At 43.3% G+C, this 122,390-nt stretch overlaps 1 protein-coding gene across 2 annotated transcripts; it reads right to left on the bottom strand.

Annotated features, from left to right (window-relative positions):
- Positions 1 to 9,546: 9,546 nt before the first annotated feature.
- On the bottom strand, positions 9,547 to 110,059 carry LOC132882086 (F-actin-uncapping protein LRRC16A). Of its 2 annotated transcripts, none has more exons than XM_060915318.1 (38): positions 109,667 to 110,059; positions 97,422 to 97,519; positions 78,311 to 78,361; positions 68,481 to 68,540; positions 65,255 to 65,376; positions 64,950 to 65,047; positions 64,785 to 64,855; positions 64,642 to 64,715; positions 64,440 to 64,515; positions 63,895 to 63,983; positions 63,607 to 63,701; positions 62,069 to 62,155; positions 61,810 to 61,913; positions 61,626 to 61,703; positions 59,121 to 59,197; positions 58,908 to 59,012; positions 53,753 to 53,822; positions 50,293 to 50,374; positions 50,084 to 50,183; positions 48,743 to 48,797; positions 45,268 to 45,440; positions 45,117 to 45,185; positions 44,941 to 45,034; positions 44,426 to 44,524; positions 44,157 to 44,285; positions 40,096 to 40,266; positions 39,832 to 40,007; positions 39,643 to 39,730; positions 31,047 to 31,169; positions 28,868 to 28,934; positions 28,465 to 28,682; positions 28,255 to 28,355; positions 26,033 to 26,459; positions 25,854 to 25,896; positions 25,468 to 25,752; positions 22,071 to 22,202; positions 15,789 to 15,947; positions 9,547 to 14,053 (listed from the first exon to the last, which is right to left on the bottom strand). In XM_060915318.1, the coding sequence occupies exons 1-38, from the start codon at positions 109,701 to 109,703 to the stop codon at positions 13,902 to 13,904; spliced, it is 4,335 nt and encodes a 1,444-aa protein (XP_060771301.1). In that variant the 5' UTR covers positions 109,704 to 110,059; the 3' UTR covers positions 9,547 to 13,901. The 2 variants fall into 2 exon arrangements, with proteins under 2 accessions (XP_060771301.1, XP_060771302.1); XM_060915319.1 differs by having other exon boundaries at positions 15,789 to 15,944.
- Between the last annotated feature and the right edge of the window lie 12,331 nt (positions 110,060 to 122,390).

Genomic DNA, 122,390 nt, shown 5'->3' with positions numbered 1-122,390 from the left:
AAAACGGAATGCAATGATGTGGAAGTTTCAAAATTCCATATTTTATTCAGAATAGAACATAGATGACATATCAAATGTTTAAACTGAGAAAATGTATCATTTAAAGAGAAAAATTAGGTGATTTTAAATTTCATGACAACAACACATCTCAAAAAAGTTGGGACAAGGCCATGTTTACCACTGTGAGACATCCCCTTTTCTCTTTACAACAGTCTGTAAACGTCTGGGGACTGAGGAGACAAGTTGCTCAAGTTTAGGGATAGGAATGTTAACCCATTCTTGTCTAATGTAGGATTCTAGTTGCTCAACTGTCTTACGTCTTTTTTGTCGTATCTTCCGTTTTATGATGCGCCAAATGTTTTCTATGGGTGAAAGATCTGGACTGCAGGCTGGCCAGTTCAGTACCCGGACCCTTCTTCTACGCAGCCATGATGCTGTAATTGATGCATTATGTGGTTTGGCATTGTCATGTTGGAAAATGCAAGGTCTTCCCTGAAAGAGACGTCGTCTGGATGGGAGCATATGTTGCTCTAGAACCTGGATATACCTTTCAGCATTGATGGTGTCTTTCCAGATGTGTAAGCTGCCCATGCCACACGCACTAATGCAACCCCATACCATCAGAGGTGCAGGCTTCTGAACTGAGTGCTGATAACAACTTGGGTCGTCCTTCTCCTCTTTAGTCCGAATGACACGGCGTCCCTGATTTCCATAAAGAACTTCAAATTTTGATTCATCTGTCCACAGAACATGTATAGTGAAAATTCATTATGTCTGATAATTATAACTATTCTTTTAAGTTCGTTTCTTAAGACACGTATTTTTAAGTATGTTACCTCGCTTGTTGACAGTTTTGGCGAACACTTCCGCCTTCTTCAAAACAGTCACCAGATGTCCATCTGGTGACTGTTTTGAAGAAGGCGGAAGTGTTCGCCGAAACTGTCAACAAGCGAGGTAACATACTTAAAAATACGTGTCTTAAGAAACGAACTTAAAAGAATTGTCCACAGAACAGTTTTCCATTTTGCCACAGTCCATTTTAAATGAGCCTTGGCCCAGAGAAGACGTCTGTGCTTCTGGATCATGTTTAGATACGGCTTCTTCTTTGAACTATAGAGTTTTAGCTGGCAATGGCGGACGGCACGGTGAATTGTGTTCACAGATAATGTTCTCTGGAAATATTCCTGAGCCCATTTTGTGATTTCCAATACAGAAGCATGCCTGTATGTGATGCAGTGCCGTCTAAGGGCCCGAAGATCACGGGCACCCAGTATGGTTTTCCAGCCTTGACCCTTACGCACAGAGATTCTTCCAGATTCTCTGAATCTTTTGATGATATTATGCACTGTAGATGATGATGTGTTCAAACTCTTTGTAATTTTACACTGTCGAACTCCTTTCTGATATTGTGCCACTATTTGTCGGCGCAGAATTAGGGGGATTGGTGATCCTCTTCCCATCTTTACTTCTGAGAGCCGCTGCCACTCCAAGATGCTCTTTTTATACCCAGTCATGTTAATGACCTATTGCCAATTGACCTAATGAGTTGCAATTTGGTCCTCCAGCTGTTCCTTTTTTGTACCTTTAACTTTTCCAGCCTCTTATTGCCCCTGTCCCAACTTTTTTGAGATGTGTTGCTGTCATGAAAATTCAAATAAGCCAATATTTGGCATGAAATTTCAAAATGTCTCACTTTCGACATTTGATATGTTGTCTACGTTCTATTGTGAATACAATATCAGTTTTTGAGATTTGTAAATTATTGCATTCCGTTTTTATTTACAATTTGTACTTTGTCCCAACTTTTTTGGAATCGGGGTTGTATATTGGTTATTTTATCCAGTTACAATGGTTGCTTTTATTTAAATGAGCTCTGCTGAAGTAGAGTAGTGAATGATGCTATACTCTATCTATCTTTCAATGATTGCAAAAATGATAGCTGATCATGGACATATGTGAGCTCAGCTATGAGGAAGAGGGCAGATAGCACACTCCTCTGAAAGTCATGCAGCTTAAGCAAACATACAGTTGGCTGGATTCATGTGTCTTGAAGGAAGCATGGATTAAACTTCATCCACCCTGGAAGAAAAGCGAGAACTGGCAGTTGGGTGAGAATTGATGAGAAAGCTCTGCTGGACAAAATAAACTCTATCCATTCATTATCCATAACCACTTATTCTGCGCAGGGTCGTAGGCAAGCTGGAGCCTATCCCAGCTGACTACGGGCGAGAGGCAGGGTACACCCTGGACAAGTCGCCAGGTCATCACAGGGCCGACACATAGACACAGACAACCATTCACACTCACATTCACACCTACAGTCAATTTAGAGTCACCAGTTAACCTAACCTGCATGTCTTTGGACTGTGAGAGAAACCGGAGGAAACCCATGCAGACACGGGGAGAATATGCAAACTCCACATAGAAAGGTCACTGTTGGTCTCTGGGCTCGAACCCAGAACCTTCTTGCTGTGAGGTGACAGTGCTAACCACTACACGACCGTGCCACCCAAAATAAACTCTAGTCATATGAAAAAAAAACCAAGTACATCCCATGCAAATTGTAGACTTTGCTCAACATATTTAAACAAGAAAACATTTCACTCTCTTTGATACAATGCCTATGAATAAAGGTGATATACTCCAACAAATGACACATAAAAATGACATCTTGTCATTTTCTTCATTTAAATTCAGACAAATCAGTCAAAAAAAAAAGCAAGGACACCCTGGAAAAAAGTAAGTACACCCTTACATTTGTCATACTTTCAAGTCCATAACATTAGACTCAGGTGTTCCAGATTTGGTGCCATTGATTAGAACCTCCTGCAGGTGGAACCTTATTTAAGCCTGACATCTATGGTCTGGTGTTCTCTTTGCTAGTGACATATGTGGTGTCATCATGCCAAGATCTAAAGAGCTCTCACAGGACCTCAGGCAAAAAGGTTGTGGATGCCTATGAATCTGGCAAGGGATTTAAAAATATCTCCAAATTATGAGAAATAAATCATTCCACTGTAAGGAAAATCATCTACAAGTGGTGTAGATTGCAAACAACTGCCAGTTTGTCGAGGACTAGCCGCCCCAGCAAATTCAGCCCAAGAGCAGGATGTTTGATGCTAAAAGAAGCCTCCAAGAACCCAAAATTTCACCACTGGATCTGCAGGTAACTCTTGTAACTGTTAGTGTGAAAGTGCAAACATCTAGAATCAGAAAGAGATTGGATAAATTTGACCTGCATGTGAGACATGCCAGGGAAAAGCTTTTGCTCTCCAAAAGGAACATTAAAGCAAGACTATAGTGTGCCAATAAACATATAGGCAAAGACCAGGCCTTTTGGAATAACATGCTCTGGAGAGATGAATCAAGGTTGGAATTGTTTGGCCACAGTGAGTACACATGTGGTGCAGACCAAAGACAACTTTTCAGCAGAAGGGCCTCATACCAGCTGTGAAGCATGGTGGTGGAAATTTTATGGTTTGGGGTTGCTCTGCTGCCTCAAGGACTGGGAAGCTTGCATTCATTGAATCAACTATGAATTCTGAATTATATCAAAGAGTGCTTAAGTGCTGGACAAACTGATCAGGCGGGCCGGCTCTGTGGTCAGTATGAAGCTGGACTCTCTGGTGACGGTGGCAGAGAAGAGGACCATGGACAAAATACTGAACATCATGGACGATGCCAATCACCCTCTGCACACCATCATCAGCAACCAGAGGAGCCTGTTCAGTGACAGAATGCTCCTTCCCAAGTGCAGGACTAACAGACTTAAAAACTCCTTTGTCCTTCACGTCATCAGACTGTACAACTCCTCTCTGGGGGGGAGGAGGGGTAACAGGAGGACAGAGGACAGGAAGGAGCAGTAGCCTAGCCTGACAATAAACAATACTGGACAATGTGCAATACCTCTTCCGTTGGCCCTTTTTTCCCCTCTTCCCCATATCATATTCTTATAATTTTTTATATTTGTATATGCAAATACCTAATTTATCTAGAAGTTTTTCTCTATTTCTATTCTCTGTTTATCTTGTAATGATGCGACTGGAATTTTAATTTCCCTGAGGGAACCCGCCCAAAGGGATCAATAAAGTTCTATCTAATCTAATCTAATCTGAAGATAACGTGAGACCATGTGTTCAAAAGATGAAGTTGAACCAGAGATGGACCTTTCAACAAGCTAACGATCCTAAGCACATGAGAAAATCCACCAAGGCCTGGCTCAAAAAAAGAAGAAATGGAGGGTGATGGAACGGCTGAGTCAAAGCCAAGATTTGAACCCCACTAAAATGTTGTAGGGAGATTTGAAAAAGGCAGTACATGCAAAAAAAAAAAATCCTCAAACATCTTGCAACTGGGGTGTACTTATTTTTTTCACATGATTGTATATGCTGGTATTTATTGTTAATCTCATCTCATTATCTCTAGCCGCTTTATCCTTCTACAGGGTCGCAGGCAAGCTGGAGCCTATCCCAGCTGACTACGGGCGAAAGGCGGGGTACACCCTGGACAAGTCGCCAGGTCATCACAGGGCTGACACATAGACACAGACAACCATTCACACTCACATTCACACCTACGGTCAATTTAGAGTCACCAGTTAACCTAACCTGCATGTCTTTGGACTGTGGGGGAAACCGGAGCACCCAGAGGAAACCCACGCGGACACGGGGAGAACATGCAAACTCCACACAGAAAGGCCCTCGCCGGCCATGGGGCTCGAACCCAGGACCTTCTTGCTGTGAGGCGACAGCGCTAACCACTACACCACCGTGCCGCCCATTTATTGTTAATTTCAAACTAAATTAAATTACCTACTGTACATCATTCACCCGCAGTAATTGGTTTCATCCTAGTCATGGTGGATCCAGAGCCTATCCTGGGAATACTGTTGGGAATATAAATTGGGAATATGCCCTGAATATGCCAATCACTAATCCACTGAACACTAGAAGTGCTTCTGTAGAAATACTTGGCTGTATCCACACCAAGACTGCATCTAAATCCCTGGTCGAGGCTGAATACATGCGATGTCTCGCACTACATACACTACATGTACAGGTGCATCTCAAACAATTAGAATATTGTGAAAAAGTTCATTTTTTCATAATTTAATTCAAAAAGCTATACTTTCATGTATTTGATATTCATTACACATAAAGTGAAATATTTCAAGCTTTTTTTTGTTTTCATTTTAATGATTATGGCTCAGAGCTCATGAAAATCAGAAATCCAGTTTCTCAAATTATTAGAATATTTCCTAAGATCAATCAAAACAGGATGTACAATACAGAAATGTTCAACTTCTGAAAAGTATGTTCATTTATACACTCAATACTTGACTGGGGCTCCTTTACCATGAATTACTGCATCAATGTGGTGTGGCATGGAGGAAATCAGCTTGTGGCACTGCTGAGGTGTTACTGAAGCCCAGGTTGCTTTGATAGTGGCTTTCAGCTCATCTGTATTTTTGGGTTGGGTGTTTCTCATCTTCCTCTTGACAATAACCCATAGATTCTCTCTGGAGTTCAGGTCAGGTGAGTTGGCTGGCCAATCAAGCACAGTCATATCATGGCCAGCAAACCATTTCATAGTTGTCTTGGCATTGTGAGCAGGTGGTAAGTCCTGCTGGAAAAGAAAATCGGCATCTCCATAAAGCTTGTCAGCAGATGGAAGCATGAAGTGCTCTAAAATCTCCTGGTAGATGCTGTGTTGACTTTGGACTTGATAAAATACAGTGGACCAACACCAGCAGATGACATGGCACCCCAAATCATCACAAACTGTGGAAACCTCACACTGGACTTCAAACACCTTGGATTCTGTACCTCTCCACTCTTCCTCCAGACTCTAGGACCTTGATTTCCAAATGAATTGCAAAATTTTATTTACTTTCATCTGAAAACAGGACTTTGAACTACTGAGCAACATTCCAGTTCTTTCTCTCCTTAGCCCAGGTAAGATGCTTCTGACATTGTCTCTGGTTCAGGAGTGGATTGATATTAGGAATGTGACAGTTGTAGCCCCTTTCCTGAAGACGTCTGTGCATGGAGGCTCTTGATGCACTGACACCAGCCTCAATCCACTCCTTGTGAAGCTCTCCCAAGTTCTTGAATTGACTTTTCTTGACAATCCTCTCAAGGCTGCAGTCATCCCTGTTGCCTGTGCACCTTTTCCACCCAGCCTTTTCAGCAATGACCTTCTGTGGCTTACACTCCTTGTGGAGGATGTCGATGATCGTCTTCTGGACAACTGTCAAGTCAGCAGTCTTCCCCATGATTGAAGTTTTTCCATGATATTCTAATTTTTGGTGCACCTGTATGTAATAAATACTGCAAAAAACAAAACATATCCACAAAGCGGCTTCAAGATATACAAAATGTATCATGATGCATAATTTTGCTGAAGTTTTGCTAACAAGCAAAAACATTTTTTAATGTTCATTCAGCCAGATTTTTGACAGTGCGTCAGAAAGGATGGATAAATCTCTGATGCCTTATAAGGACGATGTTTAGAAAAGTGTCGCGATATTATATAAAGGATATTGAGAGCACATCATACCACTCATGATGTCTAACATCTGTTAAAGGACAGTTCAGAATTTCACAGAGAAAAAAAAAAACATTTTCAATTGGTACAAATATACAAATGGTCATATTTATAGACAATTTTTAAAAAATGATGTCTAAAAACAATATATCAAAATATATATTTCTATATACCCTTTTTAAAGAACATGTACGTATTACATATAATCCATCACCATAGAGAATGAATAAAATATATACCATTAGACAAGGTAAAGAATGAAATCAACGAAACAAGTGAAAGAATAGAAAAGATCTTTAAATTTATGTATATCTCACCCTGAATGTGTTTGAGTTTGTGAGAAAAATACACATTTAAGCCGAGTCTCACTGCATAGTCCTGTTCACGTTGTTCAGTCTTCACTATAAGTTGTGCTTCAAATCGCTCTTCTCTTTGTGAAAGTCATTCAGTGTGAAAATTATGGTAACCCATAATATACAGGAACAGGACACCTTTTTCTGATTCAGAATGTGATATCTTTTGCGTGTTTAAAGTGCTTGTACGAGCTCAAACCTGGAATCTCTTCATGATACACCATGCAGAGGTTTCATAAAGTGGACTAGAAACTGAGATTTCATTAGATTTAAGTTTTTGTTATTAATTTACATTTATGCATAACTTTTTTTTTTCCTTTTTATTTATTTCGGGCTATCTGCCCTCTTCTGCATACATGAGCTCATGGACACTTGATTGAGAAAGTATGTCCCTTCTACTCAAAGACCAAGCTCAATTTTGCCCTCTTGGCTCCTGGGATTCAAATCTGCGATCTCTGTGACGATACGGCGAACAATTTTCTATCTCGCTACTCTGCTCTCGCTGTTTATTTGATTTTGGAGAAATCATTAAAGCCTTGTTTACTAAAACTATTGTTTAACACTTGACTATACACTCACCAACCACTTTAATAGGAACTTGTTGTTGATTCTAAGATTCCTGTTCTTGGCTGCAGGAGTGGAACCCAATGTGTTCTTCTGCTGTTGCATGCTGAGATGCTTTTCTGCTCACCACGGTTGTAAAGAGTGATTATATGAGTTACTATACCCTTCCTGGCAGCTCGAACCAATCTGGCCATTTTCCTCTGACGTCTCTTATCAACAAGGTGTTTATTTCCACCCACAGAACTGTCGCTTACTTAATGTTTTTTGTTTTTTGTACCATTCTGTGTAAACTCTAGAGACTGTTGTGTGTGAAAACACCAGGAGATAAGCAGTTTCTGAAATACTCAAACCAGTCCATCTGGCACCAACTGAAACTTTCACACTTTGAGATCACAGTTGGGCGGCACGGTGGTGTAGTGGTTAGCGCTATCGCCTCACAGCAAGAAGGTCCGGGTTCGAGCCCCGTAGCTGGCGAGAGCCTTTCTGTGTGGAGTTTGCATGTTCTCCCCGTGTCCACATGGGTTTCCTCCGGGTGCTCCGGTTTCCCCCACAGTCCAAAGACATGCAGGTTAGGTTAACTGGTGACTCTAAGGCCAAGTTTACATTAGACCATATCTGTCTTGTTTTCTTCACGGATGCACTGTCCGTTTACATTAAACCGCCTGGAAACGCCGGGAAACGGGAATCCGCCAGGGTCCACGTATTCAATCCAGATCGTGTCAGCTCCGGTGCTGTGTAAACATTGAGATACGCGGATACGCTGTGCTGAGCTCTAGCTGGCGTCGTCATTGGACAACGTCACTGTGACATCCACCTTCCTGATTCGCTGGCGTTGGTCATGTGACGCGACTGCTGAAAAACGGCGCGGACTTCCGCCTTGTATCACCTTTCATTAAAGAGTATAAAAGTATGAAAATACTGCAAATACTGATGCAAATACTGCCCATTGTGTAGTTATGATTGTCTTTAGGCTTGCCATCCTTCCACTTGCAAGTGGTAAGTGATATGCGCTGGGATCACACACACAGCGGCTCAGTCCCGAATCATGGCTCATAGCACTTCACTCGCGCGCTCTGTGAGCTGCGCAAGGCCGGAGTGCGCACCCTCCAGAGGGCACTCGCTGTTCAGGGCGGAGTGATTTGGAGCGCAGGATGCCTGCGGAGCCGAGCGTATCCGTGTATTGGTGTTGCTGTGTGCACGCAAATCGTGTATTGGTGTTGCTGTGTGCACACTAATCGTTTTAAAAACGTTAATCTGATGATCCGCTGATACGGTCTAATGTAAACATGGGCTAAATTGGCCGTAGGTGTGAATGTGAGTGTGAATGGTTGTCTGTGTCTATGTGTCAGCCCTGTGATGACAGCAACAGGAAATCTTTTGGTGGAGAGGGTGGAGACCTCGACTGGCTATCGTAGCCTGCAGGGAATCGGCCGTCAGACATTCTGTCGCATGTCCCAGACCCGGTGAAATGTAACTGAATTGTCTTGGCCATCCCTAAGGGTCCCATCTGCATCTCATCATTGCTGAGGAGTGTGCTCCCATCACCCAATCAAGCATCCAGCCAGAGCAGGTCATGATATATTTTAGCATATTAACATGCCATTGTTGTGTGTTATGCCTGATGTAAAGACTCTCATCTCTGCGAGCCTACCACACAGATTTAATACTTGTCATTTTTAGGGCATACCTAACAACGTGTTTTCTTTCCCCCCCCCCAATCTGTCCCTCTGAGTTACATGTTGATCCTGGGATTGAGATGCTGGCCTCTTCTGCCCCTCGGACCTGCTTGATCCATCCTGGTGCCCTGTGTCTGGTCGGAGTTTTATTGCACCGCTCCTGTGAAGGACGGCCCCATGAGGACAGTTGAGGGTTATACCTGTTAAAAGTGTTAATATTATAGTCAGGCTGTCTGTTGTTGCCCAAATGAGGATGGGTTCCCTTTTGAGTCTGGTTCCTCTCGAGGTTTCTTCCTCATGTCGTCTGAGGGAGTTTTTCCTTGCCACCGTCGCCACAGGCTTGCTCATTGGGGATAGATTAGGGATAAAATTAGCTCATGTTTTAAGTCGTTCAAATTCTGTAAAGCTGCTTTGCGACAATGTTTATTGTTAAAAGCGCTATACAAATAAACTTGATTTGATTTGATGACCTAGCGACTTGTCCAGGGTGTACCCCGCCTTTCGCCCGTAGTCAGCTGGGATAGGCTCCAGCTTGTAAAACAGGATAAAGCGGCTAGAGATAATGAGATGAATGAGATCACAGTTTTTCCCCATTCTGTTGTTTGAAGTGAACATTAACTGAAACTCTTGATTTGTATCTGCATCATTGTGCTGCTGTCAAGGGATTGGCTGATTAGAGAACTGCATAAAACAGCAGGTGGACGGGGGTTCCTAATAAAGTGTCCGGTGAATGTATATTATCATATTAGATAATATATATTAAACGTATAATCGCTATCAGTGACAAGCTATTCTATAAATTGGGCTCTAATTTGGACGTCTACATGACCAGCCATGTGACAAGCAGCAAGCTGTTGATGTAGGGTCTAAATGAAATGCTAATGTTCCTGAATAAATCACTCCATCTCTTTCAGAACAGATTGTGTGAGGAAGACAACGACAATGAAAAAAAGTGAAAGAAAAATAAACAATGACTATAATAATGTCTGTTGCAGTCACTCATGTGACAGTTATAAAAAGCTCTGGTCGTTCCGCATAAGGAGATTTCAGCTTATCCGAAAAGTTTGCACATCTGTGTTGTTGCTGGAGGACGACTCATAATTACAGCAGGCTGCGGAGCTCGTCTAATCCTGATTATTAGCAGATCAGTGACAGCGAGCCTGCAACCACGGCTTTCTATCTTTAGTCACTTTGAAATAATGGTCAAGGTTTGTTTTTGTTTTTTCATTTGAGGAAAGGTCTGGATAGCTTGGTGTTTATATCACATTGTAGTCCTGGTTAGTTTTGTGTTTTGTCTGCATTTCTCTTCTTTTGGGTTTGGTTTACATGATTGTCTTTCTTGCTTTGGTGTTTATTCTACATTTCTCTTCTTGTTGGCTTGGTGTAGACTACTGTCCTTTTTGTTTTGGTGTTTATTACCTCCGCCAAGGAGGTTATGTTTTCGGTAGCGTTGGTTTGTTTGTTGGTTTGTCTGTTAGCAACATTATGGAAAAAGTAATGAACAGATTGCTCTGAAATTTTTCCAGAGGTGTGACTGGGCACAAGTAACAATCCATTAAATTTTGGCGGTGATCCGGATCACCTTCTGGATCCAGGATTTTTTTAAAGGATTCTTGGCGGAGGTCTGCGCTCTCCGAGTGCTTTTCTACTGTAGTTCTACAGTTATGTTCTATGCGGTTTGATGTACACCAGGGCTTTTCAAAGTGTGGGGCGCGCCCCCCCTGGGGGGCGCCAGAGTTCTTCAGGGGGGGCGCAACATGAGGAGCCTTTACCAGAGACAAAATGGATCGATTTTTAGTACCTAAAGCTACAGTGAGTGAGGAGACAGAGTTTGGGACAAGCAAAAAAAAACAGCCTCCAGGATGTTGCGATTTGCAACTTCAGCGCAAATTCAACCAATCCCCGCGAATTCAGGGCGGTGTTGCAATTATATCCAATCACCGCAACTTTCCCGCAAATTTGACCAATCGTTGGCGTCGTCTTGAGGTGACGTCGACAAACTACCTTCCGCCTTACTTCCGTGTTTACGTTCAAGAGAAGCAGCATGCGCGCAGTGTTGCCAGATTGGTTTTAAGTGCATTTTGGCGGGTTTTGAACATATTTTGGACTGGAAAACGTCAGCAGTATCTGGCAACACTGCATGTGTGAGTCAGTGTTTATATAGGCTTAAATTCTTTTACTGAAAGTGTATGTTTACAGTGAAGCACTGTGTGCACTTTATTTTTTTTACTTAATACAAGAAAGTAATGGATGCCAACATTTTTGCCAAAATGGTATTTTATTTTCCATTGTTTAGGCAGCTTCAGCATCATACTGTGAGGTTCTGTTCAAATTGTTTTTTTTCTTCTATGAAGCCTGAGCCATTTATTTTATTAGTTTATAATTATTGTTTAATTTAGTCTTCAGGAGAGACTGCCTGCACACAGTACTAGTATTAATAGTTTTTTTCTTACATGAAAGCTGAGGCATTTATATTATATTTTAAGGTAACTTCATGTTGTGCTGTGAGGTTCTCTGCACTTTAACTTTTGAACCAACAGGTGCATTTGGATAAGTAAAGCCTATTTTTCTGCATTTTTGTAGTCCTGGTAATCTTTTATATTGGTAAAGTTGTTTATAGGACCATTTCTCAGTGTCTTTGTTTTTTAATCAATAGTTTTTCAGTAATAACTTAATATTTAACATATCACTCAATTTTAATCACAAAAAGAGAAAATCGCAACAATTTCTCACAACTTTCACTTCCTCCCGCAATGTAATCGCAACAAAAACCTAAAAAACACCGCAACTTTCATCGCAATTTTTTTGGAAAACCCCCCGCAACATCAGACATTTTAGCCCGCAACAATCACAAAAAAGGCCCGCGGAATCCTGGGGGACTGGAAAAAGAAGGAAGTATGACCACGATTATTTAAAGTTTGGATTTTCATGGACTGGATCTGAAGATGCTCCACTGCCACAGTGTGTTGTCTGCCAAGAGGTGCTAGCTAACGATGCTATGAGATGTTTAAAATGTGTAAAACAAGATGTTTTAAAAAGCACAGATGTTTAAAATGTGAAAAATAAAAAAATAAAAATGTGTACAACAACCATTTTTTAAAAATACGAATGGAACATTAAGTATAGCAACAACAAAAATTGTGGGGGGGGCGCGCTGTTGTTTATTTGCTCTCCGAGGGGGGGCTGACTCTCCCACACTTTGAAAACCCCTAGTGTACACTAATGTCCTTTTTGTTTTGGTGTTTATTCTACAGTTATGCTTTATTTGGTTTTGTGTATGCTATTGCCCTTTTTGTTTCGGTGTTTATTCTAGTTATATCCTGGTTGGGGCGGCACGGTGGTGTAGTGGTTAGCGCTGTCGCCTCACAGCAAGAAGGTCCGGGTTCGAGCCCCGTGGCCGGCGAGGGCCTTTCTGTGCGGAGTTTGCATGTTCTCCCCGTGTCCGCGTGGGTTTCCTCCGGGTGCTCCGGTTTCCCCCACAGTCCAAAGACATGCAGGTGAGGTTAACTGGTGGCTCTAAATTGACCGTAGGTGTGAATGTGAGTGTGAATGGTTGTCTGTGTCTATGTGTCAGCCCTGCGATGACCTGGCGACTTGTCCAGGGTGTACCCCGCCTTTCGCCCGTAGTCAGCTGGGATAGGCTCCAGCTTGCCTGTGACCCTGTAGAACAGGATAAAGCGGCTAGAGATAATGAGATGAGATGAGTCTTGATTGGTTTGGTGTTAATACTAAAGTGTAGTCTTAATTTCTTTGGTGTTTGTATGGTCCTAGTTTTTTGGTGTTTATTCTAAACTGTTGTCTTGGTTGCTTATTTTATTGTACACTGTGATCCTGTTGGTTTGGTGTTTATTCTACAGTTATTTCATGGGTGGTTTAGTGTACACTGATGCCTTTTTGGGTTTACTGTATTTTACACTTCATTCTGTTTGGTCTGGTGTAAAGGTTAAAGAGTAATGCTAATTTGTTTGATTTTTATTTGATATTGCTGTTGGTTGGACTGTTATTTAGTCAACGCTGTCATCCTAGTTACCTTGGTGTTTATTCTACTTTGTTGTCCTCTTTGGTTTGGTGTTAATTTTACATTTTTATCCTGGTTTGTTTGCTGTTTATTCTACACTGTCCTTATAGATACTTTGGTGTTTGTTATACACTGTATCTTTGGTTTGGTGTTTGTTCTATAATCCTGTCCTAGTTTGTTTGGTGCTCTTTCTTGTCCTGATTATACGGGTGTTTTATTCTACAGTTCTCTCCTGATTTGTTTTTGGTCTTTAATCTACATTGTTGTCCTTTTTTATTTGTTTTTTATTCTACACCGTCATTGGTATTCGGTCTAAACTATTCCCCTGTCAAGTTTTGTATTTAACGTAAGCTGTTACCCAGTTGTCCAGCATCACCTTGCTTGGTTTGGTGTTTAATCTCAACTGCTATCCTGGTTGGCTTAGCATTTATTTTTCTTTGCTGTCTTCTTCAGTATGGTGTTTATTTTACTCAGTCACCCTGTTTTGTTGTGATGTACTATCGTCCATTGTTGATTATGGTGCCACCAGTTTGACTGCATGATTGTATGGTGTTTATCCTAAACTGGGGAAATTTTATGTTTACTGTCCACAAATGTTCTGGGCTGAGTTTCCCAAAAGCATTGCAAAATTCAGATCATCATAACTGGGAGAGAAAGTACTCAATGTGATGCTTGCTCTACCATTAAATGGTGATCTTTGTGCTGTGGTGCTTTTGGGAAACTTGACCCTGTTTGGTTTAGCTTTTATTCGACACTCTCGTCCTCGCTGGTTGAGAGTTCCTCTTGTGTTGGGTCTTTGTGTTGAAATGTAATGGAAGACTGGAGCTGCATGTCAGTACTGCTGGAATCCAGAATTTCAAGGGAGGAAGTAGAGTCTGTAGGAGTCAGAAGGTCAACTACAAACAAAACACACACAAAGAAAATTAAGTACCAGTTCAGTGCCACAAATACCCCTTTTCAACCAACAGGGAACAGGTTCTTGAACCGGTTCCATTCAAGATTCCTTGAACCTTGGTGCCAGCTAGCGAACCAGCCCATGTTTTCACCAGTTTTGACCAAAACCGTTGTAATAAAGGATGTGTCATGAACGGAGAGTATTACACAATACACAACGGGAGTAAACAGTAGTAGCAAGATGGTGGAGTTAATTGATTACCTATGAGCTTTTGTTCTGTTATTGCAGATATTTGTTTTTGGTTAATTTTTATTAGCTCATCCAGCTGTAGGCCAGGCTGGATGAGCTTATATGATCACGTGTCATCCGTCCTTTGTCGTTGTCCATCCACAATTTACAAAAATCGCTACTCCTCCTACAGGATTGATAGGATTTCGATCAAACTCCCATACAATGTTTCCCAGGTGGGTGTGCATAAAAGTTGTCAAGACAGTGGTGCCACCTGTCATATTTATGATTTTATGGGCATCTGAAGTGTTTGGGTGACTCATCACATTAAACATGACTTCATAAACTGCTGGGATGCTTTCACTGAAACTCACCCAGAAGACTCTAAAGACATTCCAACAAGAATTGTTCATCAGGTGGCGGCACCTACCATGGATGAGGCTACAGAGGGGTCACGTTCAGTTTAATGAAAATCGTTACTCCTTCTACAGGAATGATCAGATTTTGATCAAACTCATATGGAATGCTCCACAGGCTGGTATGTATAAAAGTTGTCAAGACGGTGGCACCACCTGTCATATTTAACATTTTATGGGCGTCTGAAAATTTTGAGTGACTCATCACACCAAACACTACTGTTCGTAAACTGCTCACCCAGAAGACTCTAAAGACATATTCCAACAACAATTGTTCACCAGGTGGCGCCACCTGCCATGGATGAGGCAACAGATGGGTCATATGCAATTTCACAAAAATCGCTACTCCTACAGAATTGATCGGATTTCAAACTCTCACACAACAACAGTGGCCGTTATGAGCTACAGCCTCATTGAGGCTATTTTTTCTGAAGAGGTTTCCTTTTCCGTTGCATCCTCCATCGCTGCGCTCCACTTCCTCTCCAAGCTAATGATACGCCCACTGATGACATCACAGTTCATGCTGAAAAAAACCCCAGCTATATTTTGGTTCCAGCTGGGAACCAACTTTTCAGATGATGAACCAATCTATTTTTGGTTGAAATGCTCTAAATGGTTCAAAATGTGGTACGTGAACAAGAAAAGAACCTGTTCCCTGTTGATCAAAAAGGGGTTAAAAAGAGTCAACTTTATATATCAATCAGTAATAAGTCTAAACGTATTTATGATCATTGAATGAAATGGCATTTAAATGTTAATATTTGTTAATCTGTTATATTTGTTCTTTTACTTATATTATTGTTAATTTGTATACAGATGTAACTTTAATTTGAATGCATAAAAGACTGCATTATCTTCACTATGAAAATTTTATTTTTATTGATGTTAGTGTAGAACAAAAAATTACTTTCTGTATTGTAAGATTTTTAAAATATGATTTTTTTTTAAATAAAAAAACCCACTAATTTGTATCAGGGGGTCTGTGTCCAGCAACCGGCTTATAAAGATATAAAAACCATGATCCATGGCTAATAGAATGCACTGATAAGATAAATATCTTCTAAAGTTCATTTGGTGACTGATTGGTCAGACCTTGTGCAGGCAGGGACACGGTGTGCTGCTGATCATCTTTCTCTTCAGCAGCACTGGTGGAACTGGAGGAGTGAAGGGGGGTGCAGCGTTGTCCTGCTGCCGCAGTGTGTGATGGCTGTGTGGACGATTCTGGCTCAAACACACTGCCCTCTGCTGCTACTGAGAGACAAATACCACCATCATCATCATCATCACCAAGACATCTTGCAAAGAAAACAACATTCACACACAGGATTAAACCACTACCATCAGCTAGAATTTAAGCCAATTTGTGTAGGTTCTGTTAATTATTCAGGAACCCAAAATTAAAGATTGCTTGTCAGAGACCAGATAAGCAACTTCAGTCATTTTTAGTTCGTCTTGTGTTTGTTCTCGACTCAGAAGTACATATCTTCTACATCTCAAAAACAGCCATTTTCACCACCAGGAGTGTTAAGAACAATCTGAATGAAGTGATTTTCTGTGATAATATGTTCAGTAATTTCCCTTGAACAATGCAGTCATACTGAATTGCTAATTACCTAGCTAGCTACAAAACATGCTAACTATCTGCTGGGCCAGTTATCGACTGTAGCTTGCTAAGTAGACAGATATCATAGCCTGGCAAGCCAGACTAAATGTGAATATTTAGTCTGGCCTCGCTCGTAGACATTTCCGAAGCGGGTAGGAGGAACAACCCGCTGTCTTTCAAACTGTCTCTGTGCGTATAGGCCAACGCTCTGACCAATCAGCGCAACAGTGACTGTGACGTAGTCAGAGCGACAGAAAGCAGTGGGGGAGGCCTTGAAATAAATAATTTTTCAAAATGCGTATTAATTAATAAACAGGTTCTAGATACTAAGAAGTTTGGAGTCTGTACCACATACTTAACATACACTCATTTTTTTTTCAAGTGTTTTTCAAGGGTTTGCTTAAACTGTTTTTGAGAGTTTTTATTTAGTGGTGTTTGGTGAAATAATTTCCCTTAAATTTAAAATAACGGGAAAATAAGAAACAATCAAAAAGTAATGTTTCAAAGCTGTTTATTAATTCTTCGTACTGCACAAACTAACCCCATCCTTTTGGCTACGAGCGGAGCCAGCTGGTAGATCAGACTTTTGCCATAGCCGGTCGGCAAAACAGCGAAAACGTCCTTCTTGAAAAGGAATGAGCGGAGAGCCTCTTCCTGCTCATGTTTCAACGAAAACTCCAAGTCTAATTCTTCTAAAACTGATTCTAAAGAGGAGTCAAACGCGCGCTGTTCACTAGCGGTAGTCATCTTTCCTGTTGCGCTTTCTCCAGCGTCGCGCAGCCTTGTCGTCACTCCTGCAAAAGCCCGCCCAAAGAATCCAAACAAAAACCTTGCGTTGTGATTGGCGGGCACGATTTGATGCCCGGGGTGTTTTGTTGATATGGTGCGAGGCTAGACCCACTCGTAGGCAAAAATATTTTTGGTCGCTAGGCGGGTGGGTCTAGTTTACTAGGCTACAGATATCATGTATAAATACCAAAAACAAACACACGCCCAAAAAACTCAAACAATATGAGTGATATTTTAGAATAAGTATTTTATCATCTCTATTACATCAATGAATGTACTACTAAGCTTATTATCTATCTTGGTGCTAACTAGCTTTCAGAAACATTAAGTAAGTGAACATTTTTCCTGACTTGAAAAACAATAAGCTTCTGAATGCAATGCTTTCTGGTTATGTTTTCATTTTTAAAGTCGACGCTAATGTTTACTCTTTTTAACCTTTTAGCCAGCGTTAACTTTTTTAGTAGTTTGTGCTACAGTAGCTCTTTTGTAGGATTGGATCATATGGGCTAGCCTTTGTGCCCCATGACCCCGTCACCGGTTCACTGGTTGTCCTTCCTTGGACCACTTTTGGTAGGAACACCCCACATTTTGGGTGTCATTTTGGCAGGGACGGAATCAACCCAATAAACTGACAAATGCACATTTGCAGAAATATTTTTACTAATTTTACCAGATCGCTAAGGATTTTCACAGGGGCATAGAGCACGCCAAGCCCTTTCCGAAGAGGGCAGACACAGCCCGCTATGACCATGGCTCAGCCCGCTATTTGGCCACGAAGCCCCGCGTGAGCGCGGCTCACTGAAAACTCTAATATAAGCCCTGGCTCCATCCACACGTACACGCCAGGATTTAAAAATTCATAACTCGGCCACTGAAAGTCCTAGCCCTGGCAACCTTTACAGGCACCTCCCTCTCCCTGAGACCTCTCAAAACAGCCCTGGCACAGCCTGCTACGACCGCGGCTCGACCCATTATTTATGAAGAATTTTGACCTCTTTCTGGAGCATTTTATTGGCTTGACCTAGAGTCTTCGTCTCTGGTCATGCTATACAAAGCATCATGAAAAAAAAATTTTTAAAGAAAAAAAAGAAACCTTTATTCGTCACATACATACTTCAAGCACAGTGAAATTAATCCTCTGCATTTAACCCATCTGAAGCAGTGAACACATGCGTGCACACACTCAGAGCAGTGGGCAGCCACACCAAAGCACCCGGGGAGCAGTCAGAGGTCAGGTACCTTGCTCAAGGGCACCTCAGCCCAAGGCCCCCCACGTCAACCTAACTGCATGTCTTTGGACTGTGGGGGAAACTGGAGCACCCGGAGGAAACCCACGCAGACACGGGGAGAACATGCAAACTCCACACAGAAAGGCCCTCGCCAGCTGCTGGGTTCCAACCCGGAACCTTCTTTCTGTGAGGCGACCGTGCTAACCACTACACCACCATGCCGCCCGGTGGTGTAGTGGTAATACAGGTAATTAGGTCAGGTAAGCCTCAACACTTACCACAGGTGGTCAGATTTTGAACCATTGGTCTGTTGGTTGAGCGTGGCTATAACCTATGTAACCGGCTAGCTGTAAAGTAAACAAATGCCCTGTGACCGATGCCAAGTGGTGTACATACAGTATATTTCTGCAGAGGTGGAAAATAAAGTACATTTACTTGAGTACTGTACTTAAGTACACTTTTTGAGTATCTGTACTTTACTTGAGTAAAATTTTTTTTTGAAACTTATGACTTTAACTTGGCGGCACGGTGGTGTAGTGGTTAGCGCTGTCGCCTCACAGCAAGAAGGTCCGGGTTCGAGCCCCGTGGCCGGCGAGGGCCTTTCTGTGTGGAGTTTGCATGTTCTCCCCGTGTCCGCGTGGGTTTCCTCCGGGTGCTCCGGTTTCCCCCACAGTCCAAAGACATGCAGGTTAGGTTAACTGGTGACTCTAAATTGACCGTAGGTGTGAATGTGAGTGTGAATGGTTGTCTGTGTCTATGTGTCAGCCCTGTGATGACCTGGCGACTTGTCCAGGGTGTACCCTGCCTTTCGCCCGTAGTCAGCTGGGATAGGCTCCAGCTTGCCTGCGACCCTGTAGAAGGATAAAGCGGCTACAGATAATGAGATGAGATGAATGAGATGACTTTAACTTCACTACATTTGAAAGGCAAATATCGTACTTTTCACTCCACTACATTTCTATCAAGGTCCTCGTTACTCATTACTATGAAGCAGTTTTGAAAGTGGATGTGTTTTGTTTTCTTTTCTAAAATGTGATTGTTTTTTTCTCAGGTGACCCTGAGACAGCCTATCAGTAATCACTAGGATCACGTCACGTCCATAACTTGATGGCAGAACAGAAGGAGGCGGTTTTTCTGGAGTATGCACACATCCATGGCTTTACCTAGAACCCATGTTTCAGTTTTCTGAAAGGATTAAAGATTCGTTTCATTTTAAATGTTTGCTTTGTTTGCCGAAAACGAACCACATCACGGCCTACAAAAACTCGCCATCCGACCTGCGGAAACATACTGAGGTATGTAAACGTTTTATTCCAAGAAAAAGCTTGCAATGATGTTGTCTGTGCTTTTTAGAGCTAGCGATAACATTGCAAACATAGCTATGCAGTCTAGTGAGTCAAATGACTTTCTATGGATTTGCCCGCCAAGTTGCCATCACCTTGTCCACGGCTAACATTAACATATAGCTAGTTAACGTGGACACTGTTAGTTAACATGTAGAAACGGAGTTATGCTAACATGAATAATGTTAACTTATCTGAAGTCTTTTCAGAAATGTTTTAGCATAATCTTGCCAAATAAACAGAATGTAGAAATCTTTCTTTTCTAGTAAAGTTAGCTACCCAATATGATTTCGAGTTTGAAAAGAGTTTGCTAGCATGTCAGGTGGAGCTTCAGCGCTACAGGTTCTACAAGCTAGTCAGTAAATCCAGTCAGTCGCTTCAGAGGCATTAGGGTTTAGCGTTGTGGCAATAATACAACAATGTGTTGACAGAAAATGTACTTTTAATATTTAAGTATTTTTAAAAGCAAGTACTTCAGTACATTAACATAAGTAAAAATTTGACTGTATAACATTCACTTGTATCGGAGTAACATTTAACCAGTAGGATCTGTACTTTGACTTAAGTAATAAACTTGGGTACTTTGTCCACCTCTGCATTTCTGACTGATGCATGTGCATCAGTTGCATCGGTCCCTGGACCCAGTCATTTCGCCATCACAATTTGGCCCTTGTCAAAGTCACTCATACCCCTTTTCCACCAAATCAGTTCCAGGGCTGGTTCGGGGCCAGTGCTGGTGCTGGTTCACAACTTGTTCAACTTGCGAGCCAGCTGAGAATCAGTTTGCTTTTCCATAGCTCGCAGTGCTAAGGGGAGCCACGTCATTACGTCGCTGTATACATCAGTTACGTCGCTACGTTTGCATAAACCTTGGCACGAATATCGAAGCAAAAACAACACGGAAGAAGCAGCAACAACAACAATAATAATGGATGACTTCGCGTTTGTACAGCTGCTGCTTCTCGTCGCTTAAAAATGGAGATCTTTCGCGGTCTTTTTATTGTTGTTGGTCTTAACAACTCCGCCCCCCGCTGACATAAGCAGTTCTTTCCTCTGGCCCAGCAGAGAATTGGTGCTAGCCTGGAACCGTTTTTTCTGGCCCCAGAGCCAGTTCTTTGTCAGTGGAAACAGAAAACCCGGTTCCAAACTAAGCACTGGCCCCGAACCAGCCCTGGAACTGCTTTGGTGGAAAAGGGACATCAGATCCTTACGCTTGCCCATTTTTCCTGCTTCCAACACATCAGCTTCAAGAACTGACTGTTCTCCTGCTGCCTAATATATCCCACCTATCGACAGGTGCCACTGTAATGAGATGATCAATGTTATTCACTTCACCTGTCAGTGGTTTTAATGTCATGGCTGATCGGTGTATAAGCTCTAGGGTAAGACATGCCCCATTGAGTCAACCTTCAAGAGAACCACACTGAGCATGAAAAACAGAATAAAGGATACGGTCTGCACTATCACATGGCTGTAATAAATCCGTGTAAACTGATCGGGATTAAGGGCACCTAACTGCTGTGGAAAATAATCCCCTTTGTGATTTATTCCTGACTCATTACTGATAAGGGCAATTCCATGTAAATGTCAACCTCACCATGCAAAAATAAAGCAACATGTAATACATCAAAACCACTCCCAGAGATATCACCTAGGCCTGTATTTTACAGATGTGAATAAGTTGAACCAATTTGTCACAAGAATTGTTCCCTTCGCCTTCACTACTTTAGCTAATGACACGAATAACTTTGATCATGTACAATTCTATATTATTGCCACAAGCCACAGAAATGTATGAAAAAATCCACAAAACAGCAAAACAATAGCCATCCTAAATATTATTTAAGAACTTTGATAGTTTTAGCTGATATTTAGAGAGTTTTTCAAAGGGTTATGGTGGTTAAATTGCTGATTTTCTAAACATACGCCATGTCTATTTCAGACGCGTCACATCCATAACGGAATTTCGTCACATCCATAACGCTGACTTTTCCTTCCGAAACTCTGCATGAAATACAAAATATTTTAAACAAAGATTTTTTAATATTCACCTTGGACCCCTTTATCAAATGGATATCTCCATTTCGACATTAGGTTTACAATTTCACAGAGTTTGATAAAAATGTACAGTCACCCAAGAAAAGTGATACTTTTTCTGTCACATCCATAACGCATCTTTTATTGGCATTTTCTGGGATGCCCTAGATGTACTATGGGAATTGTTCTTGTTCTATCACTTCTCCAGTATGGTACAGCCTTAAAATATGCAACACCTGTTTAAATACTGGGAGACAATAAAACATGCACTGGGTCATTTGTTGCCATTTTGAGTTCAAGTGTCACGTCCATAACGCTGGAATTGCTCATAAACAGGAAGACAAATAAAGAGAAAAATTGTTTATTAAGTTACCTATATTAGGTGAGCCAGGAGAGACACATATATGCTCATCTTTCTCCATTTTAGAGGACTCTTCCGTCTGGTGTTGAGCCGTTGCAGATTGTTTGGTATCGCAGACAGCACCGAGGTGTCCAGAGACATCATCTAAGAAGCCAGAAAGCAGAATAATAAGTATCTAGTTGCAGGAAGGGTCTAGTCCAGGGGTGTTCAATCTTATCCACAAAGGGCCAGTGTGGCTACAGACTTTCATTCCAACCAAGTGGGAGCTACACCTGATTACACTTGTTTAATCAGTTCATCTTGGTCTTCAACCAACTATCAACCAACTATAAGGTCTAGTCTATCACAGTGGACTCTTGAAGATGCTTTCATCTGAGGAGCTTCATCAGGTCTACTGAATAGTGGGAGAGTGTGAAATTTATATCGTATAAAAAATGTAAACATTATTAGACAAGTCGAGCTCCTGAAATGTACTACCACGAAACATTTCAGAATGACCCGGATAACTGAAAATCTTCACAGACATTGTAAATAAGTAACTCAAGAAGTAATAGATGGTAATCACACAGCAATGGTCACCAAGTTCACAATGCACCTTTGTTTTAATAAGCAAAATCTATTGGATTTGTTGATGGGCTGACATAAAAATATGTGTACAATTTTCCTTTTATTGGAAATACTGTATGTTCAATCATCCAAGACGTGGTTTGTGTCTGATGTATGATTCTGAAGTTCTGAACTGGAGCTGCATTTACGGTATACAAAATGACTTTAGTTCTGCAGTTTGTACAATGCTAAATTGGTAGCTGCATACATATACACCAATCACCACTGACAGGTGAAGTGAACATTGATTATCTCATTACAGTGGCATCTGTCGAGGGGTGGGATATACAGTTGTGTTCAAAATAATAGCAGTGTGTTTAAAAACGTGAGTAAAGCTCAAAATCCTTATAATAGTTTTTATTTCCATGCATTGGGAACAATGCACATTATATTCTACATCAAAACATGAAGAAAAATGTATCAATATTTTAATTACTTTACAGAAAATGAAGAAAAATGAACATTGGGCTGTTCAAAAAATAGCAGTGTCTGCATTTTTCATTACAAACTCCAAATATTTACTGTATAAACTGAAAAAATCTTAAGGATTTAGTATTCCTGTGAATCACTAAACTAATATTTAGTTGTATAACCACGGTTTCTGAGAACTTCTGGCACCTGTGAGCAGGTATTCCAGCCCAGGATGATTTGACAACATTCCACAATTCCTCTGCATTTCTTGGTTTTGCCTCAGAAACAGCATTTTTGATGTCACCCCACAAGTTTTCTATCGGATTAAGGTCCGGGGATTGGGCTGGCCACTCCATAACTTTCATTTTGTTGGTCTTGAACCCTGATGCTGCTTGCTTACTGGTGTGTTTGGGGTCGTTGTCTTGTTGAAACACCCATTTCAAGGGCATTTCCTCTTCAGCATAAGGCAACATGACCTCCTCAAGTATTTTGATATATGTAAACGGATCCATGATCCCTGGTATGCGATAAATGGGCCCGACACCACAGTAAGAGAAACATTCCCATATCATGATGCTTGCACCACCATGCTTCACTGTCTTCAGAGTGTACTGTGGCTTGAATTCAGTGTTTGGGGGGTCGTATGAAAAACTGTCTGCGGCTCTTGGACCCAAAAAGAACAATTTTACTTTCATCAGTCCACAAAATGTTTTTCCATTTCTCTTTAGGCCAGTCGATGTGTTCTTTGGCAAATTGTATCCTCTTCAGCATGTCTTTTTTTTAACAGTGGAACTTTGCGGGAGCTTCTTGCCGATAGATTAGCTTCACACAGGCGTCTTCTAATTGTCACAGTACTCACAGGTAACTTCAGACCGTCTTTGATCACCCTGGAGCTGATCATTGGCTGAGTCTTTGCCATTCTGGCTATTCTTCGATCCATTCGAATGGTAGTCTGTTTTCTTCCACGTCTCTCTGGCTTTGCTGTCCATTTTAAAGCACTGGAGATCATTTTAGCTGAGCAGCCCATCATTTTCTGCACTTTACAGTATACGTTTTCCCCTCTCCAATCAACGTTTTAATCAAAGCACGCTGTTCTTCTGAACAATGTCTGGAACGACCCATGTTTCTCAGGTTTTCAGAGAGAAATGGATGTACAACATGTGCTGGCTTCATCCTTAAATTAGGGCCACCTGACTGACATCTGTTTTTTCACAGAATGAATGATCTCACTAATTAAACTCCACACTGCTATTATTTTGAACACGTCCCTTTCACTTAATTATTCGATTACACAGACTCAGGAGCATGCATATGAATGTTGAGTCTGTTGGTTTTCTATGACTCTACTACACCTACTGGTAAATTATTTGCCATGTAGTAATATAATTTCCACCAAAAACAGTGACTGATCTGGTTAGTCGTGTTGTACTGCTATTATTTTGAACACAAGTGTATTAGGCAGCAAGAGAACGGTCAGTTCTTGAAGTTGATGTGCTGGAAGCAGGAAAAATGGGCAAGTGTAAGGATCTGAGTGACTCTGACAAGGGCCAAATTTTACAAGAATACCACCTCTGGGCTGAATTACGTTGCTATAACTTATGTTGCTGATCTGGAATTTTTCCCCCCCATCACTTATAACTATCAATTTTCATGATTTTTTTTCCATCAGTTTTTTAACATTTTGTTCAGCAAAATGACCTTCAGGGCAGCACGGTGGTGTAGTGGTTAGCGCTGTCGCCTCACAGCAAGAAGGTCCGGGTTCGAGCCCTGTGGCCGGCGAGGGCCTTTCTGTGTGGAGTTTGCATGTTCTCCCCGTGTCCGCGTGGGTTTCCTCCGGGTGCTCCGGTTTTCCCCACAGTCCAAAGACATGCAGGTTAGGTTAACTGGTGACTCTAAATTGACCGTAGGTGTGAATGTGAGTGTGAATGGTTGTCTGTGTCTATGTGTCAGCCCTGTGATGACCTGGCGACTTGTCCAGGGTGTACCCCGCCTTTCACCCGTAGTCAGCTGGGATAGGCTCCAGCTTGCCTGCGACCCTGTAGAACAGGATAAAGCGGCTAGAGATGAGATGAGAAATGACCTTCACCTTGACCTTTAACTGACAAAGGTCAGCTAGCGCAAATTACTGTGACTTGAGTCACAGTCTCTATCTAGTTATGGTTTGCAAGCCACTGTATTTGTTTGTGCCAAAAAACGATGGATAATTTTCCAAAGGATTATTTTTTCAGTGAATATTAGTCTAATCACCAATAACTTTCTCTTCTAGTAGTTGAACTTGCGGATCTCTTCTAGTAGTTGAACTTTTTAAGATCAAAATCAAGCACTTTCACGTACCACTACTAAAATGATCTGGGAAACATAAAATCTGTCCATGTTAGTGTTTTGAACTCACTGTCCGATGTGCTGGAGCTGCTCAGGGGGCTGCGAGGAATGTGCTCCTGGCTCGGGTGGTGCTCTGGGGGGCTGCTCGGGGTGGATTCATGGTTGCTGGATGGTGAGCTGAGTGAGGCTTTGAGGCCGGTGTGTGTAGCTGAAAGGGTGTGTTTCGCTTCAGGTGGGTGCACTGAAGCAGGAGAAGTCGGTTTCAGGACACTGGGAGAAGAAGGAGATTTCGACACAACCTCTGGGTGGTGCTCTTTCTGTGCTGCCTTCTCTCCAGGTGCACTGTCGTCATCAGCTGGTGAGAAAAGGAAATGCAACCACATCCTGATCCACATCCTGGATGTAAAAGCATAATGTGTATAGCTGCTGTCCTGAATGTGCTACAAACCCACTAACCGTGTTTGGATTCGGCTTTGTTCGCAGATGACAATTCACTTGCCTGTGTGATTAAAATAAAGAGACAAAATAAACCTCAAAGAAATAAAATAAACCATGAGACCATAAGAAAGGGAGTGCAAAACTGAGTACACTCAAAACTAAATTTTCACGAAGGCTTAGTTGTTGGTTTAACTCACTTTCTCTTTCATCTTCTGTTTTGCCCGCAGCTGTGCCAGGAACTCGTTCCCCATCACCTGAACCCCTAGGATTCGCCCCCCGTGCGGCCCCTCCCGCTTCTTGCCCTCCTCTGTATTACTTCTACTCACAGAGGTCATGGATGCATCAACAGCTTCACATGATTCAACTTTCTCCAGTACCTGAGTCTTGATTGGTTCTTGAGTGTGTTCTGGGATGGGGATTTTCATCACAGGTTTTATGAATTCGACGTTATTAGATTCAGTGGTAGATGGCATGGTGGCATTTGTTGGTACAGGAGTTGGTGTGTGTGGGCTGGTGGGTGGAGATTTCAAGGAGGTGCGTGATTTAATGAGGTTGAAGAAGCCACTCATGCAAGATTCCCGCTTCTTCTCCCCTTCCGGACCACCGTCTTTTACAGAGGAACGCCTGAGAGAGAAAGGATCATATTACATTCAATATATTATATACCAAGACAGCTGCTACAGAAATAAAGATTCACTGCTATGCTAGCTAACGAGCCAGGTCACAAGCATGGAATAACTTGAAACAGAATTTTTTTTTTCTTCACTTCTTCAGAAGCAGATCTCTTACATGTTCATAATGTTCACTGCTAACTCTTGGTAGCTAGCTAAATGAAACTAACTTGAGAGGATTCTTAGAAATTCAAAGTAATATTCGTTAATAGCCAGAAACATCACTGCTAACTGTAGTTAGCCAAGAAGAGCTAACCTGATCAAATTTTTGTGCTAAATTTTAAGTCACATTCACATACGTTTATCATTTTTACTGGTAATGCTGGCGAGCTTTACAAAAACTTACTGGACAATAACTGAGGAAATGTCCAGTGTCCATAAGACTACTTTTGAGGCCAAGCTGGCTACTTATAGACATCTGACAGATGAGTCTTTGGGATAATATATAAAAGACACACCCATATGTCCTACTCCAAGACACGCCCATGTGTCCTACTGAAAGACACATTTATATATCCTACTTCAAGACACACAAATGTGTCCGACTCAAAGACTCACCCATATGTCCTACGCAGACGCACCTATATGTCATACTCAAAGACACACCCACATGTCCTAGGCAGACACACTTATATGTCCTCCTCAAAGACACACCCATATGTCCTCCTCAAAGAGACGCCCATGTGTCCTACTCAGACACATTTATATGTCCTATTCCAAGACACGCCCATGTGTCCGACTCAAAGATATGTCATACTCAGACACCCACGTGTCCTACTCAAATATACATTTATGTCTCCTAGTTCAAGACACAAATGTGTCCTACTCAAAGATATCTATATATCCCACTCAAAGGACACATTTATACTGTATGTCCTACTCCAAGACATGCTCATATGTACTATTCCAAGATTCACCCATACATCCCACTCAAAGACATGCCCATATGTCCTACTCAAAGACACACCCATGTGTCCTAATCAAAGACATTTATATATCCTCCTTCAAGACAGACAAATGTGTCAGACTCAAAGACATACCCACATGTCCTAGGCAGACACACTTGTATGTCCTCCTCAAAGACACACCCATAGTCGTACTCAGACACCCATATGTCCTCCTCAAAGAGATGTCCATGTGTCCTACTCAGACACATTTATATGCCCTATTCCAAGACACACCCATGTGTCCGACTCAAAGATATGTCATACTCAGACACCCACGTGTCCTACTCAAATATACATTTATATCTCCTAGTTCAAGACACAAATGTGTCCTACTCAAAGATATCTATATATCCCACTCAAAGGACACATTTATACTGTATGTCCTACTCCAAGACATGCTCATATGTACTATTCCAAGATTCACCCATACATCCCACTCAAAGACACACCCATGTGTCCTAATCAAAGACATTTATATATCCTCCTTCAAGACACACAAATGTCAGATTCAAAGACACACTCATATGTCCTACTCAAAGACACACCCATATGGTCTACTCGAAGACACATTTATATTTCCTACTTCAAGACATACAAATGTGTCAGACTCAAAGAGATGCCCGCATGACATACACAAAGACACACTTGCTGTATATGTCCTACACAAAGACACACCCTGCATCCTGCTCGAAGCCATGCTCACTGGTTTAACTTTCTTATATAGTGAGCACTAATATGGTTAATAAGTTATAAACATCTGAAAAACAGAAAAAGGACAAAAAGGTTTTTTTTTTGTCTTACTTGATGCCAATCTTTGTGATTTTTTTAGCAAAGAAATCGTCCAGGCCCTCATCCACTTTCCCAACAAACTCCATCTGCACCATGTCTGCTGCAAGAGTGCTCTAAAAAAAAGTAGAAACCAGGATAAGAACATGACACTAATTAAAAGACAAAGACGCAAACAGAATGTGTGCGTGCGCACGTGGTGTGTGTGTGTTCTGCAACTCTCACAGCTGCTTTTCTTGGTTTGGTGTTGCGCCTCATCTTGCGTGGGCGGAGTTTGGTCATGTGCTGCAGTTTGGGGCTATCGGTTTCTGGTAGATCAATGAAACACACACTCTCGGGACTCTCTATCTCTGCCTCCACAGGTTCAGGAGGTGGAAGAAGGGGCGGGTCTTCCATGTGAATGGGCACATGCTCCAGTGCTTTATCCAAATCAAACTCTAGCTCTGACGGACAAACCGAAAAAACAAATAACCAAAAAACAAACTAAACAGATTAATTAACATTATGTAAATGAATGATGGACTTGGTAGTTTAGTAAACTATGCATTTTCAGTAAAAACCCTGGAATGAATAACAGAAACAAGTGTGAATTAGTAGACACTTTATTGTGTACAGTTCCATACCCTACCAAAGGCCACGGAGATGGGACGCACCATCCGGAACAGGATGCTCTGCCTCTTGGAGGTTGGAGATACCTTCATTTATCACAAGAAACAAATTACATGCCGAATTAAAAACTGAGTCAAAGTTAGAAACTTGTATTTGTACAACCCCAATTCCAAAAAAGTTGGGACGCTGTGTAAACTGTAAATAAAAACAGAATGTGAAGATTCGCAAAACATGGAAATCCGATATTTCATTGAAAATAGGACAAAGACAGCATATTGAAACATTTGATGTCAGCAACACATTTTAGAAAAGTTGGTACAGGGGCATGTTTACCACTGTGTTGCATCACCTCTACTTTTAACAACACTCTGTAAACATTTGGGAACTGAGGAGACCAATTGCTGCAGTTTTGACAGTGAAATGTTGTCGCATTCTTGCCTGACATACAAATTCAGTTACTCAACAGTTCAGGGTCTCCTTTGTCATATTTTGTGCATCATAATGCAGCAAATGTTTTAAATGGGAGACAGGTCTGGACTACAGGCAGACCAGTTTAGCACCCAGACTCTTACTACAGAGCCATGCAGTTTTAATATGTGCAGAAAGCGGTTTTGTCTTGCTGAAAGAAGGAAGGCCTTGCCTGAGAAAGATTTTGTCTGGATAACAGCATATTGCTCTGAAACGTGTATATATCATTCAGCATTGACGCCTTCCCAGATGTACAAGCTACCCATCTCATGTGCACTAATGCCCCCTCATACCATCAAAGATGCTGGCTTTTGAACTGTGCACTGATAACAAACCAGATGGTATCTCTCCTCTTTAGCCTGGAGGACATTTTGTCCATGATTTCTAAAAATAATTTCTACTTTTGATTTGTCAGACCTCGGGACAATTTTCCACTTCGGCTCAGTCCATCGTAAAAGAACTCGGGCCCAGAGAAGGTGGCGGTGTTTCTGGATATTGTTTATATCTGGTTTTAACTTACATTTGTGGATGCAGTAATGAACTGTTTTCACAGACGATGGTTTTCTGAAGTGTTCCTGAGCCCATACAGTGATATCCACTACAGACACGTGTCTGCTTTTAATGCAGTGTCTCCTGAGGGCCTGAAGATCACAGGCATCCGATGTCAGTTTTTACCCTTGTGTCTTGCATACAGAGATTCCTCCAGATTCTCTGAGTCTTTTAATGATATTATGGACCATAGATGATGTGATCGGCGGCACGGTGGTGTAGTGGTTAGCGCTGTCGCCTCACAGCAAGAAGGTCCGGGTTCGAGCCCCGTGGCCGGCAAGGGCCTTTCTGTGTGGAGTTTGCATGTTCTCCCTGTGTCCGTGTGGGTTTCCTCCGGGTGCTCCGGTTTCCCCCACAGTCCAAAGACATGCAGGTTAGGTTAACTGGTGACTCTAAATTGACCGTAGGTGTGAATGTGAGTGTGAATGGTTGTCTGTGTCTATGTGTCAGCCCTGTGATGACCTGGCGACTTGTCCAGGGTGTACCCTGCCTTTCGCCTGTAGTCAGCTGAGATAGGCTCCAGCTTGCCTGCGACCCTGTAGAAGGATAAAGCGGCTAGAGATAATGAGATGAGAATGAGATGATGTGATCCCCAAATTCTTTGCAGTTTTATATTGAGGAATGTTATTCTTAAATTGTTGCACTGTTTGCCCATGCAGCCTTTCACAGAGCGGTGAACCCCTCTCCATCTTTACTTCTGAGAGACTCAGACTCTCTGGGATGCTCTTTTTATACCCAATCATCTTACTGACCTGTTGCCAATTAACCTAATTAGCTTCTTTTTTTTTTTTTTAGCATGACATACCTTTTTCGGTCTTTTGTTGCCCCTGTCCTAACTTTTCTGAAACGTGTTGCTGACATCAAATTCAAAATGAGCATATATTTTTCAACAAACAATGAAATTTCTCAGTTTAAACATCTGATATGTTGTCTTTGTACTATTTTCAATGAAATATAGGGTTTCCATGATTTGCAAATCATCATATTCTGTTTTTATTTGTTTTACACAGTATCCCAATTTTTTTTTGTAATTGGGGTTGTACTTCCTCTACTATATGACTACATCTTAATTTATTGATTGTTTACTTTTTAAACATGATTAATGTAATTTTTTGATGTGACGATCTATTCTTCAAAGGTAACTGTACCACTCAGATAACAGGGAAGGAGAAAGTGTGTACCAGCAGCTCAGATGAAGGTGGTGGCAGCAGGTTCTCTGTCTCCAGATGCCTCTCCTCCAGAACCTCAGTCTCCTCTGAATCATGATCGATCAGTGGCTGGCTACGCCCACTCAGATGCTCCGCCTACATATATACACAACAAAGACAAGTTAAACCGTTTGATCAAATTGATCCGAATTAAAACGTGATTGTTCTCAGAAATGTGGAACTCATGAAAATCCAGTTCATTGGGGGGGGGGTGTCTAATTCTTTAAATTGAACCTCAGGTAACTGGCTTCAAATCAAGTAATTGGTGATGAGTTACTTCCAAGTTTATATACTGATTATTAAGTTGAAATTGCTGGCTGTTTGTATTCTATTACACACCAAGTTTTGTCCTCTAGCTTATCAGTACAAAGAAAATCAGTGTTACTGAAATGCTTGTAAATCTGGCAGGAATTTTTTTTTTTTTACCTCCGCCAACTTTGTTGGAGGAGGTTATGTTTTCGCCTACATTGGTTTAACTGTTTCCAATGTAACTAAAAATAGTGAATGGAATTGGATGAAATTTGGTGGAAAGGTGAGCCATGGGCCAAGGAACAACTGATTAGATTTTAATGCAAATCTGGATATGTATGTGGATCCAGGCTTCTTTTGTCTGTTCCCAATGTAACTCAAAAAGTAGTGAACGGATTTGGATGAAATTTGGTGGACAGCTTTATTGTTATCGGAGCTTCAAGTGATTTGATTGTGATGTTGATATGTGGCTTGGCAGAGGTACGGACTCTACTGAGTGCTCTTCTAGTTTTAATTTGGTTTAGCCTACAAAAACATTTACAGTACACACAACCTTACTAAATGATTGATTTAAAAAATGAGGCCTAGAATGAATCAGAATGCGAATACATCTTGAATACCTTTGATACCTCGGGTCTTACAACAAACACCCTCAGCCAGGTGACCCAACCGGGGTTGATCAAGCCCCGGTCTGTGTCCAAATGGCATACTACGACCCCCACTTGTCGCCCCGCTTCAGCCAGAACCATCTGGATGCCTTTTCTGCCGCCTCCACGTTATTGTTAATGGCCCTTCTCCTGCTTTGACCCATGATCCCCAGGATTCCATAGGCCTTACTGAGGGAATGGCCTGCAAACCCCAGACAGCTCACCTCCACTGGCATGCACCTGGTCCTCCACCCGTTCCTGTGACAATCCTCCACAAGCTCCTGATATTTTGTCCTCTTCCTCTCCTGTGCCTCCTCCATCCTCTCTTCCCAGGGCACGGTCAGCTCCAAGAGGATCAGCTGTCTCGTGGCATTTGACACCAAGAATGATGTCTGGTCTCAGCGCGGTCTGGGTGATAAAAGCTGGAATCTTCAGCTGCCTTTCTATGTTGACTGACATCACCCAGTCTCGTGCTGTGGAAAGCAGACCTCCTGGGCAGTTCTTGGGTCTGTTCTTTAGCTGCTCACCTGCCTTCACGAACTGGATAGTTCTGGCTGTGGTGTTGGTATGCCTGCCATCACTAATCCCCTTGCTGATTGCCTCGGCGATGGATTTGAGGACCTAGTCGTGTCTCCAATGATAGCAACCTTCTCCCAGTGTCTTGGCGCAGCTGCTTAGGATGTGCTCAAGGGTCTCAGTTTTAGAGCAAAGTGGACAAGCTGGTGTTTCAACCTTGCCCCATTTGAACAGGTTGGAAGGGCTGGGGAGGACATCGTCAACCCCCTGGATCAGAACCTTGATCCTCTGGGTGTTCCACTTCCAGATGTCCTGCCAGGTGACATTCTGCTCCATCACCTGTTCCCACCTCATCTAGGCACCCTGCTGTCTCATTGCCACGGCACTAGTCATTCTTTCTTCCTCCACTGCGGAGCACACCTTTTCCTGAACCAACATTTGCCTCTCTTTCTCACTGGTGGTGTTAAATTGGGTCAATGGAAAACATCCAAGCCCAGCTCTGCCACGAGCCACGCTCCCAAAAAGGATCTTCTGCCTGTTGCACTGCCTCACCTGCCTTCCACTTCCTCCCTGTCTTTACAACAATCCCTGCCCCGGTTACTTTGCTGTCTCCTGATCTGGTGTACTGCAGATGTTCTCTTGCTCGAGCCACGATGAACTCCTCCCTGACTGAGCTGCGAGGGAGCCTGACCTTATTGGTGTTTCTGTACATAGCAATGCTGCACAGGCTGCATGGCAAACCTAGCCACCTGCAGAGATAGCTGCTCACCTTGTGCTCAAATCCCTCTACTGCAGTCATAGGTACCTTGTAGATGAGCAAGGGCCAGAGGATTCTTGGGAGGATCCCGTGCTGGTAGACCCATGCCTTGAATCACCCAGGGAGACCAGACTTGTCTACCACCTTCAACCATCCCTCCAGGTTGGCGTTGGTTGCCTTGATGGAATCTGTATTCTTCAGGCTACAGTTGAAGACTTCCCGAGGCTTTTCACTGTTTTTTTCCGTAACTGACAGAATCTGGTCTTCTTCCAGCCTGAAGCAGAATCTATCCATGACCTTCCCTTTTTTCAGGACCAAAGAATGGGATTTGGTGGGTTTGAAGCTCATGCAGGCCCAGGACATGAGCTTCGCCAACCCCTGAAGGATCCACCTGGCTCCGGGCACAGCTGTTGTTGTTACTGTGATGTCGTTCATGAAGGCTCTTATGGGCGACTGTCATGCCTGACTTGCTGAGAGGGCCTCGACACTCTGGTTCCGCTGACTTGACCAGCAAGTTCATTGCTAAGGTGAACAGGGTCACTGAGATGGTGCAGCCAGTGATTATCCCCACTTCTAGCTGGTGCCAGTCATATGTTGTAAGACCAGCAAATACCCTCAGGCTGAACTTTCTGTTGTAGTCCAAGATGAGATGTTGCACCTTCTGTGGAACGTGGTGCTTGTCAAGTGTCACTCCTATCAGCTTATGCGGTATTGAACTGTAGGCGTTGGTGAGATCCAGGCATAGTACTGCCAGGTCCCCTCTGCCCTCTCTCACCTCCATGATGAGCTGAGTCACCACACCTGTGTGCTCTAGGCAGCCCGCAACACCTGGTATGCCTCCCTTCTGTACCGAGGTGTCAATGTAATTGTTGTTCAGCAGGAAGTTGGTGAGTCTCTTGGCCAGCACACTGAAGATCTTGCTCTCTACACTGAGCAGAGAGATGATCCGAAACTGATCAACCTTCTCACATGTCTCCTCTTTTGGAATAAACACCCCTTCCGCATATCTCCACAACTGGGAGATCTTCCCTCTTCTCCAGATCACCTTCAAGGCCCTCCAAAGCCGGTGCAGTAGCTTTGGGCAGTTCTTGTAGACCTTGTAAGGCACTCTGCTTGGGCCTGATGCAGAACTGGCTCTTGCTCTCCTCACCACTTCCTCCACTTCCTTTAGGCTGGGCTCCTTCAGGTTGAAGTCTGCTGTTGGCTCTGGTGGAGTTATGAGAGCCTCACACGTTCCCAGGAGTTGGTCTCTCCTGCTATCACTGTAGGTGCTCTTAAGGTGGTCATTAATGGCTTCTCATGAAGTAATTCAGTCTAACAATATGTTTTTGGGGCTTATTCTATTAACTGATATAAAATCAATTGCATAGAAAATCTTCTCATTATCTCTAGCCGCTTTATCCTTCTACAGGGTTGCAGGCAAGCTGGAGCCTATCCCAGCTGACTACGGGCGAGAGGCGGGGTACACCCTGGACAAGTCGCCAGGTCATCACAGGGCTGACACATAGACACAGACAACCATTCACACTCACATTCACACCTACGGTCAATTTAGAGTCACCAGTTAACCTAACCTGCATGTCTTTGGACTGTGGGGGAAACCAGAGCACCCGGAGGAAACCCACGCGGACACGGGGAGAACATGCAAACTCCGCACAGAAAGGCCCTCGCCGGCCCCGGGGCTCGAACCCAGGACCTTCTTGCTGTGAGGCGACAGCGCTAACCACTACACCACCGTGCCGCCCCGCATAGAAAATCTATTTTCTGTACTATGTGAAATTTCAGTGATAAATTTTTTTTTTTAAATCTGTCCCAATGTTCTTCTCAACTCTGTTAATAAATCACATAAAATCCATGTCAGTAACGATGCTGAAAACACGAGTTTGGAGCAGCCTCCAAACATGGTCGCTCCGGACGACAAGTCCCAAGAGTCACAGCGCACTCTATCACCTGACTATTAATAACACCACTGGTCTCTCATCAACCAATTACCAGCTCATCTATATAAACTCAGCTCTCATTTCTACACTTCGCGAAGTATCGTCTAGTACCCTGCGTCTAACTTTACTGAGCTGTTTGGTTTCAGCCGGACTTCCAGTGTATGACCCGTGTTTACATTTAGGCTTGACCTCGTTTCAACGTTTCCCTTTTGTTGCGTTGTTTGCTGATCAACTGACCCTCGCTTGTTTCTGGACTACAATTCCTGTTCTACAATTTGGCTCAGCATGCTGTTTGCGAAGCTCCCGGTCTCCCCTGCGCCTGCATTCTGACACCACAAAGACTTTTAATAATACACATGATACCTCCACCGAGTGATGTCACTTCCTCTGGTGGGAAACTTCAGAAAGGCAGTGAGGTATGTTATGGTTGTCATTAATTTGAACAAAATCTTGAGGATTTTACACCAACAGTAGATTAATTATTCATCAACTCTGTTACTGTGATATCGTAGTGAATCTCTCACTCATTTTTTTTAATACATGCCATGTGGTAGCTAGTTTGAGGTCAGCATGTGGAGTTAAGACACGAAATGGTGGAAAATGTCAACTCTGTTGTCGTCAATTCTGTTCATGGATTGCCCAGTTTAACGATAACAGGGTTGACGATGACTCAACACTTGAAATGTACCCGCAATTATAGAATGAGTATATATATATATATATATATATATATATATATATATATAAACTCATTCTATAATGAATGAGTCATCTCATCTCATTATCTCTAGCTGCTTTATCCTGTTCTACAGGGTCACAGGCAAGCTGGAGCCTATCCCAGCTGACTACGGGCGAAAGGCGGGGTACACCCTGGAAAAGTCGCCAGGTCAGCACAGGGCTGACACATAGACACAGACAACCATTCACACTCACATCTACGGTCAATTTAGAGTCACCAGTTAACCTAACCTGCATGTCTTTGGACTGTGGGGGAAACCGGAGCACCCGGAGGAAACCCACGCGGACACGGGGAGAACTTGCAAACTCTGCGCAGAAAGGCTCTTGCCGGCCACGGGGCTTGAACCTGGACCTTCTTGCTGTGAGGCGACAGTGCTAACCACTACACCACCGTGCCACCTTGAATAAGTCATATTTTATATATATCAGCTGGATAGTACAGTGGTAATGCTCACTGACTATGACGTGGGAGATCGGGGTTCGAATCCCGGTTGGGGCAAAACATCATCCAGTAAGGGTCCTTAGGCAAGACCCCTCATGATATATCAGCCTACCTCAGGAATGAGTGAAGAGTCATACCGGCAGATGTTGCCCGGGTCAACAAGGTCTGCGTCAGTTGCTAGGGAACCAGGGCAAACTGATGAGAAATGGGCTACTGGAACAAGACAACGATGGACGAGGACAGAAAATACGGATTTGCTGGAATGTGGGACCATTGGATACTTCGAAACCCATAATCAAGGCTAACCCAATCTAAAACCCAAATTAGCCCAGTGTTCCAACATCCGTAATTGAAATCTACTATCACAACTAGAGATTAATGAAATACAACTATGGCAAGGGGGAGCCAGGAAGACAGGTCAGCGGGGAGATGTCGTCGTCATCATCATCCCCACAACCAAGTCATCCCCACAACCAGAGATTGGGTACCAAGCCCCAACAGCTAACAGCCTCAACACAAGAGCTGCTGACCTGAGAAGGAAGATCGTGACCCAACTGGAAACCTGGAGCCCCCGACGAATACCGAAGCTGAGTTGCCAAGTATCTTCAGAAGGTCTACTAGTAGACCTAGTAGATGTGAATGCTGCTCTGAAGACAATCTCCACAAGAACCATCACTGAGACCAACAAGTTAATATACAGTACAGCAACAGTAATCATGGAAGAGACGATTAGAGGCCAAGATAAAGGCAGCACGGAGAGAAGTTAGTCAGCTAGCTGAACTACAGAAAGGGAACATGGTGAATAAAGGGGCACCCAGGAAGTACAACTCACTCTCCATACCAGAGCGACTAACAGCTCTGGCCACCCAGTTGAAGAGATACACCAAGGAGGGAGAGGCCAGGAGAATAAACAAGCTGTTCTCCACTGAACCAGCCAAGGTGTACTCTCAGTGGCAGGGGAACAACAACCGGTCAGACCCACCAAGAGCTGAGGTGGAAAAATACAATTACCTGTCTCTGCACAACATGGAAGGCCCTGTCAGGCATCATTGCGGCAAAAATGAGTAAGCATGTGGCTCAATACATGAGCAAGGCACAGAAAGGAATTGGCAGTAACACCAGAGGAGCCAAGCACCAGCTACTGGTTGATAGAACAGTCGCCCGAGATTGTAAGAAGAGACAGACCAACCTGTGCACTGCCTGGATTGACTACAAGAAAGCCTACGACTCAATGCCACACACATGGATACTGGAATGTCTGGAACTGTATAAGATCAACAGGAACCTAAGGACCTTCATCCAGAACTCAATGGAAATGTGGAAGACAACCCTAGAGGCCAACTCAAAACCCATTGCCCAAGTCAACATCAAGTGCGGCATATACCAAGGAGATGCGCTATCACCACTGCTGTTCTGCATAGGCCTGAACCCCCTCAGTCAGATCATCATGAAGAGCAGCTACGGGTACCGATTCCATAGTGGGGCAACAATCAGCCACCTGCTCTACATGGATGACATCAAGCTGTATGCCAGGAACGAGCGAGAAATAGACTCGCTGATCCACACCACCCGGATCTACAGCGATGACATAGGGATGTCATTCGGATTGGACCGTGGTCCCCAGAAGTGTGGCCGGATGGTCTCAAAGAGAGGCAAGATGGTCCGGACTGAGGGGATTGACCTACCAGAGGGCAACATAGGTGATATCCAAGACAGCTACAAGTACCTTGGCATCCCACAGGCTAATGGAAACCATGAAGAGGCCACAAGGAAGTCAACCACAGCCAAATACCTCCAGAGAGTAAGGCAGGTCCTGAAAAGTCAGCTGAATGGTAAGAACAAGGTCCGAGCCATCAACATGTACGCACTACCAGTCATCAGATACCCCACTGGTATCATAAACTGGCCAAAGGAGGAGATAGAAGCCACAGATATCAAGACTAGAAAGCTCCTCACCATGCATGGAGGGTTCCACCCCAAGTCCAGCACCCTGAGACTATACACTAAGCAGAAAGAGGGAGGCCGAGGGCTAGTGAGCGTCAAGACCACGGTCCAGGATGAAACATCGAAAATCCGAGAATACATCAGAAAGATGGCCCCAAAGGATGAACTGCTAAGTGAATGTCTCAGGCAGCAGAACCCTGATGAGAGTGCAGAGGAGGAGGAGGAACAGACAACCTGGAGGGACAAACCCCTACATGGCATGTACCACCGTCAGATAGAGGAAGTGGCTGATATCAAGAAATCCTACCAGTGGCTGGATAATGCAGGACTGACGGACAGCACAGAGGCACTAATCATGGCAGCACAAGAACAGGCCATAAGCACAAGAGCCATAGAGGCCAGGATCTACCAGAGTAGATCAGACCCAAGATGCAGACTGTGCAAAGAAGCCCCTGAAACAGTCCAGTACATAGTAGCAGGGTGTAAGATGCTAGCTGGATCAGCGTACATGGAGAGGCACAACCAAGTGGCTGGGATAGTATACAGGAACATCTGCAACCAGTATGGAATAGAAGTACCCAAGTCCCAATGGGCCATACCACAGAAGGTGGCTGAGAACAACAGGGCCAAGGTTCTGTGGGACTTCAGCTTCCAGACTGACAAACAGATCCTGGCTAACCAACCGGACATAGTGGTGGTGGACAAAGAGCAGAAGAGGGTGGTGGTGATAGATGTGGCGATCCCAGCTGACGCCAACATCAGGAAGAAGGAACATGAGAAACTTGAGAAGTATCAAGGGTTGAAAGAGCAGGTGGAACGGATGTGGAAGGTCAAGGGCTGCGTGGTCCCCGTGGTAGTGGGGGCACTTGGGGCAGTAACCCCCAAACTGGGAGAGTGGCTCCAGCAAATCCCAGGAACAACATCTGAAGCCTCAGTCCAGAAGAGCGCAGTCCTAGGAACATCGAAGATACTGCGCAGAACCCTCAAACTCCCAGGCCTCTGGTAGAGGACCCGAGCTTGAGGATGACATGGATACCACCCCCCCGCCGGGGGTGAGAAGGAGATTTTTTTATATATTTTTTTCTCATATATCTATGAGAAAAATTAAGTTTGTTATATAACAAACTTTAATATGCATTTCTATTTTCAAATGACGTTTTTCTTAGTTGATTTTGTGTGTATATACGTAAGGGCATTGAGAGTTTTTGGAATGCATGGGAAATAAATTATTATTATTTACTATTATTATTCATTCAGACTGATGAACATCTCTGCATGTCAACACAACCTGTGTGTGTGTAGATTATTGTTAATGTATATGTGTGTAATTACTCACCAGTGTGTGCTGAGAGCGAGACAGAGACTCTAAGATCTCATCAATGATGCGGTCAGAGAGGAACGAAGCCATGCTGAGCTTTACTTCACTGAGAGACAGACAGACAGACACACAGAAAAACCCAACATTATGATTGTCAGTATTATCAGTGGAATCAATATTAAGAATCAGCAGTACTGTGTGTGTTACCTGATCTTATTGATGATGTCAATGGCAGACTGCTTCAGCAGAGTGTTGGTGATGAAGGTTTGAGGCACACTCATCTTCCCCTCACTCACCTGCATCAGAGTTGGCCTCAGGTTCGCTGTGCGCATCACGTGAGGACACACTCTCTCTGCCGTGTCCACCATGGCCACCAACAAACTCTATACACACACATGCATACACAGCTGATGGTACTGAACATCACTAGCGCTTTGAAATGCTCTATGTGTGTGTTGGAGCTGAGTGAACCTGCAGCTGCTGGTTTACAACAGTGCTGATTTCTCCCGTCATTGATTGAAGTTTGTCCTGGATCGAGGCCACCCACGGGCTCTCAACCGCCTCACATACTCCACCTCCGTCTCCAGCTCTGTCTTCACCTCTACACCGTGCAGCGCACAGCTGATACATACTGGCCAGCAGCTGCACAGTGAGACACACAGCATCATCTTCAACACGAGGAACCACTTGCCAAAGCAAGCACTCTTCATCCTTCCTTCCCGTCCCACTTCCCTCCTTTCCTTCCTTCTCATGCCCATGACCTTTTTTCCTCCTATCCTCCCTTATTTCTTTCTCCTACCCATTTCTTCCTTACTTTCCCTTCTTTCTGTCATTCCTTCTTTCTTTTACCCTTTCAGTTTCCTTTCTTCTCCTGCTTTTCCTTTCTTCTCCATTTTATTCTGTTATTTAGTTTTTTAATTCCTTCCTTCTCTCTCAACTACCTTCTATCATGACCTTTTTCAATTTCTTTTCTTTCCGTCCCTACTTACTTACATCTTGCCTTTTCCTCTCTTCAAGGTCAAGGTTCTTTATTGTCATTTGCATGTTTCACATGTAAACGAAATTTGGGCCTCAGGGCCAGCAGCGTATATAAATAGAAGAATTAAAATTAAAAATAAATATAAAAATAGAATAGAAAAATAGTGCAACTGCGATTTAAAAAGTGTTCAGGTAAACAGTAAAAACTTCAATATGTGCAAAATGCAAAATGAGGGAGTGGGGGGGCAGCATCAGAGCTTAGGCTTAGTGTTCATTAGTCTCACAGCTTCTGGGAAGAAGCTGCACTGGAGCCTTGATGTTTTGGCCCTGATGCTGCAGAGTCTTTTTCTTGAGGGGAGGAGGCAGAATAGTCTGTGTGCTGGGTGGGTGGAGTCACTCATGATGCAGGCCACTCTGCTCCTGCACTGGCTGTTGTAGATGTTTTCTATGGATGGCAGGCTGGGAACGGGTGATCTTCTGTGCTGTGCGCACCACCCTCTGCAGAGCCTTCCTGTCCACCGCCAAGCAGTTTCCATACCAGGAGGTGATGGAGGAGGTCAGTGTGCTCTCCACCACACACCTGTAGAAGGCTCCCAGGACCGCAGGGCTCAGTCCGGCCTGCCTCAGCCTCCTCAAAAAGTAGAGGCGTTGGTGGGCCTTCTTGACCATGCTGGCTGTGTTCGTGGTCCACTTCAAGTCACTAGAGATGTAGACCCCCAGGTACTTGATGCTGTGGACCATCTCTACAGCTTCTCCTCCGATGTAGAGAGGGGAGGGGGCATGGTCACCTCTCCTGAAGTCCACAACCATCTTTGTTTTCCCCACACTGATGCAGAGGTTGTTGTGCCTGCACCAGTCCACCAGGTCCTCCACCTCTTGTCTGTACGCTGACTTGTCGCCGTGGGATATCTGTCCCACCACCACCGTGTCACTCAGAAACTTCACAATACGACTTCCCAGATGTTTAGCAGAGCAGTCATATGTGAGCAGAGTGTAGAGCAGGGGGCTAAGGACGCAACCCTGGGGGGAGCCGGTGTTGAGAATGATAGTAGAAGAAGAAACGCCGTGGATCCTCACTGCCTGTGGCCTGTGTGTCAGGAAATCCAGTACCCAGTTGCAGAGGGATGGTGGTAATCCAAGCGGCAGCAGTTTGTTGACTAAAGTCTGCGGGTCAATCGTGTTGAACGCCAAGCTAAAGTCCAGGAAGAGCAGCCTCACATAGGTGTCTCTGCTCTCCAGGTGGGTGAGAGCAGAGTGGACGACGGATGAGATGGCATCCTCTACAGACCTGTTCCTCCTGTACGTGTACTGGTCTGGGTCCACATTTATGTCCACCTTCTCCTTAATGTGGTCCATGTCCAGGCGTTTGAAGCATTTCATGACTATCGGGGTGAGAGCCACTGGTTGATAGTCGTTCATGCTCCTCACTGCTGCACACTTGGGCACTGGAACGATGGAAGATGTCTTCAGGCACACTGGCACCACAACTTGGGAGAAGGAGGTGTTAAAGATGTCTGTCCACACCTCAGTGAGCTCATGTGCACAGGCCTTCAGAACCCTCCCCGGGATGTTGTCTGGTCCTGCTGCCTTGCGGGGGTTGACGTGCTGCAGAGTCCTCCTCATGCCGTCTGCTGAACGATGGTAGCTCACCCTCTGGGATAGTGAGCCTGGTGCGGGTAGGGGGGTTGGCGGGTTCAAAACAGGCACAGAAGGCGTTGAGGGCGTCTGGCAGGGATGGGTCCTGAGGACACTCAGCATTCTTCCTGTTGTAGCCTGTGATTGCCTTTATGCCCTGCCACATGCTCCTAGGGTTGTTGGATGCAAAGTGGCCCTGGATTTTGTCAGCATGTGCTCTTTTTGCCCATGTCACACCCGCTTGGAGGTCCCTCCTTGCCACTCTCAGTGCCAGTACACCTCCAGACCTGAAAGCTGTCACATGCTCTCAGGAGACACTGAACCTCACCATTCATCCACGGCTTCTGGTTGGGACGTATGGTGATGTTCTTGGTGGTCGTGACATCATTGATGCATTTCTAGATGAAGCCAGAGACGGCCGAGGTGTACTCCAGATCTACACCTTCACCGGTGGTAGCAGCTTCCCTGAAGACCTGCCAGTCCGTCTGCTCAAAGCAGTCCTGCAGTGCAGGGACTGCTGTGCTGGGCCACACAGTGATGGTCTTCCATGTTGGCCGATTGTTTTTCAGCACAGGTTGATGGGCAGGGACCAGCAGGATGGAGATGCGATCAGAGAAGCCCAGGTGGGGCCGTGGCACCGCAGCATACGCACCCCGCTTGCTGGTATAGACCTGGTCCAGAATATTGCCTCCCCTGGTTGCAATTTCTATGTTCTTGTAAAACCAGGGCAGGCAGTCTGTCAGACAGGAGTGATTAAAGTCCCCAATAATCACAAAAAATGCCTCTGGGTGTTGATCCCACAGCTCGCCGACGTGCTCATGCAGCTCAATCAGTGCCGTGCCGGCGTGCGCGCTCGGAGGAACGTAAACAATCACCAGCAGCACTACTGTAAACTCCCGAGGAAGGTATTGCGGGAAGCACTTTAGCAACATAAACTCCACAGATTCAGAGCAATGCTGGCTTACCAGGATGCAGTTTGTGCACCAGTTCTTGTTGATATAAGCACAGAGTCCTCCACCACGGCTTTTCCCCGACAGCTGATCGCGGTCGGTGCAGAAGAAAAGTAGTCCATCCAGGTGGTACACGGAGTCTGGCATGTTGTCGTTCAGCCAGGTCTTGGTGAGCAGGAAAGCACAGCAATTCCTCATCTCCTTGTGGAAGTTCAGTCTCAGCCTGAACAGGTCAATCTTGGTTGTCCAGAGAGCAGACGTTAGACAGGAACAGAGTTGGAAGAGTGGGTCTGTTGTTAGCCCTTAGCTTAGCTAGCAGGCCAGCTCTCTTCCCCCTCTTCTGCCTCCGGGCGCACCGTTGTCTCCTTGCATGCCGCTGCTTTGTTTTCCTCCGTCCACTCTCCTTTAGCAGCCCAAAACGTCCTCACGCTGCCTTGATGTCTGGTTTCAGTCCCACATTCAAGTTCCCTAGAATAAATAGGTCCTGTGCACTGTATTTCAGCCTCAGTTTGTTGCACGAGTTAATAGAACAGGTAGGAAGGGGTCGTACGCTAACCAGGAGCCGAGAAGCCGCTGCACCACTGCACGCCACCATCTTACCACTCTCTCCAGCTTATCTCTTTCCTTCTGTTCCCTTCCTCTTTCTCCTTCCTTTCCTTGTTTTCCTTCATCCTTTCTTTTACTCTCTCCATTTCCCTCCATTCCCTTCTTCTATTTCTTTCTCCCCGGTTTTTGTCCCTTCTTCCCTACCTTTCATCTTTTCCTTTTTTCATTTCTCTCCTTGTCGATCTTTTCTTTGCTCCTTCCTTTTCTCTTTTTTCCTGTTTTCTTTCCATTTCTTTTTATCCTTTTTTCTTCTTTTATTCTCACCTTTCTGTCTTCTATTGCTTCCTTCCTTCCTTTTCTCCTTCCTTCCTTCCGTGTGTGTGTGTGTGTGTGTGTGTGTGTGTGTGTGTGTGTGAACCTCACTGTTTTCGAGTTGCGGGCGTCCTGGACAAGTCTCTCCGCTGCTCTCATGTCCTCCTGAATCCTGTCTCTCTCACTGAAGCGAAGAGAGTTTAGGTGATCCTGCACCTTCACGCATAGCCTGTCAATCATCTGTGCACACACACACACAAACCTGTTCAGATGACTCTGTAGACAACTGGTTACATACAATGAGCCTCCCTCTCTCTCGCACACACACACACACACACACACACACACACACACACACACACACACACACACACACACACCTGTTGTGTGGTGGATGTGACAATGCCTTGCTGTAGCCTGTAGGCTTGCTCTTGTAGGTATTTCCTCGTTTCATGGTTCCTCAAGAGATACTGCTCCATCTGAGAAACCACACACACACAAACCTGTGTAACCATATACTGTATACAAACACTGGCCAATTTATCAGCAAACAAGCAGTGTCTTGTGCCAGTATTCAACCATAATTCTTATTAGTAAGAGAAGCAACCTACTTAACCCACTTAACCTGATGCTCCCACCACCATGCTTCACTGTGTAGATGGTGTTATTCATGTGGCAATTTTTGTGTAGATTCAAGACATGACTCTAATGAAGTCTATTTCTGTTCCAGGCAGTACCATTACAAAATGTGGAAAACTGCAGGGTGAGGTGGTGGGAGGGGGTAATTATGCAAGGCCCTGTAGGACACGTGGATGATGCTGATACATATCACGATCCATTATTAAGAGCCCTCCTGTCTTTAGGTCATTAACTACTTGACTGATTGACCTCTGACCTTCATGAGGGCATCTTCGGTTTTCTCAGGGCTGGACTTGAGAGCTTGTGCAGCGTCCATGATGGGCACTGGCATAAAGCGGATAGTGTAGTTCCTGTAGGACACAAAAAACTGTGGGATCACTGTGTGCCTACTATACACACACTCACAAACACACAAGTGTCAAAGAAACTCACTTCTCCAAAGCAGCTGCCACGTCCTGCAGACCCTGAGCACTGACGTTATTCCTGTCCCAAATCACAGTCCTGAAACCCAAACCAGAGAAACTTTAATGTACTACATACAATAGTGTTACATTAGGCTTTGGTCATTGTGTGTGTGTGAGACCTGAGTTTGGTGTTGATCTGAAGGGCTTTGGCCAGCATTTTAGCCCCCATGTCTCCCATCCCATTGCCACTGATGTCTAGGCGAGTCAAGGAGCTGTTTCCCCCTACAGCATTCAGCACGATGGACAATTCAGCCTTCAGCTTGGAATCGGCCAGGGACAGAGAGCTGAGTGGCTACACATGCATGAACACACACCACCACCACCATCAGTTGGTCAGTTCCATATACGCTCAAAATACACTTTAAATACACTGCAGACTTTATAATGTACATGTTTACATGCTGTTTAGCTTTCCTAGTTGCTTTCTGTATCGACTCGTCTCAGTCTCAGCTACTGGGGTCACTAAATATGGCTAAGTTCGTGGTCGTGTTGTCATTTCTTTCCACATTCACAAAATCTGACAATTCCTTATTCCGGAAAACCAGCCTCCTTGTTGGTGCAATTTCCTGAATGAAGCCAACTAACAGTAAGTACAGTAAAGGCTTGATATCAAAAAGTATAAAATGGTTTTCGGCTTTGATCTTGACTCTCTCTTTAATTTGGACTTGATCTTGCTTTGGCCTCAAGCCCCTCAACTTGATCTTGGCTAGTCCTGGTCTTAGGTGGCATGGTGGTGTAGTGGTTAGCACTGTCGTCTCACAGCAAGAAGGTTCTAGGGTCAAACCCAGTGGCTGACAAGGGCTTTTCTGTGTGGAGTTTACATGTTGTGTCTGTGTGGGTTTCCTCCGGGTGCTCCGGTTTCCCCCACAGTCCAAAGACATACAGGTTAGGCTAATTGGTTACTCTAAATTGTCCATGGGTGTGAATAGTTGAGAAGAGAAAACCTCTATAATAATCCAGTAAAAGGCAATGGGAAACCACAACTGTAATTCTTCCCTTGAAACTTTGACGGACCTGCTGTCAGGCAGAACACGAAAGAAGTATTCATCTTGGTCTTGACCACAGCCTGAGTACAAATCAGTCACTGTGGAGGTACTGTCATGCTTTTTAAATCAAAGAAGGAAGTGGACAAGTGTTACAAAAAAGAGTTTCATATGTACAGATATGGAAATAAAAGGCAATGAAACACTATTTTACCACCAGAATTTCAAGATTCATAGAATCTCAATATTCTGATCTGGGAAAAAGTGTCCTTCGATATATAAATAGAGGATATTACACAATTGCGTGAAGATATGAAGTTTATCATTGAGTGATGAACATATTCACAAGTGAGGAAAGTGAACAAGTGAAAATATATTCAACATGAGAAGATAAAGTTTATATCTTCAAGTCAATGTGTGATGTTCTTTTTATGATATAGATACATGGGTGCAAGTATAAAATTTTCAAAAACCTGAAAAGTCTGACAAAGTCAGACGTGCATGGCGCGGCCATGCAGGGGGGTTACAAAGGGGGGTGAGCCCCCCTTAGGGCTCGGAAAAAAATTTAAATTATAAGTTAAAATGGTGCAGGCGGCATGGTGGTGTAGTGGTTAGCGCTGTCGCCTCACAGCAAGAAGGTCCGGGTTCGAGCCCCGTGGCCGGCGAGGGCCTTTCTGTGCGGAGTTTGCATGTTCTCCCCGTGTCCACGTGGGTTTCCTCCGGGTGCTCCGGTTTCCCCCACAGTCCAAAGACATGCAGGTTAGGTTAACTGGTGACTCTAAATTGACCGTAGGTGTGAATGTGAGTGTGAATGGTTGTCTGTGTCTATGTGTCAGCCCTGTGATGACCTGGCGACTTGTCCAGGGTGTACCCCGCCTTTCGCCCGTAGTCAGCTGGGATAGGCTCCAGCTTGCCTGCGACCCTGTAGAAGGATAAAGCGGCTAGAGATAATGAGATGAGATGAGAAGGCTTGATATTTCAAAACATCTAGTTTAAATGTTTTTTAAACTACTAATTTAAATGTTGAAACAGCCATTTTTAATATGCTTTTGCTGTGATACCTTTTTTAGAATATATACACAGCTTGGGTTAAAATAAGGGGCCACATGTCTTGATGTCCTCAGAAACTCCTGGATTTTAGCAAATAACAAGATTCAGCTTTTTCCATATACAAAAATATCTATATTTTATAATCCATTACTGACTACAAATGAGTTTTCAACCTAACAACCACATTAGAAAAGATGATAAAAAAGCTAACAAACTTATTTCAAGACCTACCTTACTTTTATTTAATAATTGAAAGGTAATCTAATGTAAAAAAAAACATGTTTATAAAAGCAGATACTTGTGATGAATAATTTCAGTTCTAGAAGAAAGCACATTGCATTTGCACATCACACAATATCAGATGACAATTTAAATCACCAATAAATGTTTTGAATTCACTTATTACTACATAGCACAAAAATCAGAAAAGTGATTAGTCTCATCGGCGTGACTTTTAAGTCCCTTCTTCCCGCTGGAGCCGTACTTGATAGTCTTTGAACAGCAGTCACAATACGCAACTCCCGGTATGTCCAGTTTTCTCAGCCATATTCCCCATTTGTCACCGTTTTTGTCACACTCGCTTAACCATTCCCATCTCCATTTATTTCTAGACGTCTTTTCTAATTCTTTTGTATTGGAGCCTTCCAATAAAAACTTCATTTTGACATATTTTGATCAGCAACCAGAGGCAAAGCACGTGGATCTGTCGCAAGGGAGAGAAGCGAAATAAGGCTTATTATAAAAGCTGAAGTTTCATTGGACGGCAGTTAACAGTGAGCCAATCAAAAGCACCGTTCTAACTTGCACCAAAAGAAACAGGGACTCATGGAAATAGCTGTGTTGATTTGGTCGAACAACGTGCTACGTGCGTGAAACATGATATCACACATGTATAACACCGTGAAACAACGGACTAGTCAGGACCGCTCGTCGGTGAGCGGCGTATAAATTGAATGAGGTTTGTGGCAAAGACGAGATGAAAAGATTTGTCTTGTGCAGAGACTGTACCGCGGTAACCCGGTAATACGCTGAAAGTGAGACAGTGAGAGGGCCACCCCTATACCGCCCCCGGAAAATCTCAATGGATTTACACGATTTGGAAAAAATGACTTTTTCAGAACCAAAAAAACCGGAGCTTCCGGCACATGCCGGAAAACTTGCACCCATGTAGATACATTCACAAAAAAAAAAAGTACTCAAATTTAGCAAAACAATTCATCGATTTCCTCATGAGTGACATATAGAAATTTATGTCATGGTTTTGGTTCTCCATGTCCCGGATGTAGCTCGTATAAAAAATAGGAGTGGCATATTTCCCGGTAAAACAATCACTTCCATATTTTATATAAATATAATATGTATATTCCAGCTTTGAACAGGCTGTGAGCAAGGGGTCTATGTCTGAGCCTCATTATTCATTGTTCATGTTCCCAGCTGAGACCTTATGCCTTACATTTTTATCTTTTTATTTAATCTATATTACGAGTGTTAAGTAGAAATAATCGGAAGTTACACAATTGCTGACTATATAAAAAGAGCCCAGGCTCATAAAAACACTTACAGATTCCTCCTCCTGGATCATAAGAACCAAATTCTTCATCACCTGCCCAAGATTCCTGCACACAAACATGAGGATCCGTGTGAGAGAGTGGGGGATCCGTGCGAGAGAGTCATGGGTCTGCGGGGAGCCATGTGAGGGAGTGGGGGATCTGTGTGAGGGAGTGGGGGATCTGTGTGAGGGAGTGGGGGATCTGTGTGAGGGAGTGGTTGACCCGCAGGGATCTGTGAGAGAGAGTGGGGGATCTGTGTGAGAGTGGGAGATCTGTGGAGATCTGTGAGAGAGTGGTGGACTTGTGGGGATCCGTGTGAGAGAGTGGGGATCCGTGCGAGAGAGTCGTGGGTCCTCGGGGAGCCATGTGAGGGAGTGGGGGATCTGTGTGAGGGAGTGGGGGATCTGTGTGAGAGAGTGGTTGACCTGCAGGGATCTGTGAGAGAGAGTGGGGGATCTGTGTGAGAGTGGGAGATCTGTGGAGATCTGTGAGAGAGTGGTGGACTTGTGGGGATCCGTGTGAGAGAGTGGGGGATCCGTGCGAGAGAGTCGTGGGTCTGCGGGGAGCCATGTGAGGGAGTGCGGGATCTGTGTGAGGGAGTGGGGGATCGGTGTGAGGGAGTGGTTGACCTGCAGGGATCTGTGAGAGAGAGTGGGGGATCTGTGTGAGAGTGGGAGATCTGTGGAGATCTGTGAGAGAGTGGTGGACTTGTGGGGATCCGTGTGAGAGAGTGGGGATCCGTGCGAGAGAGTCGTGGGTCCTCGGGGAGCCATGTGAGGGAGTGGGGGATCTGTGTGAGGGAGTGGGGGATCTGTGTGAGAGAGTGGTTGACCTGCAGGGATCTGTGAGAGAGAGTGGGGGATCTGTGTGAGAGTGGGAGATCTGTGGAGATCTGTGAGAGAGTGGTGGACTTGTGGGGATCTGTGTGAGAGAGTGGGGGATCTGTGTGAGAGAGTGGGGGATCTGTGTGAGAGAGTGGGGGATCTGTGTGAGAGAGTGGGGGATCTGTGAGAGAGAGTGGGGGATCTGTGAGAGAGAGTGGGGGATCTGTGAGAGAGAGTGGGGGATCTGTGTGAGAGAGTGGTTGACCTGCAGGGATCTGTGAGAGAGAGTGGGGGATCTGTGTGAGAGTGGGAGATCTGTGGAGATCTGTGAGAGAGTGGTGGACTTGTGGGGATCTCTGAGAGAGAGTGGGGGATCTGTGTGAGAGTGGGAGATCTGTGGAGATCTGTGAGAGAGTGGTGGACTTGTGGGGATCTGTGAGAGAGAGTGGGGGATCTGTGTGAGAAAGTGGTGGGTCTGTGGGGATCTGTGCGAAACCCCGTGGCTCATACACTGCTAATGCCACTCACTTGGATTTGATGTTGTTGAAGTTCTTGCCCAGAGACAGGTGTCTGATACAACGATTCTTAGCCAGCCACACCAGCATAGTTGTCAGGTCAGAGTCCAAACCTGCACACAGAGGATCAGCATTTAACCTTATTCAAGACACTCCTTATTCTAATCACATCTGAGAAAACAAGACCATAAAACACAGCTGAAATTGTGTGTGTTCTCTGACCGTTGTCTGCAATATCCAGGCTAGAGACATTGGGGATCTCAGCTATACAGCCCTCCAGAATTTGAGATCCAGCTGAACGCAGCTAAACAGACACATGGACACACAGATACACAGTCAGAATTATTTTTAGTCAGGTTTTTACTTTTTATAATACTTCTGTATACTGAACTGCACATGTATTACAATCCTAATAAGCACTCATTATAATCACACACCGATCCTCATACACACTCGTTATAATCATACACTCATCCTAACACACACTTGCTATAATCACACAGTAATCCTAATACGTACTTGTCGTTGTACATCTGCTAAATGCCATGTAATGTAATTTCATAAATCACATACTAATCCTAATACTCACTCATGATAATCTCACACCAATCTAATACACACTTGTTAAAAATCACACACTAATCCTAATACATGTTCGTTATAATCACACACCAATCCTAATACACACTCGTTAAAATCACACACTAATCCTAATACACACTTGTTATAATCACACTAATCCTAATACAAACCCATTATAGTCACACTAATCCTAATACATACCCACTATAATCACACTCTTTCTTTCTTACTTCCTTTCATACTTACTAATTTGTGTACTTATGTACATACTTATATACACCCTTAACTACTTATTATGTACTTCCCTACCTACATGCTCATTTACTTTCATACTAACTTACTTCCATACATACCTATGTACAGTATCTGCTTACTTATGTACTAAAAATACTTATATACTCGTGTACTAACCTACTTACATACCTATGTCCGTACTGTGCTTACGTACTTATTCACTTATGTACTTACTTACTTCCTTATATATATTTTTACTTATGTATTGCATAATTACACACATACACATGTAATTATATCCTATCTACTTATGTACATACACACTTCTATAACAATGTACATGTGTACCTACATACTTATTTTAATAACCTTGAATAAACTCATTCATTATTTTTAAAAAGACCTCACAACGTATAGCTCTAACTGATCTCAGTATCACATAATGTAACATCACAGCTCTCTGCTCTTGTGCTTTGGCTTCGCTATGGGATTAAAATGTTGCGAAAACACTTTCGAGAAGCACACAGGAGCACAGAATTATGAAATGAAGATAGTGCAAGTGTGTGCACAATCAGGCATATCTGGCAAGTCTAAGACGTTCCAGCTTGCCTCAATAATTTCCTCGGCAGTCACATCGGGAAATTTGAGGCTGAAATAACTTCCTGAATACAGATTCAAGAAAAATAAATAAATAAGAAGTGTGTCTGGAGAATGATGGTCCAGGTTAGTGTGTGTGTGTGTGTCACAGTCCAGTCCAGTCCATCCATGCCTTAGATTGTGGGACTTCCATGCCGGCTCCAGGACAGGAATTCAGCCCTGCCTTGGTAAAGGCCATTTCCTGAAGTGGCACTCCCACACCTGCTACCACTCCTCTCCCATCAGCCAGGGCTTTTTAAGAACTGTTTGGAGCTACTCCATTTGCCAGACCGTCTCTTGTAGACTTTCCTCGCCTCGCTACAGCTCATTGGTATTGTGTCTTCTTGATTCCCCCTGGCTGAATTTCTCCTTGTTTTTTTGTGAAGATTTTTCTATCCTGTTTTTTGTCCCTGATTGTGTCTACCTGCTCCTCTGTGTTTTTGACCTCCTGGCCTGTTTTTTGACTACCGATTTTTGCCTGAGCCCTATTGTATAACCCCGATTCCAAAAAAGTTGGGACAAAGTACAAATTGTAAATAAAAACGGAATGCAATAATTTACAAATCTCAAAAACTGATATTGTATTCACAATAGAACATAGACAACATATCAAATGTAGAAAGTGAGACATTTTGAAATTTCATGCCAAATATTGGCTCATTTGAAATTTCATGACAGCAACACATCTCAAAAAAGTTGGGACAGGGGCAATAAGAGGCTGGAAAAGTTAAAGGTACAAAAAAGGAACAGCTGGAGGACCAAATTGCAACTCATTAGGTCAATTGGCAATAGGTCATTAACATGACTGGGTATAAAAAGAGCATCTTGGAGTGGCAGCGGCTCCCAGAAGTAAAGATGGGAAGAGGATCACCAATCCCCCTAATTCTGCACCGACAAATAGTGGAGCAATATCAGAAAGGAGTTCGACAGTGTAAAATTGCAAAGAGTTTGAACATATCATCATCTACAGTGCATAATATCATCAAAAGATTCAGAGAATCTGGAAGAATCTCTGTGCATAAGGGTCAAGGCTGGAAAACCATACTGGGTGCCCGTGATCTTCGGGCCCTTAGACAGCAGTGCATCACATACAGGCATGCTTCTGTATTGGAAATCACGAAATGGGCTCAGGAATATTTCCAGAGAACATTAACTGTGAACACAATTCACCGTGCCATCTGCCGTTGCCAGCTAAAACTCTATAGTTCAAAGAAGAAGCCGTATCTAAACATGATCCAGAAGCGCAGACATCTTCTCTGGGCCAAGGCTCATTTAAAATGGACTGTGGCAAAGTGGAAAACTGTTCTGTGGTCAGACGAATCAAAATTTGAAGTTCTTTATGGAAATCAGGGACGCCGTGTCATTCGGACTAAAGAGGAGAAGGACGACCCAAGTTATCAGCGCTCAGTTCAGAAGCCTGCATCTCTGATGGTATGGGGTTGCATTAGTGCGTGTGGCATGGGCAGCTTACACATCTGGAAAGACATCATCAATGCTGAAAGGCATATCCAGGTTCTAGAGCAACATATGCTCCCATCCAGACGACGTCTCTTTCAGGGAAGACCTTGCATTTTCCAACATGACAATGCCAAACCACATACTGCATCAATTACAGCATCATGGCTGCGTAGAAGAAGGGTCCGGGTACTGAACTGGCCAGCCTGCAGTCCAGATCTTTCACCCATAGAAAACATTTGGCGCATCATAAAATGGAAGATACGACAAAAAAGACCTAAGACAGTTGAGCAACTAGAACCCTACATTAGACAAGAATGGGTTAACATTCCTATCCCTAAACTTGAGCAACTTGTCTCCTCAGTCCCCAGATGTTTACAGACTGTTGTAAAGAGAAAAGGGGATGTCTCACAGTGGTAAACATGGCCTTGTCCCAACTTTTTTGAGATGTGTTGTTGTCATGAAATTTAAAATCACCTAATTTTTCTCTTTAAATGATACATTTTCTCAGTTTAAACATTTGATATGTCATCTATGTTCTATTCTGAATAAAATATGGAATTTTGAAACTTCCACATCATTGCATTCCGTTTTTATTTACAATTTGTACTTTGTCCCAACTTTTTTGGAATCGGGGTTGTACCTTTGCCTTTCTGCCAAGTACTTCATTATAGAAGTTTTCTCTTTACACTGCCCGTTTTCTGAGTCTGCTCTTGGGTCCTCACTACATCTCAGTTCACCACTCCTGACTGTGTGTGTGTGTGTGTGTGTGTACCTCACAACTGCTCAGATCCAAAGAGACATCTTTTAGGTTGGGATTACTGGCCAGACCCAGCAACAGGGCTCTGACACACACACACACACACACACACACACACACACACACACACACACACACACAGAGTAAAAATGATCAGGCATACACTCATTTATTAATTATTACCATATATATTTACATTAGATTTGTGTTATTATTCAATTAAAAGGGTTAAATTTCAATAATAAGTTTTTACATCCGGATTTCTATAAAGCTGCTTTGTGACAATGTCCATTATTCAAAGTGCTATACAAACAAGAAGACAGAGTAATCACCCCACCCTATATACCAAGTTTCAAGATATTATGGGTCACATTTTTCAAGTTCTGCTGCAGGAAACCAACCCTACATCTCTTTACACTGACCTCAGCAGCCCATGGCATAAGACCACCGGACCTTTGGTCCAGGTGAGCCAAAAATACATTTTTCATATTTCTTAATATCAAAAGGCACATATGCATTACTTAATTAACACATATACCAACTTTCAAGACCATACCACTCATAGATTTCAAGTTCTGCTCCGGAAATAAAACCGACCCCTAAGACTAACCCGAGAGACTAAGTCTGAAATTGTTTCCATGGAAACATGAAAAATTTTAAGTTCTCAAATTTCTTAGTATGAAAAGGCACATCTACATCACCTTGTTAACATGGATACCAAGTTTCAAATCCCTATCATTAATAGTTTTGGATATATGCTCCGGAAACGAACATTGCTCTTAGAAACGCAGTCAAAATCTATATTTTATGTAAAAATTTGAAAAATCCTTTCTTTTTTCTTTTCAAAAGTCCAAAATAGCAAAAGGCACCAGTTCACATGTTGCTTGATATGTACACAAATGTTCATGAAGATATCTTCAGTAGTTGTAAAGATATGGCCCGGAAACGAAAACGTGACCAGACGGACCCTGTTTCTATATCCCCCGCCAAACTTTGTTGGGATAATAAAACACTGAATTCTGTGCAAACTCTATAACTCTTTGGCATGTACGGTAGATTATAGAGACTGGATGGGAAAATGTGCAAAACATTAGACACATAAGAAATATGCTCAATACTGCAGCAGGTTACAGATACGATTTTCAGGAACTGAGCTCTTTCACATCCAACCATATCCACATCTTCAACTGCTGACTGCATGCGAGTTAGAAAATAAAAGTCATTCTGAGGAGAGCGGAGTAAAGACATGCGACTAGTCCGGCTTTTTTGACAGGAGGTACACAGATAAAGATAAATTCTACTTTATATAGGTATTGTGTCAATTCTTTTCACACTAAAAATCAAAATGGCAACAAACAAACAAACAAACAACCTTGAATGGTTGTAGTTCATCATCTTAAAATACAGGGTTCTCCAGAAAATCTGAAGGAGCAGACTAAAATATGTAGTAGGCAGCTCTGGAATTCAAAGACGCACTAATGCTAGGGAGGTGTGGGGGCATGCCCTTCCAGAAACTTTTGAAATTTACCTGCCTTCTGGTGCATTCTCAGCTAATAAATTACGAACCATTTCCCTGTAAAATATTTGCAAAATATGTATGAAATTTCCCTTCAGATGTTTGTGTGCTTGGCTTTCTCAGTTCCCTTCTGTAGTACGCTGCCTGGCTCTGTAACATAACTACATGGTGAGCTTATCTGGTGCCTGTGTAATGTACTTGATGTGCTTCTGGTGTGGTATTGTATCATTTTAATTTCAGCATAAATATTTGCACACAATTAGTTATTTGCACTTGTACTTTCTAAATATGAAGGCTTAGCTAAGGGACCAGACATCTCTATGGGAACTGATGCACCCAGGATAGCTTCCGGATATGAAAATAACAATTCTTAGATAGAGAATGATGAATTTTCTCATTAGTTTCTTTACATTTACTTATTATTCATACCTTCTAATTTAATAAACTGAGGAAAACAAAACTGAATTCACACAACTTTATTTACATTTTAAATTTTGCTTGTTGTATCCCAAATAAAATATACTGATAATACTTTATAATCTTTGGATCTGAGTACACAATAAATCAACTTTGACTAGTGAAAACTGAATTTATATTAAAAAAAATATACTGATGATACTGTACTGCGAGAATTGATCAACAAATATGCCATTACTTCCGGTCATGCCAGACCTGAATTGAAGACAATTTCGTGGTGAAATAATTGGATTTGCAGCGGAGACTACATAAATTGCTTGAACGTTGAAAGGCAAGGCTTTTTTTCTGGGATCGAGTAGCCGGAGCAGACCGTCTGTGTATGCGGAGAAGCCCACCGGTCGCCGGCGCTTGTGGACATCTCTGAAATACTGCCTTTAGTCGATCAGTTAGTTCATTCATTCGTTTCTCCTCAAATCCTTCCTTATTGTTTCCTTTATTTCTTCATCCATTCCTTTGCCCCTCCCAATGCCCCTTACTTCTTCACTTCCTTCATTACATCTTTTCTTTGCTCTTTCCATCCTTTCTAGGATTTTTCCTTCATTCCTTCCTTCCCTTCTGCTTTTTTTCATTCCTTCATTCATTCCTTGGATTCTTTCTTGCCTCCTGCCATCATTCCATCTCTCTTTCGTTCCTTCCTTCATTATATCTGTTCTTTGTTCCTTCCTGCCTTTCATAATTTCATTACTTCCTTCACCCCTTACTTCTTTACTTTCTTCATTCGATCTTTCCTTTGTTCCTTCCCTGTTTTTTCCTTTATTCCCATCTTTCTTCCTTCTTTCATTCCATACCTCCTTCCTTCCCCCTCTTTTGCCTGTCTTCATTCCTTTGTTTGCTCTTTCATGCCTTGGATTCTTCCCTCCTACACCTCCCTTTGTTCCATCTCTTTTTTTGTTCCTTTATTTCCCACCCTCCGGCCTTCTTTCATTCCCTCCTACCCATCCTTCCTTCATTCTTTGCTCCTTCCTTCACCCCTTACTTCTTTACTTCCTTCATTCAATCTTTTCTTTCTTCTTTCCATCCTTCCCAGGTATTTCTGTTGTTCCTACCTTTGTTCCTTCCTTCCAGGGCTCGAAATTAACTTTTTTTCTTTGTGTCCCCCAGTGGTCCCGAATTCTGTGTTGTATTGTCCCGAATGGAAGCAATAGTGTCCCCATTTTTTCCCTCTCTGAAATAACCAGTGGTTAATATTATCATATGAAGTTACTATTATATTTGTAACTATGTGATTTTGAACCCTTTATATCATTTTTACAATAAGTCACAAGACACAAGCGACACATGTCCTATACATCATCTACTTCAAAATTACAGTTATTGCATTTTCAGTTTATTAAACTTTGCCGATCTCACTGTATGAATAGATACCCGTTTATTTAAAGGGGCCAACTAGCTCATTCAGAAAATGTTTCAACTCCCTACATCTGCAGTACACTTTAGTTGAAAATAAGACCCCTTTTATGTTCATTTCATCTACTTATACCTTGAATATCTGTTGGCACTTATAAGGCCAACTTATCATTTTTACCATTACCGTTATCCATTTTTATGAACTTTCCGTTATCCATTTTTATGAACTTTCCGTTATCCATTTTTATGAACTTTCCGTTATCCATTTTTATGAACTTTCCGTTATCCATTTTATGAACTTTCGCTGCCGGGTGCAAACGTTAGCAACATCAGCATAGTGCCAGGGTCCGTGTATCATCCGATCATTCAAATATTCCATTCAATCTGGAAAACGATGATACACGGACCTGCCAGGTCCGAGCCTAGTTGTGCTGCTGACTGACTAAACTTTCTGAACTAGAAAGACACCAAGAAAACTCACTTATTCTGTTGAACGGTATCTTCCGTCAATATCATCCACATCATTCCTGTTGTATTTTATAACGTGTCTAACAGTGTTCATTCAGTTCATTCAGTTGCTAGCGTTGCCTGCAGACCAGGCGATGACACTTTGGATCCTGAAGGTCCCGGAGACGTTATGTCTGGGCTTTCAGTTTCTTCCCCGCCGTCGGTCCGCTTCAACCACTTCAGCATTTTTGTTCTGGCAAGAGTCGGCGCAGCGTGTGCGGTAGCAATTCCATTCCAAGTCCATATAATGCGGACTCCGGCCGAAGATTCTAGAACAGAATGCGCTGCTCTGTAGCCTACGGATGCAGGTGCATCGAAAGTGTAGCTACTATGTATTTTTCGCTGTTAACGTTTTAAAATTAAAATTGACAAATTAGGTGAATGTCTACGTATGTGTTACGGCTTTGTAAATAATATTAATGTAGAACTTTTTTTCTAGATCTATTTTTTTCCATTGTCCCGGGATTGTCCCAGATATGATAATTTTGTGTCCCGATGACATTTTTTATGGTCCCCGGGACATCGGGACACCGTTAGTTTCGAGCGCTGCTTCCTTCTTTGGATTCTTCCTTCCTTCCTTCCTTTTTTGGTCCTTCCTGTCTTTCCTTCTTTCCCTCCTTTTTCATTCCCTCCTACCCATCCTTCCTTCATTTTTTACTCCTTCCTTCACCCCTTACTTCCTTCATTCAATCTTTTATTTGTTCCTTCCAGCATTCCCTATTTTTCCTTCATTCCTACTTTTGTTCTTTCCTTCCTACGTTCATTTCCTCTCCCTTTTCTGCCTGTCTTCATTAATTTGCTTGCTCTTTCATTTGTTCCTTTATACCTTGGATTATTTCTTCCCTCCTGCACTCTCCTTCATTCCATCTTTCTTTCTTTCCTTCCTGCCTTTCCTTCTTTCCCTCATTCATTAATTCCCTCTCTCCCTCCTTCCAGTTTGAGGCCACAGTAGATGAAGTGTTAAGGCGAAGTGTTAAAGGTCTTTAACTACTCCACACTGTTAATAATTAATTATCTCTCTAATCAGATCCAGTGCTGGTGGTTAAGTTGTTATGGTAATGAGATGTGTGTTGTGTGATCACAGCGTAAACTGCTCGAGATTTCAGGTAATTATTCTCACACTGTACACTTCACCATAAACTCTATTAAGTTGCTCCTGTTTTGTGGTATTTAAACTATACTGTACTCTAGAGTTGGATGTAAAGAGTATATTGTCCTGTTTGTTCCAGTATGACTGCCGATAAACGTCTCCATGTTTCATCCTGCTCCGCTTTTATCTCAACAGGAGGATAATAAAAAAAAAGACAGCTTTGTGCGACTCACTTGAGGGCCTCTGGAGGCAGTTTGGTGCCAGACAGGATGATGGTGTTGAGGGCCAGGGCGGTGCTGAAGAACTGCTTAAAGGAGGAGGGCAACTCCTTTCCCTTCCTGCAGGGGGCACACAAGACATAATAAAGAAATAATTAACTGTTATGTTGATACTGTTGACACTGTCCTGCAGAAAACCTTGTGTGTGTTTATGTGTATATTTCTTACTTAGTATTCAAGACACTCTTGGACATGTTGAGGACAGAAAGATGCTTCAGAGAGCCTCGGAGTAAAGAAGAGCAGACCTGAATGGTATAGACAGGAGAAAGAGTATTTTCAGCATTTTCAACACAATCACATACATTGTCTTGCAAAAGTATTCATCCCCCTTGGTGTTTATCCTATTTTGTCATATTACAAACTGGAATTAAAATGGATTTTTTGAGGGTTATCACCATTTGATTTACACAACATACCTACCACTTTAAAGGTGCAAATTATTGTTTTATTGTGACACAATGATTAAGATGAAAAAACAGAAATCTGGAGTATGCATAGGTATTCACCCCCTTTCGTGTAAAACCCCTAAATAAGAGCTGGTCCAACCAAGTCACTTCATAACTCACATAATTAGTTGATTAAGATCCACCTGTGTCCAATCAGAGTGTCACATGATTTGCCACATAATGTCTGTATAAATCAACCTGTTCTGGAAGGACCCTGAATCTGCAACACGACTAAGCACACAACATGAAAACCAAGGAGCCTTCAAACAGGTCAGAGGCAAAGTCGTGGAGAAGTATAGATCAGGGTTGGGTTATAAAAAATATCCCAAATTTTGAATATCCCACGGAGCACCATTACATCCATTATCCAGTAGCAAAATGGAAAGAATATGGCACTACTACAAACCTGACAAGAAAAGGCCACCCACCAAAACTCACAGACCGGGCAAGGAGGGCATTAATCAGAGATGCAATAAAGACACCAAAGACAAGAGTGCTCTGAGAGCACAATATCCCCTGCTGGCAACTGTGCCATAACTCTGGTAAAATGCGACTGAATTGAACAAAATTGCAATATGCATATTACCGACATATAACAAAGAATCCTGCCAAGTTTCATGAAATTCCTCCAAAAATTGTGAGAGGAGTTGATTTCAGAAACTTCCCAGGACGGACGGACAGACATTGCCACGACATAATCCCCCTTCGGGCCTTTTGGCCAGCAAGGGATAACACTGAAGGAGCTGCAAAGATCCACAGCAGAAATGGGAGTATCTATCCATAGGACCACTTTAAGTCATACACTTCACAGAGTGGGGTTTTATGGAAGAGGGCCAGAAATAAAGTCATTGCTTAAAGAAAAAAAATCAGAAAACACGTTTGGAGTTTGCCCAACAGCCTGTGGCAGACTCCCCAAACACATGGAAGAAGACTCTCTGGTCAGATGAGAATAAAATTGAATTTTTTTGGCCATCACGGGAAACTTCACGTGTGGTGCAAACCCAACACCCTGAGAACACCATTCCTACAGTGAAGCATGGTGGTGGCAGCATCATGCTGTGGGGATATTTTTCATCTGCAGGGACAGGAAAGCTGGTCAGGACTGAAGGAAAGATGGATGGCACTAAATACAGGGCAATTCTGGAGGAAAACCTGTTTGAGTCAGCCAGAGGTTTGAGACTGGGACAAAGGTTCATGTTCCAGCAGGACAATGACCCTAAACATACTGCTAAAGCTACACTGGGATGGTTTAAAGGGAAATATTTTAAATGTCTTGGAATGGCCTAATCAAAGCCCAGACCTCAATACAATTAAGAATCTGTGGCATAACTTGAAGATTGCTGTACACCAACACAATCCATCTAACTTGAAGGAGTTGAAGCAGTTTTGCCTTGAGGAATGGGCAAAAATCCCAGTGGCTAGATGTGCTAAGCTAATAGAGACATACCCCAAGAGACTTGCAGCTGTAATTGCAGGAAAAGGTGGCTCAACAAAGCATTGACTTTGGGAGGTGAATACGTATGCACACTCCAGATTTCTGTTTTTTCATCTTAAATCATTGTTTGTGTCACAGTAAAACAATAATTTGCACCTTTAAAGTGGTAGGCATGTTGTGTAAATCAAATGGTGCTAACCCCCCAAAAATCCATTTGAATTCCAACTTGTAATGCGACAAAACAGGACAAACACCAAGGGGGATGAATACTTTTGCAAGACACTATCACTTGTCTAAGATAGAATCTGTAGTGTGCGTATATAAGGGGTTATATGGTAACTGTGACGGGACAAAGTGAGAGAGCGCCATCTATCAAGCGTGAAAATCAAGATGAGAGATTACCAACATAAGATGAAGGAAGTGGGTGGGGCTTCCAGGGTGTCCGCCGCTATCAATCTTTCCAGATTCATCAAGTGATTGGCTCATCTACTGTTTTATTGTAGGGGGTGGGGGGATGATGGCTCTTTTTTGGGTATTTTTGCGGCTAACTCAAGCAGTATACGCTGATGTTAATATGTGGAATGTGTAAACATTGTTAGGTCCGTATCTGTAATTCGTGCTACTCTTAAGTGTTCTGGTGTTTAAGGAAATAATAAAAATCTCACCCAGAAAACTAGATGTAAATAATATGTTTAAACAGAGCAGCAATGTATTTCTTTACTCAGATCATTTAGTGTGCAGTTGCTGTATAAGTTACAGGAGTGTGTGTAAGGAGCTGTGACGGTCACTGACCAGGTCCAGAGCACAGTCACAGTTGGACAGGTCCAGAGTGTGCAGGCTGTTCGGCTGACTCAGGAAGTTCCACAGGTTCTACCGACACACACACACACGCACAAACCTGCTGCTTCATAACACAGCCAACGTCAGTGTGTACCTCTGTGTGTGTGTGTGTGTGTGTGTGTGTGTGTGCGCATACAGGCACGTCGTCTCCCCTCAGTGTGTTTCCAGACAGGTCAAGGTGTGTGAGTGTGTTAAAGATGGATGAGTTGGAACACAGAGACTGAGCCAGAATATTCACACCTAAACACACACACACACACACACACACACAATTAACAAAACCCAATGATGTTATACTGTTAAAGTAACAGAGAGAAAGAGAGAGAGAGAGAGAGAGAGAGAGAGAGAGAGAGTGTGTGTGTGTGTGTGTGTGTGTGTGTGTGTGTGTTGTGCACCTTTAGCTGAGAGGGAGTTTTTTGAGAGGTTCAGATGTTTCAGTCCAGATGGAAGTTTTCCCAGTGGAGAACTCAGAGACAAAATACCTGAGGGGGGAAAAAAAACAACCCATCATCCTCATCAATAACAACAATAATAATGAAGACAATAATAATAATAATAATCTTTATCATTTTCATCTCCATCATCATTAGCACTGCCATCATGGTTATAATCTCATCTCATCTCATTATCTCTAGCCGCTTTATCCTGTTCTACAGGGTCGCAGGCAAGCTGGAGCCTATCCCAGCTGACTATGGGCGAAAGGCGGGGTACACCCTGGACAAGTCGCCAGGTCATCACAGGGCTGACACATAGACACAGACAACCATTCACACTCACATTCACACCTACAGTCAATTTAGAGTCACCAGTTAACCTAACCTGCATGTCTTTGGACTGTGGGGGAAACCGGAGCACCCGGAGGAAACCCACGCGGACACGGGGAGAACATGCAAACTCCGCACAGAAAGGCCCTCGCCGGCCACGGGGCTCGAACCCGGACCTTCTTGCTGTGAGGCGACAGCGCTAACCACTACACCACCGTGTCGCCCTCATTGTCATAATCATTACCATTAATAATAATAATAATAATAAAAACTTTATTGCTGTCATCATTGTCATAATCATCATTAATAGTAATCATCACCAATAATAATAATAATAATCATCATCATCATCATCGTCTTATCATCATAATTGTCATCATCACAGTCATCAGAGCCATTATCCCAGTCTACAGGTATTCAAACATTTTCCCCACGACCCCCCCCCCCCCCAAAAAAAAACCCTAACAAATATACTTACCTGATATTAAACACCTATTTAAATTGATAATTCAATCAGACACACAGATTTTTTTTTAACTTTCCAAAAAATCTCCATTTCCTGTGAGAGAAAGTGAGCACGCTGTATTGGGGCATAAAAACAAGACTGCACTTTTGGCATATTTTTGCATCCCACTGTTAAAAAGTGAAGCTCTTATCAAAAACATGTAAATGCTGGCATCTGAAATGCTCTTGAAAAAATTAATATTTGAATGACATTTTTCATCTCACCCCCATCCCCCTACAATTTCTTCACACCAGTTGAATACTTCTGTCCCAGTCACTGTCATTACAGTCATTGTCATCACCATCATTACCACCATCATCATCACAGTCATCATTACCACCATCATCGTCATAGTCATCATGATCATCATCTTCATAGTCACCATGATCATCATCATAGTCATCATCATAGCCACCATCATAGTTATTGTCATCATCCTTGCCATTTTCATCAAGGAAATTATCATTACCATCGCTGTCATTGCCGTCATCATCATCGTCATCATGAGCAACAGCACCATTTCAATAAACCTGGATAATTTACTTCAGCTTGAATATTTACAGTCCTAATTTTAATGATGACTTTTTTGAATGTTCTGCATTTACAGCACATGTATAAATACATATATTTAAATGTTTAAAAGTATATGCTGCAGGTGTGACACCTTTGTCCTCCACCGAGTTGTTGGCCAGGTTGATTGTGTGTAGAGCTGAGTGTGGGTTCTGGCTCAGAGCGTTGGCCAACTTCTGTGCAAAATCACTATTAAATGAGTGAATAAATAAATAAACAAACAAATAAATAAATACTGCATCTCTGGAGTGCACAGGCTAAATATATATTGAATAAAACAAACTTATTGGCTATTTTTCATTGTGAAATTACAATAAAATAAATCAAAAATAAATATACATTACGCTTGTTAAATGTTTTTCTGATTTCTGTCTTTCCTTACGCTTTGAGTCCTGTGTTTTCCAGAGCCAACTCCTCCAATCTGCTAGAACGAGCCACAACTCTCAAGATCTGATCACATAAATCTGTAGACTAAACACACACATACATATATACACACATACATACATACATATACATTATATATATATAAAGCACATATTAGTAGAAAAAAGTAACAGTTTCCACAAGGCAGCCAGTGAGGGGACAGTGAGGGAACAGTCAGAGGACAGAGTAGGGACAGTGAGGGGATATAGGGGGAGAGTGAGCAGACAGTGAGGGCAGAATGAGGGGACAGTGAGAGGATAGAGAGGGTACAGTGAGGGCAGTGAGAAGATAGTGAGGGGATAGTGCGGGCACAGTGAGAGGACAGTGAGGGGACAGTGTCCAGTGAGAGGATAGTGAGGGCACAGTAAGTGAATAGTGAGGGGATAGTGAGCTGACAGTGAGGGGTCAGTGAGAGGACAGTGAGGGGATAGTGAAGGGACAGTGAGGGGATATTGAGAGGACAGTGAGGAAACAGTGGGAAGACAGTGAGACGAGACGCACCAGTTTATAATCCTTGAGCGAGAGTTTAGTGAACCACTGGTTGTACTCCAGCACTGCCACAATAGCCATCAGGTCCCTGGCCATGACAAAGAACAAAACACACCATATCAACATACCGACGTACAACTTTCCTACACACACACACACACACACACACACACACACACACACACACACACACACACACACACACTTCTGGTACCTGGTCTCCAGGTGGATAAAGTCTTGTAGGTTGAGTTCTTTTGTGTCTTGGGTGAGGTAGATAGTGTCCACATCCTAGAGATGGAGAAAAAGGAATGAAAAGTGGAAAAAGGGCGAAAGAGAGAGAGAGAAGGACACACATACCCACTGAACCTCTGCTCTGTAAGGCAGCCCCATCTGATCACACACACACCAGTACATACGAGAAAAAGCACCTGAGACACAGAGAGAGAGGGGGAGAGAAAGAGAGAGTAAGAAAGAGATCAGATTAGAATGTGTTAGAGTGTGTGTGTGTGTGTGTGTGTGTACCACAAGGCCCAGTATCAGTGGGAGGATTATTTTCCCAGAGTGCCTGTAGACTGGTTATCCTCTCAGCAGGCTTCAGAGATAACTTCTTCATCACCCTCCTAACACACACACACACACACACACACACACACACACACACACACACACACACACACACACACCACATATTATATGAAAATGGGGGACACAGAGAGACAGAGGGAGAGAAAGACATACAGACAGACAAACAGGTACATAGACAGACAGAACAGACCAATAGAAAGACAGAGATAGACAGAGAAAGACAGACAGGTAGGTGTACATACATTGGGTTGAGTCCGGGGCAGTGCTCCTGTATGCTGATCCCTATCTGAGCGATGACTTCATCAACCTCCTCATTAGATCTGAGCTTCACCCACAGCTGTCCCTTATCATAGTCCACCACCAACTACACACACACACACACACACACACCTGTAGCTGGTTAGTTTAGGTCTACTTACGTGTGTGTGTGTGTGTGTGTGTGTGTGTGTGTGTGTGTGTGTGTGTGTGTGAGAGAGAGAGAGTGAAAGATGTTTTTATCTCCTATTGGGGACCAAATGTGTATATAAACCGAGCAATATATCAGTTGTCACCTTGTGAGGACATCTGTCTGGCCCCCATAAAGCTACATTTTCTTTATTTCATTTCATTTATAAAACTGCGAGACTTCGAAACGTGAAGAAGTGTCAGCGCCGCCATTTTGAAAACTCTTTTCCAAACGAAGTATTGCACAAAAACGAGTTTAAATGATGATTACTGCCTACACACTTTCCTGATTGGTATAAAAAAAAAAAACAACAAAAAAAAAAACTTCCGGCTTGATTACGTCAGCATTCGAAAGAGATCTTGGTCTTTAGGTCCGCCTGTCTTTCTATGTCTCTGTCTGTGTGCCTGCCCCGGGACTGATTCTTTGGTCCATTAACATGCTTCCTAGGTGACAGGATCACAAGTCTGCAACACTAAGTACAGGTGAGAATGTAGTCAAATGCCTCTCATCATGCATCACAAAAATATCTTCAAGTGTCCTGATATAATGTTTTGTCATATTGCCCAGCACTAGATTAAATATAATTTGCAATTCTTATAGCTTTAAAGACCCGCTGACACAACTTTTTACACCACGTAATATGTGTAAATATTTATTGTTTTATTGCTGTATTGTGAAATAAAATATCCAAAACTCAACTTGAATAAAGGGTCGTCTTTGTAGAAAATCAAGAATTTCAGAGCCGATTTTGTGTTTTTTGCCCCGGCTTCTACAAGCGCCATGAGCCATTTGCCCGTTTTTGCCGCTAGGGCGAGTGACGTCACATCAGTGTATGTCGTTCTGGATTGCATGAAAACAAAACATGAAGCAGGGAAGCTATCGAGATTGTCTGCCCTCACGTCTATTAAAGATTCTGTTTAAACAGCATAATGTCTTAAACATATGGTCCTGGTCACGTCACACTATTGGTCCCACTCCAAAAAACATCATGTCTAAGCTCCTGTTAGATCATGTTAGATACAGTAGCTACCAGAAGTTTAGGTCATATTTATGCAGAAATATCAAAAACTCTAAAGGGTTCACAAACTTTCAAAACATGCCGGATGACATCTTATATCTATCACTCCACACATATATCATGTATATTATCCTAACTAAATATATGAAACAAGGTATTGGCCTTTCAGTTGTTATACATTACTGGTATTAGCTGCTTTGGCCTATTGATAAGTAATATGCAATGGTATAAGACGCATTTGTGACGTTACAACAAATTTTAAACAACATACATGTATTGAATAACAACACATAGCCACGTACCCTGGCTCGTTCTCTTTTGGCAAAGGCACCACCGGACTTTCGCTTTTTGACCGCCCCTTCGGGGGGTCTGCTGTCATCTGTTTCTCTTTTGACAGATTGATTCGGCCCGGGCCTGTCAAACAACGTCGGCACAGCCGACTCCTCCAACACCAGTGGATAAGTTGGATCAAATGTTCTTCGAGTTCTGGACGACAAAGTGAAACAGTGCTCCTCGAAATGTGCTGAACAGAGACGTGACCATTTTGTTGACTTCCAGTTCGCACGTGCTTTGGAAACGTTTCTTTCCCACTCTTTTGCTATTTCAGGGTGTTTTTTCCAAGGAAAGGAATGGAGTTTCACTCCTTCCGACGTGGTGTTAGAACACCCGTAAGGCCAATTTAAGCTGACAACCCAGTCCTCGCAGACGGTGTCGCAGACAGTGTCTGCGTAGCCCCCCCACCTTTGCAGACGCTCTGCGCGCACCTCCTGTAAGGCCAATTTATGCTGACAACCCAGTCCTCGCAGACGGTGTCGCAGACAGTGTCTGCGTAGCCCCCCACCTTCGCAGACGCTCTGCGCGCACCTCCCAAAAATTGTGATCACCGCAGAAGCCTCGCAGACAGCGCCGCAGACAAGAGGGCTCTGATTGGTCCACTCTACCCGCTGTACACGCACTTCCGCTTCCCTACTTTCCCGGTTTGTTTTGTTTTCACGACCGGCATTTTTAAAAACACGAGCGAAGATGGAGCAGCATGAAGAGCGGTTGATTGAGGAAGTACGGACATCTATACGACTCCAGTTCTAGTCATTATAAAAAAAAAAGTTCTAGTCATTATAAGTAACCGGAGGATAAACACTCCACTAACCACACCCACCAACTACTCCTAGCGACTTCGCCCCCCCTTGCGTTGTGCCGGTGAATAACATCGCGCACGCCTATTCCCCCGCTCAACAATAAATTACAACTGTCTGCGAAAAGCTATCTGCGAAAGCCTTGTCGCAAGAGCATGCAGAGGCCTGTAAGCCACACATATAATCCCTTTTCGGTTAGACGCCATTTAACTTTTTCACGCAAGGAAATCACAACAAAACCACAGCTCAATATCACAAGACTTGTGAGAACTGAACCAACATAGTGACTTGTAAACAAAAATGACACACTGATGTGACGTCACTTCCGGCATCTCTGAATGAGCCCAGTTCATATCCAGGTCAATCTCCCTGCGCGAAATTTAAAATTACTTCTGATGTTTAAAACGGACAGTTAAACCAAGAATTAAAACCAGAATTTATCTTTGGAGTCATAGATAGTCATGGAGTAGTAGATAGTCATAGATAGTCATGGAGTTTGTTTAAAAATTAATACGAAATGACTGTCAGTGGGTCTTTAACAGTCATCAGCTGAAGTGTTGAATGAAAATTGTCTACGACTTAAAGAATCTCAAACAACAGAGGAGTCAAATGATGCACTTCTTTATTTATCATTACCGCATATGTTCCTCACAAAAATCTCACATGTGATAGCAGATAATAATTCAGTTACTCATTCTCCATTTTTACAGTCATTTTCCATGCTGAAATTGACTTGAATGTCAGATCTGCTGTGTGTTTTTGATCTCAGCTGGTGCATGTCCATGTTACGCAACAGCTCTGTGTTAGATTATATAGGAGTGTGGGCTGGAGCTCATACAGAGTGAATTTGAAACAGATGAAGAGAAACACACCTGTCCTGTCCTGCTGCTGCCCACCGTTTGGATGTCGAAGAAATTGAAGCTTTGTTCTATCTAGAACAAAAAAAACAAAACAAAACAAAGAAGAGTACTTGATTAGAGTTTGTAATAAGTGAAGGTGTTTTTGTGATGTGTGATATCAAGATAGTACATTTTATTTCCTGACAAATTATCAATCTTAAAAAAAAAAAAAAAATCTGGAAAACAGAAACAGTCAGGTGATAAATCAACATGGTTATGCCATTAAGAACAGTCTAGTGAAACAAATTAGAGACTTGTCTATGAAACATCACCGCCCACTTACTCCATTAGAGCATTTATTATTATCCATATTATTATGCACACAATATCCATCCATCCATTATCCACATCCCAGCTGACTATGGGTGAGAGGCGGGGTACACCCTGGACAAGTCGCCAGGCCATTGCAGGGCTGACACAGAGACAAACAACCATTCACACTCATTCACACCTACAGTCAATTTAGAGCCACCAATTAGCCTAACCTGCACGTCTTTGGACTGTGGGGGAAACCGGAGCACCCAGAGGAAACCCATGAAGACATGGGGAGAACATGCAAACTCCACACAGAAAGGCCCCCATTGGCCACTGGGTTCAAACCCAGAACCTTCTTGCTGTGAGGCGACAGTGCTAACCACCGTGCTGCCCATTTATTATTATTATTATTATTATGATGATGATGATGATGACGATGAGTCTCCTCAGGCAACTTGCCTTTCTGTAGCTAATGTTGGATGAGGGATGCCACTCCTACCCATCCCTCGTGCTGGTTTGTGCAACCCCAGTGACTGGAAGCCATGGCCTAATTGTTAGAGAAGCAGTTTTGGGACCAGAAGGTTGCTGGTTTGATTCCCTGGACCAGCAGGAATGGCTGAGGTGGCCTTGAGCAAGGTACCTAACCCCTACCTGTTCCCCAGGGTATGCTATATGTTGTTCTGGATAAGAGCATCTGCTAAATGCCTATAATGTAATGGATGTTTTTACCAAATCTGCATGTCTTTCAACTGTGGGAGGCAACCAAAGAAACCTGCACAGACATGGGGAGAACATGGAAAATCCACACAGAAAGGCCCCCCATCAGCCATGAGGTTTGAATCCGGTACCGCTGTGAGGTGACAGTGCTAACCATGACACCATACGCAGTTCTATGCTGTACAGTTCTGCTTACCAGTTACTAACTCCTCCAAATAGGACAGTGAGCTAGGCAAACGTTGCATCACCAAGATGAACAGCATGGTCTACTACTGCTGAGCAAATGTGCATAGCATGAACTGACCTTCACAAACACATTGATCAGGATGATGAACAAGTACAAAACCACCTAGATGTACCACAGATCTAGACAGTACCACCTGACCGACAATGCCATCATCTACTAACATGACATCCTCATTACCTGGGCCATGGGAGAAGCAGAGTGCTGGACAGACCAGAGGCATGTCCTTATCACTTTGAAGTTACATGTCACTCAGCTCCACTGGAAACATCCCAAGCCCCTCCATATAGCCTTTAACCATGCCACCCCCCCCGACTAGCCTGTACAATAAATTGTCTGCCACTGGACTACAGGGATATGTACAGAGACATCAGTCAGTGCTTGGACCCAAGAAATGGACTCACTAAGACTGGTTTTATGTGAACAATTGAGGACCTGCTTGCTAAAAAGAGCAAAGCAATCCTGTCAAACAATCATTCTCAGAACTTTGGATCATCTTCAGAAATCTAGGATACCCACCCAAGATTATCACCCTCATCCAGCTGTTCTGTGACAGCATGACAGGTGAAATCTTCTCCAAGAAAGAGCCATCTGAGAAATTCAGAATCTTGAACAGCATAAAGCAAGCATGCATCCTCACCCTGGTTCTCTTCAACCTGTTCTCCAAACAAGTGCTCCTGCATGCTGTCAAGGAACTAGACTTGGTGTCTACAGAAGATACCATCTGGACAGGTTTCACAGCCAAAACCAAAATGCTGTGGAGGCTCATAACTGAAGCACTGTTTCCTGATGACTGAGCCCTCATGGCCCACTGTAGGGACTACCTGCAGACTATTGTCAACTTCTTTTTTTGGCTGCTCCTGATTTGGGGTCGCCACAGCGGATCTTTCGTCTCCATTGCTCCCTGTCTTCCGCATCCTTCTCTACCACACCTGCCACTTTCATGTCCTCTCTCACCACATCCATATATCTCCTCTTTGGCCTTCCTCGTTTTCATTTGCCTGGCAGCTCCATCCTCAACATTCTCCTTCCCACATGCTCTGCATCTCTTCTCAGGATGTGCCCATACCATCTCAGTCTCATCTCTCTTAGCTTAATTCCCAAGCTCTCCACATGTGCTGTCCCTCTGATGTGCTCGTTCCTTATCCTGTCCAACCTTGTCACTCCCATCGCAAACCTTAACATCCTCAACTCCACCACCTCCAACTTTGCCTCCTGTCTCTTCGTTAAGGGTACAGCCTCCAATCCATACATCACAGCTGGTCTCACTACTGTCTTATACATCTTACCTTTCACTTTTGCTGGGACTTTCCTATCACAAATGACTCGAAATCCTTCTCCAACTGCTCCACCCTGCCTGCACTCTCTTTCTCACCTCACTATCGCAGCCCCCATTTTCCTGCACAGTTGACCCCAGGTACTTGAATTCACCAACTTTCTTTACGTCTACTCCTTGCATCTTCACTACACTCTCATCCCCATTCTCATTGATGCACATATTCTGTTTTGCTCCTGCTCACCTTCATTCCTCTTCATTCCAATGCATACCTCCATCTCTCCAAACCCAACTCAACCTCCTTTCTACTTTCACCACATATCATGATATCATCCGCAAACATCATGTTCCATGGTGGCTCTTGCCTCACTTCATCTGTCAAGCTATCCATCACTATGGCAAACAAGAAAGGACTCAAAGCAGATCCTTGATGGAGTCCCACCTTCACCTTGAACCATTCAGTTGTTCCAACTGCACACCTCACTGCTGTTTCACGGTTCTCATACATGTCTTGCGCCACTCTAATATACTTCTCATTCACTCCACTCTTTCTCATACAATACCATAACTCATCTCTCGGCACTCTATCGTATGCCTTCTCCAGGTCTACAAACACACAATGTAGCTTTCTCTGGCCTTCTCTGTACTTCTCCATTAACATTCTTAAAGCAAAAATTGCATCCAACGTGCTCTTCCTTGGCATAAACCCATACTGCTGTTCACAGATTACTACCTCTCTTCTCAATCTCGCCTCCAATACCCTTTCCCATAACTTCATAGTGTGGCTCATCAGTTTTATTCCTCTGTAATTACTGCAGCTCTGTACATCTCCCTTATTCTTGTATATTGGGACTAGCACACTCTTTCTCCATTCATTTGGCATTTTCTCATTCTCTAGGATCTTATTAAACAAACAAACAAACAAACAAACAAACAAACAAACAAACAAACAATCTCGTTAGGAACTCCACAGCCGTCTCACCCAAACATCTCCAAGCCTCAATCGGGATACCATCTGGTCCGACTGCTTTCCCAGTCTTCATTCTTTTCATGGCTGCCCTCACCTCATCCTTACTAACCAACTCTGCTTCCTGTTTTGCTGTCTCCAACAAATCTGACCTTTTCTCTCTTGGATTCTCCTCAAAGTACTCTTTCCACCTTCTTAATACACTCTCTTTGTTTGTCAGCACATTTCCATTTACATCTTTCATATTGTCAACAAGGTCACCAAAGCAACTAAATAGTTTGGGTTGACAATCAGTCTTGGAAAGACAGAAGTCCTCCTTCAGCCTATACAAAAGAGCAGCCCTGCATCACCACTAAAGGCATTCTCCTGAAGAAGGTGGAGAGCTTTAAATACCTGGCCAGTGATGGATCCATTACATTACTGGCATTTAGCAGATGCTCTTATCTAGAGCGACATACAGCAGTTAGATGCCTTGCTCAAGGGCACTTCAGCCATTTCTGCTGGTCCAGGAAATTGAACTGGTGACCTTTTGATCCCAAAGCTGCTTCTCTAACCATTAGACCATGGCTTTCCTCAAAAGCCCTTGACAAAAGGATCCAGAAAGCCAGCCAGATGCTCGAACATTTCTGGGTCAAAGTCTTGTAGCACAATGACATTCCACTCCAGAGAAAGCTGAAGGTTTATAAAGCTCCAGTTCTCCACTCACTCAAATATGTCTGTGAAACCTGGACCCCAAGTGTATCAAGCAGCTGGAACAGTTACAGGTCTGTTCTCTGTGGTTGATTATGCGGATCTGCTGGCAGAACCGAATCACCAACCAGGAAGTTCTCCACAGAACTGGCTCTGAGAGCATCAAAAAGAGGCTCCTCCAGGTCCAGCTACACTGGGCTGGCCATGTGACCCACATGAATGAGTCCAGAATTCCCAGGGACCTGATGTATGGTAAGCTTGCATAAGGAACCCAAAAATTAGATATAAAGACAATCTGCAAATGTATATTCAATAGGCAGAGCTCCAGACCAGCACTCTGACCAGACAAGTAGCTACCAAACTTGAAGAGGACTTGAACAGTGATTACTAACTGTGGCAGCAGGGGCGTGGCCAAGCAGTAGTCTGTGAATGGAGGGTGGGGTCAGGGAAGGCAAGTGGCTAAGTCATTCCACCTGCTGTCAATTAATGTGTGTGTTTGTTACAGGGACAGAGCATAAAAGGAGGGAGAGAGCAGAGAAAAGGAGCTCCCTCCTGACCACAACGCATGTGTGTGCATAGAGTGAGTGAGTGAATAAATGAATGAATGAAAGCTGAAAAGCTCATAGTAAAGGGAAATAAAGAGTTTGTGTGTGACCAACTCGCCTGCCGTGCTTCTATACTCCACCCACATCAGGAACTGCCACAGTGGTGCCAAAACCTGGGACGCACAGATGGGAACCACCCCATGGAGTCCTCCCCATTCAAAGAGCTCATCCTTGCCCTCGCTACCGCCCAGCAGAACCAGCATCAAGCGCTGACCGTCCTCCAAAAGGAACAAGAGCAACGCTTCGAAGCCTTGATGCTGGCCCAGCAGGAAGATCACCAGGCGTTCCGGCATCTGCTCGCGTCAGCGACCATCACCGCAGCCGGCACCCCCATGAAGATGGGCCCACAGGACAATCCAGAAGCATTCCCTGCCCTCTTCGAGCAAGCAGCTGAGGTGTGGGGGTGGCTGCTGGAGCAGCACATGGTGCGCCTCCTCCCGCTCCTGACTGGCGAGGTGCAGCTTGCAGCGCAGCAGCTCCCTGCTGACAGTGCCGACTGGTGTATGCTGACCTGAGGAAAGCCATCCTGCAGTGGGTCGGCTGCTCCCCTGAACAACATCGCCAGCGCTTCCGGACGCTAGCATTGGAGGAGGTCAGCCGGCCGTTTGCATTTGGCCAGCAACTCCGGGATGCCTGCCAGCGGTGGCTGAGGGCGGAAGACCACGACGCCGATGAGATCATCGATCTGGTGGCACTGGAACAGTTCATCTCTCGATTTCTGGAAGGAACGGCGGAATGGGTCCAGTGTCATTGCTCAGCGTCGCTGGAATGAGCCATCGAGCTGGTGGAGGACCATCTGGAGGCGGCTCTGATGGCAAGCAGACGAGGCATCTCCCCTCGCTTCTCTTCTCCCCCCCGTCTCTCGTTCCCCTCCCCACTCCGTTCCCCTGCTGTGGAGGCGGCAGCCGGCTCCTTCCCAGCCGGCCCGTCATACCCGTGGTGTCCTCCCATCTCCCTCTTCTGTGTCTGTGTTGTCTCCTCCTCAGGTGAATGACACCCATAACACCAGTGCAGAGGGAAAGCCTGGGCCGGTGTGCTGGCGTGGCGGGGAGTCGGAGCATCTCCAGAGTCGGAGCTCTGCAAGGGAGGTGGGAGCTGTGATCCGGATCCCCAATGTGCCAGAAACCACCCCCGATCAGGCCGGAACATATCGCATACCAGCAAGTGTTCAAGGGGATACATATCACGCTTTGGTGGATTCCGGTTGTAATCAGACCTCAATTCACAAACGCCAGGTGCAAGGTGAGGCACTGGGGAGAGCACAAGTGGTGAAAGTGTTGTGTGTGCATGGGGATGTTCATAATTATCCATTAGTGTCCATCCGTATTCTATTCTGGGGCCAAATGCATAGAGTAAAGGCGGCGGTTAGTCCTTCTCACCCACTCGTTGATTTTGGATACTGACTGGCCAGGGTTTAAAAAGCTGGTGGAATATTTAACATGTAGTGGGTCCTGCACTAGTAGGTCATGGGAATGCCACACCAGGATCTTGACTGGAGAAACTGTCACAGAGCCGTCTATGTCAACACCGCATCAGAGTGAGAAGCAGCCCGCTCCTCCTCCCTCTCTCGGGGATTCCCTTGGGGATTTCCCATTCAAGCAGTCGCGAGACAAGACTGCAGCATGCGTTTGACCAAGTGAGAGTAATTGATGGTCAAACTCTTCAGCCAGGCGCGGCACCGAACTTCCCTTATTTTCCTATTATTAAAGATAGATTGTATTGAGTGACGCAGGACACTCAATCTAGTGAACGAATAACCCAATTGTTAATCCCAAAGAGCCGTAGGGAACTCGTATTCCATGTGGCTTACTTTAATCCCATGGCTGGACACTTAGGGCAAGATAAAACACTAGCCCGAATAATGGCCCGGTTCTATTGGCCAGGGATTCGCGGGAATGTCCATTGGTGGTGTGCGGCATGCCATGAATGCCAATTAGTCAATCCCATGGCCACTCCAAAAGCGCTGCTGCGCCCTCTTCCTCTAATCGAGACCCCGTTTGAGCGACTTGGGATGGATCTCGTCGGGTCATTAGATCGGTCAGCATGGGGATATCGCTTTATTTTAGTCCTGGTGGACTATGCAACGCGATATCTGGAAGCAGTGCCTCTCTGCAATATTTCAGCACGCAGTATTGTGGAAGCACTCTTCTGCTTTATCTCCCGGGTCGGGATTCCGAAAGAAATCCTGACAGGCCAAGGCACTACGTTTATGTCACGCACACTGCGCGAACTGTATGGGTTATTAGGGATTGTCTATCTGCACCAGTGTCCATGACCCACAAACGGATGGCTTAGTAGAGTGATTTAACCAAACACTCAAGAACATAATTCAGAAATTCATAAGTGAAGATGCGCGTAATTGGGATAAGTGGCTCGAGCCCGTTATTCGCAGTACAAGAGGTCCCGCAAGTCTCCATGGGATTTTCTCCATTTGAATTATTATATGGGCCTAAGCTGCATGGCATTATGGACATCCTACGGGAAAATTGGGAGGAGGGACCTTCACCTAGCAAAAACGAAATCCACTATGTTCTTGACCTGCGCGCAAAACTCCACACCCTCACACACCTAACCCAGGAGAATTTCCGGCAGGCACAAGAATGTCAAATCCAGCTGTATGACAAGGGCACGCGCCTTACAGAGTTCACACTGGGAGACAAAATGCTCGTATTATTGCCCACGTCGAGCTCCAAATTAGTCACCAAGTGGCAAGGGCCCTTCGAGGTCACACAGCGAGTCAGGGACATCGACTATGAGGTGAGGCGAACGAATAGGGGCGAGGCATTGCAAATCTACCACCTCAACCTTTTAAAACACTGGAATGAGGGGGTCCCCATGGTGTTGGCATCGGTAGTCGCAGAGAAGGCGGAGCTGGGGGCGGAGGTGAAAAAGATAACATCTCGGACCCTTGTGGAGACCACCTCTCACCGGCCCAACTCATGGAGATGGCCAAGTTGCAAAAGGAATTTTCTGACGTGTTCTCGCCCCTGCCTGGTCATACTCACCTCATAGAACACCACATCGAAATGCCCCTGGGGGTGGTAGTGCGTAGCCACCCTTACCGCTTGCCCGAACACAAGAAAAAGGTGGTTCGGGCCAAACTCAAGGCCATGCATAATCGAGGAGTCCCACAGTGACTGGAGCAGCCCTGTGGTCCTGGTTCCCAAGACCAACAGGTCGGTCCGGTTCTGTGTGGACTATAGAAAGGACTATAGAAAGGTCAACGCGGTGTCTAAATTTGACGCATACCCAATGCCTCACAATGATGAGTTGCTTTGATCGGTTAGGCGCTGCTCGCTTTTATTCGACACTGGATCTAACAAAGGGATATTGGCAGATCCCCTTGACTCCTCTATCCCAAGAGAAAACGGCCTTTTCCACACCATTTGGTTTACACCAATTTGTCACACTCCCTTTTGGGTTGTTTGGGGTGCCCGCTACGTTCCAGCGGCTTATGGACAGGGTCCTCCGCCCTCACGCTGCCTACGTGGCTGCCTATCTGGATGATATAATAATCTACAGCCATGATTGGCCGCAGCACTTGGAACACCTGAGGGCCGTTCTAAAGTTGCTGAGGCAAGCGGGCCTCACAGCTAACCTGAAAAAGTGTGCAATTGGGCGGGTGGAAGTACGGTATCTGGGGTTCCACTTGGGTCATGGGCAGGTGCATCCCCAAATTAACAAGACTGCAGCGATTGCGGCCTGCCCGAGGCCCAAGACCAAAAAGGAGGTGAGACGGTTCCTGGGGCTGGCTGGCTATTATCATAAGTTTATACCTAATTATTCGGACGTCACTAGCCCGCTAACCGATCTCATTAAAAAGGGGGCTCCAGATCCGGTCCAGTGGACGGAGCAGTGCTAACAGGCCTTCTCTGAGGTAAAAGCTGCACTGTGTGGGGGGGCCACTTTTGCACTCCCCTAACTTCTATCTCCCCTTTATTTTGCAGACTGATGCATCAGACAGAGGGCTGGGGGCCGTTTTGTCCCAGGAGATGGAGGGCAAGGAGCAGCCCGTGCTGTACATCAGCCAGAAACTGTTGATGCGGGAGAGTAAGTACAGCACAATTGAGAAGGAGTGTCTTGCCATCAAGTGGGTGGTCCTCGCCCTCCGATACTACCTGCTGGGGCGCCCTTTCACTCTCTGTTCGGACCACACACCCCTCCAGTGGCTCCACCACATGAAGGATGCCAATGCGCGGATCACCCGTTGGTATCTCACCCTCCAGCCATTTAAGTTCAAGGTGATCTACAGGCCGGGGGCGCAGATGGTGGTGGTGGACTTCCTGTCCTGTCGCAGGGGAGTCAGCTTTAGGCCAGACAGCTCTCTGGACAGAGTCGGGCGGTGGGGGTCTGTGGCAGCGGGGGCGTGGCCAAGCAGCAGTCTGTGAATGGAGGGCGGGATCGGGGAAGGTAAGTGGCTAAGTCATTCCACCTGCTGTCAATTAATGTGTGTGTGTATGTGTGTGTGTGTGTGTGTGTGTGTGTGTGCGCGCGTTTCTTATAGGGACGGAGCATAAAAGGAGGGAGAGAGCAGAGAAAAGGGGCTCCCTCCCAACCACAATGAGTGAGTGAGTGAGTGAGTGAATGCAAGCTGAAAAGCTCGTAGTAAGGGGAAATAAAGAGTTTGTGTGTGACCATCAACTCGCCTGCCGTGCTTCTGTGCTCCACCCACATCAGGAACTGCCACACTAACATATTAGTATACTAACATAATTGGTGTTGCTTTTTCTTTAATGTGCCACCCGTTTGTATGGTTGAATTGGATTTTCTGTAGCGTGTGTATGTGTCTGGGCATGGTTTTATATCTTGATTGGGACCAAATGTCTCCACAGTGAAAGGAAGGTCCTCACAGGCATAATAAGAAATGTGAGAGAGAGAGAGAGAGAGAGAGAGAGAAAGAGAGAGAGAGACACACACACAGAGAGAGAGAGAGTCAGTCTATACAGCTGTTTAAACCTGGCACTGGTTCTCTTCCCACTGCAGGTTCATGGGAAAATTCTCTAAGCCAACCACACACACACACACACACACACACACACACACACTTACCCTAGCAGGAACTCGAGCTGACAGCAGAAATGCCCGATGTGGAGCAAGAGCCTGGTGAGACAGGGAGACAGTTACTGATAATTAGTGCTATTGTATTACTTACCGAGATATTCCATATACAATATATACAGGACAAAATGAAACACTTCAGGACATGCTCCTAAAGGAGAACAATCAATGAAGTGGTGGTGTGATAAAGCAGAAGTTTTTTAACATGCCACTATGGCCCTAAATGCTTTATTCCTCTTGTAACTCAGCAACAACTGCATTTTTTAATCCCGAAGATTTTCCCAGAAAACAGTAGCATGGATGATGAGACTGAGTGGAATAACTGTTTTATTCTATCCACATTCACTGGATTTTGAGAAACAAAGCAGTTTTATTTTTATTTTTTGCAAATTCTCTCTCTCTCATTATCTCTAGCCGCTTTATCCTTCTACAGGGTCGCAGGCAAGCTGGAGCCTATCCCAGCTGACTACGGGCGAAAGGTGGGGTACACCCTGGACAAGTCGCCAGGTCATCACAGGGCTGACACATAGACACAGACAACCATTCACACTCACATTCACACCTACGGTCAATTTAGAGTCACCAGTTAACCTAACCTGCATGTCTTTGGACTGTGGGGGAAACCGGAGCACCCGGAGGAAACCCATGCGGACACGGGGAGAACATGCAAACTCCACACAGAAAGGCCCTCACCGGCCACGGGGATCGAACCCGGACCTTCTTGCTGTGAGGCGACAGCGCTAACCACTACACCACCGTGCCGCCCCATATTTTATATATATATATATATATATATATATATATATATATATATGGAATGAAAAGTAGAGTTTTTATTGTCTGTGTTGCCATGGGAACAAGTTCACGAAGATGAACAGCTCCAAGTGAGTTGTAATCACTGTAGATCTGAAATTATATCATATTAGGAAAACCTCAGGAATCCTTCAAGAGTTCTTTAATGGCTTTTTTTTGGCTCAGTAAGAGTTCATATCTTCTTAAAAGATTTCTGTATTACTGCTGTCGCTTGAATTATGCAGCAAGCTTGAGAGACAAGTTCTCAATTAACTAAAAGGGAAACTGGTACAGTGCATATCTCCACCAAGCCACATATTATCAACATCAAAATCACTTGAACCTCAGATCACAATAAAGCTGTACACCAAATTTCATCCAAATCCATTCACTACTCATTGAGTTACATTGGGAACAGGCAAAAAAATCCTGGATCCACATACATGTCTGGATCCTGGGTCTATATACGCATATCCAGATTTGCATCAAATTTTAATTGTGTTCCTTGGCCCATTGCCCACCTTTCCACCAAATATCATCCAAATCCATTCACTACTTTTTGAGTTACATTGGGAACAAACAAACAAATGAAAAGTTGTCCAGAGCACGATACTTGCGAAAATCACAAAGAAATGGAAGTTATGGCCGATTAGGTGCTTTTACAATATTTGACCTTGGTGACCTTGAAATTTGACCTTGACCCACCAAAAACTAATGATGTCTTTGTGTGACCCTAGTGAGTTGCCCTGTGCATTTTGGTGAAGATTGGTCAAGAAATGACGACGCTAGAGCACCAACAAACAAACGGACAAACAGACAGATCAACATACTTGTGAAAATCAGAGATTTTCGCAAGTAACAAACAGACGAAGACGAAAACATAACCTTCTCCAACAAAGTTGGTGGAGATAAAATATACATGATCTATTATTATTATTATTACTACTACAGTACAATGAAAAAGGATGAGGAACTGAGGACGTGACACGAAGGAGGACATAAATCATCACACTGCTCGTAATAAACAAACCATTACGAGGTTATTTTAGAGTCTGAACTTGTTGGCCGGCTCTGTGGAAACTGTTCTCTCACTCAGAGCAAGAAAAAACCCTCAAAAACACTTCAGCTGGTTTCAGTTTGGCCCAAACACACACCTCACATCAAAAACAATTATGCTCTATTAAAAACACAGCTCACTCTAATCTAAGAACCATTTACTTTCATTTTACCTCATATAAAAATAAAAAAAAAACTAACACAGCATTTCGCTCGACCAGTCACTGTATTATAAAGCAAGCAAACCTTCATTCTGTAACCTTTTCAACAATCACTCACATTATTAAAAAAAACAATAGTTTTGGTATTACATCAGAATAAATCTCAGAACTGCTGACTGATTGGGCAGAAGGTGGTGATTAGGTCTTCAGTAATAGCAGCTCCGACAGTAGCTCCAGCTGCAAATCAGGGGTTAACATTCATGCACTTGTTCTAATGCGTGATTATTTTTACAGTAACGGCTTATTTACACTGACTCACTCCACACCAGTGGTGATGAAGCCACCACAGACTACTGTCTTGTTTGTGCACGTGTGGTGTGATAAAGGGCTAAAAGCAGGCTGTGTGACCGAGAGAGAGAGAGAGAGAGAGAGAGAGAGAGAGAGAGACATATGTACAGCAAGAAAGGGATAGACAGGAAAAGAGGCAAAGAGAGAGAAAAATGGAGTGTAAGAGACAGAGAGAAGGAAAGACAGACAGACTGAGAGAGGCAGAGAGAGACGAAAGAGAGAGAGAGCGAGACGGAGTGTAAGAGACAGTGAGGAGAGAAAAACAGAGAGAGACATACAGTGGTGCTTGAAAGTTTGTGAACCCTTTAGAATTTTCTATATTCCTGCATAAATATGACCTGAAACATCATCAGATTTTCACACAAATCCTAAAAGTAGATAAAGACAACCCAGTTAAACAAATGAGACAAAAATATTCTCCGTGGTCATTTATTTATTGAGGAAAATGATCCAATATTACACATCCGCGAGTGGCAAAAGTATGTGAACCTTTGCTTTCAGTATCTGGTGTGACCCCCTTGTGCAGCAATAACTGCAACTAAACGTTTCCGGTAACTGTTGATCAGTCCTGCACACCGGCTTGGAGGAATTTTAGCCCATTCCTCTGGAACAGCTTCAGCTCTGGGATGCTGGTGGGTTTCCTCACATGAACTGCTCGCTTCAGGTCCTTCCACAACGTTTCGATTGGATTAAGGTCAGGACTTTGACTTGGCATAACATTAACTTTATTCTTCTTTAACCATTCTTTGGTAGAACGACTTGTGCGCTTTGGGTCGTTGTCTTGCTGCATGACCCACCTTCTCTTGAGATTCATTTCATGGACAGATATCCTGACATTTTCCTTTAGAATTCGCTGGTATAATTCAGAATTCATTGTTCCATCAATGATGGCAAGCTGTCCTGGCCCAGATGCAGGAAAACAGGCCCAAACCATGATACTACCACCACCACGTTTCACAGATGGGATAAGGTTCTTATGCTGGAATGCAGTGTTTTCCTTTCTCTAAACATAACGCTTCTCATTTAAACCAAAAAGTTCTATTTTGGTCTCATCCGTCCACAAAACATTTTTCCAATAGCATTCTGGCTTGCCCACATGATCTTTAGCAAACTGCAGACGAGCAGCAATGTTCTTTTTGGAGAGCAGTGGCTTTCTCCTTGCAACCCTGCCATGCACACCATTGTTGTTCAGTGTTCTCCTGATGGTGGACTCATGAACATTAACATTAGCCAATGTGAGAGAGGCCTTCAGTTGCTTAGAAATTACCCTGGGGTCCTTTGTAACCTCGCCAACTATTACATGCCTTGCTCTTGGAGTGATCGACCACTCCTGGGGAGGGTAACAATGGTCTTGAATTTCCTCCATTTGTACACAGTCTATCTGACTGTGGATTGGTGGAGTACAAACTCTTTCGAGATGGTTTTGTAACCTTTTCCAGCCTGATGAGCATCAAAAACGCTTTTTGGAGGTCCTCAGAAATCTCCTTTGTTCGTGCCATGATACCTGATACACTTCCACAAATGTGTTGTGAAGATCAGACTTTGATAGATCCCTGTTCTTTAAATAAAACAGGGTGCCCACTCAAACCTGATTGTCATCCGACTGATTGAAAACACCTGACTCTAATTTCACCTTCAAATTAACTGCTAATCCTAGAGGTTCACATACTTTTGCCACTCACAGATATGTAAAATTGGATCATTTTCCTCAATAAATAAATGGCCAAGTGGAATATTTTTGTCTCATTTGTTTAACTGGGTTCTCTTTATCTACTTTTAGGACTTGTGTGAAAATCTGATGATGTTTTAGGTCATATTTATGCAGAAATATAGAAAATTCTAACGGGTTCACAAACTTTCAAGCACCACTGTACAGCAAGAAAGAGATAAAGGCAGGAAAAGAGGGAGACGGTGATAGAGACAGAGAGAGAGACAAGAGAGTGAGACAGTGACTACGTTTACATGCACATCCAAATCGAGCTGCTGTCGGTAATCGAGCTGAAGGTCCCAGCAGGGTGCCAGAGAAATCCAATCCTACATGCACACAACTGAAATCAGGCTATTGTGTGAGGTGCATTGTGCACCCGAGCCACAGGTGGCGCAACACGCCCCACAGTGTTGGTACACTTCCGGCTGTCGTCATGAAGAAGAGCTATTCAAGAGTGTAAACAAAGTTATCAGTTCCGTGTTCTCCATTGCGCGTTTTTCTCCCGTCCATGAATTTTAATATATTCAACTCCTTAAGCTGAATGAGCATGAACTCTGTCTCCTCATTGCTCCAGAAGTGCACGTTTCTGCTTGCCTGTGGCAGTGGGGGCGTGGTCAAGCGCCGGTCTGTGACAGGAGGGTGGAGCCAGGGAAGGTGAGTGGCAGAATCACTACACCTGACGGTAATTAACCTGTGTTTGTGTGTCTTCCCAGTAACCGCGCCCTATTTAAGGAGGCAGAGGGAGAGCAGAGGGGACAGCTCATCCCGGGACTAGAACACAGCGCGTGTGTGTGTGTGTGTGTGTGTTTTTCTCTCAAGAATAAAAGTAGGCTGTTAAACTGAAAAGTCTGACAATAAAAAGCCTATTAGTACCAGAAGCTTTGTCCTGCCGTCCTCTGTGCTCCACCCACACTTCAGAGAGCTCTACATCGCCATTTTCTCTTCTTCGTTTGTTCCTCCTGACCTCTTCTGCTGCTCGCTACTACTGTTGTCATGCCGACCAAGGCTGTTGTGTTTCCCGCTTGTGGTCTCGTCACTCGTCACTTCCGGAAGTAGCTCGACAACTAGCTCGATAGGGTATACATGCACAAAGTAGCTCGGCAGAAATCGCATAAACTAGGTCGTGTAGCTCGATTCCGAGAAATCAAGTTCGGTTCAATTTCAGCCGAATTAAGGTGTATACATGGCATTTTGAACTTCGATTTCAGTCGAGCAACGGCAGAAATTCGATTCTCTCTATGTGCATGTAAACGTAGTGACTGAGAGACAGACAAGAGAGTGAGAGAGCAAGAGGCAGAGAGAGAGAGAGAGACTCAAGTTACAGTTCTGAGATTTCCTGAATACTAATCACACACCCCTTAGCACTTCCTTTCTTCTCTTCTTCTCTCTCTGTCTGTGTGTGTGTAAATAATAACTGCCAGCCGGGTTGGTCTCTCCTTACAGTGGCACAATGAGTTTGGAGTGGTGTAGTAATGGATATAAGGTTCTCCTCACACTGCTCCTGTACAGGTGTGTGGGTTCTGTGTTTCAGCTCCTCACAGGATTATTGTGGGTTCTGTGCAGCTCGTGTTCCTCAGGGTGGGAGTCAGTGCCCTGACTGTGCTGCAGTATTGCATTAGAGCTGCCGGACTGGTGCAATCCAGATCATTCTACTCTGTGTGAGTGTGTGTGTGTGTGTGTGTGTTCGAGACAAGATGTTGCTCAAATTTCAGTGTCCCACAAGAATTCCACTCACATTTCCATCCTGATCCTGTTTAGTCTTAATCAAACAAAGCACACACACACACACACACACACACGCACACACACACACACACAATGTAGCCATTCTATTTCTCTCCTATAATAAATAACACACACATCAACAACTGTTTCGCAGAACTAACAGCCATGCAGGAAGTGATTATGGCTGCTGTTGGGCAGCTCTTACTGAGTCCTGCAAAAAGGCTTGGAATGCAGAGAGGGAGAAAGTGTGTGTGTATTTCATTCTGCATACCTTGCTGTGTCAGGTCAGGACATGAACAGCACAGAGCTCAGACACGGAATTTCACAGAAAATAAGGAACAAGGAAGGTATGTGCTTTGGCGTCATGAACAGACTCCATAAAAAAAAATTTACGCAGTGCACAGTGTGTGATTTCAGATCTATAACAACCCTAATGACACAATGGCATGCATAAATCAGGGGTTTAAACCACACTGACTGACCCAGGTTTCTACAATTTCTAGTTCATACTCAGGACCGATTCTGGCCTCATATGTGGGTGGGACATGTAACCACAAGTTTGTGTTCATGTTCCAAACTTGTGCAATTCTGTACACCACAATTCTGTACACCACAGGTTTGCAAAATGGTCGGCACTTGATTCATCCACTTGCTCTATGCTATAAACACTGACATGGCAAAGAAAAACACAGACTGGCATGAGATGGCAAGAACATCACACCACAAATCTAAGTTACAGGTGTTCCAGTGATGTTTCCAGGCATCAGGAAAGTAGGAACATGACAAATTGAACCAATGACATTACTTGGCATGGAGCATCTCAGCTCAAGCAAACCCAAGACCACTCTAGACAATGCCTGGGCTTGAAAACTGCTTTAACACTTTGTACCAAATGTGGGAGAACAGAAAAATACAAACAACAAAAACAACAACAACTAGAAGGGCACTTGGTAGAGTGCGTATCGCTGTCAACTCACATATCAACATCAAAATCAAAATAACTTGAACCTAGGATAATACTAAAGCTGTCCACCAAATTTCATCCAAATCCGTTCATGACTTTTTGAGTTACATTGAGAAAAGACACACACACACAAAAAAAAGCCTCAATGAGGCTGTCGCTCATACTGGCCACTGGTGTTGTGTGTGATTTTGAAATCCGATCAACCCTGTAGAAGGAGTAGCAATTTTTGTGAAATTGCATATGACCCCTGTGTAGCTGCATCCATGGCAGGTGGCGCCACCTGGTGAACAACTCTTGATGGGATACGTCTTTAGAGTCTTCTGGGTGAGTTTCAGTGACAACGTCCCAGCAGTTTACGAAGAATAGCGGTTAATGTGACGAGTCACCCAAAAATTTCAGACGCACATAAAATCGTAAATATGACAGGTGGTGCCACCATCTTGACAAATTTTATACATATCAACCTGGGAACATTCCATATAAGTTTGATCAAAATCCGATCACTCCTGTAGGAGGAGTAGCGATTTTTGTGAAATTGCACGTGACCCCTGTGTAGCTGCATCCATGGTAGGTGGTGCCACCTGGTGAACAACTCTTGATGGAATGGCTTCTGGGTGAGTTTCAGTGAATATGTCCCAGCAGTTTACGAAGAGTGGCGTTTAATGTGACGAGTCACCCCAAAATTTCAGACGTCCATAAAATCGTAAATATGACAGGTGGCGCCACCATCTTGAGAATTTTTATGCATACCCACTTGGGGAACATTGAGTTTGATCAAAATCCGATCAATCCTGTAGGAAGAGTAGCGATTTTTCTAAATTGTGGATGGACGATGGACGGACGACACGTCATCGCATAAGCTCATCTGGCCTGGCCTACGGCCGGATGAGCTAAACAAACAAATGGAAGCAAAAACATAACCTCCTCCAGCACAGTTGACAGAGGTAACAACAACAAAAGACCTCGATTCATAATGCCCACAACACAAACCAGTGCTGAGATGTCAGTAACTAGAAATTTATCTAGTATGGAGAAATCAACAACTTAAACTTAGTCATTAAGACAAACCAGGGCTTGACATTAACTCTTTAATCGACTCGTCCACTTGGAGCAGCAGTAAGATTTTTCACTCGTCCCAACCTTGACCTTTTTATTCCTATGTATTTACTAGTTCAGTGAAAGGAAAGTGATTAACAATGTTTATCTAAAAGCAGGTAGTTATGATCATCATTCCACTTTCATGATTTATAATTTTCCAATAAAACTCAAACTTTAACTGTAGCAATAAACAGAAACTATCCAAAGCCCAGTTATGGTGCGTGTGGTGTTCTAACCCATTACCTGATCTGCAGTTTTAAGAGTTAGACTCACCCAAATTCAAAGCTTCTGGAAGAAATAAAGTTACATCCTGATTAATTCAGTAAAACTTGATGTATAAATTAATTTAAAGAAAACAAGTTGGACATGATCGGGGGACAGAGTCACGTTGAGAATGAAAACAAACCGTAAGTGAGTTCGGCACTGTCGTAAAATTCCTTCGAAATATTTTACCACATTTGTGATGGTTAATGTGAAACATACAAAAGAAAAATACACTGAATGTCCAAATGAAATGAAATGTTCATCACAGATATTTATTTTATTGAGGTGTTTGATCACCATTTATCTGATTTCAATGAAGTCTAATAATCTATAATTAGATATTACGACTTGGTTATTTTTACACACATACCTGCTGTACTCGGCTTCCCCGGAATTTCCTAAACAATAACATGACCGGATCACTCAGGGGATTGAACTAGTTTCGTTGGAACTTTATTGATGTTACTCTTGAATAATCACTATAAAAATGGTGATTTTCAAAAAATATTCAACTCGTCCCTGTAGAGGGGGCTGCCATGCCGTAGCCATAATACCCACAATTCCCTGCTTCACTTTATGGCCCATCTTCTCCCCTTTCACTGTTCCAGCATTGAACCCACCAATCCCTGTACTCAATGCCATGTTCTATCTCCGCCCATTCTTCTGACTCCCTGTAATGGTATTGGATACAGAGATGATACCGGATACCAAATACAGTGATGTCAAGACTGTGCTTTAAAACCCATGGTGAAATCAAAATTCTTTCTCTCTGGCGGTGGACCCCCACGCGTGACGTTGTTGCATCCGTGCTACAGAAGAACAAAGGACAAAGAATGAGCTATTGATACCGGACCTTTAGCCAAAGTTCAATGTATTTGATCTTCGCATAGTTGCAACAATAACTGAACCAGTTAGTTACTGCAGCCCATGCAGTATTTTAAAGAGAAAAGGTGACCGGATCCCTTTTCCCTTTTGCAACGTTGACGAACTACAAACAAGATTCCTTCCAGATCATCGGACGACCAACAGGACACCGAAGATCTTCAGCTGACGAGCTGTAAAAGCAAAAGGAACCAAACTGTTTTCTCCCTGGACCTGGGTTCCACGCTATCTTTGGATAACAGACGGCACACTTTCAGTCGCCAAGCAAGAGCGATCTCAAGTAAGGCTGGCATCTGGGCAATTGTTAGTCTTAGCTGTGGCTAGTTAATACGAAGAGTATTGTTTATTTGAATTCATTCATAGTTTAAATGTACGCATTTTGACTCACATGAAAGCTGGTCTTAGACCACATGTTGTTTGATTTGCTTGTTTACTATCTGTATTTAGTTAGATCATGCATGCGTTCTCTCTCTCTTTTTAACTCCCTCTGTCGCACTACACCCCTCAACATTGGGATTTCAGGAGTAGCTAAGGGTTGAGTAGAAGTTTGGGGTTTAAGGCCTAGCTGGGACTAGTTTTAAGCTACAGATCCCTTTGTTACTCTCCCGCGCGCGCCGCCTCGTTCCCTCACTCCCCTCCTCCTTGTCGTGCGCCTGTGCACGCTCTCTCTCCCTAGCTCCTCCTCATCCCGTTAGTGTGCAGCCACGCACATACACGCCTACACTCTCTCTCTCACACACACAAACACGTGATTTCCCCCTCACATTTTAACATTCACTCACCCCTACACTGAACATTTGCATATAGCCCATTACTTCTGATCACCATTAATGCCTTAGTTATCATCATATTCGCTGCTGATTTCTTACTCTGTTTACTGCTGGTTATTATTCTACTTACTACTGACTATTGCTTTATACACTACTGATTATTACTTGTATACATTGTATCACCATTTATATTGAATTATTCCTTGGCTGCTATTGTTGCTATATCTGATCAATATTAGTTTGCTAATTCATGTCAGCTATTTCAATAAATGGTACCTTTGGAGTAAACTGTGTCCTGTCTATTGCTACAACATTCACTGAGTGCCAACCTCTGCCAAACAAGTATTCTAATTGCCTTCGCCCATTTGGTTGTTATATGAATGTTATAGATCTAGAGTAAACATATTACATTAGAGCTACAATACTCACTAACATCATAGCAACATCACCACTAAGTTATTCAATTGATTTTAATAGTTTAGCTATAAACTATTAGACACTTGAATTAATGATTAATGAATTTATGAGACTGATCCCTTTTAACATGAGACTGATTCGATAAGCCTGTTGCACCTACATCCCGTTGGACAGGCAGATGCGGATTTGACTTATCCGGACCAAACGTTTGGTTGTCCCGGACAGTCGGACTACCTTTAAGGTTGAGCCCTGCAAACATGCAAAACAGACAACACATGCTATATTGCTCATGTGAAAGACCCAAATCCTCTGTAAACCCTGTTTGTAAATCAGTTTGCACAATTTCTTTGCGTGTTCAAGGTGTTTTTAAATCTACAACCCCTTCAAAAAAATCATAGTCTGAGTTTCCAGTTTATTAAACCTGGTTCTTTTTTAAATTTGTACTCATCCACTCTGTGTATCTGCAAGGCATTTAAAAAAAAAAAAAAACACGTGATCCTGTGTATCCAGCACAGATGTTTACCCAAGCCTGGGGCACAGAAATCAGATTACAGCAATGTCTAACCACACCCCCAGACACACACAATGAAAAGGGTGTGTCTCCGAGCACCTGTCAGCTTGACTCGGTGAGCTTTGAACTGATGTAACTGAGGCATGACTTTACTACAGTTACTGCTGGAGCTGATTACGGCTGCTCATTCCTTCAGCATGTGGCTCACACACCACCACTGAGCGACTGTTATGAGTTCCTCCAGATCTGTCTGCCAGGACACAGCCGCAGCTCAATCTTCATAAAACCACATCTCAGACACGATAAACACGAGAACTCGCACTTGGACATCCTTTAGCCCCAAACTGAAATATTGTCCAAAGTATTCAAGATGGATGGCTTGGGTATTTTTTTGGTCCACAAAACACTTGTCCTGGTCAGAAGTGACCCTGCTGGATATATCCTTCTTAATCAAACTGCATCACTGATTATTTTCCTTGAAGAGGAAAACACACCCCAAGTATGCATTTTCCTGTAATTCTGCCTCAATGTTTTAGCAAAATTAACAATATTGGATTGTTCTCCAACCTCATTTCTTGGGAAATTTATACACATTTTAACAAATGAAAGGCATCACACAGGTAGGATGCTAAGGCCGAATCCCATTTCACCCCTTGGACCAGGCCCTTCCCCTCCATTTTGCGCGTTCACGTGAAGGGGTAGGGGTATCCCAATCCCAGTTAACGCGGAGGGGTAGGGGAAGGGGTAGGGCTTCTGTACCCCTCCAAACGGAGATTTTCCTGGAGCTGACTCCGAACGAAGGGGTTTGAGTGATTTCCCACAATGCCATGCGGATTTCAGCGAGATTTCATGCGGATTTCAGAAAGATGGCGGTTCCCGCGGCGAAAGATTGTCATAAATGTATTTTCTCCATTATTTACGTGTTTTAAATTGTTATCCAGAGGAAACACGCCGCTTGATTCGCTTTCGAGCTGAGAATGAGCAGCGATTTCTGAAATCCAAGCTGCTGCTAAAAAGCTTTGGGAGTGAGTATTGTTTTCGGTTGCTTGACTGCGTACGTTTTGTTCTGTTATTCTCGCTTTTATTGTTTACATGAGTGTTCTGACACCTCATTCTGTCGGATGTGGTGCACGAAGCGCCAAATATCCCATTCAGTGGTGTTAGTTAACAAATCACACCCTGCCAGCAGAGATTTCTGGTTCTGCCTCTGGCTCTGACTGTAGCGGCTGGTCGCAGACAATGACGCATTTGGTCGCGTTTTGCTAACGTAAACGCTGACGGAGGTATGCGATGACGTATGCGATCGTTGAAGGGCTATCCCAATACGTAAGGGTTGAATTTCAAGCCCTATCCCTTGTAGCTCAGTTTCAAGGGGAAGGGCCAAGGGGAAGGAGGAGGGGAAGGGGGAGGGGTAGAAATTAGAATTGGGATTGGGCCTAAATCTGCCCCTAATCCCACCTCTGTGGTGAATCTTAACCTTCATAACTTTTTATTCAACTCATTATGGACAAATTGTTAAGAATTCGCAACTGGGAGAAAATTGTTGATGTTCTGTCACTTTAATTAGGCGTATCAGGTGAAAATTGCTTGAAACTGCTCTCATTTTAAATTCAGAACAACATCCTTTTTACAGAATTAAAATATGTTTATCCGTTCTTGAGATATTACAAATCAAAGATTGAAAAAAAAGGCTTAATTTTTAGAAAACTGCCATAATATTCTGTATGAGGATCACATGGTCCAAAATGGGCCGCATTAACCAATGAGATCAAATGTTTTTTCTTAATACCTTTTCTGTTTTTCAAGACATTTACATGGAAATTGGCGGGCACATGGATGGTTGTACACTGAATATAAAAGTTTTAAAAAATAGTAAAAACCACTTATGCAAACTAGTATTTAATTAGCATTAATTTGCTAATCATGTAAAAAAAGTTAAATCGGTACACTCAGTAAACAAGTAATAAAAGATTATTTCTAATCACCTCTTTGTGCTCTGTAGGGCTTTGTATTTCTCAAAAGTAAGGCCTACTAGTGTTTATATGAAAGAATATAAATTATTATTTTGATTAATATTCACAGCTTTCAAGGCGAACCTCAAAAAAACTGTGTGATCCACATCCAATAAACAATTCACATTAACTGAATTGAAATTGACACTCACGTTTCTGACTTCAGGTTTTTTAAAATATCATTCCGATCACTAAGATCTCAATATTTTTCATCAAAACAACTCCAGTTATATTCTAAAATCGTTATTTATTTACATTAATCAGTTCGATTTGAAAAAATAAGTAGATAAAGCTATGAAAACTCACTTCAAAGTCTCCTGTGAATCATAACATCAAAACTAGGAAAATTTTGCTGACTCCTTCATCAGAAACAGTGAGAGCGAGAGAACATCCCTATAAAAGTTATCTGATTGATATTCACGAGTAATCCAGTCGGAAACCGATCAGGAGAGAGAGAGAGAGAGAGAGAGAGAGAGAGCCTGACCGCTTTCCCATGACTCAAAAAGAAAAGCACCGTCAGTTTCCCAACGTCATGCGAGCTGAGTTTTTACTCTGTTGTACCAACTTCAACCTGCCGTTACTCCCGAAGTACTGAACAGATCTTAACCAGATACATTTCTTTGGAAAGCAGAGATTATAAGCTTTTTAATGATAATAATCATGATAGAAAATATTCAAGAGTTAAGCAATGACAGATTTGGAAACTTAGATGAGCGTCTGCATGGACAATTTTCACAACACGGCCAGCGAGTGTCTGATATGCCAACTTTAATACTAAAACAAAAACATGGACGGTGTAACATCTCTAAAAAGTGACGCCACTACAGGTGTAGCGCCCCTGCTGGCTGACTGCAGTATAATCTGTAGCTCTGCCCATCCCCATGTGTTTCAATAACAAAATAGCCTAATTTCACAGTCACTTTTCTCATCCAAACTGTCTGCAATTCAATCAGTTAGTTTCCTCTATACTGATATCTTCCCCCAGAAATTAGTTTTTAAAATGTTATTTCACTATAGCATAAGAAGGCATGGATACACTTGGGAATGAAGTTATTGGTACTGGGAAAAGGGGGCAGGCCTAACAAATGAGTAGGCGTACCTGACTTTGGGTCTGGCTCCAAATTTGACAACATGGTGGACAATTTTTGGCTTCATTTCTAGGCCATGAAGACACGATGGTCATGTGTTTTACCCATCATGCATTACATGAACAAACATTATGTATACTTCAAAGAATTTTCACCAAGAGTAACCAATCATACCTGCTATAGCACTTGCTAGTTGCTTACCAACCAATCACTGTGCAGTAGGCAGGACTTGTTTAAAAGGAGTTTACCAGTGGGGGAAAAATTAGATAACATTCCTTATCAAAAATTATAGTGTAGTTAGTTGATGCTTGTCTGTGGAATGCAGTCTACTTTGTGTCAACACAAAGAGTCAGTGGCAACAGGAAAAGAGAAAATACTAATATTTTCAAATATATTCAGAAATTTTAAGTCCAAGTCTTCTGCTTATGCTAAATAAGTCCAGCACCTAAAATATGTAAGAATAAATATGCACTTTATTTCTACTTTTGTGATAAAACATCTCATCTCATTATCTCTAGCCGCTTTATCCTGTTCTACAGGGTCGCAGGCAAGCTGGAGCCTATCCCAGCTGACTACGGGCGAAAGGCGGGGTACACCCTGGACAAGTCGCCAGGTCATCACAGGGCTGACACACAGACACAGACAACCATTCACACTCACAGTCAATTTAGAGTCACCAGTTAACCTAACCTGCATGTCTTTGGACTGTGGGGGAAACCGGAGCACCCGGAGGAAACCCACGCGGACACGGGGAGAACATGCAAACTCCGCACAGAAAGGCCCTCGCCGGCCACGGGACTCGAACCCAGGACCTTCTTGCTGTGAGGTGACAGCGCTAACCACTACACCACCATGCCGCCTAAAATAAGTATATGTTTGGAAATAAATCTATTAAAAGTTCAACCCATAGTTCAAATAAACGTCTGCTCAATTTTATCAACTGCATTTGAAATTTCCACGCTGCTCATGTCAAAATCCACTTCTTGTGTGATTGTCCTAAATCTCAAACTGTCTCAAACCTAAACTCTGTAAATAAATAATTGCTTTTTTCAGCTCAACTGACTATCCAGAAGTGTAATATTTGTGCTTATTTATATAATAAGTTATCGTATATTATACATTACGTTATATACACTCACTGGCCACTTTAATAGGAACTTGCAGGAGCGGAACCCAGTGTGGTCTTCTGCTGTTGCATGCTGAGATGTTTTTCTGCTCACTACAGCTGTAAAGAGTTGCTATGAGTTACTATATACTTCCTGGCAGCTTAAACCACTCTGGCCATTTTCCTCTGACTTCTCTTATCAGCAAGGTGTCTGTTTCCACCCACAGAACTGTCACTCACTCACGCGATGTTTTTTGTTTTTCGCGCCATTCTCTGTAAACTCTAGAGACTGTTGTGTGTGAAAACCCCATGAGATCAGCAGTTTCTGAAATACTCAAACCTGGCATATTCATCTGACACCAACACCCATGCCACAGTGAAAGTCACATTTTAAGATGACAAATTTTCCCATCCTGATGTTTGAAGTGAACATTAACTGAAGCTCTTGATTTGTATCTGCAGGATTTTATGCATTGTGCTGCTGTCAAGGGATAGGCTGATTAGAGAACTGCATCAAACAGCAGGTGTATGGGTGTACCTAATAAAGTGGCCGGCGGGTGTATCTTCAGGTTCTTATTTCATAGATAATCTGGGGGCCAAGCACCAAAAGTGTACAATCATCCCATTGTAATTGTAGGTTTTATTATTATTATTATTATTATACATTGATAGAGGAAACGTGATTTGACTTTCCTCTGATTCTTTACATCATGCTGAATTCAATGGATACTATGTTGATTTCCTCCATTTTGAATTTTTTCTTCACATTTTCAAATTCTTTATTTTTTATTTTAACTTCTATTACGACATTTGCCTCCTAAAAATGTGTGTGTAAATTCAGCTCTGGGGCGGATTTAGACATTAGTAGAACTGCTTATAACCCTGGAACCGGACAACATCAAATCATGATTCTTCCTTCTGTTGATTCCTTGAGATGTCCAGAGTGTTCCTGATGTAACACATTTATTATTTCTCAAACAAGAAGCTTTATTTTCAAGGAAAACTGTTTTTTTTTTAGTTTGCTTCTTGTCAAAAAAAAAGAAGAAAAAAAAAATCACTGGATTTGAATCACAGAGTCGCGATGTGGGTGTGGTCAAGCACCAGTTTATGAATGGAGGGCGGAGTCTGGAGAGTGAGTGGTAACATTGGCTGCATCCAAATATAAATACCCTGTGTCCGAAATCGCTCCCTACTCACTATATAGGGCACTATATAGTGGGGATGCCATTTTGCAGTGCTGTCCAAAACTTTAGTGAGGATTATTTACACCCTATATAGTGCACTCAAAGTATCCCACAATGCATCACGAAGAGTAGTATACAATGATGGTCACTAACCAAAGCAATATATCCCATCATGCATTGCACTGAAAGAAATCAAATTAAAAGTCTCAAATTTGATTTAATAAAAGGCAGCGGCAAAGAAGAAAGAAAGCATTCAGCCTTGATTTAAAAAAAAACCTGAAAGCTGCAGGTACTTTGTATTGATTAATGTGGGAAATGCGCTCATTATAATATGTATTTATTACAAAAATACATGCATGTATTTATTATTTTGAAAACCCACCAGCCGACTGATCTGGCACGTTTTAATTGTGCGACAGTAATGACGTAAATACCAGCGCGACGGACTAGTGTCCGAAAGCGTTTTTTCATTTTACCAATGAGCTCGCTATATAGTCCTCTATATAGTAATTCCCTCTATAGGGAGTAGTGAACGAGTCAGCGATTTCGGGCACAGGAATAGTTCCATTTTATTAGTAGACAAAAAGCAGTCACAGGGAGTCTGAATGCTCAGTAGGCATTTAATAGTCATAGAATGGTATCTGGATGATCTACTACATCTGTAGTATACAAATGTAACACAGTATGCTACACTACACTGGCTCATAATTCAGCTGGAGAAGAAGAATAATTCCCCTGTGGAAAGTAGAAAGATGATTGCAGAAATATATATATTTTTATTTTTTGCAATATACGTGGGTACACATCATCTGTGAACATCTGGGTAAGAGGACGGGTAAGATGCCAGTGGAGTACGTCCAAATCGTGTCCTTAGTATTCACTCACATAGTCATAGAATGTACTACAGTAACAATCTGGTAATAGGTACTGTACTAGGTAGTAGGCAAATTCTCTGAATGACTTTTCTCTGTTTCATTCAGCAGCAGTAAGGAGATAAAGAGAAAGAGCGAAGGGCTACGTGGGAGAGATGAGACGTTTCGAAGTGTGTGTGTGTCTGTCTGTTTGTGATTTTGATGAACAAGACTGAAAAGCAAGTTTCTGTTCCATTAAAACCCTTTTGAGCTGTGCCACACCTTTCTCCTGTGTTCCCACTCCCCTGGAAACATAGGAAGTCACACACCGCATAATGAAACCAAAACTTGATGACCGATATGATATTTATGATATGCAGAACAGTTTGTCCATAGCATGCCAAACTTGACACTAAATTTGGCGTATATGTTCAAGAAAATGACTTAAAAAAATAAGCTGGTATTTGCCACTTGGGGGAAGTGAAAATGTGATGTAAGTGAGGCAATATCTGAGCAACGACTTGATGTTTTGACTTCAAATTGCACCTTGGGGCAAAAGCACTCATGGTCTTCCTCTGTCACTTAGCAGGACCAGAATGTGCTTGGCCCCCTAATTGCTCCTTAAATTACAGGTATATCTTAACTTGTTACTGGTTATTAGATGTGGTTCAAAACATGTCACTTTTTATTATAATTATCATAAAGTTTACCAGCAATTGTAGCAAAGCAAGAGAACAGTCACCTTATCCTGCCTTGAACCCAGGTCTACGGGGTGCCAAACCTGCACCCTGACCACACCACCAAAGAGCCAGGCTCATTAGTATGGCAGTCAGAGCACATACTCAACTGTAGTGACGGGCACTCGGTCACACTGCCCTCCCCTTCGGGAGGTGCACCCATGCGCCTCGCACACAGGCATCCCTCAGCCATACTTCTCCCATACCAGGGTGCCCCACACACTCATGCTTCACCCACTCTGGGGTCCCTCGCACAGGGCCCACCTATCCTGGGGGTCCCTCGCACAGCTCCCACACAGGGCACACCTCCGATGGCCTCCCAGCAAAACATCCCATTCTGACACCATTTGTCGCGAGGTTCAATTTCTCCTTTCCCAAAACGATGGTGTAGTCGTAGTGTTTATTGTGCTCGTTTCCCAAGTGCAACAGGGAATAAGTGAAAAAAACATTTACAAATATACACAAGAAAAATGAAAAAGTCCATGGGGGGGGGGGGGGGGGGGACTATTTATACACAGTACTTCTTTTACTGGCAAAGTCTCTCCAGAGATGTTACCTCCTATCTAACTCTCCAGCAACTACTCTCTAACTTGGAGGTAGCCTCCCTTTTATAGGTCCCAGGCTCCTCCTATAACCATGAAAACCACCATAATCCATAATAATTTAACCCAGGGTGGCACGGTGGTGTAGTGGTTAGCGCTGTCGCCTCACAGCAAGAAGGTCCTGGGTTCGAGCCCCGTGGCCGGCGAGGGCCTTTCTGTGCGGAGTTTGCATGTTGTCCGCGTGGGTTTCCTCCGGGTGCTCCGGTTTCCCCCAAAGACATGCAGGTTAGGTTAACTGGTGACTCTAAAGTGAATGTGAATGGTTGTCTATGTGTCAGCCCTGTGATGACCTGGCGACTTGTCCAGGGTGTACCCCGCCTTTTGCCTGTAGTCAGCTGGGATAGGCTCCAGCTTGCCTGCGACCCTGTAGACCAGGATAAAGCGGCTAGAGATAATGAGATGAGATGGGAGTTTAACCCAGGCATGCCTAATTCTCACAAACAAAATATGAAAAAAATAGAGAAAAACATAACAATTCAGGTCCCAATATTAGTCTCTGATTGACCAATAAAACCGGTAAAAAATAAAAACCCTACAAAATTATACTGATGTCACCCATGAGTGCCCCGCCAATGAGGCTTTTTAAGCGCGACGATTACGTTTACACTGTTTAAATAAATGTGGCACGGACAGCAGATTAATTATAGAGCGAAGTGGTGAGTAAAACCAAAAGATGATTTTATGGCAAGTAAAGTAGTTATTTAGGAAGGCAAGTGTGCACCCTTGGCAACCTAAAATGACTACATGTTCTAATAACGCCATCTTGTTCTTGGAAATAAGGTCACATGAGCTTCCATTGCTGCACCATTTGCACAGATTTCACTCACCAGGATTCGGGTGTCCTGTTTGTCACCTTTGCACTCCAGCTGCACCTTCTTTCTCAGGCTGAGTTTGAGCTGCTGGCCCACTGCATCCTGTACACTCTCTGCAAAACGTCCGAGACACAGAGACACATAAACACCACTTCATTTATTCCTTTGTATCCTGTACAGTCATATACTACAATCCTACAGGGTGGCCTAAAATACAAACTTGCTGCTTTCACGCCATGAGATTACAGAATGTCACAGTCTGAGACCAGCTTCAGTTCTTCAGTGTGTGCCTTTTTTAAAGTGAATGTAATGCCCCTAAACCACACTTTTTTCCTTGAACAAAGCAACAATCATTATACTGACTATGTGCTTTCGAACCATAGCTGATCCAAAAGGCCATAAATTGATGGAAAATCAATAAGATCCGCCAATTTTCGTGGAATCTGCCGAGACTGAGCCGGAAGATCCCGAAGGGGTGCGTGACATCACAGGTATGACAATCCAGGTATCAATTTCATTCCCGTGCGCAGCAGTGGTTAGACCAGTCTCGATACAGAATCACGTTTTGGACAGAATTCTGATAGTGATTCTTATATGTCGGATGAAGGGGCAGATTTAATATTATCAAGGATATTCCAGAGTAAATGGTTATCTTTTTGAGCCCCCCAAGACGAGAAACAGATGCCAGTTCACTCAGTTCACGACAGTCCCGCTCACCACCGATAGCGCACCACTAGCCAGAGAGAATTGGAAACACAGATTGGTTTGTGGATTATTATTTGAAGCTGGCTACTGCAAAATATATGGAAAATATTTACATGTACGGCGGCACAGTGGTGCAGTGGTTAGCGCTGTCGCCTCACAGCAAGAAGGTCCTGGGTTCGAGCCCCGGGGCCGGCGAGGGCCTTTCTGTGCGGAGTTTGCATGTTCTCCCCGTGTCCGCGTGGGTTTCCTCCGGGTGCTCCGGTTTCCCCCACAGTCCAAAGACATGCAGGTTAGTTTAACTGGTGACTCTAAATTGACCGTAGGTGTGAATGGTTGTCTGTGTCTATGTGTCAGCCCTGTGATGACCTGGCGACTTGTCCAGGGTGTACCCCGCCTTTCGCCCGTAGTCAGCTGGGATAGGCTCCAGCTTGCCTGCGACCCTGTAGAAGGATAAAGCGGCTAGAGATAATGAGATGAGATGAGAATTTACATGTACCTTAATAAATGCAGAAATTTAATCTTTAAAACGTACACTTCCATCCATGGGCGAGAGGCAGGGTACACCCTGGACAAGTCGCCAGGTTATCGCAGGGCTGACACAGAGACAAACAACCATTCACACTCATGGTCAATTTAGAGCCACCAATTAGCCTAACTTGAATGTCTTTGGATTGTGGGGGAAACCAGAGCACCTGAAGGAAACCCACGCAGACACAGGGAGAACATGCAAACTCCACACAGAAAGGCCCTCGCCGGCTGCTGGGCTCGAACCCAGGACCTTCTTGCTGTGAGGCGACAGTGCTAACCACTACACCACCATGCCACCTAAAACATACACTTATTCAGTGTAATTATTGAAAGAAAATATGAAGTGGGCGATAATAGAGGAATCAACAAACTGTACAAATGCCAGATCAAATATCATTTATTAAATAAATGGCTTTCTTTTTTGCTCCAATAATTCCCATGTGGTCATTCTGGTGGTGATGAAAACTTGATGAATCAGATTTATTATTAGTAGACGACATGAAATCTGCCTGCTTTGTTTGCACAAACCTCATCCACTGTCGCTTTAGATTAGTGTAATTTCTCAGAAATTCATGAACTGAATGTCCTGTTGTATATGGATTTGAACATCCAAACAATGCATCACTTTCCCATCGTTATTTCTGTAAGATTCCAACAATAATATCCAATTTCAGCCAGTAAACAAGCATGGAGTCAGATGAACCGAAATTACCCAGATAACCGGGGTTTCACGTGTGATGTCATGCGAGATTAGCCCTGAGGCAAGGCTACCTTAATATTATTTTCCCCTTGCTTTATTAATTCATTTTGGGTGTTACTTATGATGTGTATTCATTTTAAAGCATTACAGTAAGCTATTACACTTTAAAAATATTCTTCTTGACCTACTCTCTCACTTCCTGATGAAAAGGTCTTGCTTTTCATCTCTCCTCTCTTTCTTTCTTGGCACGAAAGTCAGATTGGAAATGAGCCGATGACATCATCGCTGGAATTTTACTCTGGATTTCTGGGTCATGGACATGTGAAAATATTTTCCAAAGACAGAAAGAGAGTCGCTCTCTCTCTCTGTGTAGGGGTGGATGTTATGAAGGCACAGAAGTGCTATGAAAGTGAAGCAGATAATAGAGTGATTAAAGTGAAGTCATCTTGAGAGAAAAGGCAAGAAGATCTAGTGTATATATTGAGTATATAGTACATTTATTTTTTGTCTTAAAGACATTTTCAAAAAGGCTGAAGATTCAAATCTGTTTAATAAACTGTGCCCACCCATAGTTTTCTTTTATTTTCCACTTTTTTTGGTCACTATATATACACACACACTCACGAGCCACTTTAATAGAGCCCAATGCGGTTTTCTGCTGCCTCAAGGTCTGACATGGTGTCCATTCTGAGATGCTTTTCTGCTCATCACGGTTGTAACCAGTCGTTATTTGAGTTACTGTAGCCTTCCTGTCATCTCAAACCCATCTCGCCTCTGATCTGTCACGTTAACAAGGTGTTTCCACCAGCAGAACTGCAGCTCACTGGATTTTTTTTTTTTTTGTAGAAAAAAAAAATTGCTGTGTGTGAAAACCCCAGGTGATCAGCAGATGATTGCGGAAATACTTAAATCAGCCCATTAGGCACCGGCAACCATATCATCTCTTATCAAAAAGAAGCATACTTCAAGTTCATTTTATTAAGTATACTTAAGTAAAGTATATGTCCTTAAGTATACTTTTGTGTACCAAGTATACTGATATCAATGTACTTACAGTATACTTGTAAGTAAAGTAATCTAATACTTCTTGGGACTACATTGGCCCACTTTTAGTTTATAAAAAGTATACTTTAAATCTAAGAGAAGTAAACTTTGAGTATACAACTAGTATTTTTTTATTTTGTACTGCAAGTATACCACAAATAAACTTTTTACTAATAATTAACTAGTTCTATACTTGTAGTCCACTTTTTAGTTTATAAAAGTATACTTTATAGCATGGGGGCGGCATGGTGGTGTAGTGGTTAGCGCTGTCGCCTCACAGCAAGAAGGTCCTGGGTTTGAGCCCCGGGGCCGGTGAGGGCCTTTCTGTGCGGAGTTTGCATGTTCTCCCCGTGTCCGCGTGGGTTTCCTCCGGGTGCTCCGGTTTCCCCCACAGTCCAAAGACATGCAGGTTAGGTTAACTGGTGACTCTAAATTGACCGTAGGTGTGAATGTGAGTGTGAATGGTTGTCTGTGTCTATGTGTCAGCCCTGTGATGACCTGGCGACTTGTCCAGGGTGTACCCCGCCTTTCACCCGTAGTCAGTTGGGATAGGCTCCAGCTTGCCTGCGACCCTGTAGAACAGGATAAAGCGGCTAGAGATAATGAGATGAGATGAATGAGACTTTATAGCATATTGGAAATATACTATCTACTCCACTTTTTAATTTTGAAGTATACTGCAGTTACCCTTCTAGGTATACTATTAGTTTTCTAGCCCGAACCCTTACCTCATGCACACTACCAGTAGACAACTTAAGTGTTTTGTATCTTAAGTTACAACGACGTAATAAAGGTAAGAATTCACAAAATAACAGTTACTCACGATTAAGAACATATTCATTTTCTTTAAAAATCAAAATTTAAAGCAACATTGTATTAAATGCCAAAGTATAACAACATTGCAATGACAACTGAAATTGACATCCAAGCTCTAAAGAAAAATAAATAAATTTAAAAAAAATTAATTATCCCACTCAGGAGAAATAAAACAAACAAACCTTATATGGAACCACAGATATACCTAAGAGTCAACAATGCTGAAGCACAACTACAGGGCAAGTACACTTAAACATAAGGCACAAATTTTTTAATACTTTATTACACTTTTGTTAAGTATATCTTGATCAAAAGTTTAAGTATAAGCGTAATATACTTTGACTTTTCTGCATACTTTTCAGTATAAGCCAAGTATACTGATGTATAACTTTATTAAGTATATCTCTGATAAGTAAATAAAAAGTAAACTGAAAGCATGCTCTCTTATTTTTAGTTTAAAAGAAGTATACTAGAAGCACACTTGAATAAACTTCTTTTTTGTAAGGGATGTCACACTTTTCCCTCATTCTGATCATTTGTATGATTTTATGCCTTGTGCTGCTGCCAAATGATTGGCTGATTGTACAATAGCAGAAATGCGCAGGTGTACAGATGCTCCTATGAACATCTATTGATTGTACTTCCATGTGTGTTATTTTGTAGTGTTACACACAGACCGGGCACTTTAATTAAGAGGAACTTGTTCTTGAGTCTAAGGTTCCTGTTCTTGGCTGCAGGAGTGGAACCCAATGTGTTTTTCTGCTGTTGCATGCTGAGATGCTTTTCTGCTCACCACAATTGTAAAGAGTGATTATATGAGTTACTATATCCTTCCTGGCAAAAAAAAAAAAAAAAAACCTCGAACCAATCTGGCCATTTTCCTTTGACCTGTCTTATCAGCAAGGCATTTGTTTCCACCCACAAAACTGTTGTTCACTCAATTCAGTGTTTTTTGTTTTTCGCACCATTCTGTGTAAACTCTAGAGACTGGTGTGTGTGTGTGTAAACCCCAGGAGATCGGCAGTTTCTGAAATACTCAGACCTTGGCATATTCATTTGACACCAACATCCATACGACAGTGAAAGTCACACTTCGAGATCACAATTTTTCCCATTCTGATGTTTGAACATTGTGAACATTAACTGCAGCTCTTGACTTGTATCTGCATGATTTGATGCATTGTGCTGCTATCAAGGGATTGGCTGATTACAGAACTGCATAAAAGAGCAGGTGGTTGTCTGGGTGTTCCTCATAAAGTGACCAGTGAGGGTATATCACTATATATCAGTTTCTATTTGGAAAATGATAAGCATGTCATGAAAAAGAAGTGCGGCGTGAGAACTGGTAGAAGCTTAGGACAATGGAGAGGGAGGTAATAAAAAAAGGGGGGGGGTTATAACACAGATTCCAATGGTGAGTAATAAGAGAGAAAGAAGCAGGAAGAGAAAGAGGGAGGAAGTTTTTAAGAGGTCATTCTAGTTAAAAACTGAGTTTCGTAATAACAGGAATAGGCAAGGCATCACTGAAATGCCAATGTGGTGTAAATGCGCTGATACTGTAACTTACACAATGAGTTGAAATGCAAATTCTCATACAATTGATATATACGTGTTCGTATTGTATGTACCAAGAGCATATACTTAACAGTTATTCCACGAAATCGAGTTGTGCATGAACTGATAGCCAATCGCTCATATGTGTGAATGTGAGTGTGGAAGGCTGTCTGTCTTTCAGTGTTAAAGCCATGATAGACTGGCGACCTGTCCAACACGTACCCTGATGTCAGTTGGGATTGGCTCCAGCTCACCCGTGACCCTCACTAGTACACTGCATCCCAGCTATAACAAACTCCTTGGGGGGGGGGGACGTCTAAATAGTTTGTTATACTGAAAAGTTCGTAATACTGAAATGGAGCCACTTGTCACACCAAACAATCACTCATATAAAACAAGACCAACTGTGTTTAATTTATATTTTTTATATTATTTCTAAATTTAACAGTTATTCCATGAAATCGAGTCATACATGAGCTGATAGCCAATAAGGTGCGTGGCGCCAAGATGTCTATAAGCCATGTACGACGAGACTGAGTGGAATAACTGTTTTATTCTATCCACATTCATTGGATTTTGAGAAACAGAGCATTTTTATTTTTTGCAAATTAGATAAATAAAACTTTATACAAAACTTCCGACTGACAAAATAATTTCTGCTTAGAATATAAACAAACTGATGAAATGACAGTAGCAATTTGTGAGAAATGCAATCACAATTCTTGGAAAAAAACAAGATATGTTCTTACCATCAAATTTTTTAATTCCACATTTTGTTGCTTTTTTTTGTATTTTTTGGGTTTTGTTTTTGAGTAAAGTTTTTATTTCATCCTCAGTTGTTTCAGCAACACGCGCTGCCATTTTGTTTTTCTCTACTCACGGTATATGAGCTGATATCCCAGTAGTAGAGCAGCCAATCAGAGTGTGCGATTGCTCATATCCAGTGAATGTGGATAGCAATAAATAAAAGGAAAGGATATAAGTCACTCTTAAGTAAAGGAAATAAATCATACTCGCCATCGTTTACTTGCCACATCTTTCTTTTCAGCTCAATATTTCAATGGTAGTTATGGACGAAATCTCGGAGCTCTTTTTCTTTAAAAATTGAAATTGACTTTTTCAGGATATCATATTCTTTAGACAAATGCGTTGCTTTCTCATCACGCTTTAGACGCTCCAGGATATGAAGTCTGTCTTCAATGGAGAGTATCTTACGTTTATGAGTGTCATGTAATGGAGGTGGATGACAGATGTAATTGCAGGAACAGTGTTTATTTCCAAACGGGCAAGCAAACCGTTCAAAAACATCAGACAAAGGCAGGGTCGTGGAACAATACAATGGTCAAGCGAGGCACAAACAGAATATTAGAGGTAATCACAGTAAGGTAAGGCAAAGTCCAAAAAACAACAGTGAGTCAAAACCAGTAAAGCAATACACAGCACAAAGGCTTGGTAATGTGAGACACTAGGTATAGTGCATATGGACCCTTTTCACGTGACGTCACGACAAACGCGGCCGCCATTTTGGACGTGTACTACCAGTAGTTTACCACAGCCAACACTGAGGAACGGCAGCAAAGAAAGTTTTTACTTTCAGCAAGACTTCCATCATGCCACTATATTGTTGTGCACCTGGATGTAGTAACCATCAACAAACAAGGCAAGGTTTATCATTTTATCGGATCCCGACGGAGAAGATGGATAGCGGCCATTAACAGATTGGCAGCCCTCGGCATACCAACGCTTGTGTAGTGACCACTTTGTTGGAGGTAAGACGAATAAAATTAGCCAGAAAAGGCATTACATTGCTGTTAACATTCTGGGGCGGCGAGTGTGTAACCAAATAGGCTAAAATAACCCATTGTAACCTCTTTGTTCTTCTGTAGTAGCTATTGTTGACTAGCTAATGTCAACAAGTAGCTGGTATGTTACTGTAGCAATGTTTACGTTCAGTCATTTGGATGACTGTTAAAACCTTTCAGTCTCAAGTTTTTCCTTTACTGTATTTACTAGTTTACTGTAATTATGATCCGGCAGCTATTTACACCGGATCCAGTGTAAATAGCTGCCGGAGCCAACGTCCGAGGTTCCGGAGCGCGCGCCGGCTTGCTCTCCCTCAAATTAAGCAGCGCGCGCCGGCTTGCTCTCCCTCAAATTAAGCAGCGCGTGCCGGCTTGCTCCCGGAGTGCTCCGGCCGAGATTCCCCTCAAATTAAGCAGCGCGCGCCGGCTTGCTCCGGCGCAAGCTGGAGCGCGCTCCGTAACCTCGGCCGGAGCACTCCTGGAGCAAGCCGGAGCGCCCTCCGGAACCTCGGCCGGAGCACTCTGGGAGCAAGCCGGAGCGCGCTGCTTAATTTGAGGGGAACCTCGGCCGGAGCACTCCGGGAGCAAGCCGGCGCGCGCTGCTTAATTTGAGGGGAACCTCGGCCGGAGCACTCCGGGAGCAAGCTGGCGCGCTGCTGCTTAATTTGAGGGGAACCTCGGCCGGAGCACTCCGGGAGCAAGCCGGCGCGCGCTGCTTAATTTGAGGGGAACCTCGGCTGGAGCACTCCGGGAGCAAGCTGGCGCGCGCTGCTTAATTTGAGGGGAACCTCGGCCGGAGCACTCCTGGAGCAAGCCGGAGCGCGCTCCGGAACCTCGGACGTTGGCGTGTATGTGTATGGCGATGGGTTTTTAACGACATAGGTATACAGATCATGTGGGCCGAAGTCAGGTAAAGACGAGGGCTTCGTGTACTTCCGTACGTCAGTGAACAATCCTGGTGGAAGCAGGTAAACGTCGCTCTCTAAGCCTGCTAACCTCAATTTTTGCAAATACCTCTCCCTCTGCTCGCCCTGTAAATGCCCTACGTCGCTGGATAGTGAAGGTGTTTTCTGCATCTCGCTCCTTTTTCTTTTATGTTTTTCGTTTGTCGCCTTCCTCGCATTCAAACTGATTCGAGCCGAAGTCCACTACATGTCCAAAATGGCGGTCGCGTTTACGAAGGTCACGTGACTGAAAAGGGTCCATACTTCGCAAAGTCTGTGTTTCGAGAGTCCTGATGAGTGTGCGCTGTGATTGCGCTCTAATCCAGAACATGGTAATGAGTCCTAATGGTGCTGCTCACTCAAAGCACCAACATGTGTGAATGTGACAATAAGCAGCCATGACAACAATGCTTACGGAGTAAAGACGCGAGTAAAACTGCTTTTAGCTCGTAAAATAAAATCCTTTTAAGGGATTTTTTGAAGTCAAGGACTGATCACTGTTAGCGATCGACACCTAAGCAAGGCTAGTTAAGCCTTTGTTTTATGGTGTTAACATGTATTGTTAACTTGAGTGCAGACTTGATTACTTATTGTTTGTATTTTAGAAGACTCAAACTCATTGTCACCAAAGGAGAGGGACACGGACTTTGTTTGTTATATTACATTACGTTACAGGCAATTAGCAGACACTCTTATCCAGAGCAACATACAACATACCCACAGCAGCCTGGGGAGCAATTAGGGGTTAAAGTGCATATCCTGGACCAATTTCTTTTTTTTTTATATGAAAGTATGTCCCTTTACACACTCATCCAGAACGGCAATTTTGCACAAGGTCATCTGTCTACAGCAGAAAAAAATAAAATAACAAAACGCGTCTGGAAAAATCCCAAGGGAGTCTGGAGCCAGATTCGTGATGTTACCTGCGGAAGCGCCAGCAGGCTGCGAGAGCTTGCACAGTTTCAGTGCACAGCCTGTGTAGACCAAGCGCTCCCATTTCTCTCTCATTGTCCGGTCTTTTGGAAAACAATGAGTACTAATCCCATCAAGATTGGTGTTGCTACACCCTCCTATGATACGTCTGTTAACCATTTTAATAATTACGTGATAACGTGGGTGGCACAGTGGTGTAGTGGTTAGCGCTGTCGCCTCACAGCAAGAAGGTCTGGGTTCGAGCCCCGTGGCCGGCGAGGGCCTTTCTGTGCGGAGTTTGCATGTTCTCCCCGTGTCCGCGTGGGTTTCCTCTGGGTGCTCCGGTTTCCCCCACAGTCCAAAGACATGCAGGTTAGGTTAACTGGTGACTCTAAATTGACCGTAGGTGTGAATGTGAGTGTGAATGGTTGTCTGTGTCTATGTGTCAGCCCTGTGATGACCTGGCGACTTGTCCAGGGTGTACCCCGCCTTTCGCCCGTACAGTGGCGTGCACAGATAGACATGAGGTGGTGCTCAAGCACCTGTCCCTCTGTTCAAAAAAGTGCCCTTTTGAATTTTTTTTTTTACAGTTTACTGAGGCCAATGTCGACACGATCTTTTAGAAAAGCCGTGGCATTAAAAGCGTGTGTGAAAATAATGTCCCGATGTGTGCCCCCTCCGCACACACACCGGACCTCTGTCTCTCTTGCTCTGTCACGTGAACAAGCGTGCAGTGCATTCAATGTGAGGTTGCAGCAGCATAGCGTCCTGGAAGCCACGGCCTTGTCGTAGCGCAGACAACACATCGGGCAGTCAGTCAGCTCTTCCCCTGCCCCACCAGCCAGGTAACACATGAATCGAGTGAAAATGTATTGTTTGCCCTCTAAGCCCAAGCTGTAATTATTTTGTCGTGAAGTAGCCCGTCGCATACAGAAACAACTGCACATAAGTATTATATTTTTTGTGAGACCATTTTCAGATTTAGGAAAACAAAAATTTCTTTTTCTATTTTGTTCAACTAGAGATTCCTGGCAAAGTCAAAAAGCCTTGATGTGATAAATTAACATTAAGTGGTTGTTTTACACCTTTAAAAACTAAAACGGGTCAGTGGCGACCCGAACACAAGAGGAGGGTTAAATCTCAGACTTTTATAATAAGGTGTTCCACATGCGCAAAAAAGTGCCCTTTTTCCCCCCAGAGCACTTGCCCCCCAAATGTCTGTGCACGCCACTGCGCCCGTAGTCAGCTGGGATAGGCTCCAGCTTGCCTGCAACCCTGTAGAACAGGATAAAGCGGCTAGAGATAATGAGATGAGATGAGACGTGATAACGTTGAAGAAAATTGCAGAAAACCACCAGGTCGTTTTCTCATAAACAAACCAGCGCTGATGTAGGATTCAGAACAACGTCACGAAAATCAGTGTTTGCCGGGAAATCCAAATGGCAAGTTTTTTCAGAGGCGGACCAATTCGCCTCAACTGGCTCGATTTCAACTGAATTTTTCTGGTATTGCACAAGGTAAAAAAAAAAAAAAATTGTACAAAATGCAAAATGTGACAGATATTTGATCAAAGTTTAATATAAAATAGGAGAATTACATTGATCTTGCTCCTGAATTTACCCGTGATATGCACTTTAAGTGCCTTAGTCAAAGGCATTTCAGCCATTCCTGTTGGTCCAGGGAGTTGAACCAGCAGGGTCATGTAACAATTCAATGGATGAGTGAGACACAAACAGAATATTCGAGGTAATCACAGTAAGGTAAGGCAAAGTCCAAAATACATAAACAGGAACTTTTGGTCCCAAAGCCATTTCTCTAACCATCAGACTACAGCTTCCCCAGGTGTGAAAGTTCATAGTAAAAAAAAAAAGTTCGTTATAGCGGGGTTGCAGTGTATACATGGTATAGAGAATGGGTAGATGAAGATCTATCACCTGGATGATATCTTCAATGATCATGGTTCACAAACTGGGGTCCAGGGACCTCCAAAGAGCTTCAATTTTTGAAAGTTTGTTACACTGGCTGAAGTCACGCCCCATTAATGGAGTTATTATATCTGAAAATAATGTAGACCTGGAATTTAATTTCAAAAAATTGGTGGGAAGTTCAGAAAGAATAAAGCCCCTGGCTGGAATAAATAGGCAAAATATTATTGTATATATTTATCATGATAATGATGACGAACCTAACATTGTACATAGTTGTAAAAAAAAAAAAAAGTATTTATTTGTTTGTTACTTTTGCGAACGTTGTTGGAGGAGGTTATGTTTTCACCTCCATTTGTTTGGTTTTTGCTTTTCCCAACATAACTCAAAAAGTAGTGAACGGATTTGGACGAAATTTGGAGGAAACCTGGGCCATGGGCCAAGGAACAATTCATTAGACTTTGATGGAAATCCAGATCTAGGAATTTTTTTTTTTAACTTCTTCCGAATGTAACTCAAAAAGTAGTGAGCAGAGTTGGGTGAAATTTGGCGTACAGCTTTAGTATTATCCTAGGTTCAAGTGATTTGAGTTTGATGTTGATAATATGTGGCTTGGTGGAGGTACGCACTCTACCGAGTGCCCTTCTAGTTTCTATGTTTAGTTAATTGTAATGGTAGTTAGTGGGCGGCACGGTGGTGTAGTGGTTAGCACTGTTGCCTCACAGCAAGAAGATCCTGGGTTCGGGCCCAGCAGCCGGCGAGGGCCTTTCTGTGTGGAGTTTGCATGTTCTCCCCATGTCTGCGTGGGTTTCCTCCGGGTGCTCCGGTTTCCCCCACAGTCCAAAGACATGCAGGTTAGGCTAATTGGTGGCTCTAAATTGACCGTAGGTGTGAATGTGATTGTGAATGGTTGTGTGTCAGCCCTGCGATGACCTGGCGACTTGTCCAGGGTGTACCCCGCCTCTCGCCCATAGTCAGCTGGGATAGGCTCCAGCTTGCCTGCAACCCTGCACAGGATAAGCAGCTACAGATAATGGACGGATGGATAATAACAGTTAGTATGTTACAGTTAAAGGGGTCGAGAAATCCTGTTGTCATACTGTAAATTATACTCTCATGAACCAATTTTAGAGTTTTGACTTCACATAAACATTTGAAAACTCCTTTCTACATTCATCGAGGCGTTTAAGGAAATAGTGGATATAAGATGACAAACTTGTTAACTCATATCTGATGCATGAGTTCTCGCTCACCTGGGAGCACAGGTACAAATCAGAGACACATAATAATAATAATAATAATAATAATAATAATAATAATCTGATCTTACCAAGAACTTCCTTTGAGATGTCCACCTCTGAGACCATCCTCACAAACCAAAGCCCACAGTCCAGCAGGGAGAAACAGTAAAATCCGGATTGAAAACTGAAATATGTGTGAAAAGGGCAGGAACGTGTGTAAACCTGTCCTGCAGTGGAATCTCAGCTCACTCCCAGGTAAACCCAGCACTTCTTTCCTGCTGCTCCACTGACTCCCAGCTGCTTCTCTCCCTCATTTATTTTATTTTATTTTATTTTTTATTTTATTTTATTTATTTATTTATTTATTGTTATGCATATCTTCCCATAATAGCCACCTTTCATAAAGCGCAGAGAATATTTTCAAACAAACAGAACTAAAACGGAGTTTGGACTCTGCAGGGGCGGAGACAAGATTCTGTCCTTGGAATGCACTCACAAGCAGAAGCCACGCCCATTCTACAAGTGGGATTCGATCCCACGTGTGAAGCCACGCCCTTGATCCTGCCTCGAACCAAAAGAGAACAGAGGAGATGCAAATCACTATGGAAAGCCAAACAGGTCATAAACTGTTGAGATTTACAGTAGGGTTTTTTTTGTCTGTTTTAAGGAAAATTAGAATGGGGATGAGAGTGTAGTGAAGATGCAAGGACATACATGTCAACCTATAGAGTAGAGTGGGGGGAAAAGCCCCCCCTTAAGGAAAATTCAGTTTTTCTCCAAGTTGAAATGAACCATGTGTTTAGTTTTAATCATAGTTTTGACAACAGTGACATGAACAATAATGCCACCTAAAGTTTGCCTAAAGTTAATACTTATTTTTTTTTTAACAAAAACAAACATTGTGCCGGCGCACGGTGGTGTAGTGGTTAGCGCTGTCGCCTCACAGCAAGAAGGTCCTGGGTTCGAGCCCCGGGGCCGGCGAGGGCCTTTCTGTGCGGAGTTTGCATGTTCTCCCCGTGTCCGCGTGGGTTTCCTCCGGGTGCTCCGGTTTCCCCCACAGTCCAAAGACATGCAGGTTAGGTTAACTGGTGACTCTAAATTGACCGTAGGTGTGAGTGTGAATGGTCGTCTGTGTCTATTGCCGCTTTTCCACTACAAACGCGGCTGAGCCGTGCTGTGCCGTGCCGAGTCGAGCTGAGCGGGGCTGTTGGAGTTGCATTTCGACTACAACCGCGCTGAACCGTGCTGGCTGGAAGTGGGTGGACACATTGGGTGGAGTTAGCGAAAGTGGGTGGACGTCACGTGATGTCGTTAAGCAGCGCAAACAGTGACATCAGTGACAGTGGCGGAACAAGTCAGAGCCGGGCCGGGGGCGGGGCCAATGACCGGGCCCTTTATTAAAGCTTATCATAACACCATTTTAGGCTACAAAATGTCCACAACTGCGGTGTTTACCAATTTCAACACTACCGGGTGCAACTATGTTATTTAGTACATCAAGTCCTTCAAACGAACATGTAACTCAGAAACAAAAAACATTAGGATACTGTACATGGCTCATAATAAAACAGTAATAGCCTATACTGCGCACATTATTTGAAGGGCATACGAATGAGCGCTCAGAGGTTGCAACGGTGACAGGAAGAGTCAGAAATAAAAGGAGGGCGGTGCAAACCTCACTGAATGCACTGTGTTTACCAATTTCAACACTACGGGGTGCAACTATGTTATTTTGTACATTAAGTCCTTCAAACGAACATGTAACTCAGAAACAAAAAAAACATTAGGCGACATACTGTACATGGCTCATAATAAAACATCAATAGCCTACTGCGCGCATTATTTGAAGGGCATACGACGAGCCTTGCGCTCCGCGAACTCGTGCACGATGCTCTGTATGATCTTTTAAGCGGTAGTCTCACGACCCGGATAGTAAACAATAAACATGGAGGACATGGAGTCGTTAGTGTTGCTGGTCTTGGTGCTGTGGCTTGTTGTCACCGACAACGCCAACAGATACTGGCAAGAGCGTATAGATGAGGCGAGGCGCATAAGGCTTCAGAAATTCTCGTAATTCGTAATTATTCTTCTTCCGGGTTTGCGGTGTTTACAGATCCCAGCGTGCTCGCGGGGCGTGTGTGGGCATGTGAGGACACTCCTCCTCACCAATCAGTGCACAGGGGAGTGTCTGCTCACGCCCCCAACCTCATTCAGCACGGCTTGGCTCGCTTCAGCCCCACTCCAAAACGGTGCGAGTTTTAGGGGCTAAGCAGGGCTGAAACGAGCTGAGTTGTGCTGGTTTTTGGTAGTCGAAACGTGAGCCGTGTCGGGCTGAAGTGAGCTGAAGCGAGCTGAAGTGAGCTGAAAAAGGGTAGTGGAAAAGGGCCATATGTGTCAGCCCTGTGATGACCTGGCGACTTGTCCAGGGTGTACCCCGCCTTTCGCCCGTAGTCAGCTGGGATAGGCTCCAGCTTGCCTGCGACCCTGTAGAAGGATAAAGCGGCTAGAGATAATGAGATGAGATGAGATGAGATGAGATGAGATGAAACATTGTGCCAAGGGGGCCTTTTACCCCCCCAGTGGGGTAAAAGGCCCCCTGAGGTGGGGCAACTCACTCAAAAAAAGCTGTTTGGATAGCAGAAGTGTTTACTTAAGCCTATAATGTGAAAGAAACAAGAAAATATCCCTGAATTAATGAATAGATGCATTATTTTATTATATTTCACATTTTAATTTCAGGTTTTTTTTAATTTCAATTATTTTTAATATTAAGTTCAAATTACTTGCTTTACTCAACCAGGTAAGCGAGATGTTATTAAAAACTATGTATCTGCTATTCAGAAATGTATGAAATACAGTAATTATGATAAAAGGAAACGATGCCCCCTGGGGGCCATTTACCCTGCCATTAAGGGGGCGTTTTACCCCACAGACTACACTTTTACAAAAAAGGGTCTTACTTTCAAAATGTGATTCAACTTTTTATACCTAATGCATTTTTTTAATGTACTGACTTGTCTACTCATACCGCATACACAGCTGTGATATCTGATGAAATAGCAGCTATCTAAATACAGTTTTACTGATATCTGAAAATTACATCACTTACCATGAAATTTGATTTCTCTCTGCTGCGTTGCTGATATGCGATCCACAGTGGATATTTGTATATCCCTGTTGTCAAGCCAGTCCATAGCAACAATAGAAATGTAACTTTGCGCCATCTGGTGGTTATTTTGGGTAAAACAGGCTGGGGGCGTATTACCCCACGGGGGCTTTTCCCCCACTCTACGGAATGCCCGTATTTTATACGGATTTGATTCAATAAACGTAGTATACGGGCGTACAAATAAAGTTATACGGATTCTTTAAAAAAACTTCAATATTTATTTAGAGCTATAATCAATTCCCACGATGATAAAAGAGCGCATAACATTTACAAACGTACTGTACACCACAGACAGCCAGTAAAGAGTCTTATGAAATCATGCGTTATCTTGTGGTAGCGAGACTTCGTTCCACTTTTGATCATGCGCACACCGCATTGCGAGAATCCCGCCAACCGGGAAGTAACATTTTGTTTGAAACGCGTATTTCCACCTGAGTGACTTTCACTAGCGACTGAAAAGATTCTGAATGGGCACTCCGGCAAGATCAACACAGACACTTGCTGTGACATGCAGCCTCGTGAGGTATTGATGCAGACTGCTAAAAAAGCTGTCATGGAGTACAATTCAGAACATTAGAGTGACACTTTGCGTTTTTGTCAAACATTGGAGCTTTGTATTCATTCTGAAAGTTTATTGTTATTAATATTGAATAAAAAGTAACTTGGATATATCATTTCAGTGATGGGAATAACGGCGTTAGAATAAACGGCGTTACTAACGGCGTTACTTTTTTAGTAACGAGTAATCTAACTAATTACTTTTTACATCGTTATAACGCCGTTCCCGTTACTTACAATAAAATACTATGCGTTACTTTATTAAAGCTGTTCTCATCTGGCACGCTGCTCATTCAGCCTTTCTTTACTCTGCTTTCGTGTGGGGCGGGGAGACGCGAGACAACGGCACAGTAAGCCAATCAGAGTAGATTTGGACAACATACGTAGGTAGGCCACGCCTACTGCACTACTGCGCGCTCTTTCAATCGGAAGACCCAGCGATGGCGAGCGGTCAGCCCAGCACTGCGCTTTCACACTGGAAATACAGCCAGGACTTTTCATTACTTGAAATAAAAGGCAAGAGTGTTTACGTGCAATGCACATTATGTCGAGGAACAAAGCGTTTGTCCTCGTCAGTGGCCAGTAATTAGTAACATAATTTTAATAACTGCAAAAATATATTACATTTGATAGATGTCTTATCTCACATTGTCCCACAAAAATATTAATATAGTGTAGATAACATTACTAATTGGTTCTGTTGTGTCCATTTCAGTCATTAAACACATTTAACATTCACTTTTATTATGATTACACTAATTGAATTTGATTTTTTTTGAGGGGGAACAAAATGTAACGGAATAATTACTTTCCCTGGTAATTAGTTACTTTTATGACAAAGTAACTCCGTTACTAACTCAGTTACTTTTTGGGAAAAGTAACGAGTAACTATAACTAATTACTTTTTGAAAGTAACGTGCCCAACACTGATCATTGTTAATTATCATTCAAATTTTAGGTAAATTATTTTAATTTGCATCTTATAAGGATTTTATAAGGGAAATACGGATTTTGGAGGTTGGTTATACAGGTTTGATTGACCAAAGGTTGACATGTATGCAAGGAGTAGACGTAAAGAAATAATAATAATAATAATAATAATAATAATAAGTTAAATTTATATAGCGCCTTTCAAAAAACCCAAGGACGCTTTACAATTATAGACAAGGAAAGAAAAAAAATATATATATAATAAAAAAAAAAAGTCCACCAAGTAGGGGTCAGGATGTAATTCCCGTGGTGTAGCAGCCACAGTCCCACCAAAAGGCGCACAAAAACAAGTCCCACATCTCCAGCACCGCCGCCAGCAACATCGCTCGAACATCACGCCGTGGATCCACACAGCGAGCAGAGAAGCTCCGCCACGCAGAGCGCTGGTGTGTCCCAAACCGCCTGCACAGCCACCGCGACGCCACCGAGCAACATCACTCGGAACATCACGCCAAGCGTTAAAGCACAGAGCGCTGGACAGCCACGATGTAAATTGAGCAACAGGCTCACTGCAGTCCACAGCTGGGAGCACAGGCATCACCCACAGCGAACCAAGGCCTGGAGGGAACCGACGCCCCAAACTGGGTCCGGAGCTACACCACAACCGGCGGACAAAACACTCAAACAAACACCAAACTACACAAACACACAGGAAAGAAAAAAAAATAGAAAAAGAAATCAAATAAGAGCTAAAATAAGAAATAATAATTTATTTCTATGTGCATTCCATAAGAATCTCAATGCCCATACAATAATATATGTAAAATAACAATAACAAATAATTAAATATCTAATGTCCATGAAAACTCATTTACATAAAAACATTATCAAAGAGAAAAAAAAAAATCAAGACTTAAAAGTTCAAAAATCAAAACTAAAAGGATGAGATATGTAAATCGAAAAGATAAGTCTTAAGTCCTTTTTTAAAGTCATTAATGTCAGTTGATTCTTTTAAGGCCTTTGGAAGTTGATTCCACAATCTCGGTGCACATGAAGCGAACGCACGCTTTCCATAAGTATCGGTTTTGTTACGTGGCGTAGAAAGAACGATGATGTTATTACTGTTAGAGCGTCGTGACCGTAGTGGCTTCTTCACCACCAGTAGATCACTGAGATATGATGGCGCCAATCCATTGAGTACTTTGAAGGTCATCAACAAGATCTTGAATATTATTCTCTTCTTCACTGTCAGCCAATGAAGTGAGCGTAAGACAGGTGTGATGTGGTCATATTTCTTCTTCAATGTGACCATCCTTGCAGCTGCATTTTGGATGCGCTGCAATTTCGACAAGTCCTTGTTGCGGAGACCATACAACAAACTGTTGCAATAGTCCAACTTGGATGTTATGAATACATGTACAAGCTTTTCCGTAGCGGCAGTATCAAGATATTTGGTGAATTCAAGTACCTGGGGTCAACTGTGCAGGAAAATGGGGGCTGTGATAATAAGGGAGATGTACAGAGCTGCAGTAATTACAGAGGAATAAAACTGATGAGCCACACCATGAAGTGATGGGAAAGGGTATTGGAGGCAAGATTGAGAAAAGAGGTAGTAATCTGTGAACAGCAGTACGGGTTTATGCCAAGGAAGAGCACGTCGGATGCAATTTTTGCTTTAAGGAGAAAGCTACATTGTGTGTGTGTAGACCTGGAGAAGGCATACGATAGAGTGCCGAGAGATGAGTTATGGTATTGTATGAGAAAGAGTGGAGTGAATGAGAAGTATATTAGAGTGGTGCAAGACATGTATGAGAACTGTGAAACAGCAGTGACGTGTGCAGTTGGAACAACTGAATGGTTCAAGGTGAAGGTGGGACTCCATCAAGGATCTGCTTTGAGTCCTTTCTTGTTTGCCATAGTGATGGATAGCTTGACAGACGAAGTGAGGCAAGAGTCACCATGGAACATGATGTTTGCAGATGATAATGTGATATGTGGTGAAAGTAGAAAGGAGGTTGAGTTGGGTTTGGAGAGATGGAGGTATGCATTGGAACAAAGAGGAATGAAGGTGAGCAGTAGCAAAACAGAATACATGTGCATCAATGAGAATGGGGATGAGAGTGGAGTGAAGATGCGAGGAGTAGATGTAAAGAAAGTTAGTGAATTCAAGTACCTGGGGTCAACTGTGCAGGAAAATGGGGGCTGTGATAGTGAGGTGAGAAAGAGAGTGCAGGCAGGGTGGAGCAGGTGGAGAAGGATTTCGGGAGTCATTTGTGATCGGAAAGTCCCAGCAAAAGTGAAAGGTAAGATGTATAAGACAGTAGTGAGACCAGCTGTGATGTACAGATTGGAGGCTGTACCCTTAACGAAGAGACAGGAGGCAAAGTTGGAGGTGGCGGAGTTGAGGATGTTAAAGTTTGCGATGGGAGGTTGGACAGGATAAGGAACAAGCACATCAGAGGGACAGCACATGTGGAGAGCTTGGGAATTAAGCTAAGAGAGATGAGACTGAGATGGTATGGGCAGGGCCGTCGACAGGGGGGGACAACCGGGTATTTTGTCCCGGGCCCAGGCATGAGGGGGGGCCCAGAACTGGTCCCTCATGAAGATGCCATTAATCATTCTGTTTCATTTCAAAATGTGTTGATTTGGGGGAGAAAAATGTGCTATATTTGCATTCAATTAATGATTTCTGGTTCTTTTGCCTTTATTGTCTTCGAAAATACATTCAAGAACCCACCTACCACCCCTAATGCAGAAATGGTTTGGTCTTTGATTAAGGCGCCAAATAACACGGCACTATTCCATCATAACGCTTCGACAATAAGCGTGCGAGCCCGTTTGCCAACATGCACAAGTCAGGAGCAAAGAAAAGAAAAGAGAAAAAGAGATGAAGAAGCCAAGAGCCTCAGGGGCTCACTGCAGACCCACGCCAGACACGGACTGACGGACGGGCCTTGAATTGCTTTGGGGGGGGGGCACACATTTTATACGCCAAGCCAGGGCAACACAACTGTTTCTAGCAACCCAGGAGAGCAGCACAGACGTGACGAGTTAAATATTCTAAGAAACCTATAAAGCAACCAAAACAACTTTCCAAAATGTATCAAACATTGCTCAGCATATTAAAAGTTTTTTTTTGCTCCGCTGGCCTCACAACGCACAAAGCTGATTTCGGGTATCTACCGGAAGATGTCGTGATACGATCCCGTCCAGCAATAAAATGTGATTGGCTGAGACAGCTGCTGATTTACCCAGATACCATCTGAAGAAAAAATGCGATTGGTCGGTTGGTTCATTCCATGACATTAACCCATTGGTTCCCAAGAAATATTAGTCCACGTTTATAGCAATGATCCAGAAATTATTACTAGTGTTTCTGTACTCACGGATAATAATGAATGAACCGATCAGCCGATTTCGAATAGTTTCAATACATTTTAAATTGAGCACATTTTTCTTTATTATTGTTATACTGAAAAACTTTGACTTGTAGTTTACGTTTTTGTTTTTTTTTGAGGGGGAAAAAAAAACAAAGAAGAAGAAGCTGTGACGGGCTCCTATCAGGCCAAGTGCGGTCACTCGCCGGCCACTTTCAGGCATCTTTTTCGGATTAGTGAGAGCAGACCCTCTGAACATGAATGGGGAGATATCAATACTGGACTCTGTGAAAACTAACGGTCGCGAAGAGCATCCCAGATAGCAGAGGGTCGTTGATTCGACGTGGAATCATCGGCATGTTCTTCGACCTATACGCCGTCGAATCACCGACGTTGATTCAACACCGCTTTGCTCATACGAGTTTCCGTTGAAACGACGTTGAAAAGTGGCTGGTGGTCGACAGAGAATAGACCCCCTTTCACCCTTTATTCAACTACGTATTTCGGTCGATTTATAGTTGAATTTTCGGCGATGATTCATCCAACTTTACTTCCTGTTTTATGTACAACAGGAAGGCTACAAATTAAGCAAAACAGGCTAAATTAAACTAGCTAACAATAAAGCATCGGGGCTCTTGCCTAGGATGAACACACACATGCATACTTCAACCATGAAAGTGAAACTTAATTTATATCAATGTGCGTAGGCTACGTCCTGTTTAATGTACAACAGGATATAAAAATGCATGCAACAATGCACCTCTCCTAATGTTTGTCAAGCTATCTAATGAGGCATAACTTTTAACATTTATAAGGAACAGAACACACTTGAACAAGTTCTTAGAAACATTTTATGATTTATTTATAATTGTGGCCTATTCCTCCTGCGGCGCAGACCTGTACATGGAAACAGAAAAACATAACCAAAATTAATTTGATGCAGCATTGATAAAGAAAGTCAGCAGCAGGCTATGGGTTTCTAAATGCCACCCTACCTCATTATTTGGACATGGGGAAAAACTATATTTAAAATCCAAAGAGGGATGGAGGGAGGAAAATTAAAACAAAAGAAAGAAATGAAATATAGAGTAGAGAATATTTGATAAAATTAAGGATGTTTTTATTCAGTAAACATTTAAAAAATGTTCTACAACACTCTAGCCTAGTGACTTACCAGTAACAAAATAGACTTGAAGTATTCAGATCCGCTCTGCATAAAGCAGCTAAATCCTCTCTCTGTCTCCCGGCAGAAAGCTCCTTGGTTTGCTTGTGTCTCAAACACAGCTGGTATTCTGTAGAAAGACTTCTTTTCACCTTTCCCATCAGCTTTGTTAGAACCCTAACACAGCACAAAAGTTTACCATTGTAGGTCATTGTACATACCGCGCGCTGCCTTTATTTCCCCCAAATCACGAGTTTGTTGGTCTTCCAATGTGGCGCAGGGTTTGTTTACTTCCGGTTTCGGGTGACGTCAGTGAAAGGGGTCTAATGGGGGCATTACCGCCACCCACTGGATTGGGGTGTAAAGCAGTCTGAACAAAACGTGTAAACATAAACATAGTGCCCTGTCACACTACGACGTTCTCACCAGCGTTCGAGTAACGTGTTGCGAAACGCAGAGGAACGTCGAGAACGTTAGAAAAAAGTTACAAGAAAGTTAGACGAGCGTCGGCAAACGTTGGGGAACGTCGAGGGACGTCGGCGAACGCTGAGGGTGAAAAATAGTTTTGGGTGTGCACAAAAATTCAGGACGTTCTATCAAAACGCTACTTACACGTTAGAGGAACGTTACACGAAAGTTTGCGGGCGTTACTCGAACGTTACTCGAAAGTCAGGACGTTCCCTGGACGCTAGGCGGACGCCGGCCCATCAGGGTCGAGTGTCCAGCGCGTGCCTAGCGCTTGGGTAACGCTTGCCTAACGCCTGTGTAACGTCCATCGAATGTCTGTCCAGCGTGTCGCCAACGTTTTTCAGCGTTCGTCAGCGTTCGCCGAGCGTTCTTAACGCTCATGTAACGTTCTTTCAACATCTTTCTAACGTCTGTCAGCGTTCTGAATTTTTCCAGCGTCTGTGTAACGTCCAGAACATTACCTGGACGCAAGGCAGACGCTACCCAAACGCTATGATAACGCTATCAAAGCGCTGTGGACGCTATGAGAACGCTAGGTTTTGCTGCTATTTTGGACCACAAACGTCGCCTGACACTGAGGGAACGTTGACTGAGCGTTACCCAAGCGTTACAAGACATCGTTGACCTAGAAACTTAATTTGAAGAACGTCGACGTTCCCCGGCGTTTCTCAAATTTTTAAAAACGCAACCAAACGTCGAACAAAACGCTATAGTGTGACAGGGCCAATAGGAGAAATGAACCCGTTTTTCTAACTTGTCCTCACTTAGTCTACTTTTCTTTTTTGATTAGTCTGGATTTGATATTGTAAATTTAAATGTGAATCAATGTATATTCATCGGACATGAACAAATGAATAAATCTTGAGTAATCTTGAGGCGTGTGTGTCCGGGGCGCGGTGTCGCGGGGGGGGGATCGAACGAGCCTCCGATCCCCCCTGGCTACGGGCCAGTTGCTCATCCTACCAATGTTGAAAACTGGCCGGCAAAAGTGACGATGGTTCAACGTCGTATATTCAACCTTCTCTGACGGTCGACAGATCAACCTTTACCCACGTTGATTCAACGGTGATAAATCAACCCTCTCAGACGGCGGAGAAATCGACGTTTCACGGCGCAGTTTCAACGTTGATTTTCTGACGTACGACGGAAACCGACCATTCTGACCAAAACTCTACGTCGTTTCAACGACCCTCTGCTATCGGGGATATGATTGAAATCGCCATGAAAAGTTGATTATACTTGAGTGTTAGGTTGGTTCTCATGACTCAGAAAAAGCTTTAAAATCCACTTTTCTCGTGGATTATTTTGACACTGCGCAGGCGCAGTACTTCTATAACGGCAGGAGAGGGACAGCGGAGCACGAAGCTGCAAGATGATTGGAAAGCTGTTGGTTCAGATCGACATATGATTGGTTGTTGGCAGCGGAACAGGCGGGATATTTGCAGACCCGTACTGCCGTCAGAGACGGTTGATTAGAATGTTTACTGCCGTTACGAACTGTCCCCATTCATTTCTATGGACGATTTCTTCAGTGACCTGTCTCCTATGAAAAAAAAGTCTCTGCTCTGGGTTCCAGCAGGGCGGGCCCACATGAGTCTCAGGGCGGGCACGGCCCCCTAAGGCCCGCCCATGGCGCCGGGCCTGGCTCACTGCATAGATATTTTAGAAAAGATTCAGATGATGCAGCAGGTGGTGAAGGCATTGGGGCAGCTTAGCCAGGTAAGACACAGATAACTTTTTTCCAGCCCCGTAATGTAACCCCAGCACGCGCGACGCGCCATTCATATTGACGACTTTGCCACAGCAAAAGTCCAGCGCATTGCATTTCGCACCCGAATAGTTGCAGACTAAGGAAATGTTCAAACTGTAAATATGTTGAAATGTTGAAATAAAATGGTTGACTGTTATAATGGGCTTGGAATACCTGTTATTTAAGGGTTGGAGTGAATGGAGACTGTGAAAAGAGGGGTTGGGTGTGGGTGGTTGCTGTGTGGCGATGTGCGTGCGCACGTGTGTGTGTGTGTGGGGGGGGCACTAAGATTATTTGGGGGGGCCCACTCAGATTATTTTGTCCCGGGCCCAGCCAAAGCTGTCAACGGCCCTGGGTATGGGCACATCCTGAGAAGAGATGCAGAGCATGTTGGAAGGGGAATGTTGAGGATGGAGCTGCCAGGCACACAAAAACGATGAAGGCCAAAGAGGAGATACATGGATGTGGTGAGAGAGGACATGAAAGTGGCAGGTGTGGTAGAGAAGGATGCGGAAGACAGGGAGCAATGGAGACGAAAGGTCCGCTGTGGCAACCCCTAATTGGGAGCAGCCAAAAGAAGAAGAAGAAGAAGGTGGAGAAAACTATTTCCATAGTTTCAACGGGTTCAAGAATTTTATTCCTGTTGCTTAGGATTTGTTCACCTGTTTAATTAGCAGACATTTTTCAAAAAAAAATCATTATTGTCATGGTAGTTACTTGGTAGTTAATTTGTTTTATTTATTAATTAAACAACACATACTTTTTTAATTTTCTTTTTTTTCTCCATTTTCTCCCACCAGCAAACTCTCCCCCATCATCATACAACAACACAATCATTTCAACATGTTATTCATGTTTGTCAGGGTGCAGGCACTTATGGATGCAAGCGCATGAGAGAGCAGGTGCGTCGTAAACTGGTAACCAAACGCAAATCGGTAAACAGAAGACATAGTCAGGGTCAGGCATGAGTCGGTCGATCGGCAAACGCTATATCAAAGACCAGGCTAGGGATCAGAGTCAAATAAATGTAAGCAAAGTCAAGAGGCACTAGAAGTCAGGCAGGAAGTCAGAAGGCTTGGTATATTCAGGTACGGGACACAGAACAATACTTCACGGAGAGTGTTCGTGAATGCTGGGCTTATAGGGAGCAGTGATTAGAGCATACATGTCAACCTTTGGTCAATCAAACCTGTATAACCAACCTCCAAAATCCATATTTCCCTTATAAAATCCGTATAAGATGCAAATTAAAATAATTTACCTAAAATTTGAATGATAATTAACAATGATATATCCAAGTTACTTTTTATAATCTCGTCTCGTCTTCTTCCGCTTATCCAGGGCCGGGTCGCGGAGGCAGCAGTCTAAGCATGGAAGCCCAAACTTCCCTTTCCCC

Source organism: Neoarius graeffei, chromosome 2, assembly GCF_027579695.1.
Source record: "Neoarius graeffei isolate fNeoGra1 chromosome 2, fNeoGra1.pri, whole genome shotgun sequence".
NCBI lineage: Eukaryota > Metazoa > Chordata > Actinopteri > Siluriformes > Ariidae > Neoarius > Neoarius graeffei.
Note: the sequence above shows the minus strand (reverse complement) of the source record. Positions and strands in the feature narration are given on the sequence as shown.

What these genes read in the sequence shown, in the direction of transcription:
- LOC132882086 (XM_060915318.1), bottom strand. Translation starts at nt 109,703, where the DNA reads ATGGTCTCAGAGGTGGACATCTCAAAGGAAGTTCTTG. An exon ending in TTTATCCACCTGGAGACCAG is followed by an intron (nt 64,516 to 64,641) that starts GTACCAGAAGTG and finishes TGTCATGGCCAG; the next exon opens with GGACCTGATGGCTATTGTGG. An exon ending in CTCGCTCTCAGCACACACTG is followed by an intron (nt 31,170 to 39,642) that starts GTGAGTAATTAC and finishes GTATATATGTAG; the next exon opens with GCGGAGCATCTGAGTGGGCG.